The sequence below is a fragment of the Triturus cristatus genome, chromosome 1_2 (assembly GCF_964204655.1).
Source record: "Triturus cristatus chromosome 1_2, aTriCri1.1, whole genome shotgun sequence".
Lineage (NCBI taxonomy): Eukaryota > Metazoa > Chordata > Amphibia > Caudata > Salamandridae > Triturus > Triturus cristatus.
Genome location: NC_140580.1, coordinates 605,248,404 through 605,392,582, shown reverse-complemented (window position 1 = coordinate 605,392,582; position 144,179 = coordinate 605,248,404). Strand labels below are relative to the sequence as shown.

At 46.3% G+C, this 144,179-nt stretch overlaps 1 long non-coding RNA gene across 1 annotated transcript; it reads right to left on the bottom strand.

Moving 5' to 3' along the window:
- Positions 1–58,547: 58,547 nt before the first annotated feature.
- On the bottom strand, positions 58,548–131,957 carry LOC146867719 (uncharacterized). Its single transcript, XR_014966128.1, has 3 exons — positions 131,636–131,957; positions 72,911–73,067; positions 58,548–58,587 (listed from the first exon to the last, which is right to left on the bottom strand). It is a non-coding gene; the product is annotated as an uncharacterized LOC146867719 (long non-coding RNA).
- Between the last annotated feature and the right edge of the window lie 12,222 nt (positions 131,958–144,179).

Sequence of the window (144,179 nt, the reverse complement as noted above, 5' to 3'; positions counted from 1 at the left end):
GGTTGTCACGTGGTTTTTATCTCTGTTTTTATTGGCTGCTGTGAGCTTCCTAGTAAAGATTGAGAAGCATAATCGGAGCCTCCGGTCCTGACATAGAATCCCCTTCCATTAATAAGTAGGGGCCTGCTATTAAATTCAATTCTTCATGGCATATAAACATTGTACAAACTAAGATAATTAGCTAGAGTATTCTGGTGCAGCCAAAAGAGTGACTTATTCAATTCAATTCAAATAAACTTTATTCGATTGCTTTTTACACAATCATAAAAGCACATATAAAAACACAATTTCATACAAAATAAGATAAAACAAAAATTAAAACATACGATTAATTATAAAATTCATTCAATTAGATTCCAAGTGGCACATCATCGTATGTTTGCCTTCTGAACTGGGTTTACCACACATTGCACATCTTATAAAAATGGAGCCCATTCTCCTATGGTATAGAATCTGGTCGTTGCCATAAACAAAGCTTAATCGGGACATCCTAAGGGACAGTTTAAGATTGGAAGGGGCTTCTTCCATCCCATGGCTACGGTTTGTCCATGGTTTCATGCGTGACCTTGGGCATTCAGAATATTATTCTGAGCCTAGCACTATGTCCACTATTTCAAGAAAAGAGTAAAAAAAATAAGGTCTTATGTTATTAGATACACTTCGAATATCAGTAGAGATCATAAAGCCCACGGTGTTGTCGAATCAAATGCTTTTAACAACTTTTAATATTCAAACATATTTAACCATAGTACGAGGTGGATATGATAGATATCTATTGACCAGATTCAGACTTAAGATTTTTCATAAGCTTGTAAGTTTCCCTATGAATGACTGGTCACGAGTAACGCATCTCTGTCCCTGTAACAATCACTCAGTACAGTCCACTACGCATGTTGTTTTATTTTGCAGATTTTATTCTGAATTAAGGAAAATGTGGATTGTCACAATCTTAAAATTACTGGAGATTAGACAATGTCGTCCTGCGTTCATTGCTTTACATCTTTTGGAAAACAAACATATGGTCTCGAGGGTAGCCATGTTTTTAAAGAGTATTTACAAGCACAGGAACAGCATCATAATATAAATGTTTAACAAACCAAGAATTAAGGGATAATGATCTAATTTTATGATTAATCGCATGTTTTAATTTTTTTAAATCTTATTGTGTATCAAATTGTGTTTTTTATATGTGCTTTTATGATTGTGTAAAAAGCAATCGAATACCGTTTATTTGAATTGAATTGAGTGACTTAGTTAGTGGGGCTGAAATATCTTCTGCGTTGTTCCCTTGTAGACATGTAACAAAGGAGAGAATGGCCAAAATGTATAGTGTGTATACTGGATAATATATAGGGTGGTGGACAAGAATTAGTAATCTAGCACTTCCTGCCTACTACCAGATGAAGGATGAATATCAGATGCAGGCTAGGAAAAGTGATAGAAAGCTAGCTTTATTTTGTATGAATGTGATCTAAAATATTCATTAAGTGGATACGATAATAGCACTAGAACCCCTTCCTCCCATGGCTTCTCAAATACTCCTACTTCATTGGAATGGGTGATATATTCATCTTTATATGGGTTAACTTGAGCACAAAGTAGGAATGCACATTCGTCCTATGATATTGGAAACATACATTGCATCTTTCAAAGACTTAGTAATAACCAATGTTGTATAAACCCTATCACCAATGCCCTAATTTACTAATGCCCCCTATCTATGAGCTATTGCCCCTGTACAAGAGAGCTCTGGTTAGTCACAATTTGAAAATCTATACATGGATTCTAAGGAACTAGTGAGTAATGTAACACTAGAGCAATTTGCTGGTTCAAAAAACTCTAATCAGTGGCTGGACAATTCGAGTTGAAAATGTAAGCAGTGGCCTTAAGTGAAGATTCAGTATAGGGGATCTTATCTAGAATTCCAACAGCTACAGTCAAAAAACCTTAACAGATCCTTCTGGACTTAGTGCCAACTTTGATTTTTAGGTCAAGCCTAGCGGCAGTGGGCATGCATTACATGCTCTGCGAGATGGCAGTAGTAGAGTATGGGAGAGAAGCCACACCCACTCTCCTCCCATATTTTTCAATGGCTTGTGTCACTGTATTTCGTAAATACTGCCTTCGGATTCGTTAACAGGCTTGTTAGTCCCTCCTTAGGACGGCATTGTCTTAATTTGTACCCTCCCATGGCGACTGGCCCCTTTACTTCGGTTGTTTCATGGGACCTGTTATTTAGTCTGTAAGCACTATTTACTTTATTGAGTTTCGCTAACTGCAGTCCAGACATGCGCTGCTTCAGCTGAAACCGCTTGTGTTTTTTTAAGCAGCATGGCTGCCCGTAACACATGCGCCGGCTTTCAATCACTTTAACCCGGCATTATCTCATGTCTGTTTCAAACCCCCTCCCCCTAGTAAAATGGATTTAGAAATGATTAGCAAATTAAGTCATGTGAATTCCAGATAGCACAATACCATCAATGCCACCATCACCACCAATATCACCACCTCCACCAATACCACCACCTCCACCAATACAACAACCACCACCAATGCCGCCACCACTACCAATACCACTACCAATAACCACCACCAATACCACCACCACAAATACCACCACCGCCAAAACCACACCACCACCTCCACCACCACCAATACCACCCCAACCAATACCACCACCACCAATACCACTACCACCACCAATACCACCTCCAATACCACCACCACCAATACCACCACAAAAACCACCACCACCAATACCACCACCACCAATACCACCACCACCAGTTCCACCACCACCAATACCACCACCACCAATATCACCACTAATACCAATACCACTGCTAATGCCAATACCACCACCACCAATACCACCATCAATACCACCACCAATACCACCACCAACACCACCACCACCTCCACCAATACCACCACCACCAATACCGCCACCACCAATACCACCACCACCAATACCAGTACCACCAATACCACCACCACAAATACCACCACCACAAATACCACCACCACCAATACCAATCCCACCGCCAATACCAATACCACCACCAATACCACTACTAAAACCAATACCACCAATAACACCCCCACCAATACCAATACCACCATCACCAATACCAATACCAATCCCACTGCCAATAGTAATACCACCACCAATACTACCACCAATACCACCATTAATACCAATACCAATAATACCACCAATACCACCCCACCAATACCACCACCAATACCACTGCCAATGCCAATACCACCACCAATACCACTACCAATACTTCTACCACCAACACCACCACCACCAATACCACCACCATACCACCAACACCAATACCACCACCAATACCACCACCACCAACACCACCGCTACCAATATCACCACCAACACCAATACCACCACCACCAACACCACCAATACCACCACCACTACCACCACCAACACCAATACCACCACCAATACCAATCCCACCGCCAATACCAATACCACCACCAATAACAATACCACCCCCACCAATGCCACCACTAATACTACCAGCACCACAAATACCACCACCAATAACACCACCACCAATACCACCACCACCCTCAATATCACCACCACCACCAATCCCACCACCAATACCACCACCACTACCACCACCACCAATACCACCACTACCACCACCAGTACTGCCATCACCAATCCAGCCACCACCACCACCAATCCCACCACCACCAATCCCACCACCACCAATACCACCACCAATCCCACCACCACCAATACCACCGACCCCCCAATACCACCACCATCAATACCACCACCACCACCAATACCACCAATACCACCAAAACCACCACCACTCTAATACCACCACCACCACCACCCCATTACCACCACCACCAAACCCACCCCCAATACCAATACCACAACCAATACCACCACCAATACCACCCCCACCAAAACCACAACCAATACTACCAGCACCACCAATACTACCACCACCACCAATATCACCACCACCAATACCACTGCCACTAATACCACCACCAAAACCTCCACCAATACCACCACTAATGCCACCACCAACAATACCACTAATACCAATATCACCACCACCAATCTGTCGCGGCTCCTGAAGGGAGTGATGCAGGGCTGTGGGGCGGGGCGGGGAGGGGCTGGGTGGGGTAGTAAACTCCGGCATACAGCCAACCAGAGTTAAGTACATAAATAAATGAATAAAATGAATTACATTGCGTGCGCTGCTCCGTCCAGGAGCCGCAACTGCCACCAATACCACCACTACCACCACCACTACCAATACCACCACCAATACCACCACAACCAGTACCACCACCACCAATACCACCACCACCAATACCACCACCGCCAATACCAATACCACCACCACCAATACAACCACCACCAATAATACCACCACCATCAATAGCACCACCAATACCGGCACAAACAATACCACCACAACCAATACCACCACTACCACCAATACCACAAACACCACCAATACCACAACCAATACCACAACCACCACCAATACCCCCACAACCACCACCAATACCACCACATCCACCACCAATACCAATACCTCAACCACCACCAATATCACCACCAATACCACCACCAATACCACCACCAATACCACCACCATTACCACCTCCACCAATCCAATACCACCACCACTACACATACCACCACTACCAATGCCACCACCACCACTACCACCATCACCAATAATACCACCTCCAATAGCACCACCAATACCACTACCACCACCAATACCACCTTCACCAACACCAACAATACCACCACAACCAATACCACCACCACCAATACCACCACCACCAATACCACCACAACCACCACCAATACTACCACCAATCCAATTCCACCATTAATCCAATATCACCACTACCAACACCACTGCAAATACCAATACCACCACCAATACCACTAATAAAACCACCAAAACCACCACCACCACCACCAATAACACCACCACCAATACCACCATCACCAACCATTACCACCACAACCAATACAACCACCACCAATACCACCGCTACCACAACCAATACCACCACAACCACCAATACTACCACCAATACCACCACCACCAATACCACCACCACCAATAATACCACTACCATCAATAGCACCATCAATACCAATACCACCACCACCAATACCACAACCACCCCAATACCATAACCACCACCAATACCACCACAACCACCAGCAATACCACCACCAATACCACCACGACCACCACTAATACCACCATCAATACCACTGCCCCCACCAATACCACCACCAATACCACCACCACCAATACCACCAATATCACCATCACCACTACCACCACCACCACCATTAATACCTCCACCACCAATGCCTCCACCACCAATACCACCGCCACCAATACCACTACCAATACCACCGCCACCACCAATACCACCACCAATACATCCAGTTCCAATACCACCACCACCACTACTACCACCAATACCATCACCACCAATACCACCGCCACCAATACCACTTTCAATACCACCACCACCATCAATACCACCATCACCAATACCACACCAATACCAGTACCACCAGCAATACCAGTACCACCAGCAATACCAGTACCAAGACCACCAACACCACCACCACCAATACCAATATCACCACCACCAATACCACCACCACCAATCCCAATACCACCACCACCAATCCCAACACCGCCACCACCAATACCACCACCAAAACCATCAATGCCACCACCACCAATGCCACCATCACCAATACCACCACCACCACAAGCACCACCAATACCACCACCACCAATACCACCACCACCAATAATACCACTACCATCAATAGCACCACCAATACCAATACCACCACCACCAATACCACAACCACCCCAATACCACAACCACCACCAATACCACCACAACCACCAGCAATACCACCATCAATACCACCACAACCACCACTAATACCACCACCAATACCACCGCCCCCACCAATACCACCACCACCAACAATACCACCACCACCATTACCAGCACCAATCCAATGCCACCACCACCAATCCAATACCGCCACCACCAATATCACCATCACCACTACCACCACCACCACCACTAATACCTCCACCACCAATGCCTCCACCACCAATACCACCACTGCCAATACCACCACCACCACCAATACCACCACCAATACATCCAGTTCCAATACCACCACCACCACTACCACCAATACCATCACCACCAATGCCACCACCACCAATACCACTTCCAATACCACCACCACCATCAATACCACCATCACTAATACCACACCAATACCAGTACCACCACCAATACCAGTACCACCACCAATACCAGTACCACCACCAACACCACCACCACCAATACCAATATCACCACCACCAATACCACCACCACCACCACCAATCCCAATACCACCACCACCAATCCCAACACCGCCACCACCAATACCACCACCAATACCACCACCAAAACCATCAATGCCACCACCACCAATGCCACCATCACCAATACCACCACCACCACGAGCACCACCAATACCACCAATACCACCACCAACACCACCAATACCGCCACCAATACCAATACCATTACCTCAGTGCCTCTCACTCACTAGTAATAGCAGGGGTACTGTACGTGGCCAGAGCTGTAGCCGAGACCATATCTCTCTCCTTCCATGTCTGCCATAAAGCACAGCCCGCCTGCACCAGGGCCCTACTACAGCTTGAGTGTTTTTTATTAGGCCAAAGATAGCAATGACATTTTGCAATGCCACACTGCACACTCATTTCATGGAGAGGGCAGGAAATACACCCCCCCCCTCCACTCTTCTACCTGAGCCACGACAGTGTAATCACAGAGCGAAAGGTGTTGGAGCGGTTTGCTACTGTTTAAAGTTTGGTTCATATGTAACTCTCACTTCACACTTTGTGTCTGTGTAATTTAAAACACTTACACATCTTCTTCACTGCAGTATTTATCACTAGTTTGAAGACATCGCAAGCGGGTCTCTTCCTCTGATATTTACAATCTAACAAGCGGTCGAGAAGGCCCTTTATTGCAATGCAATAGGTCTCGCATTTGCGAGAGTTTAAGCTACTAGTATTGTAAATGAGAATGCCTTTTATTTATGTTTTAAAACCCAAAACATAAATAAAGGCATTGTCATTTACAATGCCAATAGCTCAAACCCATGTGAATGCAAGACCTATTGCATTACAAATGCTTGTTTTATTAGACATTATCCTGAGTAAGACGCGAAATTAAGAAACTAAACCACAAAATCTAAAGGAAGTGCAATTATTTAGCTGCCAACCAAATAGTACAAAATCTCTGCCGTTTATCCAACAGCCAGCAAAATAGTATATAATCTTAGCTGTTTAGCCGACCATAGACTAAATAGTAGAGATGATGTACAATTTCCCCTCCAGCCAGATAGTCTGAAGGTAATTTTTTAGCCGGCCATAAAGAAATCAAGGGACTCCAGGCAATGGTAGAGTGGTCAACACAAGGAGATGATGGACGGAGCGCTGAAACTTTTCAGGCACTCACCTCCATTCACAGATGTGGGTTGAATCCATCATCATTCTTTAGGTCACTTCCCCACCCCAGCTCAGACAAAGCTGTATGCAAATCAGTCTTGACCACTGTTCCCTGTAAGCTGCGCGCATGCGCGCCCGCGCACCTATTGGAATCAGAGCGCGCAGTGTCTTCTTTGCAGCGCACACACAAAGTCCGGTCTTAGGATAATTGTTTCCGATCCACGGAGGACCTGGCTTGGCAATTCGGGCTGAACTGTTCTCATGAGGCGCAGGGTCAAGACTGATTTGCATATGGCCAGGTCTAAACTGGAGTGGCATGGTGAGCAAAAAAACGATGGATTTAGGCCCAGATCTCTGTACTGGGGTGAATGTATAACATTGTTCTGCATTCTGTCCATCAACTGTTGTTTTTGCATTTGTCACACCACGAGAGGCAAGTATTCATGTTAATCGCAGACAGTCTGCCCCCCCCCTCCAAGCTCTGTTAAGAAAAGTCATGCAGCAAGCCTAAAATCACAACGTGTGCTTTCACAATCATATATTAGTGTTTGTGAAAGCACATATTGTGCTGTTGGGCTTCCTGTGTGTTTTTTCCTAACAGAGCACGGCAGTTTGTGTGCCTTTTTGAAAGTTTGCATGTTAAATGCAGTCCGGAGTGTAAGCATGTGGGGCCCTGCAATTAACATGAAAACTTTCAAAAAGGCATGCAATCTGCTGCGGTCCATTAACACAAGGCAGTCAACAAGCCTAACAGCACAACGTGTGCTTTCATAATCACTAATATGTATTAGTGATTGTGAGAGCACACATCGTACTGTTGGGCTTGCTGTGTTTTTTCTTAACAGAGCGCTCCAGTTTGTGTGCCTTTTTGAAAATGTTTATGTTAAATGCAGCCCCGAGTGTAAGCATGTCTTTCCCTGCAATTAACATGAAAACTTAAAAAAAAATGCAATCTGCTGCGGTCCATTAACAAAAGGCAGGCAACAAGCCTAACACCACAGCGTGTGCTTTCACAATCACTAATATGTATTAGTGATTGTGAAAGCACACGTCGTGATGTTGGGCTTGCTGTGTGCTTTTTCTTAACAGAGCGTGGTAGTTTGTGTGCCTTTTTGAACTTTTTTCATGTTAAACGCAGCCCAGAGTGTAAGCATGTCAGGCCCTGCAATTAGCATGAAAACTTTCAAAAAGGCATGCAATCTGCTGCAGTCCATTAACAAAAGGCAGGCAACAAGCCCAACAGCACAATGTGTGCTTTCACAATCCCCAATATGTATCTGGGATTGTGAAAGCACATGTCATGCTGATAGGCTTGCTGCGTGCCTTTTGATGATAAATAGGTTGACCAGAATTTTAAAGCCAAAAACAGGGAAATTTCACACGAACAGAAAAGGGACTACACATAGCTGCAAAGGTTTCAGATTGCTATGTGTTACATTTTCCAAATTTCAGTGCAATTATGAGTGCATTTCAATGACTATTAGTGACACTTTCTTGAGAGCAAAATCAGCCTTGCTCTACCCGGTACACTAGAACTCCATTCCCAATACGAAACAACCTACCCCACCCAGTGCATTCAAACACCACACAGCCATTAGAACTAACTCCAATCATATCCACCTCATCCAACCTACTCCTCCGCATTCCATCTTAACCACATTCACATCCGCAGTGTTCAGCTCACCTGTGCCAAGCAAGACTCGGGCCAGGTTGAGATGGGGCTAGGGGTCATTGGTGTTGCTTTGCTGATTATTGCAGGAGAGAGGCCGGGCCTGGCCTGGCCTTTCAGGACTGGCCTCAGATTGTACGGTGCTCCGTTATGGGTATTACATGCAGCCTTTGGTCTGTGTTAGCAGAGAGGGGCTGCTGTCTGCGTGTCCTAGGGGTTGCACTGAGTCCGATTCCTAACGTAAACTGCACTGGGTAGCTCTAAGTCTCAGCTCGTTGTCAACCGGGCTGTGATGGTGACCCTGGTGCCAGTACACTGTAACTGTGTCATGCGATTGAAACGGGACATGTGGTGAACGGTTGCTCAATCAACAACTGAACAATATTCAGCAAAATGAACCTGTCTGAGAGGCTGCAGGGGACTGAGGAAATGAGCAGGTAAGATTTTAATTAAATTATTTCATATAGCCATCCTGGGCTGCGCCACACTTTCTCAGTTTCCAACACAGTCTACCAAGGGCCTGCAAGTGACTGGCATGACAGGCTGTACAGGAAAAAACATTCATACGTCAGCTTTGTTTATTTAAATACCACAGTGCTGGGATAGTTTTAACACGGTCCCCGGTGTGCACAGCCTGAGTTACAGCCGACATCCTTATCCTGCTTCAAAACCTTGTCTGGTATGCGTATGGGTGGGAAGGGTTTACTATCAATATACCAGACTCAAGGTTAGTTGCACCCTGGGGTCTCACCTGTGACTTTTGAAGATGCCAGCAACCGCCGCGCCAAATGCCACATTCCAGGACACAATGACTCGTGCAGGCTGTCTGCTAAACATGAAGTAGCACCACTCCCGCGGCGGCCGCAGTCTGGTTCGGGTTGCGGCCGGCCATAGGCATATTAGGGCCATGCGGGTCAGCACAACAATGAGCGGTTCCCACTGCCAAATGTAAACTGACTGTCGTGCCACACACTTGCACAGCAGGCAGCAGGGCGCCTATAGCTAGGTACGTAATCGTTCTCAGTCTATTGGACATTGGGAGCAGGGTAAATCAAGCAGACACTGATTCGCTCGCTTGGGCGATACGGACTTTCGATACGGAAGCGGTAGCTGTTGCTGAACACTTGTCAGAAACAGAGGGCTTTTACTTGAAACAGAGTGTACGCAGTGTGTCTTAGTACGCAGAGCAAATCTCTAGGAATCAGTGGATTAAAGATATGACCCCGAACGGGCATCTTCAACACAGTGTGCCAGCACATTTAAGAAATAATCTTGCTACAGACAGTTCCAGTTGTCTGTCAGGAGACAGCACTTAATGCCATACTCCACAGAGCCCATCATTGGGGATGCCCTCACCTGTTTGCCACTAGTTCCGTGAGGGGAACAGCTTTCCATCTCTCCACCATTCCTCCACCAGCTTGAGTCCAGCCATGAGGGGAACGGCTCTCGGGCAAACCGGTTAACCAGCCGCAGGTCCCGCCGTGAGGGCAACAGTAACAGCCACAAAGACTACAATCCCCAGCAGGCACTGCTTGACGCTTGCTGGGGACGTCATCACGGCGCCTGGAAGCGCGATATCTGCAGAGCAGCCCTCCCGCAGCGCGGGGCACGCTTACCTGTTTACCACTAATGCCGTGAGGGGGACGGCTTTCCATCTCTTCACCATTCCTCCACCAGCTTGAGTCCAGCCGTGAGAGGAACGGCTCTCGGCCACAACCGGCTAACCAGCCGCAGGTCCCGCCGTGAGGGAAAACGGCAACAGCCACAAAGACTACAATCCCCAGCAGGCACTGCTTGACGCTTACTGGGGACATCATCGTGGCGCCTGGAGGCGCGATATCTGCCGAGCAGCCCTCCCGCAACGCAGGACGCGCTGACTTGTTTGCCACTAGTGCCGTGAGGGGAACGGCTTTCCATCTCTCCACCATTCCTCCACCAGCTTCAGTCCAGCCGTGAGGGCACCAGCTCTTGGACACAAACAGCTAACCAGCCGCAGGTCCCGCCGTGAGGGCAAGGGCAACGGCAACAGCCACAAAGACTACAATCCCCAGCAGGCACTGATTGACGCTTATTGGGGACGTCATCGTGGCGCCTGGAGGCGCGATACCTGCCGAGCAGCCATCCTGCAGCGCGGGACACGCTCACCTGTTTGCCACTAGTGCCGTGAGGGGAACGGATTTCCATCTCTCCACCATTCCTCCACCAGCTTGATTCCAGCCGTGAGGGGAGCAGCTCTCGGGCACAACCAGCTAACCAGCCTCAGGTCACGCCGTGAGGGCAACGGCAACAGCCACAAAGACTACAATCCCCAGCAGGCACTGCTTGACGCTTGCTGGGGACGTCATCAGGGTGCCTGGAGGCGCGATATCTGCCGAGCACCCCTTCTGCAGCGCGGGATGCGTGCGGGCTTTCCCGGGCGAAGCCCAGACCAAGGGAGGGCCCGTCTGCTCCCGCCCGAGGCTGGACGAAGCTGGGTTGGGCCACCTCCCTTTCATCTATCCCTGGAATTACGTGGCATAACTAACTACAACTATATAAGGTACTGTGCTAGTGTCCACGATCGCCCTAAGGCTCTCATTTTTGTCAGAAGACATTGGTACACAATAAGTAGAGGCGTTATCTCTGACATAATTTGAACCCTACGTTTATTTTTAACTATTGTTTTGTGGACATTATTTGTGACAAAGATAGTTTGGATGTTGAAAATGGGGAAAAGAAAATTACCCTGCACCACGTCTGACAAACAGTGTAGCAAACCTAAAGATGTGAAAATGACCCTGTTAAACTATCTTACGGGTGCAGTGGGTGTTATAGAAAAGCAGATCTCCTCAGTAGAGGAGTCATTAAGTGTAGAAGCGCAGGGGCTAATAGGGAATAACCAAGAAAAAATTCAAGAAAAAAGTATGGTCAGTAAAGGGACGGTGGAGAAACGCCCACTAGAAAACCAGAGTACAGGGTTGAGCAGAAAAGGTTGCACCCAAGCTGTAAATGATGATATTGATGATGCCTCAGTCAGTGACTAGGACAATGACACTACCGCCCCCAAAAAGGCATTGTAACTCAAAGTTGGCAAAGATTACTGACAATATCCAGGCAGAACTCCATCAGGCTCCCCTTCTTAAAGGCCTCCCCAAAAATATTCTGATTAAAAAACAGGGGAAAAAAGGTAATTGACAGAAACAAAAGGGAAAAGATAACACTCCAAGCCCCAAAAAAAAGTAGTGCACAACCCTCAATTGATAGTAATAAAATGGAAAATTTACTTATAGAGCAAACAAGCTATGTTAAATTACATATAGGCAGCTTGGAAGCAAGATTAGATCGGATCGAAAAAGGCCTAGAGAAGATCATGGAAAACCAGAACCCAACCACACTGAATAAGAGCCCACGTAGACTGGGCATTACCAACAACTCAGCTACTATAACTAGTTGCCAAATCCCAATCTCTACTAACAAACCCTTACAATCGGCTAGAAAACCAGGGGACAGGGAGGGGAACATCAGTGAATCGACAGGGAGGCAGACCAGCATATTAAACGCAAACTAGACCAAGCATAGCCACTCCTAGACCCCATGAATATACACGTCTGGTACATAACCTTGATCTTTCCCCGGCAGCAACCCTTTTTACAGTGATCCTGGCAAATGTTCCAGTCCTCAAGCCAGGAGAATCTGAAACATGGACTACATTGAGAAATAAGGTTATTCACTTCTTGGGGAATAGATTAGGACTGACTGCGGAAATGTTTAGGGCCTTTAAGATGGTAAGGCGTGTACCTTGGGTAGGAAAAAGTAATAAAGCCTTTAGAGTTGATTGTGTTGCCCTCACCCTTGGCTTACCATCCCTGGTTAGGGAAGTGTTGAATAGAGTAGAGGAAATGAACATCACTGAAACAGGCATAAATGTCCTCTCATTAGGTTTCTTTTATCGACTAAGCTGGATTAATATGCAACATGAAACCCATCGTAGACCACAGCCATCTTCCAAAATGAATTATAACCTGGAGGTGTTAAATAGATTTGAAACCCTCCAATCGTTAGATGAGAATGATTGACTGTCGGCTAAGAGAGGACTGATGGCTGATCCTAGGGAGAATGATAATTTAAAGGATTATGAGGATGGTAGGTCCAAGATAAATATAAGTCTGAATTCTGGTAGGACAGAGTATGCAGATTTGAAGGTAGGTGATGTTGGGCCGGGGATTAGTACTAGTAGTTTATTAGAGTCAAGCCAGCTCAGTGTCCCTAGTCGTGATAAGCGCATGGGGCTGGAACTGGGTTGCCAGTCCGAAAATGATACAGAAACAATAAGCATGAATGAATCAAATATCCAGAAGGGTATTAGTGTGCTTTTTTGGAATGTGGCTGGCCTCCGGAGTAAAGAAAATAACACTGCCTGGTATGAATTTATTGATAGATTTGATATCTTGTGTCTTCAGGTGGCCTGGGTGGCAGAGGAAATCCACATTGAAGGATACAAGACATACCATACGCCTGCAACTCAATCAAATCATGGTAGACATAAGGGGGGGCTTTGCATCTACATTTCAAATTTATTGGAGGTGCAAAAAATTTCCCCGATAAAATCTACAAACTATTATCAGATAATACTGATTCATGTGGTGCCAAATTGTATTTTAACTGTGGTAAACTTTTATAATAACATAGAGAAGGGCCATCTAGGGGACACCTTAAGGCAGCTTAGTGACGATATTGGTAAACTGAGAAATCCAAATGACATAGATATGATTACCATTTGGAGGGGGGAGACTTTAATGTCAATCTATGTTCTAAATTAGGGTCAGGCGTCTGTGGTTTAACGACTAAAGAGGACGACCCAATAATACATGTTGACCATTCAGAGTGGGGTGAAAAGTTTAATGAACTTTTGTTTTCTCATGACTACGGCTTTGCAAATAGATTGTGTACCCCTAGTGTAGATTTTGATTTCACTTTTATAGGCAGAGGTTGCCAAGCTATAATAGATTTGATTATTGTTCCAAATTGTTATGCAAATTGGGTAGCAAATTTTAAAACTCACTCAAACGTTGTGAGTGATCATCTGCCCCTAAGTATTGATTTAGTATTGCCAGATGCACCTGCCCAGCGCATAAATAATAAACTGGTCTGGACACAGGGCGTTCACCTTTCTAGTCAACATGAATTTACCTTGCGCTGGGAGAGTTGTGATATGGCCGAATTGAACAAGTGAATTATCCTTAAGGCCTACGATTCAATTCTAGCTTGCTTCCAGAAAGACTCCTCCCATGAAACCATTTTAAATGCTTTTTTACAGATTACTTCGATTGTCCAAAATATGCTTAAAGCTGAAAATAGAAGTAGCCAAGATCGTAAAAACGAGTGGTTCGACATAAAATGTACAAAGTCATACTCCCGATTAAAAGAGGTCCTATATAGGACAGTGAGATGTCAAGATGAGATTAGGGAATGTAGAAAGTCTTATAATGTAGCAAGAAAAAATCGCAAGAAAGAACTAAAAAACCAAGCATGGACGGCACTTCACGACGCATCATTGAGTAAAGATTGTACCCTGTTCTGGTGGGCAGTAAATGCGCCATTTTTTAAAATCAAGGATGTTGCGACAATTGCGGTCACAATAGACGAAAAGGTATGGGTAGATTTTTTCTCAAAGGTTTATAGCATACAGGGGCATGAGGAAATAATTCCTGAGTCCTTAAACCCTCAGGTGGAAAATCCCACTACCTTTATTCCTATTAAATTAGAAATTTCCCTTGATGATGTGACCGAAGCAATAAACTCAAGCAGGGGTGGCAAGGCCCCTGGACCTGACGGCCTTCCCATTGATTTATTTAAATCCATCCCATTACTCTGGTCACCTTTGATAACCAGGGTCTTCCAAGCTAGTTGCGTAAAGGGCTTTATGAAAACATGGGCGGAGTCTGTAATTGTCCCGATTTTTAAAAAGGGGGAACGAGAAAACCCAGGTTGCTACCGCCCGATATCCCTACTCGATTCCTTAATGAATGTTATGGGAAGAGTTGTCCTAAATAAATTACAATCTTGGGCTGATGAAAATAATATAATAAGTGACGTGCAATATGGTTTTAGACAAGGGATGGGGACAAACGAGCAAGTCTTGAATCTAAACATTTCGGGCTGGACTGTTCCCATGAGGCACAGGAGTCCTAACTTTACTACTCCTAAACTGAGAAAAATACTAACTTTAAGACTTTCTGTATTCACAGAAGGCATTTAGGAGTCCTAAAGTTAGGAGTCCTAACTTTACTACTCCTAAACTGAGAAAAATCCTAACTTTAAGACTTTCGGTATTCACAGAAGGCATTTAGGAGTCCCAAAGTTAGGACTCCTAACTTCTGTGAATACCAAAATGAGTAAGTGCCTTCTGTGATTACCAAAATGAGTAAGTGCCTTCTGTGAATACCAAAATGGTAGTAAGTTTAGGATTTTGTCTTAAGTTAGTTCTGCGAATCGGGCCCATATAGAGGAAGCTAATTGGGGAGAGTTCACAAAAAGGAATTATGAAATTCTAAATAATTACATTGATGAATTTGAAGAAACTTGATAAAATGAAAAAACACAAATTCAGGAGAGATCAACTGAATTATCAGTTAGTGCGGTTTTACACCTTTGCTAAAAATTAAGATTCCACAATGAAACCAACAACAGGATCAGAATTTACAATCCATCAACCCGAACAGATTTCTAGCTCTAACATTGAATCACCTGAACCAGGTCCAAGCTCAGGAGCATTGACTTGCGTAGGAATTTTTTTTTATGAGGTTCATCATCACCAGGTAGGTATACGGACGCCCAAAAATCCAAAATACCAAAATTCGCCAAGAAAAAGTGCAATACAACAAACAAAATCCAGCCACTCCAGGAGTGACAACAAGCACGGAAAAAGGAAATGGAGATACCTCAATCAACAACCGAGGGGCCGATTCCGATCCGGGTCGGAAGGGCACCGAACGCGATCCGGCCGGAAAAACTATGAGCCGTACGCGTGTTTTTCGGCCGACTCGTACAGCTGTACGAGCGAGCAACTACGATGCGAGCTACGTGAGATTCACCGACCGAGTTGTTTCCGGGTCCGAACCGCTCCGTACGTCTCGGTCGGAAGCTAACCGTGGCGTGCAATGGATGCGATTTACAACCGAGCCAGTACGATGCACGCGTCGGACAGCCTGTGCAAGCTGGAGTGTCCGGCTCGCAAAAGCTCCCGGAGTCGGACTTCGGGGTGCGCGTTGGATCCCCTGACACCCGCAGCCCTACGACTTGGACACAGGGGGAGACCTATGGGTGGGTCTCCCCAACACAGGCATGTACGGTGCGGATGGCACCGACGCGTACCCACTGTAGGGGGCGCACTTGTTCAAGACATACCCATTCAGTCAATGGGAGCGCATGTACGCGTCGTACAACTGACTCCCATTGACTTCTATGGGAGACCGACTGAACCGAGTCCGACAGCATACGTGCGCATCGTACTCGCTCGGTCGGACTGTAGGGGTCCGGCTCGGTTGGAAAACACTCGGGATCCGACTCGGTCGGAATCGGAATCGGTCCCCTAGTAGTGAACCTTTTAGACACAGCATTATGTGAAAAGAAATAGACACTCTGAACAGAGGACTTCTTTTTTGCCCAACTGCCATGTGGGATGTCAAGAAAATAGAAGACAAAAGAGGTACGGTGTTCCTGGGTGGCAAGTTGGCCACCTGGTGAGTACTCAGAGTGGTGGGGAGTTGGGAAATACCTCCTTTCGGAACTAGGACCCTCACACACCCAGCAAGCTAGGTGTCATGCTTCATCATATGGGTCTGCTCCTCGTCGAGCCGGCGCTGCAATGCTCGACGGGCACCCATAAAGGGACTCTTTATCGGAGATCTTTTGTTCCTTGCTGTATAGGTGCCGTGGGTGTAGGGGCCTGGTAAGATGTAGATGTGGTGTGTGGGTTAAAACAGGTAAGGGAATCCTCTATAATTATTTTTATTCTGGAGAGGTCACAACCGGATTTAAAAGTAAAAAGAAGAAGGAGGGTGACTATTTTGTTTTAATCTGACAAAAATTACGCTCTACCCCTCAGTGGTCAACATGTTTCTCGCCTATAAAATGTCTCTAATAGATCAGTTGGCGATTCCTCAGGACCTAGTGTCCTGAGGAAATACTCCCTGAAATTTTTCAGGTAGTAAAGAGCCTTATCAAACCTCCTCAGCCACCCACACTACCGGATAATATATTAACGCATTGTAACAACTTGGCAGTGTTTTTTCATCAAAAAATCCTTAATATATATTCTTCCTTTTCTGCCACCGACTCCCATCGGGCTTTTCAAACATTGCCCTGCTGGGCGGAACTTCCTACCCAACCCGTGGTTACCCTGGAATGTTTCCCCATGTTTGACCAGGACACCTTCGAATCACTAGCACGGCAGGTGAAATCTGGATCTCCTTGCGACCCTGCCCCTCCCAAGGCCATGGTGTCAGTCATCCAGACGGTCCTTCCCACCATCAAGGACCTCCTCAATGCGTCTCTCACCGCCGGCATAGTCCCAGTACCTTGGAAGCAGGCCATGGTCCGGGCATTGTTGAAAAAACCCAATTTGGACCCGGGCGACTTCAGCAATTATCGTGCCATCTCCCTGCTCCCCTGGACAGGCAAGATCCTGGAGAAGCACATCAATCTCCACCTTATGGCTTTCCTGGAGTCAAACCAGCTGCTAGATATCACCCAAACTGGCTTCCGACCAAAACATGGGACGGAGACTGCCTTATTGGCAGTAACCGAAGAAGCCAGGAGAATGATGGACCAGGGAGGGTCAGTGGCAGTGATCCTCCTTGATCTGAGCGCAGCTTTTGACACAGTTAGTCATGATGTGCTTCTCGGCCGTCTCTTTCAGATAGGAATCTCGGGCAAGGCTCTGTGCTGGTTTAGATCCTTTCTAAGCAACAGATCTTTCCGGGTTTTTGAGGGAGACACTGTCTCTACCAGGAAATCTCTCAGCTGCGGGGTCCCGCAGGGCTCATCGCTGAGCCCTGCACTGTTTAATGTCTACATGCGACCACTGGCTGAGATCGTCCGCCCATTTGGCATCAAAATTGTCTCCTATGCGGACGTTACTCAGCTAGTGGTATCCCTGGCACAGGAGAACAGTAGCCCCAGGCAAAGAGGACTAAGGGACTGCCTGGAGGCTGTGAAAGTGTGGATGACAAGATCCTTCCTCAAACTCAATGGGGATAAAACGGAGTTGATGTTCCTGGGGCCTGCCTCCCCCACATCCTTGGACCCTCTCTGGCCCTCTTGCCTTGGTACTCCGCCAGTACCCAAGGACAATATAAAGAGTCTGGGCATTTGGCTGGACAAGGCCCTGACATTCAACACCCAGGCCACAAAACTGTCTGCAACCTGTTTTGGCCTACTTAGGATGCTTAGGAAAGTGCTCCCATTACTATCTATGGAGGCCAGGCAGGTCGCCGTGCAGGGTTTGATACAATCCCGACTTGACTTCAGTAACTCCCTATACCTGGGTGCCCCTGACTATACCCTCCGCAAGTTACAGACGGTACAAAACTGTGCTGCCCGTACACTACTGCAACTTCCACGGAAATCATCAGTGAAACCCGGACTGAGGAAACTACATTGGCTCCCGGTCTGCCAGAGAATCTCTTTTAAGGCTCTGTGCATTGCCCATCAGGCCTTTTGGGACACAGGTCCGGCAATCTGCCGTAACCTCATGACTCACTACCATCCTCCAAAGCATCTCCGCTCCAGCCATGCCTTCTTAGCGACAGTACCTAGGGTTAGGAGAGCGCGGGCTGGCGGTAGAATGTTTTCATATAGTGTCGCCAAACAGTGGAACCGTTTACCCCCCCAACTCAGGTCCAACGCCAACCTCTCTTCATTCCGTAAACACCTAAAGACTTTTCTCTTCACTCTTCAAAATTAACTCCCCAAAATGTTCCGGTTGCCCCTCATTCCACTCTTCAAGTAGCGCTTGGACGCCTTCGGGCAGCAATCGCGCTTTACAAATCCACTTTACATTACATTACATTGCTGTATAGGTGCCGTGGGTGTAGGGGCCTGGTAAAATGTAGATGTGGTGTGTGGGTTAAAACAGGTAAGGGAATCCTCTATAATTATTTTTATTCTGGAGAGGTTACAACCGGATTTAAAAGTAAAAAGAAGAAGGAGGGTGACTATTTTGTTTTAATCTGACAAAAATTACGCTCTACCCCTCAGTGGTCAACATGTTTCTCGCCTATAAAATGTCTCTAATAGATCAGTTGGCGATTCCTCAGGACCTAGTGTCTAAATGAAAACTATCTACAGTGTGTGGTGAGGTTCTACATACCACTTCTTCTCTCGGTAGGATGTTCCCCCGGAGAAAAGCAGCCAACCTAGAGTAGAAACAAAAAGGATCAAAAAACCAAATGAAGATATTGGTACATGGTCCTATTAATTCCAGTGGGTGTATTTCACCGTACACAACCTCTTTGAATCTATACAAGTGATAAAAACCACGGAATTTCATGCATATCACATTCTAAGTGTGCCTTCATTTGTATTTAGAATATAAAATACCTGTTTTAACCCACACACCACATCTACATCTAACCAGACCCCCCACACCCACGGAACCTATATGGCAAGGAACAAAAGATCTCCGATAAAGAGCCCTTTTATGGGTGCCCGTCGAGCATTGCAGCGCCGGCTCGACGAGGAGCAGACCCATATGCTGAAGCATGACACCTAGCTTGCTGGGTGTGTGAGGGTCCTAGTTCCGAAAGGAGGTATTTCCCACCCCCACCCACCACTCTGAGTACTCACCAGGTGGCCAACGTGCCACCCAGGAACACCGTACCTCTTTTGTCTTCTAGTTCTACCCAGGGCAAGTATGGTGGACCTTTATCAAACCCTCATTGTCCCCCTTGTTGTTTACTATGTCAAGAAAATACAAATCAACGTATTTAAATTTACTTGCAATCTTAAACTCAGGTCTTACTTTCATGATAGACCACCCAGACTCTCACTACACTCAAGTATCCATCTCACAACCATGTCAGTCCAAGACTTGAAAATATAAGCCTATTGATTAGCCTGTCCGAATCTGAAACAAATTCTAGCTCTTCTATGGATCCAGCACTAGAATTAGGTATTTGTACAGATGCTACAAAACCTACATACATGAAAACTAAATCCATATTCTACCTCAACTACCACCTGGGAACAGTATAGATGCGCTCCAGTTGGTGGTGTCATCTGATCGGGTACAAGAATATAAAAAAATACAATAAGAAAGCTAAATTCTTACCACAAAATCTCTCCTCACAAGAACGAAAGCCAGTAAGGTCTTTACAACAACTCAAGGAGGTAATTATTAAGGAAGCGGATAAAGGGGGAAATGTGGTCATACTACATACTGGTGAACATATTGGAGGCCACAAATCAGCTATCAGATACCAGCTGCTACAAAATTGTGGCTCATGACTCAACTTTTGACATACAATCACAGATCAAAAGCCTATTGGAGGCTGGCATACACAGGACGTACTGAATGATGAAGAAAAGAAACTTTGTCACACACCCAAACATGCCCATATTCTACCTGCTTCCGAAGATCCACAAAAAAGGCTATCTGCCACCTGGTAGACTGATAACTGCAGGGATTAACTCAGAATGTTCGAAAATAGGGGAACACATTGATAAACACTTACAACCACTCATGAGGGATCTTCCATCGTGTAGCCAAGATACCAAAGATCTACATAAAAAATTGCAAAATATCAAACGGGAACCAGACTTTATTTTAGTGACTATAGACATTGTCTGTCTATACACATTAATAAAACATGCTGATGGCATAGAAGCAACACAATGGCTCTTTATCCAAAACCAGCCAACTCATTGTAATTTAACCAGATGATTTTGGACATGCTCACCTTCCTGTCTTACGAACAATGTATTCAGTTTTAACCAACAATACTGTTGGCAACTTTGCAGGACCACGATGGGCGCAACATTTGCTCGCATGCCTGCATATTCTTGGGAAGTGTGTAACCATTCTGACTGTGGGATAACTAATTCTCAAACTACACATCACTCAAACTTTTGGGGTGCTATTTAGACTACATTGTTTTAATCTGGCAAGGAAATGTAGAGTTGCTAAAAACCTCTCTCAACCAAGTTGATGATAACGTTTGGAACATTAAAACCACCTTGACGTTTTCCTCCATTGAAACTGAATTTCTGGATCTCACCATCTAAATCCATAATAATGAACCCCAAATGAGCCTACAAAGGAAAGAAACAGCTGTCAATTCTATACTCCATGAGGATAACTGTCATCCCAAACACAATGTGCGGAATGTTCAGAAGGGTGATATACTAAGCTTACAAAAAGGAGCAGAAAGTATAACTAGACTGGAACATAGGGGCTTTCGTTCAGATCACCTAAAAAAAAAACATGCAAGAAATTGTGAAGATCAAAAGCAAGCCAGGACGTACTGCGCTTCATTACAGACTACCACAATGGCCATCAGTGTGTGAGGAAAATCCTGAGATGGCATTGGCACTTACTGGTTCAAAATCCAAGTGTTTCAGATTACATTAAGACCTTTCCTGAAATGGGGTTTAGAAGAGCACATAATCCAAAACACCTGTTGTGAACATCAGAGTTTGTGGATAAAAGAGCAACCAAATCTACCTTTATGGCTGGACCTCCTGGTTTTCACATGTGTCACAACTGCATTATCAGCAAACTAGGACTAAACAAAACACTGAGCTGACCTTACAGACCGGTCAACAGGCAAAAATCATGCACTGGATAATTTACCATCTACGTGATTTTCTGCCCTTGTAATCAACCGTAAATTGGCAATATGGTCAGACTTCTTCAAACCAGAGGTCAAGAACATTATCGGAACATTAACAAATTTGCACTCATTGACGGACTATTTTCATAATATACAACCCCACAATAAAACGTTTTCCTTTGCAGGAATGGAGATCATCAACAAAAACCCAAGGGTGAATTGTGAGCTCAAACTCTGCTGAAGAGAGATACCACACTGAAAAATGGTCTGCACAAGGATACCAAAATGCACCTTTGGTAACAAGAGGATTAATTTGGAAATATTTGCATCATGTAATGCCACTCTATTGTGTATGGATTGCCTGTCCAATCACTCTATAGGTCACAAATAATTCTTTAAGGTAACACCAATGAGGTTATCTTTTCATCCTTGATAAATTGACTTTCTTCAACCTGAACAGCTGATCCCTTGTGACCCTCCTAGTTCAATATCCCTCTGGGGCATTGGCCACACACAGGGACCTAAGGAGATAGAACAGTACCATTCATCACCTTCTTTTTCCTCTTACTCAGAACATGCCAGGAAAATAAATTTCACACTGCCGAAATACAAACTTTCATCACCTCCTGGGTTTCCCTTATTACCGCACAACATCAATTAACTTCTGAGCCACTCCCCCTATTTAAAGAATACCATCTGCGTAGCCTATATGTACTTGGTGCCCTAGCACCAATTCACTCGGTTTATACCTTATATGCCAGAGTTTACTAATCGGTACAAAAGGGGGTGGTAATGGACGGAGCCTCAGAACCAATCAAACACTCACACCCAGTCAACAGATCTGGGTTTGATCCATCACCGTTCTGTAGCCCACTCTGCCACCCCAGTTCAGACATGGCCATATGCAAATCAGTCTGACCCTCTGCCTCATGGGAACAGTCCAGCCCGAACTGCCAAGCCATGCCTTCGCTGGACCGGAAACAAGCTTCCTAGGACCGGTTTCTGGCATTTCAGCCATCTTCAGCCAGGCTTGCTTGAATCCAGTGGCAAAGTGAGCAAGGGACTCACGTCTGAGCATACCCTGCCAACTTATGGCGAACAAAGCGGTACAAAAGGGGGTGGTGATGGACAGAGCATCAGAACCAATCAAACACTCACACCCAGTCAACAGATCTGGGTTTGATCCATCACCGTTCTTTAGCCCACTCTGCCACCCCAGTTCAGACAAGGCCATATGCAAATCAGTCTGACCCTGTGCCTCATGGGAACAGTCCAGCCCGAACTGCCAAGCCATGCCTTCCCTGGACCGGAAACAAGCTTCCTAGGACCGGTTTCTGGCATTTCAGCCGTCTTCAGCCAGGCTTGCTTGAATCCAGTTGCAAAGTGAGCAAGGGACTCACGTCTGAGCATACCCTGCCAACTTATGGCCAACAAAGCGGTACAAAAGGGGGTGGTGATAGACGGAGCATCAGAACCAATCAAACACTCACACCCAGTCAACAGATCTGCGTTTGATCCATCACCGTTCTTTAGCCCACTCTGCCACCCCAGTTCAGACATGGCCATATGCAAATCAGTCTGACCCTGTGCCTCATGGGAACAGTCCAGCCCGAACTGCCAAGCCATGCCTTCCCTGGACCGGAAACAAGCTTCCTAGGACCGGTTTCTGGCATTTCAGCCGTCTTCAGCCAGGCTTGCTTGAATCCAGTGGCAAAGTGAGCAAGGGACTCACGTCTGAGCATACCCTGCCAACTTATGGCGAACAAAGCGGTACAAAAGGGGGTGGTGATGGACGGAGCATCAGAACCAATCAAACACTCACACCCAGTCAACAGATCTGGGTTTGATCCATCACCGTTCTTTAGCCCACTCTGCCACCCCAGTTCAGACATGGCCATATGCAAATCAGTCTGACCCTGTGCCTCATGGGAACAGTCCAGCCCGAACTGCCAAGCCATGCCTTCCCTGGACCGGAAACAAGCTTCCTAGGACCGGTTTCTGGCACTTCAGCCGTCTTCAGGCAGGCTTGCTTGAATCCAGTGGCAAAGTGAGCAAGGGACTCACGTCTGAGCATACCCTGCCAACTTATGGCGAACAAAGCGGTACAAAAGGGGGTGGTAATGGACGGAGCATCAGAACCAATCAAAAACTCACACCCAGTCAACAGATCTGGGTTTGATCCATCACCGTTCTTTAGCCCACTCTGCCACCCCAGTTCAGACATGGCCATATGCAAATCAGTCTGACCCTGTGCCTCATGGGAACAGTCCAGCCCGAACTGCCAAGCCATGCCTTCCCTGGACCGGAAACAAGCTTCCTAGGACCGGTTTCTGGCATTTCAGCCATCTTCAGCCAGGCTTGCTTGAATCCAGTGGCAAAGTGAGCAAGGGACTCACGTCTGAGAATACCCTGCCAACTTATGGCGAACAAAGCGGTACAAAAGGGGGTGGTAATGGACGGAGCATCAGAACCAATCAAACACTCACACCCAGTCAACAGATCTGGGTTTGATCCATCACCGTTCTTTAGCCCACTCTGCCACCCCAGTTCAGACATGGCCATATGCAAATCAGTCTGACCCTGTGCCTCATGGGAACAGTCCAGCCCGAACTGCCAAGCCATGCCTTCCCTGGACCGGAAACAAGCTTCCTAGGACCGGTTTCTGACATTTCAGCCGTCTTCAGCCAGGCTTGCTTGAATCCAGTGGCAAAGTGAGCAAGGGACTCACGTCTGAGCATACCCTGCCAACTTATGGCGAACAAAGCGGTACAAAAGGGGGTGGTGATGGACGGAGCATCAGAACCAATCAAACACTCACACCCAGTCAACAGATCTGGGTTTGATCCATCACCGTTCTTTAACCCACTCTGCCACCCCAGTTCAGACATAGATCTGTTGACTGGGTGTGAGTGTTTGATTGGTTCTGATGCTCCGTCCATCACTACCCCATTTTGTACCGCTGAGTTTACTAATCGGCAGCTCCTTCACTTCAAGATGGTGACACCCGTGCCTTAGACCACAAGCTATCCACAGCTTGTCTTGTATCAAGTCTTAACGCCTATAATTCACCTATACCATGATGGTGACATGAATGCCATAGACCAGAGGCACAAGTAGAGCCAAATTTCGGGGGCGGCTAAGAAAAAATTTCGAGGGGGGCTGAAACTTTAAGCAATAGGCAGAGTGGAGCTGCAGGGGCTCTTAGAAGGGGTGCGCAATAGGCAGAATGGAGCTGCAGGGGCTCGTAGAAGGGGTGAAACAACAGCAAGGCCTCATTAACATGCAAATGGTCTTTTAAAGACCTGTGAAGTGCTCGGGTGCGGCAGTGTGGCTGCCCGGGAAGCTGTCTCATCCCGGGCTGCCACACACGACAGGGGGAGGCTGAAGCCGTTCGAGTCCAATGGGTGTTGCGCACCTGCCATAGACTCATATCTGGACGCTAGATACCCTTAGCGTTTCCAGTATCCACACCTTTAGTCCCCCCCATTCCAAGATGGCGACACGAATGCCATAGAATCACATCTGGCTGTGTAAGGCTGCCCGGGGGGGGGGTTGCGCAGCGGCCCGCCCCCTTGAGGGCGGCCGCCTTAGTGCCACAGGAAGGCACAGGGGTGGGAGGTCGTGTCCCTGGGATGGACCAAGGGAGACCCCAGCAGATAGCTGCTTCCGGCGGGGAGGAGCCAGGGGGGTACATATTCTGTCTCCGCCCCCTCCTCGCCCTCTTGTCCGCTCGTTCGCCTTGGGAGGTTTAATCTGCTTGAGTCAGCACCCGTCGTGGGGGCCTGGGTTCAATGCTTTGTTTCTGATGTCTGGCTTTGGGCTCCCAGGTTTCTTCTGAAGGGATTGGACTTCAAAGGCTGAAAGGATGTCCAGTGTTATTTACTCCATTGTTATACGATTGGTTGTTTCCGGGGGTCATCCGCGGGTGTAGAGCGTTAGGCGCTGGTTGTCTTTTCATCGGGTCGGTTTGATGTGGGATGGTGTTTTCATTGGGCACAGCCACGTGGTGGGTTTTTCTGTGTCGGACTGTGGTTGGCCTTCCGTTCTCTCCCGGTGTGTCTCACACGGTTGTAAGACAGGGGGTCAACTAGCCCTGTGCTGATTGAGTTGCTACTACGCCATTAGTAGTTAACCACATCAGGTACTCGCTTGAACTCAACTATAGGTACTCCAGGATGCATGCCCTCCACCACACACATCTTCAGACGGGACTGCGCCCCCCCCCATCCCGCTCCAATCCTTGGAGCAATAGGGGTCCAAATACATGTGGGGTTGGCAGGCTCGGACAGAGGTTGGTGGCGAGCTCCCACATCATTCGGTAGGAGGATTTCGATGAGTCTTTGGGCAGGTCATTGGCCGCTCCTCCCGCTGTATTTGCTGTCATCTTATTCTCACTGGAAACCCTTACTCCGTTAAGCCTATTGTTAGCTGAGGATGCCTGTTGACGCTGTTAGACCTGCTATTAGTTAGTACACTCACTGTTGTGCCTTGGCCCGGTTTGTCTCGCATCAGGGCCAGTTTGGGAGTACCGGCGAGTTGTTTGCTCCAACGGCTGAAGCGGGCGCTGCTAGAACAGGGCAAGATTGATGAGGCCAGGCAGCATGACAAAGGGCTTTTCGGCACTGGCAGAATGGTGCAGGCTGCGAAGTAGTGCCATTACAGAACATGGATTTGTCAACATTCAGCTAGGAAATGATTAGAAGCAGGAAGGTATTAAACCATGGTGAGCAATTGGTTTTGGGTTCGTGCTCAACAGGAGCAAGGGATTTGCATTCTGTCCCATCAGGGTACGGGGACCGTCTATAGCACCAGGTACTGTAATGCTGCCATCTTCACCCTGGGCTGGGGGGTCAATGCCTTCCAACTTTACAGCCAGACTCTGAGCAGGCAAAGGCATACTTGCGATGGTGCAATGGGCACTCAGCAGTCGAGTTAGATGGGTCATCATACCCCGGTATGACGCAGTGATGAAACCTAGGTTGTGGCTACACACGACCAGGCACTCGAGGGCAGCTGTGGCGGGGGTGTGCCAGTGCCAAGAGGGTGCGGGTTGCCTGAGTAGGGCTGCTGGCTTGGAGGGAGCACTACTCGGATCGCCACAAGGGCACGTCTGTTTCATAGAAGGCTGAATTGTTACTTTTATGGCATGGTGCCAGTTGCTTTAGTTATGCGCATGTTTCTTGGCAGCGTCAGAAACATTCAGAACTCAATGCTGGTGGTTAGCTTGTTGTCAGGCTGTTCAGAGGTATTTTAGCTCAGGCATGGCCAAGCATGGGTTATAGGCCGGTGGTCTGCCCTGGGATTCGTGTTAACAGGCAGGTGAAGCAGCAGAACTTGGAGGGGCTTGGGTTTGACCTCGGGGTACTAGGGCGGAGCCTGGTTGCTCACTTAGTAGCACGCCCTGGAGTTTGACGTAACAGGTACCTTTGATGCGCGCATCAGTACCGGGTAACTTCTCCCGACCTCCAGCACTGGCTGGCAGCTATGCAGGTGGCCTTCCAACAGGGCCATGGTCCATATGATTAAGGGAAGCACCGGGGTAACACTTTGGGCTACAAATCTGCAGGAGAACAATTTGGCTTTCCCAGTATTCAAATAGAGAAGCATTTTACATCGTTGTTCTCCTCTGTGGTCACTCTGTCCTGTCTCTCCCTGGTATAATAGCAGAATTTTGGGAGGGCAAGGCTTCACATTTGGTGGTGACTGATGGAATACGATGGGCGTACTCCAACGGAGTGAAAGAGGAAGGAAGGCAGGCTTGTCAACCCTTACCTCCCCCGCATGGGCACTGCCAGGCAGGAGTGGGCGGAGCCTGGTTGCTCACTTAGTAGCCCGTCCTTGAGTTCGACGAAACAGGTACCATGGATGCGAGTATCGGTACCGGGTAACGTATCCTGCCCTTCAGCACTGGCTGGCAGCTATGCAGGTTGTGGAAGTCGCCTTCCTCGGGGGCGATATGGTCCACATGATTGAGGGAAACCCCGGGGTAATGCTTTTGGGCTACCAATTAGCAGGAGAACAATTGGCTTACCCAGTATCCAAGATAGTGAAGAATTTTACACGTTGGTCCTCCTCTGTGGTCACTCAGTCCTGTCTCTCCCTGGTATACTAGCAAAAGTTTGGGAGGGCAAGGCTTCTCATTTGGTGGTGACTGATGGAATGCGATGGACATACTCCAACTGAGTGAAAGAGGAGGTAAGGCGGGCTTGTCAACTCTTACCCCTCCCGCATTGGCACTGCCGGGCAGGAGTGTCTTGTCAAGGGGATTGTTCTTCAGCCATTCAAAGGCTACACTGGACCAACGCCTAGTTATAGGTTTACGGTCATTTCAGTCAAAATCCACGGGGGAGTTAGAAAGGATGAGGGCACCTGTCCTGAGGGGCATGCCGCCCGCCGGTCCGGTTGGGCGTAGATTGTCTTGGCTGGACCTGGGAGAAGCCCGGTATCAGCTGCTGTAGGTAAAAAAGTCTACCTGGAGCCATGCGCAGTTGCGCAGAGCAAAGAGGTTTGGGCTTCATCAGGCATGGTCTTATACACGCCAAGTCCACAGGGTGCCGGGAGGGAGATGGGGTGCACCTGTCTAGTTTAGGCACGGTTCTTTTCCTACTGGACCTAGGGGAAGCTTTGGCTTCAGCAGGTTGTAAGGAAATAGGTCTACCTTGGTGGGGGGGCCCTGGTAGTGACGGTGGCCACTCCCATGGCTGTGGAGGAGTTACAGGGCGATCCAGGGTCTGCACATACCAAGGGGTATAGCATGCAGCAGCACCGTGTGGTGCTAAGCCAGGATACCCAGGGATGTTTAGCGTGTCCACTGGAAGACCGACGGCGCCCCGCTATCCGACAGGCGGTTGTGGGTCTGAGCAACCGGGGGCTGCCATGTATGCTCCGCCCACCCATCACGGGGGGCGTGTGTAGCAAGTGGACTGGTGGTCCACAGGTGGGAGGGGGGGACCCTCCCAACATTAGGTATACACCAATTGGCGTTGCCATGGTGACTCTAGGCTTATCAGACGGGCAGGCGGCATAGGGGCTGGCCTGCCCTGGGATCGCCCGTAAGATAACCCACCATGTTTGCATATTGCTTATGCTAATAAACCTGCAGCAATATTTCTCCACTTACATTCAGTGTCGTGTGTTTTTATTTATGTACTTATGTGTGTTGTGATAACTGTTGCCGATATTGGCACTATGTAAGGCTGCCCGGGGGGGGGGGTTGCGCAGCGGCCCGCCCCCTTGAGGGCGGCCGCCTTAGTGCCACAGGAAGGCACAGGGGTGGGAGGTCGTGTCCCTGGGATGGACCAAGGGAGACCCCAGCAGATAGCTGCTTCCGGCGGGGAGGAGCCAGGGGGGTACATATTCTGTCTCCGCCCCCTCCTCGCCCTCTTGTCCGCTCGTTCGCCTTACCCGCCCATCCGCTTACCCGGCGTCCGGAGGGACAAAGGGGGGGCCAGGTTTTCTAACAATTCTCACTTTGTGTTGCAGGAGGAGTTACAGGGCGATCCAGGGTCTGCACATACCAAGGGGTATAGCATGCAGCAGCACCGTGTGGTGCTAAGCCAGGATACCCAGGGATGTTTAGCGTGTCCACTGGAAGACCGACGGCGCCCCGCTATCCGACAGGCGGTTGTGGGTCTGAGCAACCGGGGGCTGCCATGTATGCTCCGCCCACCCATCACGGGGGGGCGTGTGTAGCAAGTGGACTGGTGGTCCACAGGTGGGAGGGGGGGACCCTCCCAACATTAGGTATACACCAATTGGCGTTGCCATGGTGACTCTAGGCTTATCAGACGGGCAGGCGGCATAGGGGCTGGCCTGCCCTGGGATCGCCCGTAAGATAACCCACCATGTTTGCATATTGCTTATGCTAATAAACCTGCAGCAATATTTCTCCACTTACATTCAGTGTCGTGTGTTTTTATTTATGTACTTATGTGTGTTGTGATAACTGTTGCCGATATTGGCACTATGGACTCTGCAGGTATCATTCGGCAACTAACAGAGGTATTTAATGAGCTGTTGTGAGCGACGCCCTATTGGTGACTTCAGTGACAATTTTCCTTAAACAACCCTGTGACGGGAAACATCCTGAACAACGACTCCGGAATCACGCAAGCCGAACAACGACTTGCCCGAACAATGACTCAGCCTTAACCATGCATGTGCGTGGTTTAAGGCTGATTCGGTCTTCTGTTTTTGTAGGTCGAGTGTGCTCATTTGTAGGACTAGCATGTCCTCCCTGACTCTGCCGTAGAAGCGAATGCAGGTCTGAAATGCCAGTCTCGTGCATTCTTCAACAATGTCATTCTGCGCTTCTAGCCTAAACCCTGCTGCCAGGCTGATATGCAACAAATAGCATTCGGCTCCAGGGGTCAGCGCGCCAATTATCACCTATTACACAAGCACAGTTTAAAGAAGAATTAGCGCCACGGAAATTTCACTCTAGTTGCACCTCTGAGTGGCAACCATCTATCTGTGCATTCCTCATTCTCACACCACTAATTCCATAACAGAAGTTATATGCCCTGATCTTAAACTACACACAACACTGCCACATTTGTTTCCGGTGTAGTACAACTTCAAGAGCTGCAATAGTGTGAGCTCACTGCACTTCCACTCCATTATTTGTGATTTTCAGTTCACCCCAACTCCAAGTTCTTAATCACGATGGATGCTTCTGCCCTCATGCTGATAATATATAAACGCTCATTCTGTGATTAAGATACATGAAAAAGAAAATGACCACTAGATGGCAGGCTTACAATCTGCATCATCGAACTTTAACATCATAACATGAACTATATACTGTGCGCTCCAAACTGTTGATGCTCTGGATAAGTACTCAGACACCAGGAAGTAGGGGAGGTGATGCTGTGGTAGGTCGACCTAGTGACAGGCGATGTACTAGCACACACCGGCAATGTAGCATCACGTGTCACGATTACAGTACTTGCAAGCATGGCTTGTGTGTGGGTGATCGTGTTTATTTTTAGGGTGGGGGAATTAGTATTTAAGGGGTGGGGGGATCGAGGTACTAGTTAGAAAGCATTTTTTTTAACACACATTCCTTTACCACGAAAAAACGTGGTAAAGGAATGCGTGGAAAACAAAATTGTGGTTTAGACGGTGTCGTGAATATGACCCCGTTGTTAGGGAAGTCGTGGTTGGGGAACTCGTTGTTCAAACATACAACCAACCCCCTGTGACAGCAGTCACCATACTTCGATCGACCTCGAGGTATTGCCTTTATTTGATTTTGGTGCTTCCTTTGCCTTTATTTTACTGAGCCGGTTCTTCTCCTTTCTTTTTCCACTATACCAGACTCCTCCTCCTTGTGGATCACATTAAGCACCACAGCCGAGACGGATCACTGAACAAGCTGCCTTGTTCTCAAGTAAGTAGTCTCCCGGCTGTTACGAGGTGAAACACTTTGGACTGATAAAAAAAAGAAATACATGAAAAAAAACATTTGATGGTTGAGTTCATTCATCCATTTTGGAAACATAATAAGCAAGACTACCTAGTCACCCAGGTCTCACCTACACCAAACTGAAGGCTGTACCCAACTAAAGTCATTGTGGAGGGGGTGCTGGGGAAGGAAGCAGTAGGAAGGGCAAAGAGGAGGACCACTAGGAGTGCTAGGATGACCAGAGCCATGAGGACCTGGTCAGGAAGAAACAGGCCAAGCGAGACTTAATCTAGGAATATCAGTATTACCAATGCCAGAACAGACCAGGAACAATTGGACAATGAGGAACAGGACAGTGAAAACTGCACTAGGGGTACAGGGACCAAGGTGAGAAGGATCAAGAGGGCCAGGAGGATACGGAACTGGAACAGGGAGATCTGGACCCAGTGGACAAGAGCCCAAAGGAACAGAAGTACCAGAGGTAGAAATAACATAAGGCCCTAGACAATAACAAAGAGGGTTATGAGGGCTTGTGTGCACCAGCCAGAACCAGAGGGATGAGGATAACCAGGGCCAGGAGTAACAGACCAAAGAGGATTTGTACCAGGAGACCAAAGGAGTGGAGGACCAGAGACAGGAGGGCCAAGACCACAGACATAAGATCAAGGAGGAACACAAAGCCAAATGCAAAAGGACCAGGAAGATCTCAACCAGAAAAGACCAGTGGCAGTAGGACCTGGAGACCCCCGTTTAGAATTACTATGGGGTTATGAAGGATGAGAAAGTCTAGATCCAGTAGGACGAGGCTCTGGATCAGAAGGCCCTGGAGTGTCAGACTCAGGGGGGATTCTAAACCAGGGTGGCAAGAACTACATGAACCAGAATGGCCCACAACATAGGAACTAGAAGGACTAGTGCCAGAAGGATGAGGAAGGGCAGATCCATTAGGACCATTATTAGGAGGGCCATGATAGAGGGGCCCATGGTCAGATGGACAAGAACAAGGTAGAATAGGCAAATCAAGAAAACTAGTAGAAGTAGGATGGGGCAGGAGGAGCAGGGTCTAGGAGGGCTATAGAAATCAAGGGCATTGGACCTAGCATCATAAGATGGGATACATGAGGTCTATATAAAGGAGTACCAGAACTAAGACCACGACTACATGGACCAAGGTGACCAGTATCAGAAGCATTAGGAACAGGCAAACGAAGGAACTAGATAAACAAGGGGAGATGGGCTAGGACGACTGCTGGGTGCAAATTAAAGTGAGGAGGATGAAAAGGTCCAGGTCCAGGACCTGTGAAACTACTAAAGGCAAGAGTACATGGGAATGACAACAAGTCAAACCAGAACCAGGAAGTTCTTAGACTACATGAACAAGAGGCCAAGGGACATCAGAACTAGGAAAGGCTAGGATGATCTGTGGTAGGGCAAGTTATTGCAGAGCCATGTGGGAAAGGAGCTGGGGGACAAGGGCCAGGAGGATCAGGAACAGGTTAAAGAGAACCAAGAAAATTAGGACCTAAAGGGCAATGGCCAGTATGTCCAGAATACTAGGATACAGCAGGACAGTTATCAGGAAGACTGAAGATGGCAGTATCAAGGGTACCCATAAGCAGGGCAAGAGGACTAGGTAAACTAAAAGGATCATGACCAGGAGGACCGGAAACAGGGCTAAAAGTGTTATGAAGATCAGGACCTAGAGGACCAAGGCTTGGATTGACAAGTGGGGTAGAGCAATCATTACATGTAGCTGGACCGGGGTGAGGAGGATCTGAGGTAGGAAGCCAACCAGTATCTTGAAGACCAAGTGGAACAGACCGTAGTGGCAGGTGTACCAGGACCAAAATGATAAGGCTCAGGAGGACCAGAACAAGGAGAACCTGGATCAAGAGTAACTGGCTCAATGGCTGCAGTGCCAGTAGACGAAATAGACAAGGAAAAAAGTTCCAGGAGAATAAGGACAACCCATACCAGTAGGAGAAAGACTGAGTGCGAGGGCATGAGAAGCAAGAAGGACCAGGGCCTGCAGTACCAGGGCTAGGAGTTTGATGGTGATGAGAACTAAGACAAGGTGACTAGGACCGAGAGGACCACAAAGGAACAGAGCCCTATGGGCCAATATGGAGGAACCAGGAAGGGCCATGATGGCCAAAAGGCAAAGTCTATGATAACAAGCACAATGGGACAAGAAAGACCAGGACAAGATAGCAGTCAGGTCCAGGAGAACTAGGTCCAGGAGTACCCAAACTATAAGAAACAGGATGAAGAGGACCAGGGACAACAGGTACAGAATCACGAGAAGGACAAGGACTGTGAAAAACAAGAATAGCATGACCATGGCCAAGATGGCCAGGTAGCTAAGCAAAGGCAGCCAGATAGGTGAGTGCAGGGACACAGGCAGCCAGAGTCAAAAGGAAATGTTCTAGAGGGCCAGGAAACTAAGGACTAAGGGGACCAGAAAGATCACAGCAATGAGGATCAGGAACTTGAGTACCAGGAGCAGGGGCATCAGTACCTGGATGATCAGAGCCTGGCAGTCCATGCCACAGGGCTAGGAACAGGATGTGCGGGAAGATGAGCAACAGAATGGCCAGGCCGAGGAGGACCGGCTAAAGGAGGACCACAATGAGTATATGCAGCAGCACGAAGGCGAGCAGCAGTTGGACCAGAGCTAAGAGGAAAATGGCTGGATCTACAAATAAAAGTTCATGGTGAATAGGACCGGGGGCCTGAATAAGCAAGGAAGATTAGGTGTCCAGGAACTGCGCTACCTGCAGAACCACAGCCAAGAGGACAAGAGTAGTGGGGATTAGAAGGATAAGTGCCAATAGGGCCAGCAACAGGCCTATTAGTGCCCGGGAGACCATGACCTTAGGAAGGGGGACCACTTACCAGTTGGAGCAGAAAGGCCAGGACCTGGGGGTGAGGAAGATCAAGAGGACCAGTGGCCATATTACACATTATCACTGTTTGCGCTCGGCGCACCTTTCAAAAGGTGCGCCGGGCGCAAACAGTGATAATGCATCACATTATGGTGTATACGCTGCCCCCAGGGCAGCCGCAAACCTGTGCTGCCCTGGTGGCAGGGCATTCATGTGAAACATGGAGCAGCCCCTCCGTGTTCTCACAGTGCAGGTGGCACCTGCCTGCACTTTCAAAGGGCTTTAGAGATCCCCTTGCAGGCGGGTGCAGTAGGTGACTGCACCTGCCTGCAAGGGAATGTCTGGGGGGGTCCATGAGACCCCCTCTAACCCCTGCAGAGGGCTGCTGTCAGGAGGCCCACTAACAGTGTGCCACCTTTTTAAATGGTGCACTGTCAGTGCGCCTCCTGAGGGACTCTTTGACTCAGCGCCTGCGTCTTTAATATGGCGCAGGTGCAGAGTCAAAGGAATTCCCTCAGTTGCATGGGGCTCGCCCCTATGCAAATGAGGGTACACCCTCTGTTGATAGCGCTGGCACTTTAAGTGCGCCAGCGCTATGGGTATTATAGAAGGGGACGCACAAGCATCTGCGTCCCCTTCTATAATACCAAAGTGCCCCGGGAGCGCGCAAGTCAGGCGCAAACGCCCGTTGTGCCCCCGGTGTACCATCTGTCATACGGCCCTAAAACTGCCAGAGCCAGGAAAGACTAAGATGACTTGGCCAGGATACCCATGAGGACCAGAACCAACATTACTAGGCTCAGGAGGACCCAAAGAAAGAATCAGGACCAAGAGGGCCCAGACCATTGGGTGCAGTGCTAGAAGGACCATGAGGATGATGCACAGAGCCAAGAGGACAAGTGTGATCCAAAGCAGGAAGACAAGAGCTAAGAGGGCAAAGCATAAGAGGGCCGGGACACAAGAGACCAGGCAGACCGAGGGAACCAGCAGGATCAGGAACTGATCTACTGGAAAGCAGATGGAAAAAGAACAATTGATGGATAGAATGCTGAATAATGTCAAACATTCACCCCAGTACAGAGATCTGGGCCTAAATCCACTGGCGTAGCTAGGGGGGGGCGGTGGGGGCGGTCCACCCCAGGCGGCACTATTTTGGGGGCGGACAAAGGCATTGAGATAAGGCTCGGCTTGCTTTTGTGGACGTTCGGGGACGGGCAGAGAAGGAATAGGACTCGGGCAAGCCCTCTTCTTTTTTGTGCTGGCCGCTGCCCCCCCCCCTTCTCCTTCTATTATTCCCTCTCTTTCTGTCTTGCTCCTCACTTACTGAAAACCGTAACTTGAAGAAACGGTTCACAAACTCTTTCCTTCTTTCATTTAGTTGCTTCCCTGTGAAATGGATCCAAAAAAGAAAAACACTCTTGCGGGACATGCCCTTTTTCTGACATTTTTCTATTCCAAAGTGCAGCGGGATGGAGAGAAATAGAAGGTTTTAAATATGAAAAATAAATACATAACTAAATAAAGCAAGACAGAGTGGTTGCAAAGTGGCCAGATTGGTTTTATTCACATCCAAACACATCAGCCTCACTTTACAGACTTTGCAGTGAAGCGCTACTTTTGTTTTCTCGACTTTCTTTGAACAGCATTGTTGTCCCCAGGTGGGGCAGTGCACCATTCCTGGAGGTACTGCAATACCTGATTGATGGTGGATTGGAAAACAAAATGTGTACCATGGCTCTGTTTATGGATGTGGTCTTTTTAAACCATACTGCTTACGTTTATTAAGGATATAAGCAATGGACATTGAAACGGTTTCCTTCAGGGCCCTGTAGTCATGTCCTTAACTTTTCAGGTAAAACCACTCACTGATTTCTGAATAGTGAGAGATCGTTAAGGTAACCATGTTGTTTCTGCTTACATTTCACATGCTTTACTTAATCTTGACATCCCTTAGAGTGTTTGCTTTTACTTTTTTTTTTAGGCAGCATATTACTCTTATCAAGTGGATAATTTGAATTGAGCCACATCCAAGTGTTTATAGCAGGCACAATTAGGTTGTAGCTGAAGGCAGTGCGAGTTTCTCTCAGTGGGGCAGTATGGTGTTCAGTGGGGGAGAGGATGTGGCACTATGGCCAGAGCTGTCGAATTTGGAACTGGGGAACTGGGTTCAGCCTTCATGACCAGTCCACCAGACCACTCTACTGAGGGAGAATACTCCCATGCTAGACCTTACAAGGCCCCACTAGACCTTAGAAGGCTTGATGTCTTAGCACAAGCAGGTGTACCCTAGTGGTGTCAATTGTGAGTTAACCTTGAAGGTCTGTCCACCACAATCCATACTGAAGTTCATCTCCAGTCTTGCGGGCAGGCCTACGAAACAGCACACCCTAGAGCAACAGTGATCCAGTCACTGTGACTCTGTCACTGAGGTCACATGAACCATGAGCAGGTTAGGGCGGTGCGAACGATGTGACCGCACTGGGCACCTATTTCGGGTGGGTGCGTAGTGTTTGCAAGTATATTATGGTTTAAAAAAAACTTGCTGCCTCCTTCCTGGTCTCCAGCAATATTCAGAAACAATAAAAATGTCTTGATAACTTCGGTGATTAATGTTTTTCCTAGAGAGAGATCCGAGTTTTGTCTAGTGGAAGGGTTGACTCCTGGAAAGGTAGCACAGAGGGTTAATGTGCCTGCTGCAAAGAACATGTACCATGCAGATCACAAAGTGCACTGATTTAATGGGGGGAACCATGATGAATGGTCATTTAATGTCAGCTGTAGATGATGGATCCCTGAACAGTGTCATGTATGTGCATGTTTGCATTGTGCTGAGGGGATTACCAGGTAATTGTTCACGCAGCTCTCTGATGGATGTCACATGCGGTTTTTCTGAGTCCCCAGATAGATCATGCAGTCTGTGTGTTCTCTTTTGTACTGCCAGTCACTGCCAGTCACCGGTGTATTCAACTGTGTAGCCTTGGACCGTGTCATGTATGTGCATGTAACTTGCATGATCGAGGTAATTATTAGTGGCGATACTACATGTCTCTCGGTCCTCTTTCAAGTGCTTGCTGTCTTTTTTCCCCAGAAACCCCCCCCTAGGGGCGGCAATCTGAGGGTAGCCCCGGGCGCCAGAAGCTCTAGCTACGCCTCTGAATGTCCATTGCTTATATCCTTACAAAACGTGAGCAGTACGGTTTCAAAAGACCACATCCATAAACACAGAGCCATGGTACACATTTTCCGACCTGGGAACAACAATGCTGTTCAAAGAAAGATGAGAAAACAAAAGTAGCGCTTCACAGCAAGTCTGTAAAGTGATGCTGATGTATTTGGATGTAAATTAAACCGATCTGGCCACTTTGCAACCCCTCTGTCTTGCTTTATTTAGTTATTTATGTATTTTTCATATTTAAAACCTTCTATTTCTCTCCATCCCGCTGCACTTTGGAATAGAAAAATGTCAGAAAAGGGGCATTTCTCGCAAGAGTGTTTTTCTTTTTTGGATCCATTTCACAGGGAAGCAACTAAATGAAAGAAGGAAAGAGAGGTTGTGAACCGTTTCTTCAAGTCACAGTTTTCAGTAAGTGAGGAGCAAGACCAAAAGAGAGGGAATAATAGGAAGAGAGGGGGGGACAGCTGCCAGCACAAAAAAGAAGAGGACATTGCCCGAGTCCTATTCCTTCTCTGCCCGTCCCCGAACGTCCACAAAAGCAAGCCGAGCCTTATCTGAATGCCTTTGTCCTCATCCCAAAATAGTGCCGCCTGGGGCGGACTGCCCCCACCGCCCCACCCTAGCTACGCCACTGTGGAAATTGAAACGGTTCCCTTCAGGGCCCTCTAGTCATGTCCTTAACTTTTCGGGTAAAACCACTCGCTGATTTCTGAATAGTGAGTGAGAGATCGTTATGGTAAACATGTTGCTTCTGCTTACATTTCACATGCTTTACTTAATCTTTCATTCCCTTTGAGTGGTTGCTTTTACTTTTTTTTTAGGCAGCATATTACTCTTATCAAGTGCATAATTTGAATTGAGCCACATCCAAGTGTTTATAGCGGGCACAATTAGGTTATAGCTGAAGGCAGTGTGAGTTTCTCTCAGTGGGAAAGTATGGTGTTCAGTGGGGGAGAGGATGTGGCACTATGCTCAGAGCTGTCGAATTTGGAACTTGGGAACCGGGTTCAGCCTTCATGACCAGTCCACCAGCCCACTCTACTGAGGGAGCACATTCCCATGTTAGACCTTAGAAGGCCCCACTAGACCTTAGAAGGCTTGATGTCTTCGCACAAGCAGGTGTACCCTAGTGGTGTCAATTGTGGGTTAACCTTGAAGGCCTGTCCACCACAATCCATACTGAAGTTCATCTCCAGTCTTGCGGGCAGGCCTACGAAGCAGCACACCCTAGAGCACCAGTGATCCAGTCGCTGTGACTCTGTCACTGAGGTCACATGAACCTTGAGCAGGTTAGGGCGATGCGAACGGTGTGACCGCACTGGGTACCTATTTCGGGTGGGTGCGTAGTGTTTGCCAGTATATTATGGTTTAAAAATAACTTGCTGCCTCCTTTCTGGCCTCCAGCAATTTTCAGAAACAATAAAAATGTCATGATAACTTCGGTGATTAATGTTCTTCCTAGAGAGAGATATCGGAGTTTTGTCTAGTGGAAAGGTTGACTCCTGGAAAGGTAGCACAGAGGGTTAATGTGCCTGCTGCAAAGAACATGTACCATGCAGATCACAAAGTGCACTGCTTTAATGGGGGGACCATGATGAATGGTCATTGAATGTCAGCTGTAGATGATGGATCCCTGAACAGTGCATGTTTGCATTGTGCTAAGGGGATTACCAGGTAATTATTCACGGAGCTCTCTGATGGATGTCACATGCGGTTTTTCTGAGTCCCCAGATAGATCATGCAGTCTGTGTGTTCTCTTTTGTACTGTCAGTCACTGCCAGTCACCGGTGTATTCAACTGTGTAGCCTTGGACTGTGTCATGTATGTGCATGTAACTTGCATGATCGAGGTAACTATTAGCGGCGATACTACATGTCTCTCGGACCTCTTTCAAGTGCTCGCCGTCCTTTTTCCCCAGCCACCCCCCCCTCCCCAGGGGCGGCAATCTGAGGGATAGCCCCGGGTGCCACAAGCTCTAGCTACGCCTCTGATTCTATAGTTTCTCCTACTTGGGGCGTAGACATTTTTTCCTGCATTTAGAAACAGTAATGCCTTTTTTAGTTGGAATTGCTAGGGCCGTGGGGTTCAAGAGATGCATGGCTCAGTCTGCAGTCAGAGGAAAATGGCAAGGCGAGACTGGTTTAGTGGTCATCACCTGCCATTACATTCTATATTTCTAGGCTTTGGGGGTGCAATAAAAGAAGACTAACAAACTTACCCTCATTATTAATCTGAAAGAATACACAAAAGTTATTTTAATAAGTAAAATGCTTCTTTGTTTCCAATTCGTAATAAGACTTGTCCATATATACATCTATAAAGCGTCTGAGAAGAGGATTGGTCACACATGCGCAGAAATCGAACATGTCTGCTGAAACAAACTCCTAAAAATCATCCAGTTCACAGAGTGAGCTCTAGAGTCAATATCTCCTATTCCCTCTTTGCTGCTTTCCAAATCCTCTGTTTCCTCTACTCTGATCCCAAGTTACTCTGAACAGCGCTCAAATGCAGTTTCGTAGCACTTAAATAAACAACAACTAATATTATAAAACACCAACACACTTCACACAGACCACCAAAAAGATAAGGAATTCTGAATTACATTAAAACAGTGACTGACAGTTAAAAGGACACAGAACTCTTGTGATTACAATTGGGCCTGTAAATCCCATTAGTAGTGCAAACGCCTTTATTAGGTTTGCCCCCAAACTTGGGTGCCACCTGCATGCAACTGTGGACCAGGCGAATAAATGCACGAGTTGCGTTCTCCAAGCCACGGTGTGCAAACTATAGTTGTGTACAAATCGTGCACCCTCTGATTACTGCTTTGCAGAGAAGTAGTGATGAGAGAGTGTAGAATAGGCACAAGCAATTTGCACAGTACGCTTGATCTGCAGCGGATGCTCTGACTCCCGGTGTATTTCTTCAAATGTCACGCCTGACGACGGATCGAAATCTGCACTGCAAGCTCAGATCGGCGTTCCAAAAACCTCTATGAAGTCCGGTAAGCAGATCAGCCACTTTACCATTTACGCATTAATTAAAGGCAGGAACAGTAGAGTAAGCCACAATTTCCAGAAAAGTAAAATTAGGTGACGTAGCTTTAGCCAAGAAGATTGACACCCTTCAACTTTCAGTTGCAATCTACACACAAACTTCGAGTGTGCGGACAGACAATAGAAGCAGAGTTTACACTAGTCGCCTGCTGTTTCTCCGTAGGTTCGACCTGAATACAAGGTACACAACGGCAACGAAGCAACAATGGTCGGGGTGGACACAAGGCCGCCCGTTAAGTTCTTCAAACCATCACTTTGAAGAACTGGAGGACATGAGCAGAGAATTGCATGAGAAGTGGTGTGCTTTACTGTGTTTACTCACTGTGCTACTGATCAATTTGATTCCAATACAGCAGGATTGTGTGAACATCACAGCGGTGCAACCCCTCATGCTTTAACTCTCCTCTTCACCGGGCCTGCGCGGATTCACATATAAACACTCAACAAACTGTGATACATGAAATTTCAAGTACTGACAACTTCCCAGGCCACTTCACGAAGCTCTCAAGGCTAAAAAAAAGTACAAATATGAATACCGCTTCCCAAACAATGTAACTCTTTGGTCACGATGCTGGGATTAAAGGTCCTCGTACACGTTTCCCTTGTCGCCAATGTAAAACAAGTAACAGGAGTGTGGACAGCGGGGGGGGGGGCATGGGAAGAAAGTAGTCAGTCAAAGTAAAGGGGCCAGTAGCCATGGAAGGACACAAATGACGACATGGCCATCATAAGGAGGGACTAACAAGCTTAAAACCAATCGGAAGGCAGCATTTAAGACACAAGCCAATGAAAAAGATCGGTGGAGAGTGGGTGAGCTTCCACGGAGCTTCAACTCAATACTAAATACTGCATGCCTCGCAAAGCTGACGCTATAGACTCGACCTAAAAACAAACTTCGAAATTCACTGAGAAAATCAAAGGTTACAGGGAAATTATAGTTAGGCTCAGATTTCACTCATACAAAACCAGTGAAATTCAGCAATTATAATTACCTGAGCTAACTGACGGCCCCAAATACACTGCTAATGACCTCACATATGACATCACTCATGTCATGGTCAGTGGCATCACCCACTCATATCATCATACAACCTCCCATTCAATCCCTTACATACCCCAAAAAGCACTCACATACCCATTCACAGACAAATACAACCCCTCCCACACACTCACCCATGCCGCCACTCACTCACACAGCCACTTACAGCCACAGACCCACCCATCCAGCCACTGACACAGCCAACCACTTACATAACCATTCATACATCCATACAAGCACTCACACAACCACTCACTCACCTATACACCTACTCGTACAGATACTGACTGTGCAATACAGCCACTCACACACCCACTTACCCATACACCCCTTCAGTCACTCACACACACATACATCCACTTACATACCTCAGTCACTCACCCATACAGCCACTCACCCACCCATACAGCCACTCACTCACCAATACAGTCCCTCACGCACCCATGTATTCACCCATATAGCCACTCACATAGCCACTAACACATTCATATAGCCACTCACATCCAGATTAATACAGTCACATAGCCACTCACATAATATATGTTAGAAATAATATCACTCATTAGTTGTATACTTAGTATACTCTCTTTTATTTTTCTAGTACCGCTGTATAAACATCAGTGATGTCATTTCAGATGTCATCAGTGATGTCATGAGTGATGTTACTAACCATGTCATAACCATATGTGAGGCCATAAGCAGTGAATTGCAGGGTTGTCAGTTATAGTTAGCTCCGTTAACTGTAACTGCAGAATTTCACTGGTTTTGCACAAGTGAAATCTGAGCCGAACTAAAACATGCTTCTAACCTTCTTTGTTTTTTTCAGCGGTCACCAGTAGGTATTTATAGGTAAGATGTTATTTCAATAGGAAGAGCATTTATGTTTTGTCAATTACTTTGGTGAGTTTAACGAATCCTCACTAAATTTTCAAAATTAGTGTGATGCTCACTTCAGCTGCTGTCTTGAAAGTTTAGAGTGATCCATCAAGTGGGGGCGAGAAAAAAGGGGGGCCCCAAAATTTGTTTTTCCTATGCAAATTCCTATAGGGATTTTAGACACGACTACAGCACGAACTACAGAATGGAATCACACCAAATTTGGCAAAAAGGTAGCTGTTGGTTCAGAAAGCAACCTTTTTGCGCATTGGTGTAAATTTGTTCAGTCATTTTGAGATATTAAAAGAAATCCAAATTTAGATATATAGGGACGCAATTCCTCCGAGGATCTGACAGTCCCCATGCCGAAATCAGATTTTCTGCCAAAACTTCAACCAGGAAGTGTTGGCAGCCGTGTTGGGACTCTACTTCAGCCAAGTTGTTGTATCCAAATTTTCATCTCAAGGGCCACACTTACCAGTGGCCCGCAATGTAAGTCAAATAATGAGCAGTTGGCAACGTAGAAGGTTCAAGCGTTTATTGGCCAGACAGAAAACTCTACATAGAGGAGCCTCATCGATCCTCACCCAAGAGGTGTGCCGAGGAACACTGAAGACTCCTTGACAAACTCATACTTTTATACATTACAGCGCAACATACAAAGCCTTACAAGTAGAAAAGTACCAGCCCGTCCAGACGCCCCTAATGAGCTCATCCTATATCTAGTTTCAGCGATACAAAAAAGGCTACTATCTTTAAGAATAGAAGGTCGGCCGGGTAACTCCCTTCTCGTCCCAGGTTCAGAAGGAATTTTGCTTGGTACTCCCTTTTAGCAGATGTGACCTTGCTTCTCGGTCATAAATACAATTCAGCCTGTCTTCTAAACTGGCGCATGCTAAATAAGGAAAATATGGGCTCAGGGAACCACGTGATCGTAGTTCCTACATGACGAGAGAGTTGAGGGCCAAGATGGCCGCGGTTCTGTTTTCGGCCCTTTCCGTCGTACTAACTTAATTTAGATGAAAAGGGCCTTATTACGGGGCTGAATCAAATAAGCTATTTTAGTTACGCTATGCTAATCATATATTTTAATTTGGATCCTACAGAACGGCCCTTTTAGCATAGTGTAGCTAAAATAAAATAAAAACAAATATGACTATTCCTCAAAAATGCCCTCATCTATCAGCATGATGTCATGAATTTCTTTCTGGGTCATCTGGGCATGAGCTTGGGTAGGTGGGGACTTAGGTATTGCAGAGCGAAATTGGGTGGCACAATAAGAACAACAGGCAGGGCCGCACTGGATACAAATACAGCAGGTAAAAAGGAAACCGACGATACCCAACAGGACCATGAATAGTTTCCACCCCCAAGTGGTCAGAAGGTCCCAGAACCAAGTTGACAGGGACCAGGTACCGGTCTCCGTATGGATTTCTGATGCCAGTCGGTGGAGTTTCTGAATGGCTAAATGAACCGAAGGGGCGGAGTCAGGTATATATACACAACAGGAGATCCCGATCACCCGGCATGCTCCTCCGCGATCGGCCAATATGACATCTAGAACAAGACGATTTTGAAGGGTCACAAGCCGGGTCGCCTGAAGCTCAACAGTGATATTAGTCAATATCCCGGCAGTGGTATTGACTACTCCTTCCACCACCCTGGACAGCCTCCTAATTTCCTTACTAGTTAGGATAAGGCCCCATATAGGTAGGACCCCTTTCATAATGTCTACGAAGTGTTGGGCCGGGGTATCTGTTTGATCAGTGACATCATTATCAGTGGATGTGGATAACAGACTTCTTTTATTCAGTGAATGGGACTTGTGATAATCTGATGGGGCAATATAAACAGGAGTATAGAGGAAGGACAGATAACACCTGCCCGACCATCCCCTGGGAAGCCAGGTGTAAGCATTTTCCCCACATACGAAATATATGTTCGGGGGAGTCAATATTGGCAGACTACTAAAAGTCCGTAATCGATAAGTGTAATTACATCTGCTAAATCCTACGAACAAATGGCCGGAACCCTGGATACAAAAGGAGGATGACGTATTTAATACAGGGACTGGTATAATTTTGTCTTCTGAGACATTGCGTTCCTGAAAATATCTGAAGTATTCGGTAAAATTGAAGGATACAAAATCTAATATCTCATCCCTTAGCCAAGTATCATTCTCATGGTCCATGTACACATTCATGCAGGCTGTTGGATCTAAAGTGCCGTCAGTACCTTATGCATTGGGAGTGAATCCCTGATGCCTCTCTATGTAGGCCAAGATTAAGTCATAATCTTTCTCCGAGAATCTGTGTGCGTCTACAGTATAATGCTCGTATATCATAGACAACAATCTAAACCAAGCTTCACAGCTCCCTAAATGTGACAACGGCATTGAAATAAACAAATCATGTTTATGCATTACTGAAGGGAGGAGGCCACATACCCAGCAATCGGTAACATTCGTGGAACTGTGGGTTTGATGCAACATTTCTATAAAGGCATTATGTACATAAGTCTGGCGATGCCTCTCCTTGTGAGGGGCCAAAGTCTGAAAATGGTGTTCCTGAGGAGTGGGGTAGTTAAACACCAGGGTATGGACTGGGTGGCGGAATTCTAGATAAATGAACAATCCTAAACATACTAGAAATGACACGGCTATTATAGAAATAAACACAATTTTAGCACGCAAACTCCATGTGGAAAACATTGGTAAATATGCGTATCTAGGGCGAGGGATTATGGGACGTTCTTCTTCAAGGGCAAAACGAGCAATGGGATACATTCTCACTAAAAGTCCAGTTCTAAGCTCGGGAAACAAAAAGAGTTTACAAGCAGTCCAATCTGCCGGAGGGTGCTTCTTTCCTGTGTCCGTGTTAGAGCCTCACAGGCAGACTCTTAGCATTCCAAACAGTAAAAAGAAAAAAAGAAAAAAACAAAAATCAAGGGTGCAAAAACTTCTCTCGTGGGAGCTGCACTTGACGCAACTCTGGTCGAAGAGGAAGGTTACTGTGACCCCTTTGCTATCAGTGTCTCTACCTTCTTTCTGAACAGGGCTATCACTTAAAGTTCCACGCCCTCCACGAGTTCAGTCCAGTGTTTATATGATCCCTAGGTCCCTTAGCTTAGAGTTCACGTTTTATTGTAAGCCGGACCGGGGGATCTCATTCCGTTTTGCGGGGCCGCAGGTGGTATCGAGTGTGACCAGGGGTTTCAGGATTCATGAACAAGATGGGCACAGTGGGATCAGATAAGGAACGAGGTGTGTGGCCCTCCTGGTCACGCGTTTGGTCCCCAGGCAGGGCCTTATCTGCCGCAGCTGATCCCGAACTTGTGGCCCTCTCTCCCTGCCCTTCCGTTTCTCCGTGGGCTTCGGGGGAAGGTGACTCTTCGGTGTCGTGCTCACCTCTGTGCTGTTCGTTCTCCTCCTGGTCCTGGCAATCCTCGGGCAAGGGAAGCGGGACACGCTTCTGATGGGAAACATGAATCCAATGCTGTCTGCCTTCGACCTTTACCGCCGTCCTTGTGGCCAGAAGCACTTGATGTGGCCGAGTCCAGCGGGGTTCCAGGCTCGACTTCCGCTGATAGTTCCGAATTAGGACCAACTGACCTGGTTCGATGCTGTGTCCGGGGCCCTCCGGCAGAGGCTGCAGTACTGCTGAAATCTGTTGGTGGATAGAACGGAGATCTTTAGTTAACGCATAGAGGTAGTCGGCTAACATAGGATACTCAATATCCCTAAATGACTTGGGCCGGGGCACCCCCCATACATTGGCAGGTCTCCCAAAAACCACCTCGTAAGGGGAAATCCCACTCCGAGAATGAGGGGTCGTTCTTACAGACAACAGGGCCAATGGTAGAAGATCAGGCCATTTCAGGCCAGTCGTGTCCTGTAGTTTGGCTAATTTTAACTTCAGGATCCCATTATATTTTTCAACTAGGCCTGCCGATTGAGGGTGACGTGCGGCGTGGAACTTCTGTCGTATTGACAAACCCTTACATACATGTTGAACTAAATTGGCATTAAAGTGTGTCCCATTATCACTCCAGATTACTCGTGGTAACCCATATCGGGGAAAGAACTCCTTTATTAAGGCTCTCGCAGTTGCTATAGCTGTGTTTTCTCTAGTGGGGTACGCTTCCACCCATTTACTGAAGGTACAGATTACCACCAGAACGTATTTGAGGTTGTTAACCCGTTCCAGCTGTATATAGTCCATTTGGAGTACCTCGAAAGGCAAGGTGGGTGGGGCAAAACTACCTGTCAAAACAGGAGTACCACCCCCCGGGTTATGCTGAAGGCAGACCATACAATGCTGGACCAAATTCCTGGCCGTTTTTTGGATATTGATGTTGTACCATACAGGGTCCAACATTGCACACATGCCTCAGACCCCGACGTGGGCGGGACCATGTGCCATGTCCACCACCGCATTCACAAATGCATTCGGTAGCAGCCATCTGCATTTTTCTGACAGGTCCGTCCAACACCCATTCTCGTCTAACCGCCCCACCTGCTCCTGCCAATACTGCAGTTCCTCTGGGGTGACCTCCTGTTGCAATTCTTTCACACTATCTACAGTGTTTCGAAAAATGTCTGCTTATACCATCCTTCTCCACTGACTAACCACAAACATGGAGGGGGTATCGGACTGGGCAGTTTCCTTAGCAATCTTATCTGCAAAAGCATTACCCCTCCCAACATCATCAGTTACAGCCTTATGGGCACTACATTTTACAATAGCGAGGGCTTCTGGTAAAGGTAATGCAGCCAGCAGTCGTTCAACCAATTGTCCATTCTTTATCTTTTCACCATGGGATGTAAGAAACCCTCGTTCTGCCCACAACCTCCCAAAACTATGGGCTACACCGAAAGCGTATTGGCTATCGGTGTAGACGTTCAGCCTCAATCCCTTACCCAATTCACACGCTCTTAGTAGTGCAATTAATTCAGCCGCTTGGGCGGAAAGATATGGTACTTTGGCCGCCTCGACCACGGTCTGCAAGTTGGTAATTGCATAAGCCGCAACCGTAGTACCGTTGGGCAATCTAAAACATGAGCCGTCAACATACAATTCCCCTTGGGGTTCCGATAAGGGGGTGTCTGTTAGATCTATCCGGCCCTTTGTTTCTTCTTCAGTCCGAAATATGCAATCATGTACATCCTGGCCACTTTCTCCTGAGGGGAGGGGTAGCAACGTGGCAGGATTCAGAGTGACGCATCTCTTGATTGTTATGTGAGGTGCAAACAGGGTCAATTCGTACCCCGTAAGACGCGCACTGGTTAAGTGCTGCGTCTGTGTCCTGTTTAACAATACGTCCACAGCGTGCGGTACCATCACTGTGAGATCCGTATTTAGGACTAGCCCTTCCGATTGCCTGATCGCCACCGCTACAGCGGCCGTGGCTCTTAGGCAGCTGGGAAGTGCTCTGGCGACGTTGTCCAAAACCGCTGAAAAATATGCACAGGGTCTTTGCTTACCTCCAAAGTCCTGTTTTAACACTGAAAGCGAACAACCGTCCACCTCATGCACGTAGAGCACAAAAGGCTTCCGGTAGTCTGGGGTGCCAAGCACAGGAGCAGAACATAAAGCAGCCTTTAGAGAAAGAAAAGCCATTTGACACTCATCAGTCCAGGGTAGGGGTTCATGCACGTCTTTGGTGATTAAATACAAGAAAGGTTTAGTGATGAGGGAGTAGTTAGGGATCCACTGGCGACAGTAAGAGGTTATGCCAAGCAAAGCACGGACATCACGTTGCGTGCGAGGAACAGACATGTTAGTAATGGATGCAATACGCTCCGAGGTCAATCACCTTCCCTCCTTCGACAGGAGATGACCGAGATAGGTCACCTCCGGGCGACAATATTGGAACTTTGACAGTGATACCTTGTTACCATGTTTTGCCAGATGCTGTAGTAAATCCACTGTTGCCATCCGGCAGCCCTCCTCAGTGTCAGAGGCCACCAGGAGATCATCAACATACTGGAGTAATACATTACCTGGCGGCAAGCTCAAGGTGTCTAGTATCCTTTTCAGTGCCTGACTATAAATACTGGGGCTTTCTGTGAACCCCTGGGGGGCGCGACAGAATCTGAAGCTACGGCCCCCCAATGAGAAGCCGAAAAGATAGCGGCTATCTGGATGTATGGGGATACTAAAGAAGGCATTCTTTAAATCTATGACTGAGAAAAATCGTGCAGTTGGAGGAATCATCATCAAGATGGAATTAATATCAGGTACCACAGGATACTGGGGTACCACGATCTTGTTGATCTCTCGTAGGTCAATCACAAATCGATAGGTATCAGCATAATCAGGAGTCTGTTGTACCGGGGCTCGTTTAAGAATCGGAAGAATAGGGCTATTACACGTGTTAGAGGCCGTTTCTTCCACTACTCCGGTTTTAATTAAATCATGAATGATAGCCATTAGAGCTCGTTCCCCAGCAGGGGCAATTTTATATTGGGGAATCTTCGGCAACTGGGTGTTCTGTTTTAAAGTAATCGATACTGGGGGAATTTGCAAATGGCCCACATCGGTGTCTCCGGTCGCCCAGAGGGTTTTCGGAATGCACGCCAGTTCTGGTGGTAGAGATTCTGTTTTAGATAAGCATTGCGCGGAGAGGGGAGAAGGGTCTTTTATGGTCAGGTAAACCCCCTCCGGAGAACAATAGATGCGAGCATGCAATCTTTTCAATATGTCCATGCCTAGAAGGTTCTCTCCACACTGGAAGGTCAAAAGGAAAGGTGAGTCTATTGATACCGGCCCCAGGGTAAGGGGAAGCGGTTGTGAGATGGGGCTTACCACCGGAGTTCCAGAAAAGCCCACAGACACATTATTCTGGCCAGACAGAGCAGCCCCCGGGACTAGGGCACGTGAAACAGAACTGTTCATGGCCCCTGTGTCAACTAGGAACTTACCTGATGCGTTCAGTAATCGTGCATGGACATAAGGTCCAGCTTGATCAATTGGAATCGACACCTGCCCCTGACTCTGTCTTTGGCTGTCCTATGTTTGAGAATAACCTGATCCCTCGCCTGTCATATAATCATCATTGTAATACTGCTTTCCCTGACCTTGATCAAAACAGTTCTGACCCATCTCACCTGTCGCCGAATGCTCTGGTCTCGTAGATCCCCCCCGCTGTCCAGCAAAACATCCCCTTCCCCGACCTCTCGGAACACTGTTCTGTTCACATAATAACGAACACTGGGCTCGCCAATGCCCCTCCTGCTTACAGAAGGCACATTGATTTATGCCCAAATCTGTCCGTCCCGTCGTCTGCGCCGGACCCGCCCCTCTCAAAGCAAAATTCTGTGACCCTCTCCCTCTTCCCTGTCCTCTCTCTACTTGCTGTAACAATACTCGAGTCTTCAAGTCCTTCGACTTCTTTTCTGTCCTGTCCTTGCTTTCATTCTCACGATGTTCATAATATTGAGCCATACTCAATATTGTCGACGGGGTAGTGGTTGTCCAGGTGCTTTCAGCAGCCTGTAATCGAGCCGATACCTCCGGCAGCAGATTGGTCACGAATTAATTCACGAACAACCGTCCCCCCTTCAGTGGCTAGGTCCTGTCCACTGAAGTCGATGAAAACTCCCTCAAATCTCGTAAAGAAATCAGATACACTCTCATCCTTCTTCTGCTTGCAGGCCGTCAACTTATCCCAATCCACTTTCCGGGGAGGGATCAGTGAATGCATATAATTTATTATCCTATCAGGAAGGGCCAATATTTCCGCCCGGGGCTTATTCCCTGGTTTACGATCTCTATCCCATCCCCGTAGCTGTTCCCAGGTTCCCCCAAATTCGGTTGCATGGTCTTGATCGTGCACCTGGCGCCAAATGTCCACCGGTACTAGTAAAGCGAAGAATAGCTCGATGTCCGCCAATGTCATTACTGCGGAGGAAGCCGCTTCAGTAAGCTCTTTGTAATACGCGGTGGGATTCTTCCTGGGATCTGGTAACTGACTTTTTAGTGACAACACCTCACTTCGTTTCCAGGGAGTATACACCCATTGTTCCTGGAAACGCGCCTCCACTCTGGGACGAGTAACTACCCCGAGGGCGTCTACCACTTCCGGGACTTCCGGATGGTAGATGGGGTGTACTTCCCGCATAGGGTACTGGGATAGCCCCGTAGGATTAGTTGACTGCAGGCGGGTTCTATACGCCACCAGGGTCTGCACATTCCCATACACTTCTTCTGGGGTAAGGTGGGATTTATGGGCTTGTGTGACGATATCGTATAATATGGCCGGGGCCCTTCCCTCCGTGTGTACCTGCTCCCATAATGATATAAGGCGGTTCGCCATATGTTCTAATGCATGCTGCTGCATTACCGGCTCGTAATCTCTCATGGTGCTCCAAATGTCTGATAATGAATAAATGGGTTGCCGCATCCATTGGGATGCCTGTACAGCAATAGCGTCTTTTTCTTCGGTTCCCAAGGCCGAACGAGTAAACAACCTTTTACCCTCAGCTAAAGGAACCGGACGTGTCGGAGTGGTGACAGCTGCTACTGGCGTAGTATTCGCGGAGGAGGAGGGCAGGACAGAAGGGGAAGTCATTGACCCGGATGGCAGCTGTGTTGTCCCAGCTGCTGCGGCAGTTAACAGTGCTGGTAACATAGTAATCACCTCCGACACGGATGTGGACAGTCGGGAGAGTTCTGTCAAAGGAGAGGAACTGGGGGGAGCCGGAGGGGCTGAGGCCCCCGAGGTTCCTAAGGGCGCAATCGTGGCTGGAGCCGAGACTCCAGCCACATCCGGATACAGCCGTTGAGGCACATAAGGAGGCGGTGGCCGTATATCCAATAAGTCTTCTATCTCATCTTCAGCATTGGGTCGAGTCACATAGCTCTTATCTACCTTCAATCGGAATTCACGGCTCATACAGTCTATTCCCTTTTCTGCTCGAGACCTATCATAAGCTATGGCCTTCTGAGTCACATTCTGTCCTGCCTTAGCCCTGGATTGCTTCTCCTCCCTTATCCAACGCTGCTTGGATTCTTTCAGCCACGAACCCAGGGCATCAAACATAGCCTGGCGGCTACGTCTGGAGAACAGTTGTTCCTGTAAGAAAGCAATCTTTTTCTCATCAAACGAGCCAGTCTTTGGCCATTGCAATTCTTCGTTACTTTTAGTATATTTATGCCACAGAGTACAAAACAATAAAGGGGTAATTCCATGCTTCACATACATATAGTGGCTAGGACTGCCTTCCGGCGGGGCAGGCTGACTCTCAGCCAGCCGAGAGTCACCTGTCCGACAGCAACAGCTGAAACAATTCAACTTACTAAGACAAGGCATGGTGATTAGTTCAATACAGACACAAATGACATAAACCACAACCAAAAGGTTACAACCTTTTCCACCTCCTCAGTGAGCCAGTCCCACACTAATCCGTAATACTTCAAACAATAGACATCCCTGACTACACCATGGATCCTCTCACTGCCTTCCTGGTTCACCACTGAGGCCTGTCCCGGGGAGGTCTGTGCCCCACCGAGGATATGTCTCGCGGCTACCCAGCTCGGGTCGTGAGTCTCCCAGGTGCAATAGGGCTATATTCCGCGCGCGGTTTATCGAATCAGAAAAAAGGGCCCATCAAATCATACCAATTGTACATGTACTTTCAAATCAATGCCCAGCCATACCAATCGGGCTTCAAACCAACAGTGGCACCGCTCTCCAGCGCCTGCCTCAAAATCAATGCACCGCCCTAGAGCCTGTGCTTCAAATACAACTACACGCTCCACCTCGCTTGCTTCTAAATCAAACGGGCACTGCTTATAGTCAGTGCTTCAAATCAAAATTCTACTCACCGGGTGCACCCTGGTACGAATGTCCGTTCTTCGCTGCCAACTCCTCTCGACCAACACGGTCCGTTTCTTGGGTTGAACCCGTAGGACCCCGGTGAAGGGTGACTAGCAGCAGAGGGCATCCCGCTCGAGCGCGCGGAGCGGAACCCTCGAGCTCGTTCTCCGCCCACCCGGCTAAGACGCCCTCGAACCTACCACCCGATTACGGGGGAGGTCAGACCCTATCACGGGGTCCCTTCGTGGTCGCCAACTGTTGTATCCAAATTTTCATCTCAAGGGCCACACTTACCAGTGGCCCGCAATGTAAGTCAAATAATGAGCAGTTGGCAACGTAGAAGGTTCAAGCGTTTATTGGCCAGACAGAAAACTCTACATAGAGGAGCCTCATCGATCCTCACCCAAGAGGTGTGCCGAGGAAGACTGAAGACTCCTTGACAAACTCATACTTTTATACATTACAGCGCAACATACAAAGCCTTACAAGTGGAAAAGTACCAGCCCGTCCAGGCGCCCCTAATGAGCTCATCCTATATCTAGTTTCAGCGATACAAAAAAGGCTACTATCTTTAAGAATAGAAGGTCGGCCGGGTAACTCCCTTCTCGTCCCAGGTTCAGAAGGAATTTTGCTTGGTACTCCCTTTTAGCAGATGTGACCTTGCTTCTCGGTCGTAAATACAATTCAGCCTGTCTTCTAAACTGGCGCATGCTAAATAAGGAAAATATGGGCTCAGGGAACCACGTGATCGTAGTTCCTACATGACGAGAGAGTTGAGGGCCAAGATGGCCGCGGTTCTGTTTTCGGCCCTTTCCGTCGTACTAACTTAATTTAGACGAAAAGGGCCTTATTACGGGGCTGAATCAAATAAGCTATTTTAGTTACGCTATGCTAATCATATATTTTAATTTGGATCCTACAAAGTCCCACAAAAAACATTTTTTTTAAAAGAAAAGGGGGCAGGGTAGAAATACCCTGACCCCCAAGCATTGATTTTGAGGTGCCAGAGGGACCCCACCACGGCAAAAAAGGACTTTTAACAAAATATTTAGCAGAGCAAAAGCATCCGAGCTATGAATCTGCAGCATAAAAAGCGATATCCAGCGCTTGTTTTCAATAAAGCACCCAGGTCCCGACAGCATGCCACGTATAGTAACTTTTAAAAAAAGGAGGTGGGCAGACATGGCCCCCTCCAAGGGCTAAATAAACAAAATGAAGGGTAGAACCCCTGGCCTATGGAAATCCCACCTCCCCGGGGTACCTTGCAGAGCAAAGGAGGTGGGTTTTGTGGCCCCACCTCCTGGAGCTGTACAACCCTAAGGGCTGCCACTCCCCAGGGCCGGCTCCTGTTGTTTTCCGACATAGCTGTTTCCCTTAGCATGGCGGGAGCAAGTTAAAGCAAACACTCCGGTTCCAGCGGGTGGGAGCTGTCATAATACTCCTGTTGTGTGCAGATTTAGATTTCGTATATAGGTTTCCCGATTTATGCCCTTATATAGGTACAATTCACATTGCCCTTATTTGGACATAGAAATCCGGCCCTTATTTAGACATTGTCTGTACCAACCAAATACAGGCAGGACCACCTACATCCGTCCACCCACGTCACAACGAATTCTTGGAAAACCAGACCCTTAAGTCTTTAGGAATTTCCCTCAGTTTGAGTATTGATTTCTCCAAGAACTCATTAAGTATACATGAACATCTATTCCTTAGGGGTTCATTCATGATGTTACTCTGCCCGACTTTTACGTCAATACTGGCATTCCTAGACACCTTCAAGGTATAAATATACCAGCACTTGCCCTGGCAAATTGCGGTTCCCGGAGGATTCGATCCAACCCAGACTATGCAGTTCGCCACAGCAAGTTCGGAAGGAGATCGAGTTCCAGCCTGATGCACTGACATCCTCCTCGCAGAGAATCCAGCTCCAGTGCTCTCTGACTTCCCTTGCGGGGGGTTAGACTATCGAGTCCAGAAAAGAGATTCCAACCTCTCTCATTCTAAGGCATGGAGCTGACTAGAACTTAGAGAAACTTTTGGCAACTCTTGGCTAAACTAAAATATAGCTAGCTATACTTTAGGAATGGCACTTACTTCAAACCTCGTACTGCACTTAGGTTAGGTACACTGGGGTAGAACAATTTAGAAGCATCAGATGAGTATCACATTTTAGCTTATGTTATTTATGTATGTATTTTGATTACTATAAGTCATAGCTACAAACCATGCTATTGCAGTATTATTTTATCTTACTGCTAACCTCCTACATATTGTACTTCGCAGTCTGTCTTACGATTGTAGCAATTCATATCTCTTGCATGAGAAATAAGACTGTTCCATAAACCCTTTTTATTGAAACGCCCGTCTCGCTATTTTTGTACAACTCTGTAGAAACTAAGCATGCACGATTGACTCAGTGAAACTGTTATCTATTGTTTCCACGATTCTGAGACTGTTCCGATTCTAAAAGGAAACAAAGTTGTCATGTTTATGCAGTTGTCAGAGACTAATTCCTTCTTGTATATTCGAGAAGTTTCTAGTGACCTCTGAGTTAGCTGCCACACACAAGTAATTAAGTTTAATATACTCGATAGAGACATACTGACCTTAGTCTTATGTCAAATCTATAGTGTATGTTGTTCAAATGCGCAGAGCCTATCAAGGTTATAGGAACTACACTACACTCCCGTCCCCTGGAAGTGGAGTTTTCATTGCTTTCTCTGCCCACAGACATGTGGGCAGGGAAAAAGATGAAACGATTGCTCCAGCAGAGAGGGAGTTGCCTTTCCAGCAGCTCCCTCGAGGCAGCAGCAATGCCGGCTCCCGCAGGAGGCAGGGTGCCTGCTGGGACAGTGGGGGCCATTGAGGCTGCCCCCCACAGTCCTGGGGAAAGAGAAGAAAGAGGTAAAATAAAAGTCAGAAATGTGGAAAAAGAGGCAAACTAAAGGTCAGAAAGAAGGAAAATAGAGATGAAAAAAACAGAAGGGGGTGAAATAGAGATCAGAAAATAGCCTAAAAAGGCAAAATAGAGATCAGTAAAGAGCAGAAAGAGCCAAAATGAAGGTCAGCAATGAGCAGAAAAAGGCAAAATGAAGTTCAGAAGTGAGTACAAGAAGGCAGAAAATGAGCAGAACCCACTGAAGCACTCATGCACCCACTCACAGAACAACTCAGACACACGCACAACTACTCAGGCACTCACTCAGACACTCACGCACCAACTCACAGACCCACTCACGCACCCACTCACACATCCAGTGAGACACTTACGCACTCACACACACATCCACCAACATACTTATGCACTCACACACACTCACTCACTCTCAAAGGTTACAAGTTACAGTTAGGAAATAGAATTTTAAAAAAACTTACAAATTCACTAAAAAAAGCAAAGCTTACAGGGATCTTATAGGTAGAAAACTAAATTTAAAAAACTTAGAATGTTATTGGAAAAAACAAAGGTTACAGAGATGTTATAGTTACGCTCACATTTCACTCATACAAAACGAGGGAAATATAGTTAACTGAGCTAGCTATTACTTACACCTGCAATGCACCGCTTATGACCTAACATATTAGATCACTCATGAGATGGTCAGTGACATCACTGATGAGATCACCGATGGCATCACTGATGACATCCACAAAAGCACTCACATACGCACTCACACCCCTATACAATCTCATACACCCACTCACAGACCCAGACAAGTACTGACACAACCACTCACTCATGCTTAGAGCCACTCAGACACACTCACACAAACAGCTACTCACACCCCCACTTATTTACTTATACTGCCTCTCAACACAGCCACTCACTTACCCATACAAGCACTCACACACTCCCTCACACTCACACAACCACTTACATACCCATTCACACATCCATACAGCCACTCACTCTCACCCATACATCCATTTACACATTTTTACCTTACAATACAAATACTCACATACCAACTCACCTAACCAAACAACCACTCATTCACCCATATAGCCACTTATACAGCCAGCCACTCACTTATACACCATTCAGACACCCACTCACTCACCCATACAGTATCTTACACACCCATTCACCCACCCATGTAGGCACTCACTCACCCCTACAAGCACTGACAAACCCACTCACTCACCAACAGTCACTCACATCTACTCACTCACCCACACAACTACTCACACACCCACATATATACCCATATAGCCATTCACACACCCATACTGGCACTCAGACACCCATTCACACATGGAGACACACAGGCACTTACATAATATATGTTAGATATAGTATCACTCAGAAGTATAGAAAGTTGCTTTTTAAACTTATGTAGTACCTTGGTATATATGTTTAACACTCAAACCTTTAGAAACATGTACACTCACTGGATGATGTCATCAGTGATGTCATTTGAGAGATCATCAGTGATGTCACTGACCATGTCATGAGTGTTGTAATATGTAGCGTCAAATGCAGTGCATTGCGGGGGTGTAAGTTATAGTTAGATCAGGTAGCTATCACTGGTTTTGTATGATTGACATATGAGCGTAACTATAAAGTCTTTATAACCTTTGGTTTTTACAGTGAATATATATACATACATACATACATACATACAAGTACACACACATTTTCCTTGTTTTGGTTTAAAGGTATTATACATGTGTTGTGTTGTACTTAGCTTATACTGTTTTATCTTGTTATTCTACTCTACATGGGGGGTCACAGTCAGTGGCGTAACAAAGCTTGAGGGGATCCCCCTGCAAGGTACATGGAGGGGCCCCCTCTGGACTTAACCAAAAACACTCAAGTCAGGATACTGTGCTGAGGAGCCCCCTGGAGTTTGGGGGATCCCCGCACTGAAATCTACAGGGCCTATGTTACACCACTGGGGACAGTACCTGTACATTCCATTCTAGATTATTGTGCATTGAAGTTTTTCTGATTAAGCAGTTGCTTAGAGGGCTAAGAGGAGCAGCACCTCTGCCAGGGCTGTTAATAAAGAAGTTGGACACATCAATGGCAATGGGTGTCTCTTATACAACTCAATACATTTACTTCTCTTTTAGTGCTAGTGTTCATACCCACTTCATATTAGTGCGATTTTTTAAATCTGCCGTTTTTGCCTTCGATTAATTTTTATGGCCAGGTGGCGTCCAGAACAGGCTCTAGCTTAGTATCCTACAAAGGGTTCAGTTATTCACACTGCATAATCTCTATTTAACACTCATAAACTCACATCAATATTTAGATTTCAGGCACGGACATTATGTACCTTCGTCATAATTCGGGTATATTAAGTCAAAGCTACAGTTTCACAAGTTTGGAACTTTATTGTGCTTTAAAGCAGTGTAAAAGTTCTTTTCTGATATGTTTCTATTCTTGATGTCATATCCCATTGACCACAATGAACTCGCACCATAATTTCAGAAAATGCATTTGTCATAAATTATTTAACGAGCCATCTGCAGCATAAACGTAATAGCTGGCACATCTCCTCATGTTGTTTATACACATTTGCATAATGGCTTTAATTACACAAATACCTTGCAAGAGTTTTGGTGTGGAGTAAAGCCCTATGAATAAGCCCTGTGAATTATCTTGGCATTTCAAAAGCATATGAAAACCCCTCTTCATACCAAAAATAACATTCCAAACTTGCTTCTAGAAAACTAATATGGAAGGCTTGTGGATGTTATTCCGGTGTACTACACAGGTGTATTACAATGGTGGAAATTGGAGAAACCGATATCCACCATTTTGAACTTTATATCAGAACAATTATCTTCAATTAGCCCGTTGGCTTGTCCATGCTTTAATTTACTTGCTTATATTTTGAGCTCAATGTTACAGTAGAGTGGTTTCACGCAACCCCATCATCTAGGGTAGATTGTGCAACCACCTCTCCTCACTTCATTGCATGGAATAATCCGAGGCTTTGACAAAATGGTAGAACTGAAAAAAATTGCTAAAACTGTTAAGGTATATACTACCCAGGCATCCACTCCAGTTTACAGCCTTCAAGACAATTTCCTCACCAGTCAACTCTTGCAAACATTTATGCAAATGCACGTACAATAAAAATATTCCATACTTACTATACACCAAGCCCCACACCAATGATAACGGACAATGCAACCAAAACTGTCGCCCCAAAAGCTATTGCTAGGATGGAATGAGGGTTTTCCGACAAGATGTGTAGAAGGTCCATGCTTTCACACCTGCTACCAATGTAACCTTTGAAACAGCTGGAAAGCAACAGTGAAGGCACAATTAGCATAACTACTGTTCATCATAACTCCTAATCATATACAGTTCGCCAGCAGTTATCACAGTACATACTAAAATTTGCTGTTAGACATACTTGAATTGTGTGCATCTAAAAGAGCAAGTGCATTCAACAAGCATCAGCCAGTCTTCTTGTGTCAACCAACGCATGAGGAAAATCTAGGAAGGGTGAAATAGACCGGCAACACGGGCACAAAGGGGACATGAAAGGAGGAGTAAAACTACAAGAGTAGAGTAATCCGCTTTAACTGTGTGGGTGTTTCAGAAATGCTGTGTATGTTGTGCCTAAGCACTGGAGCATCGGGTCTGGATATTTGAAACTGTACTCCAGCAATAAAGTGAACACAAAACCGTAATGGTGCAACTTTAACACAACATCATCTTCTGATCCAATTAGATCTTTACAAAAAGGGACTGTTTGAAAACCTAAAGGTCCATGACATGAGACGGGCAACTCTGTATATGGACACCCAGGGCAGAAGATCTACAAAGGTACAAGTAGCAGCACTCACTCCGATGCTATCATGGCCCATTCCATGAATAGGCACTGCAAACATTCTGCTTAATAAGAGATCAGAGGTTAAGAGACAGCTTGTCACCCAGTCTATCACAGATAGTTCAAGAAACCTGTCACATGATCACCACCATTATCAGTGGAGTTAATGTTTTGCAGGCAGGATGCAAAGAAGAAATCTGAGTTGACAATGCTATTGTAAGGATTTTCCCTGACTTCTTTCAAGAAGTACAGAGCCAAGACCATCATGCTAAGAAGAAACTGCGCCTGCTAGACCTCAAATACGCAATGCTGTTGCCGGTGTGGCTGAGAGTAGTGACCTCAGAGGGAGCTCAATTCTTCACCTCCCCGCAAGATGTTTGGGACTGTCAATGAGTGGTGAGTTCCGGCCAGAGCCCTTCACAACAGCGAGTTTGCCACACTGGCCTTCGACAAAAGTGAATGCGGCAAGGCTCTGCTGTCCCTTCACAAGCTGAAGTACAGCTCGCAAAGCGAAGTGTGATGGAGGTGGTGACTATGATGAGTGGAAAGGAAACATGACCTCCGACACTGGACCAGAGTGCTTTCACGCAAGATTCGGACACTGATAGTTGCTCCAATATCTCTGATGGTTCGAATCTGGAGATGCCCAGGTGACACCGGGATCATCGGCTGACATCATCTGAACTGTACAATGAACTGTTAACAAGTTGGGGAAGCAGTAATGTAACTTAGTAGTCCCAGGGACGGGATAACCTGGAAAATGCATTGGTTACTGGGTTGGAATTTAAACAGTACTGAAGTAAACTGGGGGAGGGATTCATTGTCAGGGGGAGCTCGTTGGTCACCCCCTTCACTTATACATAGTGTGTAAGGACTTTCACGACTGGTTCTGTTTTATTTCATTGTTTGGATGGGTGGTATTGACCTACTTGTCGTGGGGAGGGGGAGTTGGCAATCTAGTTTTTGTTTCCACAGCTGGAGACTAATAAGTCATACTTTATTGTACAACCTGTCTATGATGTGCATGCTGATGTGGGGGATTGGGAGGCTAACCAAGAGATTGCTAGTTAGATTATTCCCAACACACTGACATAAATGCCTTTCATGAAACATCCGGGGAATGCATACCATGTCGAAGCGATACAAAGTATACTCTTGCTTGAATAGGAGAGGTGTCCATATAGCACTTTTACAGAAGACACATTTGACAGCCAAAGAGGAAGTTGCGTTACAACGCCGCTGAAGGGGCTAGGTTTATTACACCACATTTTTGAGTTATGCCAGGGGAGTCCTGATATGGATTATAGCGGAGGTTCCCTTTCAGTTCGTAGACAAATTAGTAGATCCAGAGGGTAGATTTGTGGTAGTGAGGGGGCAACTTGAGGGCCCAGATATAACCATATTGAAAAAACGAGTTACTTACCTGTACACTATGGTTCTCCAGTATTGATATATTTCATAGATTCACATGCTTGTATCTTCCCCGTCATCATGGTGGGAGTCTCACGGTAAAAGAATAACAATAGCAGTAAAAAGAGAAAACTGCATAGAAAACCCATAGGGAATTATATTGTTTGGTAACCTTACATCATTATTATGTGGTCCAAAACTCAGCCAATCAGCTGTCAGCCCTGACATCACACCCCAGCAGAGCTACCATACCTCAGATTTCAGGCCCAAGTGAGAGCCAAGGATGTATCTAGAGGTAAAATGGTCTACCTGAGAAAGATATCAATACTGGAGAACCATAGTGTACATGTAAGTAATTCGTTTTTTTCTCCAGTATTGAATCTTTCATAGATTCACATGCTTGTATCAGAATAGAGAGCAGTACTTATACCAAATTGTGTTTCCAGGATAGAACCCCCTATTCTCTCAGGGCTCTGCTCCTTATCACTAGGATATCATAAACACCTAGAACCAAGCAAATATTAACGACCATGCATTGAAAAAAATTATCCAATGACAACATCTATATATATGAATATCTATATGTATATATATAAATTCACTGAAAAAACCATAGGTTTCACACATGATATATTTAGCGGAAATTTTACTGATAAAAAACCAATGAAATTCCCCCGTTATAGTTAGTGCAGGCAACTATAACTCACGCGACCGCAATCCTCTGCTGATGCTAATACTGTATTTAGACACTTATTTGCCCATGTCTTCTTCCATACATTTTTAGCTATACATATATTACATATATTTTTTTTTCATAAAGACACATATGTCATCAGCAGAAGATTGCGGTCGCGTGAGTTATAGTTGCCTGCACTAACTATAACGGGGGAATTTCATTGGTTTTTTATCAGTAAAATTTCCGCTAACTATAACATGTGTGAAACCTATGGTTTTTTCAGTGAATTTGCAAGGTTTTTTAAATGCTAATTCCTAACTATAACGTGTGTGAAACCTATGGTTTTTTCAGTGAATTTGTACGGTTTTTTAAATGCTAAGTTACTTTACGCCATTCGTGGCGTGCGCGCCCACTTAACACAGTTCGTTCCGTGCGCGCACAGTGAGCACGCGGTGTGCTTCGCGCACCGCGCGCCCACTTTACGCAGTTAGTGCCGTGCACGCAGCCCACGTTACGCTAGATGGGCCATGTACGCACGATGCGCTTCGCGCACCGTGCGCACATGGAGGACATATGATGCACTTCGTTTTAAAAGGTAATATTTTAATTTTTTGTATATTTTATAAGCCATGCACAAATGGTGCCCTTCGGGCACCATTTGCACACGGGGTGGAGAGAGTGTGGATAATTTTTTTTTTTTTTTTAATTTTTACCGTACGCATACGGTAAGCGTAATCGGCGAAATTGCCGAAAAAATAAAAATTCCGTTTTTGGCCTTGGGGGATCTTTGGGGACTCCCTCAACATGGCTATGTGTGTGGGAGCTGTCTAAACAGCCCCTTTACATGTTTTTGGGCTTTATATTTTAAAAATCACTCTCAGTGCGAGAGAGAAAATGGCGGCCGCCGCTTCCTGGTTTCGGCCGATTCGAATGTTTACTTAGATCTAAGAGCCAATCAGAATCGCGCTCGCGCACGCCACCGTACGCGTACGGTAAGCGTACGGTAAGCGCACCGTAAGCTGGCTCAGATATATATATTGATTTAAAGGCTATTTTCTCAGAATCTACTGAACAGATTTACACCAAACCTACAAAAGGCACTTCCTTGACCTGAGGACTACCTCTCTGCCAAATTTCTAGTAATTCTGTTCAGCCGTTCGGGCTGTAGCCCTGTCTAAAGGTCCTATGGAAAAATGCATGGGAAAAACGCGTTTTGGGACCCCCCTTTTATCTCAGCCTCCGCTTGACGAATCCCCCCGAGACTTTCAGGGTAGGAGCGGAGCGGAGCGCCCCACCTATTTTGAAAAATTCGCGAGGATTCGTCGACAGGCGCCAAAGTTATTCAAAATAGAATGTTGCGGATTTCCTATGGAAACGTGGTCCTAACTATAACTACCTACTGGCGACCGCCAGTAGGTAATATATATATATATATTAAATGAAAAAACCAAAGGTTTCACACATGTTATAGTTAGCTGGACATTTCACTCGTAAAAAACCAATGAAATTCCCCCGTTATAGTTAGTTCAGCTAACTATAACTCGCGCGCCCGCAATGCACTACTGATGACGTCACATATTACATCACTCATGACATGGTCACTGACATCACTCATGACATCACTGATGACATCTCAAATGACATCACTGATGACATCACTGATGACATCATCCAGTGAATGTGTGTTTTTCTGAAAATTAAATATGTTTTATATATGTATATCTCAAGGTCAATGGAAGAATAAATGGGTATATAAGTGTCTAAATGGATGCTTTGTTTTTGAAAAATGTATTGTGTAACTGACTGATTAAGTGTATCATAGTGAATACATGGCTTACTGAGTAATGTTTAAATATGAAAATATCTGTATCAGTCTCTCACTTTGTGTATAAGTGGCTGCATGGGTTGGTGATTAGCTTCATGGGTGTCTATATAGGTTATTAGTTGTTTTTTTGAGTATCAGTCTGAGTGTCTGCATGGTTCGGTGGGGGGTATTACGTAGTGCATAGGTGCATGAATGAGTGATTCACTCTTTGTATGTATTGAAGACAGCATGTGTGCAGGACTGTATGGGTGGATGAGTGTGTGTATGGGTGTGTTAGTGAGTGAATGACTGTCTCAATAGTGTCTTTATGAGTAACTACATATCTATTAAACTAGTATATGTGACTATTGGTGTATATAAGTGAGTATATGTGAGAGTGAGAGATTGAAAGAGTTCCTGTATGAATAAGTATGTGTTTCTATAAGTGACTGTTTATAAGACTAAGTATGTGTAAGTTTCCGTAGAAGTAAGTGTGGTGGTGTGTGTATAACTGTATATGCAAATAAATGTATGTTTGTTTCTTTATTAGCATGAGTGAGTATGTGTGAGTAACTCTATGGATGAGTGGCATTGTGTAACAGGATGTATAGGTGTATGAGTACATATGATGAGTGAGTACATGTATGAGTGACTGTATAGGACTGTTGGTGAATGAGTGGATGTGTATGTGGTTCTTAGAATTACTGAAGAGGTTGTTGTAACTGGTATTGGTATGTCCATTGTTTTGAAAATTTTAGTCTCTATTTTTGAATGTGTGTATCAAAGGTTATATTAGGGGAAGAGGAGGTCTGCCACTCTATCACAAGGATGATGTCATCAGTGATGTCATCAGTAATGTCATTTGAGATGTCATCAGTGATGTCATGAGTGATGTCAGTGACCATGTCATGAGTGATGTAATATGTGACGTCATCAGTAGTGCATTGCGGGCGCGCGAGTTATAGTTAGCTGAACTAACTATAACGGGGGAATTTCATTGTTTTTTTACGAGTGAAATGTCCAGCTAACAATAACATGTGTGAAACCTTTGGTTTTTTCATTTAATTTCTAAGGTTTTTTAAATGCTAATTCCTAACTATAACGTGTGTGAAACCTTTGGTTTTTTCATTGAATTTCTAAGGTTTTTTAAATGCTAATTCCTAACTATAACGTGTGTGAAACCCATGGTTTTTTCAGTGAATTTGCAAGGTTTTTTAAATGCTAATTCTTATACTTACCTTTTTTTTCAATTTTTTTTACATATTTTTATTTTAATTTTCTATCCTTTTTTAAAGACTATGGTTAAATTTTAAAAATTCTACAATATATTTTTTATTTTTACCATTTTTTTAAACTAAACAGGTAAGATGTATTAGTATAACATAGTGGGTTTTTTATTTCCTCTTTTTTTTTTTTTTTAGTATTTTTTTAACGTGCGCGTACGGTAAGCACACGTCTTGCTTTTATAACGTTAGATTTCTACGCTGCTTGCGTTCATTTACGCAATTTGCGTAGACGTACGTCATGCGTGCGCAGCGCGTAACGCGTACGCTGCACGCGCATGTTACGCGGAAGTGAAGGGGCGTGCCTGTTTTGCGCATGCGCGCGTGCGCGTGTCTTTTTTACGCGCATGCGTACTTTTGCCGTAAGCGCTCCGTAAGCGCACCGTAAGCGTAACGTACGCGCACGGTAGGTCATGTGATCAAGAAACAAAACTTTTGATTGGTTTAAAGTACTTTCAGTTCTAGAACACTCCTACACCACACCCATTCCCCTCATTTCTGCTTGTGATCCCTTAGGAGAAGGAGCTGAGTTGTCTTTGTGATACGATGGCAGAACAGCAGACCTCTTCTGAGAGTGAGGCTAGCAGCACTACCTTGAGGCAGAGAAGGAGGAAACAAAAGAGCTCTTTCATATGGGAGTATTTTTCTTTTCCAGAGGGCAAGAAAAAGGTAAATGCACCCTTAGTGACTTGTAAGCTTTGTGACCGTGTACTTTCAAGAGGGAATCCCAACAAGAAGTATTCCATCATGAAGGTGTTGAGACACCTTCATGATGTACACGGTAGGACATATGCTCGACATACTGAAGGTAACCCTTCAGTAAGTCAACCAAGCACATCCACAGCAGCTCAGCCTGGTCCATCATCTGCAGGGCCGAGTCCATCTTCGGCAGGTCAGCTGAGCCCTTCATCTGTGGGGGGAGCATCTCCTTTTTCTGGTCCTCTGGAAACCAACCATCGGTTTGCGAGGGTTTTAATTCGGTGCGCCACTTGTCATGATCTAATTTGTCATAGGGAGACCAGTGTTGCCCTAGTGAACAATTTAATAGATCAGCACATTTGTCGTACCGACTAATATTCCCATTCTTTCTTTCCTCTGTCCCTGCATGAACACAACGGCTCTTTTAAGAGCCAACCTTACCTTTCAACTTTTTTTTATATATTTTTTTAAACTTTTTTTTATTTTTTTTTTACCGTACGCGTACGGTACGCGTAATTTTTTTTTTTTTTTTTTAAAACACTAAAAATCAATTATCACATTACAAGGTCCTTGAGAGACTACAATGAAAAACTGAAAATGTGATTGTGGAGAAGTGGAAAAAAGGGACCATGAAATTTTTGACTTACCATACCCACTCAAAAAATTATTTATTAATTAAAATTTAATTTTAATTGCTTTAAAAATGGTTCAAGTTTTCAAAAATTTTCTATCTCAATCTGAAAAAAAAGAAAAACGTATTAATATTGAATAAAACATTATATAATACAGTACACATATTTACATATTTTCCAAAAACAATTTTTTGCCTTTTTTTTCTGTTTTCAGAATATATTGCATTTCACTATAAATCGTGAAAGCAATTGCATTCATCACTTAACAGCGGGCAAAAAAAAAATAACAATCTCAAAGATTGTTTAAAAAAAGCCCAGAATCTCTTCTCAGTTAAACATAACATTATCAAAATGCAAAATATTATTCATTAAAAATATCATCTAATAACAAAAACTATTTCTAAAAAATACCGTCTGACAATTTTCTTACAGAAGCATAATCTCAAAAATAATATATCTCAAATAAATCCACAATACATCTAGTTTCCTTTCTTTTAGGCCAAATGTTAATTTTTGAAATTAATTTTTGATTAAATTTCCAACGATAATCCAATAAAATTCCAAAATTTAAATTGTACAGATGTTACCGATTCTCTCTAAAATTTTGGTTTCCGAAAGATTAATTAGGATTTAATTAAGTCCACAATACAATTGGATACCTTTCCTTTAGGCCAAATGGTAATTTTAAAAATCTTTTTTGATTAAATTTCCAACGGTAATCCAATAAAATACAAAAATTTAAATTGTACAGAAGTAACCGATTCTCTCTAAAATGTTGTTTTCCGAAACATTAATTAAGAATTATATAAGTCCACAATACAATTGGTTACCTTTCCTTTAGGCCAAATGATAATTTTAAAAATCTTTAAATTTGAAAATTCCAATAGTAATCCAATAAAATGGTAAAATTATTTTGTACAGATCTTGCCAAGTTTCTCTAAAATTTAGGTTTCAGGAAGATTAGATAGGAATTTGCTAAATCAAAAGGCAAACGTTGCTTGAAAATCAATTGTGAATCATTACACATTGTCCAGCCTTTTTCACATTACGATAAACTGTGTAATGTCCAGAAGTAACAGTAGGTCCTTCATGGAAAATTATTGCAACTGTTACAAAAGTTTTTCCTGAAATTGATAATTGCTGTCCTGTAAACTTCTTTATTAAAGTATCCAATTTTGAACCATCAGCTCTACATCGTTGCATCATTAAAATTACATACTGTCCGTATTCCTTTAAAATTAACGTTGAAAACATGTCAGATTTACACTCCCTGCATTCCGTGGTATGATTAGCATCTTTAACTAATTTAGCAAAAGTGACTGTTTTACTCTCTGGCAATGTTAAATAAATAAACCTTTCAGAATCAACATTAGAGCCACATGTATTGAAACAGTTTTCACAACTATGTTCCCATTTATAAGACAGACCAAACATATTTTCAATGGGAACCCCTTCTTCTTCCAGTACCTGAAGAAAATACAACAAGAATTCCTGTGCGTCTTGCTGTACATTTTGAGAAAACTGTGTACATCCTGAACATACATCTAAAAGTTTTCTAATTTCAGTAGCACTTTCTATTTGAGTTTTATCATTACTCAGCTTTTGAAAAAGGAGACTCAACTCAGAACAGAATCTTTTTCTCTGATTTACTATTATCTGCTCTTGCAAACTTTCCAGATAAAATGCAACATTCAGCACTACATTAGCGTAGCAGTTGACACCAGAGCTATTTTCAAAATGACATCCTACAACCTCTTCTTCATTTTCCTTTTTCTTTTTGCTTGCAATTACATCACTCCTCTTTTTTTTCCTCCTCTCTACACCCTCATTACAGATATTCTCATTTCTCCTTTTACGAGAAACTACACGTTTCTCTAACACAGGATACTGACCTAAATGAGGAGCATAGGTTCTTCTTAATCTATTATACTCCTTTACACAGTTTGTATCTGCACTAACTTTTGAATCATCAAAGTCTATCATGAATAGGCCAGATAATGTTTTCACTCGTGACAAAGCTACATAAACCATACCTTCTTTGAACACAGTTGAACCAATGTTTACAAATGCACAATCTACAGTCAATCCTTGAGACTTGTGAATAGTTACAGCATATGCTAGAGAAAACGGAAACTGTTTCCTTTGTACATATAAGTCTTTCACAAGCATAAAACGAACTGTACAACGACAAATGTCTATAACTTCTTCTATCTGATCAAATTTTATTTTTAAACATTCAATTCCATCTTTTTTCTGATAATTAATAAAACCCACAACTCTTCCCATAGCTCCATTAACTAAACCTTTTTCAACATCCAAATTTCTCCTTAAAAATACTCTACAGTTCATGCAAACATATAGATTTTTTTCTAATCCAGCAGTTTTGGAAATGTTCTTCTCTAGTGAATCCAATTTATTTTTCAGTTTGCCTGTTAATGTGATAGTAATTCTTCCATCCTGAATTTTGTCCACTGCTTCCAATTTCCTGATATCTTCCTTTTCCAATTTCAAAAGCTCCTCATTGAATATTGAGCATTCACGTAGAGTTGGCATTAAGCAGATGACACTTTTCTTTTCTGCAATGTTCTTGTATATCTTCTCTGCAACTATTTCTTCCTTTGGAAATAAATTATGTAGCAACCGACTCTGTAATGCTTTTGTGCCAGCTTCAGTGAGTAGTCCAATTCTGATATCTTTCAGAATACTTCCATATTCTTCATCGTTTGCTTGTCTCATATTAGTAGTAAGTTCCTTGTACTCAAAGAAGGACCAAATGTTTGCATTACCGATGCTTCCCAATGACTTCTTTGTGTCTTCATGTGTCACAGTATTAAACACTGGTTGTCCTTTAACTGGAGTAAGCTGTAGAAGATCCCCAAAAACTATGACATGTTTTCCACCAAATAACACGTCATAGTCTGTCCTTAGAGTTTGCTGCATTCTTAAATGCACAAAGGCAAGCATTAAGTTTGATACCATGCTCACCTCATCAATAATGAGAACTTGCATCTTCTTCAATACTCTTGAAACTTCCAAGCATGCTTCTCCAGTTAGCTTGTGGTATTGTATTTTGTTCTCATGCTCCACTGGTAACATTAGCAAACGATGTAAGGTGATTCCTTTTATGTTATATGCTGCTAACCCAGTTGGAGCAGTAACCACACAAGACAAAGTTGAATCCGTTTTTTGCTGTAGGTAGCTTCTGATGACTTTTATTAAGAAACTTTTTCCAGTTCCAGCTTGTCCGCTTACATACATCCTGATTGAATGAAATGATGTGCATGAGCACTCTTTTTTTTCATGTAGTAATCCGTGATCAATTTTGTTTCTGATCTCTTCATAAATTTGTTGCTGCTCTTCATTCAGTTGTCTTTCCAAATTTGGTAAGTCTATAAATTCTTCTTGAGCTTGATTCATAGCCGTTTCCACTTCATTCATGGCTATTGCAGCTTCATTTTCAACGATTGGTTGTCCTAGGGGATCTTGACTGAGTGTTCCTGAACTTTGGCTGTCTTGAGAACTGTCTCTAGCTACTTCAGCTGCAATTGTAGTTTCCTGTTCAATTTCTTCATTTAACATTTGCACATAAGTTGTGAATGTACTGCATTGTATGCTGTCTTTGCAAGCATTAAAGGAATCTTCATAGCTTTGAAATTCTCCCAGTAGTTCATCCTCTGTACGCCATGGTTTAAACAGCTGTAAAAGAGCCAAGTAGTAAAATTCCTTTTTCTCAGTAGTGTCGCAACTGAGCCTCCTGTGATTTATCAAACTTCCTTTTGTTTGCTTCACCAAACATCCTTCCTCACCAATGACTTTATATTTTCCATTGTTGATGTCTTCTGCGGCTTTCCGTGAATAAATGTAGTTCTGCAGCACTTCATAGAGACACATGTTCTCCAGATGATGACTTCTCTTGGGATAATATGTGTCCAACATGTTTGATTTCAAAATATCTGTACTTTCTGGGTCATTCTCGGCCAAATATTCAATTTCTCCAACAGATTTCAGTACCCGATTTCTCATTGCTGCAAGGCCTAAACTTGCCCAAATTATTCTTCTTGATTTCGAGTAGAGACTTGCAGAAGATAACCTATCTGAACATTCGTAGGATCCAATTTCTCTATGCGATAACATCTTTAAACTGAAACTGTACAGCTTCTTACTGACAGTCTTCTCGTGAGAAATCTCTTCCCACATTTCCTTCAATTCAGTTTTTTCTGATTTAGTAATGTAAGACGTTACATATTGAGTAACAGCAATGGAATTGTCAGCTACATACTGCATATCCATGTTAGCATTCCACATGGATAAAATGACTGGGTTGTAGTCATTTATATTTTTTGATTCTTCTTTTCTTTTAAGGTTGTAGGTATTCTTAGGTGATTTTCTTGTAATAGTATGTCTCACAGATGACATAAAACTGTTTACTCTTCCATTTGAAAGAACAGGTCTAGGAAATCCAAATCGACATTTAGTGTAGTATTTATCTTTGCTCTTGTATTTCCGTCGACAGTATTTTCCACACCGATGACTTTGGAAACGTAAAACTTGCTCCTTTAACTTTTTCTCTTCTGTGCTTTTTGGTATAGCACATGTTGCATATTCTTCAATGAAAGATAACACTGCTTCATCAGTATCTGTTCCAAACTTTGGGGCATCCTTGATCCACAACAGCATATGAATATGAGGAGCACCTCTTGCCTGGTACTCTTTTCTCCAAAAGAAATCCTCTACTTCTCCAAGAGGTGGATTTTTTTTATTGCAGATGAAGGACATCATAGCCTCAAATCTATGATTGAAATATCTGCAAACATTAACCGGATCCAATGAGCACAGTTCTCCAGCTGTCTTGTATTCGATGTTTTTAATGTTTGAATTTGCCTCTCGTAGAAAATCCAGTAAATCATCCCAAGCGTACTCAGCACAGCTTAGGGTAAGGAACCATGTTGGTGTTCCTAAATTCCGTAACATGCATTTTAATTCACCATGGCGTCGGTACCAATATTCATTTGTCCCACGCTGACAAGCCATCATATTGATCAGTTGTGTTTCCAAATGATCATCTCGGTGCTGCACTTTCTCCATAAAATCCTTAGCAGACACATTTTGTAAATGTACTCCACTTTTTAAAATGTGATTTACTGCATAAGACAATGCAGACAAGTCGCTTTCAAATAAAAGATGGAACAAATAAGGAATACTTTGTCGAAATCTGGGATCTTCTGCATATAGTCTTGTAGTTCGATACTCAGAAGCTGGAATCTGTTCTGGACGTTCATCGTATCGTCCTCCTTTTCCTGTAGGAAACAGCTGGGGAAAACATCGAGCTTCCAAGCTCTCCTCCCATACACTCACGGGAGTTCCTTTTGCTTTCTTCATCTGAAACAGATCAATAGTGTCTCCCATAACTTCTTTTGAATGAAGAGGATGTATGCTAAAATGTTCATAAATTTCTTCTTCCTTTGACTTGTCCACTTTTTCAATTTGACCAGTTGGTGTTTCTGTGTCTTCTTGTAAATCTTCTTCTTCTTCTTCTTCTATATAAATTGATTCATACCATTTATTATTTTTTTTCAAATACAAATTTGCTCTTTGTACTTTTCGTACATCCACCAGCTCTTGCCAAATCTTCTTATTCTTTGTAGGTACACCATTAACCAGAATAACTAATGGTTCACTTTCCAAAGTATCTGCATCAATAATTTCCATATTTTTTTTCAAATCCAAGGGCAAATACACCACTCTACCTTTTAAACCTCTCAGTAAATCTGAAGGAGGTAATTTACCAGTTTTGGGCTCCATACGTACTATGGTCTGGAACGGATGAACACATTGAATAAGTATAGACTCATATGTATTTAATTCAGAAAGTTCGGCAGGAATAGCATCCAATTCTAAATTATTATGTACAGCTCTGGTCGGCATTCTATTTTCTTCTAATTTGTTGTAACAGTATTTACAAATACGCTGAACTTCACCCAATTCAAAACAATTTTCAAGAAATATATATGTGGCAAAATCCTTCCACTTATAATTATCTTCATTTTCACTTTTTCTGTAGAGATCAACATACCTGGTTTGTTTTCTATAATGAGTTCTGCGGCAACAAATACAAGTAATATTTGGTCTTTCATTAGAGATTATTTCAAATTTTGTTATGTGATCATTAAATGTCTTACTTACAGAGGGTTCTACATTCTCTTCCACTTCTTCCTCATTTACTGTGTCCTTTTCTGCACTGTCTTGTTCAGGACCAAAGTAACAAAACTGAATTTCATCAACAGCCTTCTCTACATCTGATACCGATCCACGGAGCAGAGCCCTATTCAATTCATCTAACTTTATTGCTGGACTTTTAGCAAAATACAACCGTCTCACAAACTTTCTCATTTCAGTATGATGAACAGCCAGCATCCTAAAATGATGAAAAACACTTTTACACACTTTTTTAGATAGACAAGCCAGAGAATGACCCTGCAAACCAGTATTCTCTCTCACTCTGCATGGATCTAGACTTTGAAGCACCTTAATCTTCTGTTTTACACTTTTTTTACTATATTCTCTTAGAAACTCACAAAATTTATCAATAGATTCCTGACGCACAGTGCAAATACTACTACAATTCCAAGTGTACACTGGGGCTTTAGGACGTCTCCCCATAGCCTCATACGCCATCACTTGTACCTCATCTCTTGGAACCATTTTCTCCTTCTCCATTATACAACCATTTTTCACTTTGTAAGCACGACCTCTGGTGTCAACTGCATGCAGCAAACTATTACTTTGAAAATAACTCTCTTCATTAAAAAAAGGTTCACTACTTGAACTATGCATCCATTCTCCTAAAAACACTTTACAAAAGTTTGTTCTTTTCACTACTCTTTTCCTTTTGCTTTGTGATTTCAGTACATTAACCATTTTATCTAATGTACGCATCCTATTCAAAATTAAAATGAATAGTTTCCTTTTTAATTCTAATGCCTTTGCTGCAATAGCTTCAATTTCTGTTTTTTCTCTTGTAATATTTTGCCTTTTTCTTATATTTCTTCACATCCTTTATCAAATTGGACATAACTCTTCTCTGAAAATTTTTCTACGTATCTCTTTAAACGCTGTTTTTCTGTTTAAGTTAATCTTTGTTATTGCAGAAGGTATATTTGCATTAACTAAATTCTCAATTTTTTCCTGTTCTTTTCTATTGAAAACATTCTTTCCAGTACAGACATTTTGTACATTTTTCCTTTTTTTGAAGATGTTCTTTAAAAAATCTTTTGTCTGCTTACCAGACGACTTTCTCTTTTTCCCAACATGAGCATCTCCAACTAACTTAGGTCCTCCAGTTGTCTTCAAATATAGTTTTTTTTTGTGGTTTTTCGTTACTCTGGATTTTGTAGGCATCTTAAATTTTGTTCACTGCTCTTCAGCAATACCTGAAAAAAACTAAAAAAAAATCCTTTTTTATATTTAAATATATTACTACATTTTTTATGATCTTTTCAAATCTTAAAATACTAAGTACCCCTTTCCTAGAAGTGAAAATCACAATAACACATTCACAAATTAAATATCTAAAAACAATTCCTGTGTGCACACAGAGTCATGCTTTGAAATTAGGCAGAAAACGAAATTTCTTTGCCAATTGGAAAGCACACATTCTACTACTTTTTTGGCAAGTAATAAGTACTTTTACAGTCTGACACATTTTGAATCCACTTTTAAGATTCTGATAAAAGCACATGTTCAAACTGCTTTTTGAAACCAGCACCATGTGTAACCTGGGTGACTGACTACACTCCAGCAAGGGCAACCAGCCTTAGTGATGCTGAATGTATTTGCATTACTGACTGCAACCTCAAACCCAACTCGGTTGTGAATACTGTGCATGATTCCACAGGATAAGCAGCTGGGTGTGTGCTAAGAGTCTGCTTCTGCATAAAAAAATAGCTCCCCCTTTCCATCTAATGCAAATGTAAAATCACCAGAGCAATACCAAACAGATTTCTGAGACCAGCAACATGTGTAACCTGGGTGACTGACTACACTCCAGCAAGGGCAACCAGCCTTACTGATGCTCAATGTATTTGCATTACTGACTGCAACCTCAAACCCCACTCGGTTGTGACTACTGTGCATAATTCCACAGGATAAGCAGCTGGGTGTGTGCTAAAAGTCTGCTTCTGCATAAAAAAATAGCTCCCCCTTTCCTACTAATGCAACTGTAAAATTACCAGAGCATAACGCAATAAATCTCTGCCTGTAATTCCTCTTTGCACACAGAGTCATGTTTTCATATTAGTCTGAAAACGTAATATCTTTGCCAATTTGAAACCACACTTACTACTCTTTTTTTGGCAAGTGATAAATACTTTTACAGTCTGACACATTTTAAATCCACTTTTCAGATTCTTAAAAAAGCACATGTCCAAACTGCTTTTTCAGACCAGCAACATGTGTAACCTGGGTGACTGACTACACTCCAGCAAGGGCAACCAGCCTTAGTGATGCTGAATGTGTTTGCATTACTGACTGCAATCTCAAACCCCACTCGGTTGTGAATACTGTGCATGATTCCACAGGATAAGCAGCTGGCTGTGTGCTAAGAGTCTGCTTCTGCACAAAAAAATAGCTCCCCCTTTACATCTAATGCAAATGTAAAATCACCAGAGCAATACGCAATAAATCTCTGCCTGTAATTCCTCTTTGCACACAGAGTCATGTTTTCATATTAGTCAAAAAACAAAATTTCTTTGCCAATTTGAAAGCACACTTACTACTCTTTTTTTTGGCAAATGAGTACTTTTACAGTCTGACACATTATGAATCCACTTTTTAGATTTTTAAAAAAGCACATGTCCAAACAACATTTTCAGACCAGCAACATGTGTAACCTGGGTGACTGAGTACACTCCAGCAAGGGGAACCAGCCTTAGTGATGCTGAATGTATTTGCATTACTGACTGAAACCTCAAACCCCACTCGGTTGTGATTACTATGCATGATTCCACAGGATATGCAGCTGGCTGTGTGCTAAGAGTCTGCTTCCCCCAACTTGACTTCTGCCTAGTACCCTTCCCCCAACTTGACTTCTGCCTGCTACCATAGCAACAGCTCATGGAACACTGCTGTGTGGTGTCAGGTCAGAAGTTCAGCAGACAATGTTTCATTTTCAAAGTGCAAGAGTGCTTGACTTTTCAAACCTAACAGCAAATCCATAGTACTGTTCTTTGGTAACACATTTTTTTGTACCAATACAAAACATGCTTCTATAAATTTACACATACAGCCTAGTTTTTATTGTAGAATGGTATGAAACAGCCAATCAGTTTAAAAAAAAATATATATATATGTATGCCTTCATTTCCAAACTGTCTTTCATTTCTTTTTACCATTCTACTGAATTACACCTCCTGAGTGCATCCAGTTCTCCTTTGAAGATGTTCACAGTGTGGATTGTAGGGCACAGCTATGTCTTCTGGAGTGAAAAGTATGCAGAGAAAACAGGTATGGTGAGAGACCTTGCTTTGCCAAATGTAGACATTAAATGGATTGGTCAGAGAGGGTTAAAGTGGCACCAATTGATGCCATTGGTGAAATCCTTCATGCAAATCCAACACCCTGACCTCATAATAGTGCACTGTGGTGGCAATGACCTAGGCACTTTGACTGGGGTAGGTCTGGAAATGCTTATAAAGGAGACCTTTGCACAACTATTTTCACTTTTCCCTAAAACTGCCTTTGTGTTTTCTAACATATGCCAAAGGCAAAAATGGAACTGGTCCAATCATTTCTGTCCACAGATTGACAAAGCAAGAAAGCACGTCAACAAATCTGTTTCTGCTTTCCTCCGAGACTATGGTATGGGTTCCATTTACCACAACAACTTGCGTTACGACATGCAAGACATTTATAGAGGAGATGGTGTGCACTTCAATGATGAAGGGAACAGAGTCTTCCTCTTGAACCTTAGACTCTGCATCGGTACTTACTTGTAGGTACCACTAAAAAATCACTTCATAAACACAACGGCTCTTTTTAGAGCCCCCTAATATCTAAACACTTAAATCTGCATTTCATTTCATTTTTTATTTTATTTTTCTACCGTACGCGTACCCCGCGATTTTTTTAAAAATTAATAAATGTTTTTTTTGTACTTTTCTGTCCTTCTTTGACCCCCTTTCAAGTGTTAGGGGGTCTGTAACTCTCTTCCTTGCCCCCTTTTCAAGTTATCTCCCTTTTTTTTTCTGACTGAAACACACGAAATGGCGGCCGCCGCTTCCTGGTTTCGACCGATTCGAATGTTTACTAAGATCTATCAGCCAATCAGAATCGCGCTCGCGCACGTCACCGTACACGTACGGTAAGCGCACCGTAAGCGCACCGTAAGCTGGCTCAGATATATATATTGATTTAAAGGCTATTTTCTCAGAATCTACTGAACAGATTAACACCAAACCTACAAAAGGCACTTCCTTGACCTGAGGACTACCTCTCTGCCAAATTTCATTTAACTCTGTTCAGCCGTTCGGGCTGTAGCTGTGTCTAAAGGTCCTATGGAAAAATGCATGGGAAAAACGCGTTTTGGGACCCCCCTTTTATCTCAGCCCCCGCTTGACGAATCCCCCCGAGACTTTCAGGGTAGGAGCGGAGCGCAGCGCCCCACCTATTTTGAAAATTTGGCGAGGATTCGTCGACCGGCGCCAAAGTTATTCAAAATAGAATGTTGCGGATTTCCTATGGTAAGAGGGTCCTAACTATAACTACCTACTGGCGACCGCCAGTAGGTAATATATATATACATATATATATATATATATATATATATATATATATATATATATTCTGAGAAATACCTTATTGAAACAGATGATGTAGAACTGCTTGTCCCACTGCTGTATCCTCTTTCCACGCTGTGTCTAGACAGTAGTGTCTAGTAAAGGTGTGCACATTCGTCCATGTTGCCGCTCTGCAGATGTCCAGGAGCGATACTCCCGCGAACAAAGCCGCTGAAGTTGCCATCTTTCTCGTGGAATGAGCGTGAACTCTGGATCGCAGGGGTTTTCCAGCTTTCTCATGGCATAAGGAAATGGCAGAAGTTATCCATCTAGAAATACTAGATCTGGACAGAGCTAAGCCTTTTCTAGGCCCAGAAAAGGCCACAAATAGTTGGTTTGTCTTTCGAAATGATTTTGTTTTTGTCAATATAGAATTTTAGACATCTTTTGATGTCTAGAGTATGCAGGGCTCTTTCCGCTGCAGAAGAAGGACCTTTAAAGAACGTAGGCAACACCACAGGTTCATTGAGATGAAAAACAGAAGGGACTTTAGGAATGAATTTAGGATTTGTCCTGAAAATAACTTTATCTTGCCTGAATTGAAGAAATCGTTCTGCAATAGAGAAAGTCTGAATCTCACTGACCCTCCTAGCTGAAGTGAGGGCTAATAGCAAGGCCGTCTTCCAAGAAATGAACTGTAATTCCGCTTTAAGTACTGGTTCAAACGGAGGCTTCATGAGCTGCGTCAGGACCGTATTGAGCTGCCAAGGGACTAGCGGATGTTGAACTGTAGGAAACACTCTGAAGAGCCCTTTGAGAAATTCCTTTATCACCCTTTGCGACCAAAGAGATGGATGATTTGGTACTCTGCGATATCTTTAAATAGCTGCAAGATGCACTTTGAGTGACGCATGAGAGAGACCTGCTTTGGCCAAATGTAAAAGGTACGGGAGAATTTGCTCTGGAGAGACATTAAAAGGATGCAGAGCTTGAGATGCACACCACTGGTAAAATCTCTTCCATTTTGCTGTGTGAGTTTTATTTGTTGAAATTGCCAGAAATTGAGAGAGGATATCCCGGCACTCTTGAGAAATATTTAAGGAGTGGAATTCGTGCTCATGAGGTTCCAGGCTGACAAGTTCAGCGATGTTAATTGTGGATGGAGAACTTGCCCGTTGTTCATAGAGATTAGGTCTTGAATTAGTGGAAACTGTACTCTGGGGGCCACTGACAACTGGAGGAGCTCCAAGAACCAGAACTGTCTCGGCCATGCCGGGGCTATCAGAATTAAATGGCACGGTTCCGATCTCATTTTCTGTAAAACTCTCGGTATCAGAGGGAATGGAGGAAATGCGTATTCGAACATTCCTGTCCAGCGTAGATGTGGAGGATTGCCCCAAGATCCCGCTTGAGGGAACCTGCTTGCAAAGTGCTTGCATTTCTTGTTGTAGTGGTTTGCAAACAGATCCAGAGATGGGGTGCCCCACAGACGAAACACTCTCAGAAGCTGACTTTGAGCTAATTCCCACTCGTGGGAAACGCTAGCTGATCTGCTCAGGATGTCTGCCCGTGTGTTGTGAACTCCTGCAACGTGCTGGACCTGGAGAGAGATGTTGTGCAGCAGTAGCCATTTCCAAATCTCTTGAGCTTGTTTCGATAAGAGCTTTGACTTGGTACCCCCTTGTTTTAATAGGTAAAACATCGTCGTCGTACTGTCTGTCCTGACTAGTACCGTCGAATCGTGGATTCTGGGGAGGAACGCCTGTAAACCCAAGAACACTGCTTTTAGCTCCAACAAGTTGATATGAAGCTGAGCTTTGTGAGTGGACCAATGTCCTTGAATTTCGAGGTCTTGAAGGTGTGCCCCCCAACTTTGAAGTGATGCATCTGTCGTCATAACATAACTGGGAAGTTGAGGTTCGAGGAGCAGACCTTTTGTTAAATGTTTTCTGATCCTCCACCATGACAGAGCTGACTGAATCTGAGGCGTGATGGTGATCCGATCCTCGAAGGACCCTTGGGATTGCACCCATTGCTTGTCGAGAAGCTCTTGGAGAGGCCTCATGTGCAACCGGCAGTTGGGAAGCAAGGGGATGCAGGAAGACATCATCCCCAATAAGGACTTGAAGATTCTCACTGAAGTGAACCTTCTTGTTTGCAATTGTGATGCCAGTTTTAAGATTTTTTGAGTACGCTCCTCTGAAAGATAAGCTTTTGCTTCCTTTGTGTGAAGCATGGCTCCTAGAAATCGAAGGGATTGCAACGGAATGAGAGACGATTTTTCCAAGTTAATCCATAGTCCTAGACAATGGAAGAGATCCATGCAGCATTGTAGAGAGTGCAGGGAGTCCTGGTATGATGCGCCCTTTATGAGCCAGTCGTCCAGATACGGATAAATCTGGTGGCCTTGTTGTCTCAGGTGCGCTGCTACTGGCGCCATGCACTTTGTGAAAACCCGTGGCGCCGATTTTAGACCGAAGGGTAAGACCTTGAATTGGTAGTGGCGCCCTGCCACCATGAAACGTAGATACTGCCTGTGTTTGATGTGAATAGGAAAATGAAAATAGGCATCTAAGAGATCTAGGGATGCCATGTAGTCTCCTTTGCGTAGCATCAGGAGGATTTCTTGAAGTGACAACATACGAAACAATATTTTTCTGATGAACTGGTTTAGACCTCTCAGGTCCATTACCTGCCTCCATTTGGAAGTCTGCTTTTTCTTTATCAGGAAGAAATGCCAGTAAAATTCTTTCCCTCGCTGTTGAGGCAGAACTTCCTCTAACGCCCCTTTCACAATAAGAGACAAGATTTCTGCCTTGAGGGCTGAAAGATGCTATTGCTTCCTGTGAACAGGTTGTTGATTCGGGGGCTTCTGTATGGATTCTAAGGTATGGCCTTGATGTATCACGTCCAGTAGCCATTTGTCCGTTGTTATCGACAGCCACTGCTGATAAAAAAGAGAGAGGTAATGGTCATTTTTGAGGTTTGACAAGGTGGTGGGCGCCCTGGTAAAGTCAATGTCTCCGATTGGATTGCTGTGATTTTCCTCTTGCAGCAGACTTTCCTCTGGACTGCTGCTGGTAGGAAGTGTTTGAAGAACGAAACTGCTGGTTGTTTGAAAACTGGCAGTACCCCTGCTGATTGTAAGGTTGGTACCTATTGGACTGGAAAGAAGATCTCTGATTGTACTGGCCTCTAGAACTTCTCCTCAGAAAGGACTGGAATCTACCTTGTTGCAGAGAGCCCAGCACTTGCGCTGTGTCTTTGTCGGATTTTATTCCTTGGAGAGCATCGTCTACATGCTTGCCGAAGAGATTCTCCCCGTCAAAAGGCATATCCACAATTGTTGCCAGGACTTCCGGCCTGAATGCAGTGGCCTTTAGCCAGCCTTGTCTCTGGAGTGCCACTGCTTCGGCCATTTGTCTAAACGCCACAGATGAAATATCCATAGCAATATCGATGGATTCAGAGGCTGCCCTAGCTCCATCTTGTAAAATAGTGTTTGCTTCTTCCTTTTTGTCATCTGGGAGATGAGCTAATAATGGTGCAATGTCCGACCACATTTGTCTATTGTAACGAATGATCAGAGCTAGAGCGTTTGAGGCTCGAATCGAAGCCGCTGCCATCATTGCAAAACGCTTCCTCGAGCCATCCATCCATCTTCCTTCCTTGTCGGGTGGAGCTGAAGAAGCCGAGACTGGGTTTTTGGACTGTCTCTGTGCCGCCTGATTCTGGGTGTGGATGCCCAATTCGGCATGCTGGAGAAGACTCTGGGGCCCGATATTTCTTCTCTATTCTGGGCACCGAGGCTGCAAACGAGGCTAGATTTTTCATTATCTTCAAGCCCTCGTCCCAGATATGACTAATGATAGGAATTGATCTGATAGACTTTCTAGATGATTCTTTGAAGTCATAGAGGAAACAATCCGTTTCCTGCACTGGTAGTGGAAGATCAAACCTCTTGGAGGCCCTTTCCATGATGTTGTGGAATCCTCCAATGTCCTCCGGTGGAGAATTTGCTGGTGACGGAGACGGTGTCGTAGACAAGATAGATTGATCCCATTAGTCACCTGCTGGCTCCTTCTGAAGAAGTTCCCCTTCTTCTGGCTGGTCTTCTCCATCACTCTCGCGAAATCATCTCTAATTGTAATTATTGGAGGAGAGCGTATTTTTTGCACCGTAGGCGGAGGCTGAACCACCGAAGCTTGAGCTGCAGGTTGAGAACCGCCTGAGGTATTCGAGGCAGGAGCGTTAGCCTCAGGAAAACTACGATAATAGTCATTGATCATGTGACTTAAATCAGTCACTAGAGAAACAGGCATCGAAATTGAGTCCTCCCTCACATTAGGATGTGCCTCCTCTTCCTCTTCATACTCGTATGACTGTTGGAAAGACTCATATCTTTTGGAGCTGGATACTGGACGATCTTTAAAAGAAAAATCCCCTTGTCCTTCCTGGCATTCTTCTTCGTCTGTGTCCTGGCTCTTAATTTGTAGCTGTGAGGGACTATAGGCTACTCCAAATGACCCTTCCTCCTCCGATTCTTGTAAATCCAGCAGATTTGAGGGAGGAAGTGGAGAAATTGTTGTCCAAGTAGTAAATTCCGTGGATTTCTTGTCCGACGACGAGCCCGTCGACGGTGGAAAAGTCCTGATAGAGATCAATGATCTTGCCATTGGTGACTTAAAGGTCATCGTCGACGGAGCTCCCGTCGTCGGTGCTCCCGTCTACGAGGTCGACGACGAAGATATTCGAATAGTCGCCGATGAGGTCGTCGTTGACGAGGTCGACGGTGTCGTCGACGCTCTTCCCATCGACGGTGCCGTCGACGAACCTTTCTTCGATGGCGTTGTCTTTGTAGCTGCCGTCGACATCGCTGACGTCGATTATGTAGTCGTCGTTGACGTTTTCACAGAAACAAGCTCCGGAGTCGCCCCAGTCTTCGTCGACAGGGCTGCAGACACCATTCTTGTCTCTGAAGACTTCTTTAGAGGTGTATGAGGTAGAGAAGATGAAGACGCCTCCTTGTCTTTAATTTTTTGCTTTTTAGCATCCACTTTCTCTTCAGAAGTATTTGACTCCCGCTTTTTAGAAGATTGTGCTTTTGAATCATCTTCTGAGTCAGTCTCTGAGGTGGCCTTCTTTTTCTGAAGACACAACAGCAAACGTGCTACTCTGTCCTTTAAAGTCTTGGCAGAGAAAGTTCTGCAGTGCTTGCAGTCCTTAGGCACATGCTTTGGATGCAGACAGTACAAACAATCTTTGTGGGGGTCCTCAGACTATAATCTGGCCTTCCCACAAGATCTGCAGGACCCGAAAAGCCTCTTTTTAGAGCCTACAGACATTTTTAGACACAAGATGAAAAACAGTACCTTTAATCCAGATGAAAAGACTGTTAGATAGAACGGTCAAAAGTTCACCCAGGAACAAACTGAGCAAGGCTCAGGGAGACTCCTTCTCACACGACGGCAGTTGGAAATCTGAGGTATGGTGGCTCTGCTGGGGAGTGTGATGTCAGGGCTGGCAGCTGATTGGCTGAGTTTTGGACCACATAATAATGATGTTAGGTTACCAAACAATATAATTCCCTATGGGTTTTCTATGCAGTTTTCTCTTTTTACTGCTATTGTTATTCTTTTACCGTGAGACTCCCACCATGATGACGGGGAAGATACAAGCATGTGAATCTATGAAAGATTCAATACTGGAGAATGTGTATGCCCCAAAAATAGATGAGGACACATTCCTAGAGAGCCTGTCAAGACACTTAGCACATCATTTGACTACCTCATCCATTATAGTGGAGGATTTTTACTGCGTGTGATACCCAGTCTGCACCCTCCACTGAGTGACTCTCAGACCATTCGCAAAGCCTGTGCATTTAAAGACTGACAACAACATTGGGGGCTCATTGATTCATGGAGATGCTTATATCCAATGGGGCGGGATTATTCTTTCTTTTCTGGGCTTCTCAAAGTTCATGTCTGCCGAGATTTATTTCTCTGTACCCTGAAAATTCACAGTTCAGTACACACTGTGGAGTATCTGGCCTGCACCATATCGGACCCCAACCCTGTCCTATTACACTTACAGTAGGATCAAACTCGACCCTCTCTTCCTGCATGAAGACTTAAACCAGAATCGCTGGAAGGCCAGGTCGTCTATGAAACGATCAGGAACAAGATACTTCAGTATATTGCCGATACCACTGATACGGCCTTCTCCCCCCCAGATAGAATGTGACTCCTTCGAGGCGGTTCTCCGGGGTCATTGCTTGGCTAAGTCGAAAGGGATCAGACACACTTTATTAGGAGAGGTCCTGGCTGCTGAGCAAGCGCTGAGTGACTGAGTTACAATCTGAGCTTTTGGAAGCTAAAGAGGTTGTGGTAGTACAGATAGAACAGCTTTTGTGCTTTGACTACCAGCAACATAATGATGGGACACACACTGAATGAGACAAGTCTGGTTCCCTATTTGCCTGGCTGGTTAACCCAGACAAGCGTGGCTGGACCATAGTGGAACTGGAAGACGGAGGGGAAAACAGATTATACTCGCAGGAGGATATTACTAACATATTTGCCCACTATTACTCTACCCTCTACACAAGTTCCACTTTGCAGGTCACTGCGGTGACGCAGGCATACTTGGAGACTTTGCATCTGCCACAACTTGATTTGGAGGAAGCGAGAGTACTTAGGGGGCATTACTCCACAGGAAATAATGTATGCCATCAAGCTTATGGCGCATAAGACCCCAGGAACTGTTGGTTTCCCGGTGGAATTCTATGCCACCTACCCTGCAGAACGGGTTGGTAAATTTATACATGGTGGCCAAGGCTTCAGGAACCTTACCGGACACTACTAGGGAAGCGGTTATAGGCCCATCCTAAAACCAGGTAAACCAGCCCATGATCGTTCAGCATATAGACCACTATCGATGCTAAACATCGATTACATAATCCTGAGTAAAATTTTGGCAACTATGCTCTTGTCCCCTATTGCCTAAATTGATCCACCAAGATCAATCGGGATTTATCCTATGCCGCAAGACGGCAATCAACATCCCAAAACTATTGCCCATTCTACAAGCTAGGGATTATGAACGAGGCGCATAGACTTTGATGTCAATATTGAAAAAGCATTTGACAGCCTAGAAAGGCACTACCTGTGGGGTTAGGTGACAGCTTTCTAACGGGGACACGATTACTATATACCTGACAGACTGCTTGAGTCCACACCGGGAGGGTTCTCTCTGCAGGTTATTTGGGGGAACAGGGGACACACCAGGGTTGCCCCATCTCCCCTGGTGTTTGCTATCACCATGGAGCCGTTGGCTGCTTCTTCCTGGTATGGACGTATGTATAGGAGGTTACATAATGGAAGACATCACCATCGCATAGCGCTCTATGAGGATGACTTACTCATTTTCTTGCGCAACACGTGGGAGGACTTGATAGGAGTCCAGTCCATGCTGTAGAAGTTCGGTCTCTTATCTGGTTTAAGAGTCAATTGGCAGAAGTCCAGGCTCTTTCCTGCAGAACAGAGCGACGGTCCCCAAGAGGGACTGACTCAATTACAATGGAAACCCCAATGCTTGGCTTACTTTGGGGCTAAGGTTTATCATGATCGGTCTGACCTATTGGATGGGAATGTAGGAGAAGCTATCAGATACCCGAGATCTTCTTTAGATTTCTGGAAGACATTAGCGCTTTCGGTAGCAGGCAGAATAGCGCTATTAAAAATGGTGGCTTTCCCCAGCCTTCTCTATTTTTTTAATACGCTTCCAATGTGGGTCCCGAAAGTAATAGTTCTTGAGCTTGGCTCATTGATCACTGCTTTCATAAGGGAGACAGGGCACTGACAATTGGTACTAGAAACGATGTAGTGCAACAGCTGGATGGCTACCGGTCCCGGACTTTGAGACAATACATACCAATCCAACTGCAATGTCTGATTCAGGGACTGGCGTACAGAGGGGATCCGAGTCGGGCCCGAGCCCTTTTGTGCCACCACTCTCTGACCTCCTTAAAGTATTCCTACAAGTGCAAAGGTCATCTGCGAATGATACCCAGGAGTTTTGGGCAATGGCCAAATGGTGGCATAGAGGTTTACAGAAAATATGTACCAAAAGTCCATACTCCCCTGAACTACCTCTGGTGCTACTGAGGGAACGTCCCCATGGTGGAAGCTGGTGGGCCTTGATATTTGGGTTGAGGGGGGGCGATAAAAATTGGAGACCTTTTTAAGGACCCAGAACTGCTCCCATTTGAGGATTTCAAAGCAGAATTTGATCTACCACAGGGACATTTTCGCCTGTACTGAGTGCACACAGTAGCAATAAGAAAACACTAGTGCACAGCATCTACTGAGCCCCGTACACTGAAGAGTGGTCAATACATAGCTTTACCGTCAAGACGGTCTCATGCTTATGCAGAGCAGTGCGTGAGGATCTAGGTTGTAGGAATATTTGGGTATCCATAGTGCTGATAAGGACTGGGACATTATCCTGGAAAGAACGCTCAAGGTGTCTAGGAAGTCATGCTTCGAACTCAATAATTATTATGTTCTTCATAGGTCATCCTTAATTCCAGAGTGCATAGGCAGATACTTTCGGATAACGGATGCGTCATGCCCTAGATGCGGGGAAGGAGAAGGCATACATCCTACACATGTTCTAGTCATGCGCCTCGCTGAGCACGTTATGGGAAGAGGTCTTGCATATGGTTGAGGCAGTCATTGAGAGAGCGAGAGCGATACCTCGCCCCCAGGACAAGTTAATTCCAAGATTTAGCGATTATTATAGCCAAGCGCGCGATTACAAAAAATTGGCAGGCACAAGGGGTCCCCAATTACACATGTGGAGAAGGTAAATGAAAAAATGGGTGGGCTGCGAAGGGAGGATACTTCTAAGGAAAGCCTGATGCAGAATAGGAAAGCTTGATATAGCCCGTGCCTGGGGAACCATGGTGGGTAGTTGTTAGAACCAGACACTCCTGCGGTATCGCCTCCAGGGTCACCATGATCATTTCTACATTATGATACACCACTCGCTCTGGCCTGCATTGGGCACCTTCCGCTACTTATTGGGAATTAGCGCCAGGCTGTAAGATACTTGGTGTCTCACTATCCACCATACTGGAGCACTTTACTAAATGTGTTATAAAATGTCATCCATGTGGCATTGTACTGACTCATTGGATGGGGAGGGTGGGAATAGAATATTTATCGCTGTACACTATTTACCTGATGTTATTGAAATTTCCTTGTGCGGCATATGATTAATGTAGTGACTACGTTATTTGATGCATGAAAATCTGTTACAGTTTTAAAATAAAATACAAACCTGTGGAGTTTATGCCTGTAGTGCTTTCTAAATAAATGGCATCATTGGATGAAAAAAAGGTGCCTAGCAGATCCCCCTTGCAATAAGCCCCTAGCCTTTATCGCATGAGGGACAAAGAATTAGTTACTTGCCTGTAATTCTAATGTTGGTATCTTACATGGATTCACATGCTTTATTTCAATCCAGTTACCAGCTTGGGAATACATGGCTAAAATAACCATACATCCAACTACAGTGTTTGTTTAGTTGCACATCCACCTCGTTTAAAAACCACCAAATCTTCAGCCAATGGAAGTGCTGAGCTGACTTCTTCCAGTAAAGGCCACCATAGCTTTGGTTTTGCACACAAGTTTGAAGGACAGAAATAATATTCAGAGAGTCTTTTACCAGGAAGGAGGGGTGATCATATAGAACTATGAAAGATAGCAACAGTGGAGGGATGGAGTTTTAACTGATTTCTTCTCCAGCATTGACTCTTTCAACAAATCATATTGTTGATTCAGAATAGCATAGTATATTCAATCTCACAACAAAAGGAAAGCAGACTCACCTAAATGAAAATGTTTGCGTAGGACTGCTTGGCCCACTGAAGAATCTTTAGCTGCATTTAAGACCAGGGAGCAGCGTTTGGTGCATTTGTGCTTCATCTCTGTGCTGGAGTTCCTTTTCCGTCTATAGGCCAGAGTGCTTCTGACTCTGGTGGAATGCAATTCCACTCTTTTACGTAGGGCCCACTTTGCTTTTTAGTGGCAAAACATAAGGTAGACTGAGAGCCAGAGGGCAATGCCCCGCTTGACTGCAGCAAAGTATACAAAACAGTGATTGCTGGAATGCTTGAATTGATTTCTGCCACTAGCAATTACTCGGGCCGACACCCAGTCCATCGTTATTTCGCATACCATGTCACCTCAATTTAGAGCCAGCTTTATTCAATCAGTCTTGTCCCTGCTTCACTGGGACACTTCAGCCTGAACTCCCAAGCCAGGTCCTCCAAGCACCAAGCAATCCAGGACGTTTCACCCTAATTAGGGCTCATCAGTCAGGTATAGCTTGGTTTCAGTGACAATGTGCATTGGTCAGTGCTTTGCGAGAGGGCAGCTTTTGCCTGAGTAACTAAAGGAACCTAAAAACGGATCTGATGAGCGGATATACAGGATGTTGTTCATGTAAAACTTGATGCACCTGTGTATGTCTAGTGGATGTTAAATCATTGCAGCTGACATCACAGGGTTTTGGGATGAAAGAATGACAGCCTCATTCAAGCAAACGTGCAGGGGGAACCTTGGACACAAACTTTGGGTTAGTGCACAAAGTAACTTTCCTTTTGTGAAATTAATGTAAGATTCTTCTGTAGCTCCCCCCCCTCTCCTTGCTGATTTCATAAGTGCTGTCTTTCAAAAGAGTTATATGAGATCTGCCCTATGGATGGACTCAAAGGACCGCAGCATCAGTTGACTGAGCACTATGTTCAGATCCCATGGCACTAAAAGGCATTAAATATGGGGGATGCTCTGAAAAGGCCTTTTAGTAATTGGTTTCCCATTTTAAAAAAAAAACTAGAGTGGAGCATTATTATATCTCCTGAATCTTGGTATAGCTGCTATACGACTAGAGGAGTTTTTGAGACCTTCCTTAGCGAAGTGAGTATTGTACAGCTCTATCTGTTGTGGTTGTACTGAAACATGATTTTGCCCTCCAGCCTTAGACCACAGGCAGAAAAGCTCCCACTTGGCACTGTACGTTTTGATTGTAGAAGGCAAACATGTTTACACTAGTTTTGCTCTGCAGCCTGACGAGATGTCCAAATAGTCAAATTCAATCTTTTGCCAGAAGGAATATAGAATATATATGTACAATCGGATACAAACGCTGGGAGGACGTGTACTTGGCGCCCGTACGACAGATTATAGGAGCATACAATACATCCGCATGGAGCAACTAATTACATTGGAAATAATATTGGTGGACATTATAGGAAGGATATGGGGACTTACAAAGTCGGATTAATAGAGAATAATGCGTGAATGAGGTATACAAGCAGCAAGACCGGGACGGAAGTATTACTGCCGTAAAGGTGTATTACGTGACTTTTAGGAGGAAGAAAGTCATGGGGAACACCCTACATGACAAAACACGTGTTGGCTGGGCCTTAAAGAAAGAAGCTAAATTGTCTGGAGAGAGCTATATACCCCTCTTATCTTCCGGAGTCAAAAAAGGAAGATTATTAATATAAGAGGGCCCTCAGCACTGTCTAAACAGTGATTAAAGGGCATTGTCAACTGGTTTCCCAGAGTCTCACCTTCAAATGTCATGTCAAGGATCAAGGCTTGCGCTTCATGTCTTAAAGGGAAATTCAATCAACCCATTCTTCAAAGTACCAAAGCTCCTGCAAACTGTCAAACTGCATTTCATCACATACACAGCTGAATTTATTATTGATACTGCATTGTTCTCGCACCAGTTATTACAGCCCTATGCAACCAGTCCCTGACTCAAGCCTCTATTCCTTGACTCTGGAAGGCAGCTCAGGTTACACCAATTCTGAAACAAATAAATGCAGACTTGAGGGATCCAGCTAATTATCACCCCATATCCCTTCTCCCTCTATTGGGCAAAGTTCTGGAGGCCCATGTAAACAAACAACTCTCCTCGTGTTTGGAGACTAACTGCTTGTTGGATGCTCCTCAATCAGGCTTCAGACCTTCCCACAGCATGTAGATAGCCCTTCTTGCAGTAGTAGATACTTTCAGGCTATCCTTTGATGCCAGAAATGCAGCCATGTTGGTTTTGCTCAATCTGTCGGCGGCATTTGATACCATCTCTGATTCTACTCTAACACAACGGTTTCAACAGATTGGCATCCAGGGCTCCACCCTCAACTGGCTAAAGGACTTTCTTACAGACAAGGTCCAGACTGTCTCTATTGACTCTTTTCACTCTAAAACCATCTGCTTGGACAAGGGGGTGCCTCAGGGCTCCTCCTTGAGCCTCAAACCTTTTAACATCTATGTGGCCCCCCCAGCCAAATTGGTAAAGTCCTATGGGTTTGAAATATTCTCCTATGCTGACCATGCTCCAGAATGCAGAGCTTCAATAGCAAACTGGTTGAGACCAGTGTGCAGATATCTATATTTGGGATCATGTTAATGGATACAGCCCAATTCACCGAATGGGGAGTATCAGTAAGGAATCGGCAGATAGAGTCGCTATCAGTAAAATTGTTACAGAAGGTAAGTAACTTCTTGATATGATTGAAACTTGTAATGGCAGACAACTCATCTTTTGAATAGATACAAAAGCAGTACTTATTTGGAGGTGGGTCTGTGAATGGACTCAGACCAAGAAGTCCTGTAGAACCGTGGGAAGGAGAAATGCCCCTCTCAGCAAACCTGGCTGTCCAGACAGTAGTGCTTCGTGGATGCATGGTGTGACATAGCTGCCTGCCCAAGGTCCAAGACAGGTACTCTGGATGCTAATGCAGTGGTAGCATGTGACCTATGTGTGGCAGAGGAATACCTTGCATAAACCCCCAGTAATCAAGCGAGCCATGCTTTAGAAATGAAGAGGCTGACACAAACTACTTGACTTGGTCCAATAGCACACCTCCCAATGCAATACAAACTGCACAAAGTGGGGGACAAGGCAGGGAAACCTCACTGGCTCACCAACATGGATCAGGCACTCCATCTCATCCCTAGTCTGAACACCAACACTGGTCAAACTATCACCCCACACCCAATGGCGGCATTGCGGGAAAGGTGGGAGCACGAAAGGTGGCCCTTAGAGGAGGAAGACTGGGTGGAAGCCAAAATGGACATTAGCAATCTCTCCGAATCTACATCTCATCCAACTAAAGTGCTTGCACCAAATCTACTACAGTCCAACAAGGCTAAATGAGATGCAGAGAGGCCTAGACCTACGGCGCCTACAATGGCAACATTCTCTATGTACCTTCTTCTACACGATATGGGAATATCCTGTTATACAGCGATGTTGGCAGAATGTATGCACTATCCTCTCACATATAGTTGGTAGGGTATCTGAACCAAAACTGATTTTATTGGGGCTGATGGATGAAAGGTGAGGGAGTCGCTACACAAGGACACTCATCACATTGGGCTTCCTTATTGCTAAAAAGAAAAAGCGACGTTCCACACAGGCACCACCACTGTCTGAATGGAAACGGGGAAAGATTACATTGCTACTACAGAAAACCTTGTATATAAATCCCGTGGCTGCCCAGAGAAACATTGCAAGATCTAGGGGAGTGGACGGCCTATTGAGGTGACTCAATTCTGGGGGGTTGGCTTGCATAAGTGTTAGACCCGGCCCTCGTAACATAGTCAGACCTGACCCCTGCACCTCACACCAGCCCCGAGCCCACGGCCTAGCCGATCCTTCCCACCAGAACACACACACCCGACCTGGACTTCCCCCATCCGTGGCCTTCCTCCTTCGGCCACCCCGGGCCCGCGTGCCCACTTCATGCACCAAGATGGCCGCCCGGCCCCAGCGCGACCCTGGCCTAGAGGCGCCACTCCGGCTGGAGGACATCGCGCTCCCCTTGGGATGAGAAAGGGAGGAGCAGTTTCCATCACACCTCTGTGCTTCCCTGGGAAGGTGGGTTTCGATCGACCCGCCGGCCTCCCCGAGGGCTGGCTCCACGCCTGCTGGGTGTCTGGGGCTCCTCCCGACCCGGCCCTGAAAGGATCAAAGGACAATGGCAGGAAACCCCCAACAAGCGACCCCCAGGTGACAAGACCCCTGCCTGCACAGACTCCGGACATCAAAGAGGAGTCGCCCTATAACAAGGGGTGCTCTGGGACCGTCCGGCAGATTCGCCTTGGAACACCTGAGCCCTGCTGAGTGACTCGCGGCTCCCCTGAAGATCGTAAGACCTCCGAACTTGTGCTTGAGCCCTGCTGAGTGACTCGCGGCTCCCCTGAAGATCGTAAGACCTCCGAACTTGTGCTTGAGCCCTACTGAGTGACTCGCGGCTCCCTGAAGATCGTAAGACCTCCGAACTTGTGCTTGAGCCCTGCTGAGTGACTCGCGGCTCCCTGAAGATCGTAAGACCTCCGAACTTGTGCTTGAGCCCTGCTGAGCGACTCGCGGCTCCCCGAAGATCGTAAGACCTCCGAACTTATACTCAAGCCTGCTGAGTGACTCACAGCTCCCACAGACTCTCTTGGTCCCTCCGGACCCCACGACGACAAGCGTATCCCCCAGCTCGAGGATTGTGAGCTGTGCGCCGGGTACGCTCCTGCATTTGATTCTTATCCCCAAAGACTGTCCCGCTACCTCCTAACCCCCCTCCAAGACTTTGTGAGCCCGCGCTCTACTTGTATATATTTTGCCTTGCTGATCATAAAGATCCTACAACTCCGATCTGATAAAGATTTGCTCTTAAGAACTTCTCGTGTACTGTCTCTCTGTCGTGTGGTGCCGAGTGTACGATCCTAGATACGAGGTTCCTCCCCTGAGGAGTCTCCCGCCAGTGCCCGGCTACAATACCTCGAGGGTGGGTCTCAGGGCAGTCAGGGCCCCTTCCGGGCCCCTCTGAGGTCGCCTTCTAACATTGATGGCAGCGGTGGGATTCGGGCCCATAATCTAGAGATCGTACCGTGAACGGCTGACGCACTACCGACAAAGATGGCAGAAGGAAACACCGTGGTTCTCGTAGAAGACGACGCCAGTACCGTGTTCCAGGTGGAACAACTGGAAGAGTACACTCACAAAGAACTAAAGCAATTTTGTAAGGAACTCAGAATCGCTACCACTGGTCTCAACACCAAAGAAGATATGCAAAAGGCACTGTAAGCTTGGGTGGATTCTGGAGCCTCCCGCCCAGAAGGAGCGGGGGAGCCCCACAACGAAGCTGGACCCTCCCAAGGAGAATGCAGCAGCAACCAGGTGCGAGGCTTCGTACCAGACGGGGGCCTATCCCCGGAGGAACTCGCAGACAGAGAAAAAAGTCGCCATCACGAGCTCGAATTAGCCAAACTCAAAATCGAGGGCGAGTTGAAATTAGCCGAGAAAAAGCTAGCAGTAGAACAGTTGCGAGTACAGGGAGAACTAGAAGAGAAGAAACTCCAACGAGAACACGAGGGAAGGAGACTTCAACTGGAACATGAACGCAGCTTGAAGGAAATAGAACTGAAAGCAAGACGCGAAGAAGCGCGGCCCCCGGGGAACCGGGAGGCGGCCGCCCCGACGGAGCAGAAGGTCCACATCCCCAAGGATGTGGTCAAAGAATATTACAAAAATGATGACATTCAGCAGTGGTTCCGGGCCTACGAGGTCGCCATGACCTCCCATCGGGTCCCACAGAAGGATTGGGGGGCTGGGTTATGGGGACGATTCCTGAGCGAAGGGAGAGACAACCTGCTCGACCTACCCACCTCCATGCAGACCTCCTATGAACACATGAAAGCGGCCCTCCTCACAAGGTACGGCCTCACCCCGGAGATGTACCGCCAGCGGTTCCGGGACTGCAGGAAGATCCCGGGTACCACCTGGGTGGAATATGTGAATTTCTTCAGCCGCGCCTTCGATGGGTGGATCAAGGGCAGCAAGGTAACCACCCTGGAAGAACTAACCGACCTTATGTTGTGGGAGCACCTGGCTGCCAACTGCTTTGTGGAACTACGCCAGCATCTGCTTGACAGCAAGCTCACGGACCCGAGGAAGCTGGCTGTCGAGGCGGATCGCTGGACCAACACCTGGGTCTCCCGGGGCCCTGTAGGAGAGTACCCCCGAGCCAGTCAGGGACCACCCCGCCAGAGAGGGGGGGGAACCAGGGAGGGCAGAGAGAGTCCCAGGCTAGTCCCCCGAAGTGCCAATCTCCACCTTTCCCGGCACCCCCACCAGCTGTATCCGGCCCCCCCCCTGAGACGGGGGCACAGGGTAACCATCACTTGTTTTCGTTGCCAGAAGCCCGGGCATTACGCCAACGACCCTGAATGCCCCATGGCCCCACGCACCACCCAGGCAGCACCCCCCGCTAGACAGATAGCCAATGTAGCCCTGGGGGAGGAGGTTGAGGAGGCCGAGGAGTGGGAACCCGCCGCTATGGCCCTAGTATCCTTAGGAGATAGAGAGATGGTCCCTGGGAGCCTCTTGCCCTCTAACACAAAGAAATATGGGCAGCTCGTAACGATCAATGGCCACCAAGTAGAAGCCCTCCGTGACACAGGGGCCAGCATCACCGGGGTCCTCAGCCACTTAGTCCACGAAGACCAGGTCCTCCCCAACGTATTTTGCCCTGTCATTTCAGCCGACAACACAGAAAGCCTATGTAAGGTAGCCCTGGTGCCCTTTGAGTGGGGAGGGGTGGTCGGCAAACTGAAGGTTGCAGTGAGAACCTCCCAGCCCGTCGACTGTCTCCTGGGGAACGACCTGGAAAGTTCCCCCTGGGGACAAGTTGAGCGCAAGACCCACCTAGGGATGATGGGTCTCCCTGAGTGGGTGTGCGCCACCACTCGATCCATGGCGGCTCGACTGACCCCCCTGAGGGACGTCGACGACGCCCCGGCCCCTGGAGATGGGATGGTCCCGGCCGGGGGTCCCCACATCCCCCACCAGAAGAGTCGATCGCCAGTGACGAACCCCCGCCTTCCGACTCCACCCCAGACACCGAGTTAGGCGATCTGCCCGAATTAGCCCAGTGGTGCCACGAGGGGGGCCCCTCCCGAGAGGAGTTCTGCCGAGAGCAGGCTACCTGTCCCTCCCTGGTCGGGCCCCGGCAGCAGGCAGAGGCCCAGGCCGCTGGCGACCAGACGGGGACGCACCGGGTATACTGGGAGAATGACCTTTTGTACAGCGAACAGAAGTCGGTGGAGCTAGGGTCCGGTCGGGTGCTGGTGGTCCCCCTACGCTTCCGAACCCTCCTCCTGGGCTTGGCCCACGACGTTCCCCTCGCAGGCCACTTGGGTCAGGACAAAACATACAGTCGCCTCGTGACTCACTTCTACTGGCCCAGAATGAAAGCGGATGTGGAAGCCCACTGCAAGTCCTGTCCCACGTGCCAGGCCAGCGGGAAGAGTGGAGGAAAGCGCAAGGCTCCCCTCCAACCCTTCCCTGTCGTCAGTACCCCTTTTGAGCGGGTCGGGATCGACATTGTAGGACCTCTGGACCCCCCAACTTCCCAGGGGCACCGGTTCATCCTCGTCCTGGTGGACCATGCCACCCGTTACCCTGAGGCCATCCCCCTGCGTACCGTCACGGCCCCCGTGGGCGTTGATGGGAATCTTCTCCCGCATGGGTTTTCCCCGCGAGGTCGTGAGCGATCGCGGTACCAACTTTATCTCCCGATACATGAGGTCCTTATGGCAACAGTGCGGGGTGTCCTACAAGTTCACCACCCCGTACCACCCCCAAGGAAACGGCCTGGTAGAGCGGTTTAACCGGACTCTGAAGGGGATGATCGCGGGCCTGGAAGAGCCCCTCCGGCGTAGGTGGGACCTCCTGCTCCCCTGCCTCCTATTCGCATACCGAGAGGTTCCCCAGAAATCCTTGGGTTTCAGCCCATTTGAGTTACTCTACGGGCACCCCGTCAGGGGGCCCCTCAGCCTGGTCAAGGAAGAGTGGGAGGCGGCGCCCCGAGGCCCCCCCGAGACGTGTTCCGTTACATCCGAAATCAGACTAGGAGGTTCCGGGAGATGGCAGAGGCCAACCTGGAGGCGAGTCAGGAGGAGATGAAGCGCTGGTACGACCAGAACGCCGCGCTAGTCGAGTTTCAGCCGGGCCAGCTGGTGTGGGTCATGGCCCCCGTGAAACCCTGCGCTCTCCAGGATAAATGGACCAGGCCCTTCAAAGTAGTTGAGCGGAAGAGCCCGGTCACGTACTTGGTAGACGTCCAGTCACCCCGGGACCCCCTCCGGGTCCTCCACGTGAACCGCCTCAAGCCCCACTTTGTGCGGACGGAGCTGAGCCTCCTACTGGCCACTGACGACGGGTCCGAAGAAGAGTCAGATCCTCTCCCTGATCTTCTGTGCACCAAAGAGAAGGACGGCTCCGTAGAGGGAGTGAACCTCTCCCCGTCTCTCACTCCCCAGCAACGTGAGGATTGCCGCCAGCTCCTAGGGCAGTTTCCGGACCTTTTCTCCTTGGTCCCCAAGGTCACCGACTGGTGTGTCCATGATGTGGATACCGGGGACAGCCCGCCAGTAAGACACAGAGCCTACCGAGTCCCGGATCGGGTCCGGTCCTGTATCCAAGCCGAAATCTCAAAAATGTTGACCCTAGGCGTGATCAAACCCTCAGACAGCCCCTGGGCCAGCCCCGTGGTCCTGGTCCCAAAAGCAGCTGCCCCCGGGGTCGCCCCAGAACTCCGCTTCTGCGTGGACTACCGGGGACTCAATGAAGTCACCCGAGCCGATGCCCACCCCATTCCCCGAGCCGACGAGCTCATTGACCGGCTCGGGGCTGCTCGGTTCCTCAGCACCTTCGATCTCACCTGCGGCTACTGGCAAATTGCGCTCACAGAAGGAGCAAAGGAGCGGTCCGCCTTCTCCACCCCGGATGGGCACTATCGCTTTCGCGTGATGCCCTTCGGGATGAAAAATGCCCCGGCCACCTTCCAGCGACTGGTAAATAGAGTCCTGGCCGGGCTGGAAAAATTCAGCGCTGCATATCTCGACGATATTGCAGTTTTTAGTTCCGAATGGAGTGAGCACCTCCAGCACCTCCGGAGGGTGCTAGCCGCCGTACGCCAGGCGGGCCTCACCGTGAAAGCCAGCAAATGCCAGATTGGGCAAGGTTCGGTAACCTACCTGGGGCACCAGGTCGGAAGCGGGCAGGTCGCCCCTCTACAGCCCAAAATCGACGCCATCCTAGCCTGGGAACCCCCCACTACCCAAACAGAGGTCCGAGCCTTTCTGGGCCTCACGGGCTACTACCGGAGATTCATCCGGAATTACGGCAGCCTGGTCGGTCCCCTCACGGGACTTACGTCCAAGAAACAGCCCAAGAAGGTACAGTGGTCCCCTGCCTGCCAAGAGGCGTTCAATGCCCTGAAAACGGCCATGTGTACGGCCCCCGTCCTCCAGGCCCCCGACTACTCCAAAGAGTTTGTGGTACAGACTGATGCCTCCGAGCATGGCATCGGGGCAGTCCTCTCCCAGGTAAATGACCAGGGCCTAGACCAGCCCGTGGCCTTCCTCAGCCGAAGGCTGTTGCCCCGGGAACAGAGATGGAGTACCATCGAGCGCGAGGCGTTCGCCGAAGTCTGGGCCCTCAAGAAACTACGCCCTAACCTGTTCGGCACCCATTTCAGGGTCCAAACCGATCATCGCCCCTTGCTATGGCTCATGCAGAAGCGAGGAGAAAACCCCAAGCTTCTGCGGTGGTCAATCTCCCTCCAGGGGATGGATTTCACCGTGGAACATCGCCCTGGTACGGACCACGCCAACGCCGATGGCCTCTCCCGATTCTTCCGCCTCAGCGAAGAGAACCCCCAAGAAGATGGGTAGTTCTCTCTGGCTTTCAGCTGGGGGGGACGCGTGTTAGACCCGGCCCTCGTAACATAGTCAGACCTGACCCCTGCACCTCACACCAGCCCCGAGCCCACGGCCTAGCCGATCCTTCCCACCAGAACACACACACCCGACCCGGACTTCCCCCATCCGTGGCCTTCCTCCTTCGGCCACCCCGGGCCCGCGTGCCCACTTCATGCACCAAGATGGCCGCCCAGCCCCAGCGCGACCCTGGCCTAGAGGCGCCACTCCGGCTGGAGGACATCGCGCTCCCCTTGGGATGAGAAAGGGAGGAGCAGTTTCCATCACACCTCTGCGCTTCCCTGGGAAGGTGGGTTTCGATCGACCCGCCGGCCTCCCCGAGGGCTGGCTCCACGCCTGCTGGGTGTCTGGGGCTCCTCCCGACCCGGCCCTGAAAGGATCAAAGGACAATGGCAGGAAACCCCCAACAAGCGACCCCCAGGTGACAAGACCCCTGCCTGCACAGACTCCGGACATCAAAGAGGAGTCGCCCTATAACAAGGGGTGCTCTGGGACCGTCCGGCAGATTCGCCTTGGAACACCTGAGCCCTGCTGAGTGACTCGCGGCTCCCCTGAAGATCGTAAGACCTCCGAACTTGTGCTTGAGCCCTGCTGAGTGACTCGCGGCTCCCCTGAAGATCGTAAGACCTCCGAACTTGTGATTGAGCCCTGCTGAGTGACTCGCGGCTCCCTGAAGATCGTAAGACCTCCGAACTTGTGCTTGAGCCCTGCTGAGTGACTCGCAGCTCCCTGAAGATCGTAAGACCTCCGAACTTGTGCTTGAGCCCTGCTGAGCGACTCGCGGCTCCCCGAAGATCGTAAGACCTCCGAACTTATACTCGAGCCTGCTGAGTGACTCACAGCTCCCACAGACTCTCTTGGTCCCGCCGGACCCCACGACGACAAGCGTATCCCCCAGCTCGAGGATTGTGAGCTGTGCGCCGGGTACGCTCCTGCATTTGATTCTTATCCCCAAAGACTGTCCCGCTACCTCCTAACCCCCCTCCAAGACTTTGTGAGCCCGCGCTCTACTTGTATATATTTTGCCTTGCTGATCATAAAGATCCTACAACTCCGATCTGATAAAGATTTGCTCTTAAGAACTTCTCGTGTACTGTCTCTCTGTCGTGTGGTGCCGAGTGTACGATCCTAGATACGAGGTTCCTCCCCTGAGGAGTCTCCCGCCAGTGCCCGGCTACGATACCTCGAGGGTGGGTCTCAGGGCAGTCAGGGCCCCTTCCAGGCCCCTCTGAGGTCGCCTTCTAACAATAAGATAAAACCATGTTTAGCTTACTTGATGAAGAGGGAGTGTTGGACAACTATGCAGCATTGTTCTTCTGTATTCTATTTTCATTCTTTCTTGAGATTGTTATGTAGGTTTCAAAACCCAATAAAAAGTGTTATAAAAAAAATTACAAACATTGCACTTGTAAAGAATTATTCATTGTGAAATCTGCTTTCATCTTGAATGGAGAGTGCTCCACACCTTTTTTTAGGTCGCTGCATAGGCAAAAAGACCTTCAGCTATCGCTTCGGCTTTTCAGCCAAAGACGTGCACACGTTCCATTGCCTTCAATGGCAACGCGTGCACGTCTGGAGATTCACTTGCATGAGCGAGCGCCGCCATATGGTAGCAATTATCGCTCTTGCAAGGGAATCGCACAGCCCCCCTCCTCCCCCCTGTTGCCGCGCGAGGCATGCGCCTCCCCCTGCTGCCGCGCTTGTGCTTGTTTAAATGGTTCACGCGCCACTGTAACACGCTCAGCCCCATTCCTGGCCGTCCCATCTCCCTCTACATCACCCCCCCCTCTTCCACTGCCATACATCAGCAATGACTGCCCCCCCCCCAGCAAACAAGGTGGCATCAGCATAATGGAGCTAATCTGTGGGTGATTCAGGTGAGTTGGGGGTGAAGGTGTTTGTGTTCAGATGCCAGTCACTGCTGCTCTTAACACTCAAAAGTCCCCCCGCCTCTTTCTATTCAGCAGCTGGGGTGCCACATATGTGTCTGCCTAGGGCGCTATCTGAGCAAGGGGCGGCACAGCCTCCTCGTGATATGAGCCGAGCCCCCCAAAGCCCTCTCTTCATAACTTCTCCTTTTGAGGCAAACCCTTTGCAGACATTTCAAGAAAATGATTAGAGCCCGAGGCGCGGGCCCAAGAGACAGGCGTGCTCATCACAGCCATGTCTGCTCGTAAGATGCTGTTATTAGCAGGAGCTTCCACCGGGCGCGAGGCTGCGCGCGCTCCCAGGTAAACGGAGCAATTACTACACGAGGGCCAATTTTACTTCTGGTCCATGGGCACTTCGCATTAAAATTCAACAATTACTCTAAACCCGCCCGCAGGTTCCTATCTGGGTCCAATCAGAGCGCAGAGGGCTCTTCCAGGAGATATTTTAAGTAATGTTTGCTTTGGAACAAAATCAATTTGAATTATTAAGCTTAAACTGTATTTACAAATATTGCAGCTCGCTGCTGCTCATGACGTTGTGGTAAGCGTCTTCCAGAAGTAAAGATCATAAAGGACTCCAGGAACACAGGAAGACGTTAAAATGTTAAGAGGTTTAATCCAAGTACAGCAGACCCACGACGTGCTCTATTCGCAACCAAGTCTTCATCTGGATGTCACACACCGACATTCCAGAATCATACTAAGTCACACAGAACACTCACATGAATTCCACATCTTAAAGCAACAACAACCATTATAAATGAATTACATTAAATACACACTTACTACACATCCTCCCCTTTAACAAAATAGAAACAGATATCAACTAAAAGAACATAACCATAAAAGATAATCCATACAGAGAACAAAAATAACAAAATAAATAAGCTAAGTCATAACATAATCACGGAAACGAAGAGGAGCTGACCTAACCCTTGAACTAACAGAAAAGCCAGGAACTGACCTTACACCACTACCATCACCTTCTCCTTTTTGAGGTGAAGAAGAAGGAGAGATTTGATGAGATAAAGTGAAATTAGAATCACCTCTATCCGATGGACCTGAATCTCCAGATGAAAGAGCCCGTGAACGAGTACCAATATCGTCACAAACACCAAACCAATCAGAATTCAAATTTTCAGTCACCTGAGTGTTAAGCTTATTACTACGAATAATGTCAGCTTGTTTACAGGTTATTTTAATCAGAGCATTTCTATTCCACCAGCCCCGATCTTGCAAAAGAACACACATACGAGAAACTTTTAGAACCTGCACAGGAGATGAAAATTTAGAATTGCCTTTAGAAACTCTAATTGGTTTCCGAATCAAAACCCAATCACCAGGATATAAAGGTTGATCAGTAACATGCATACGTTTATCATAATCATGCTTATAGTTCTCTTGTTTCTTAATTACATTCTCTCTGATTTTGTTTACATCAAGTGGAACATTAGAAGTTTTCTCCAATAACCATGACGGATTAAGTTTAGAGGTAGGTATGCGACCTCTCAACAACATGAATGGTGAAACACCAGTGGTAGTGTGTGGTGTGGTATTATAGTTCCATACTCTCTGAAACAAGAAAGAAGGAATGTTTAAACCATTACTAGCAGCTGTTTGTACAGCATCTTTCAAGACCCTGTTAGCACGCTCAACCAGACCATTAGTAGCTGGGCTGTACAAAGGAGCTAATGTATGCTTAACATCAAAGTTTTTTAAGAACAAGTTAAAATCATTAGCAGTAAAATGAGAACCATTATCCGTAACCACATCATCAGGTGTTCCTTCAGTGTAAAACAATCGTTGCAAAAATAAAATGGCCGTACCAGAATCCGCATTTTTAACAAAAGAAAAATAAATCCACTTCGAAAAATAATCAACAGCGACAATAAGATACTTTTTATCTGAATTGAAAATAGAAAATGGACCAGAATAATCTAACCCAATTTTCTTCCACGCTGCAGAAGGCCATTGAACAGGACACAGGGGAGAATTTGCAGACTTCCAATGTTTGTCAGAACAAAGACATTGAGGACATTGATTAATATGAGTTTTTACTTGATTGTCAATACCAGGCCACCAGTACATTTGCTTAATTTTGTTAACTGTAGCAGTGATACCAGGATGTCCCTCATGTGCAAGCAGAATAATCTTGTCCCGAATACCCCTAGGAGGAACAAATTTATCCTGTCGTAACAAAATATCACTAGAAAAAGACAATTCAGAAGCAATTTGTGAAAAATGTCTTTCCTCCACAGAAAGACTCCTGTCCGAAGGCCAACCCTTAACTAAAAACTTTTTAACATTCTGCAAGCAATCATCACACTCAAAACTTTTTATCCAATCCTCCTGTGTGATTTTGTAACTTTGAATAACATCTTCAACTAAAAAGACACATTCAAGCTCATCCTCAGAATCAATGTTTGTTTGACAGTGAGGAAGAGGAATGCGTGAGAGACAATCGGCCCTAACATTTTTGCCCCCAGGAATATATTTGATCTCAAAGTTAAACTCCTGAAGTTTAGCTAACAACCTCACCAACCGTGAAGATGCTTTGTTGGAAGAACTGTCACCAAGCATGTACATTAACGGTTTATGATCAGTAAAAAGCTGAAACCTAGTTCCCCAAATATACATGCGAAACTTTTCCACTGACCAAGTACAAGCCAATGCCTCACGCTCAATGGTGCTATAGTTGAGTTCAGCAGAGGTCAACGTACGCGAAGCAAAAGCTATCGTGGACTCTTGACCATTCACAATCTGACTCAAAACAGCTCCAAGACCTTTTGCACTAGCATCAACAGTTATGATACTTTGAACTCCATATGTGAATGGTTTAATAGCAGGTGCATTGAGAATTAATCTTTTAACTGATGTGAAGGCTTCATCAACATCTGAAGACCAGTCAAACTTTGCATGTTTTTTTAACAAACTCCTAAGGGGTTGCACAACGAGAGCATACCCTTGTACAAAACGAGCATAATACTCACTTAACCCAAGAAATGCTCGTAAGGAATCCTTATCAGCAGGAGCTGGTGCATTTTTTATAGCATCTAATAATGAATTTTTAGGCTTGATACCCTCACTAGATAGATTGTGACCCAAGTAATCCACATTTTGAGCAAGAAAATTACACTTCTTCATGTTGACAGTCATGCCATGTGTTTGTAACCCCTTAAACACCTTTTCAATTAAAATGTAATGTTGCTCTAAAGACTCAGAATGCACTAATATATCATCCTGGAACGCCTGAATACCAGGACAGTTACCAAAAATTGTATCCATCAACCTCTGGAATATACTAGCAGCTGAAGCTAACCCAAATGGAAGTCTCTTATACATATAAACCCCAAAAGGAGTAACAAAAGTAGTTAAAGGCTGAGATTTAACTGACAACGGAATCTGGTGATACGCGGAGCGCAAATCAATAGTAGAAAAAAATTTACTGCGACCCAACTTTGCAAGCATGTCATGAATTTTAGGTAAAGGATGAGCATCAACCACAATGTTGCGATTGAGAACCCTCAAATCCGCACACAGACGAATATCGCCAGAGGGCTTACGTGCCACAACCGCAGCCGAAACCCACTCAGACGACTCCACAGGACAAATAATATCTTGGGAACACAGCTCATCAAGATGTTTCTTGAGATCATCTCTAACCGAGAGTGGGACAGGACGTACCTTTTGAATGACGGGACAGACCTGCTCCTTCAATTTTATGGTGTGTTCAAAGTTTTTAACTAAGCCAATTTCTGAACTAAACACAGACCTGTATTTTTCAATCAATCCACTCAGAATAGAATCCTGTGTTGTATTATCATCAACAAATAGAACAGGAAAATCACCCAGAACAACAGGTTCAGGATGACCAGGTTTCAAAAATATACCTAACCCTGCTTGGTCACGCCAACCCAAGATGTCCCTTCCATCCAAAGCTACATAAATTTTTGTGTCAATAACCCGTCCTTTAAAATTAATGGTGTCATTAAAGTACCCGCGCATGATGATATCGTATTCACCAAACGCTTTGGGATTCACATCAGTAAAAATCAAATCAGTATTTGGCCACAACCTGTAAAATGTCTTCTCATCTAGAATGGTGATTGGCGAACCCGAATCAGCCATTACATCAATATCAATTTGACCTATCAAAACCTTGCAATTGGGACCTTTAACTTTTTTATCATCTAGTGAATTAATATGTACCAATAAAGAAGAAACATTTAAGGCTTCGCAAATTTCATCCTCTGTGTACACATAATTCACTGTGTTTTTGTCTTTAGGTGCCCTACACATAGTAAAAAAATGACCAATTTTTTTTACAATTATTGCATCTTTTGCCTTGAGCTGGGCAATTAGGAAAATTACCCACATGAAATTTTGAACCACACCAGTAACAAAAAATGTTAGGTCTACGCTCATACACTTTTTTATCTTTAAAACGATTTTTTACAGCATTAATCACCATTTGGTTACTATTGTCAGACGATAAACTCATAACATTGGTGTTATTTGGTGCACAAGCAGTCTCCGATAAAATTCTTTGTGATGTAACAGAGCACTCAATACTTTTTGCAATAACCACAACTTCATCCAAGGTTGGGTTTTTACAAGTCAAAATGCGCTCCTGTATTTTTTTGTTGAAACAGTTAAATACTAATTGATCCCTGAGTGCAGTATCTAAATAGGAGCCAAAATCACATTTTGTAGCCAAAACCCTTAACGTTGCCAAATAATCCTTTATAGATTCTTCTGATGACTGCTTTCGTTTAAAAAAAACATGTCTCTCAACCATTATGGAGGGCTCATCTTTGAATTGATTACCCATGCGAGCTAAAGCTTCCGAATATACATTCCAAGAGTCATCAGAGGTCGGATGTTGAACAGAAGGTAGGCTATCAAATAATTGTTGGCCGGCATCACCAAGATGATTAAATAAAATAGCTCTTTTCCTTGAAGAAGAGTACTCAAGCAATTGCTTCCAAATAATTAGTGAACACTCTTAACCACTTGTGCCAAGGTGTAGGTGGCTTACCTGCAACCTTCAAAAAAGCTGGTGGAGCCACAATGCTCTCATTGGAATTAGGCATTGTGAAAATTAAAGGTTTCTTTTTTTTTTTTTTTAAACTGTTCTTTCACAGACTGTGTCCGGAAATATGCAGAGAAAGAAAAAAAAACGAGAAGAAAAAAAAAACGATCGAAAAGTATGACGTGGCTCCAATGCTTTCCAATACAAACTATCCCAATCCAACAAAATGGCCGCCCAAACGTGATGATGTAATCACGCGTTGCCGTGTCACTGACGTTCGACGTGAAGCAGGAAAGCAGGCTTTCGAACAATCAGCTGGAATTAGAATACCAGCGCAGACCACGCAGCAGCATGCGCACAGAATCCAGGGAGCAATTCAAATCATGCCCAATCAACCAACCGGCACGAAGTAAGCCGTTGAATTGAAAAGACGGGTGAGTGAAATAATCGTACTCACAAGTGCCAAGTTGCATTAAATGCCAAAACACACAGGATGCATCGGTCGGTGGGTCTTTTTTCCTCTTCTTTGTCAATTTGGGTGTGAAAATCGGTTAAACGCTTCCTTAAATCGACAGCGTTCTTGCCAAATGAATCCCAATCCTAGCGTCGCCAAAATATGTGGTAAGCGTCTTCCAGAAGTAAAGATCATAAAGGACTCCAGGAACACAGGAAGACGTTAAAATGTTAAGAGGTTTAATCCAAGTACAGCAGACCCACGACGTGCTCTATTCGCAACCAAGTCTTCATCTGGATGTCACACACCGACATTCCAGAATCATACTAAGTCACACAGAACACTCACATGAATTCCACATCTTAAAGCAACAACAACCATTATAAATGAATTACATTAAATACACACTTACTACAGACGTAAAAGTATTGCTGGAGTTTTCCAAACATCTGGTTAAGTAATATGGCAATGTTGGATTCAGATGTAGGGAGTCGCAGTGTACAGATCTCTCACTCAGTAAATTACTCAGGAGACTCGAGGCGCTACCCAATCTGTCTGCTGCCAAATAAATTATAAATATATGGCACCGCATTTGAGGTTCTTGTCCAGCCTTGTTGTGACTGTGTGATTGGTCAGTCTGAGATGTTCTTATCCTGCCCCTCGTCTGTGATTGGTCAGCATTCGAGATGTCTCTCCTGTGTACTGTCACTGACTCTTCGAGGGGCTTTCTGTTTTGTATCCAATTTTAGTGACATCACCATACATGGGTGCTGCAGACCCTAAGAGTTAACACTGCATCCTGTACCCAGAGCCACCCCCTGACTGATTTCTCATGTTGCTACATTAAATGCCGCTGACCGCGGCCCCCGCAGGGGGCCACTCGGCGGTCGGCGCCTTAGTGGCCCCGGGACCCCTCCCCACTCCCTCCTTCGGGGGGGGGGGCAGGGACACAGACTGGTGCCCCCCTCCGTGTCAGGGCCGGAAGTGACGCGCAATGCGCGTCACTTCCGGGCCCAGGTGTGAGGGGGAGGCTATTTAGCCTTCCCCCACCCTCACTGGCGACCTCTTTTGGTGCCCACCTCGCCTTTGATCGGTCGCTGTCTCGTGATCGTTGCCGTCGTCATCGCCTCGCGGGCCCCATCGCCATCATGCGTTTGCACTACGGTGAGTCTTGCTTTACCCTTCCCGCCCCGGCCCCGTCTCTGGGCAGTACCAGGTTGACGGGGCCCTGTGGCCCGGATGGCCACGGGCGGGGAGGGCGCAAGTTGGGCCAAGAGGGCGCAGGGCCTCGTTAGGGATGCGGTGTGAGTGGCAAGTCCGGTTGCGTGCGCGTAACTCCCTCCCCGCCCCCCCCCCCCGCACGATGCGCTGTGGACGGGATGGCTGCACTGCCCATCGTGGGATCTGGGAGGCTGTCGGCTAACGCGCGGTTTCGCGCGGACACCCTGCCTCACCTGGTGCTCACGGCTGGTCGGGGGGGGGTGTGGGGGATCTGCACCCGTACTTGGATACGGGTTGGCGTTCTGGGGGTACCCTGCCTCATAAAACAAGCTCCCCCCTCCCTCCACGGCCATAATTCGGCTGCTCGCCTGAGGTCCACGGGGGCTGAGCGTGCTGGGCGTGATTGTGGTGCACGACAGAACCGGGAGGCAGGCAGCGCTTACCGGGTATGCGTGCAGAGGTATGCGAGAGGGAGCCAGCCTAGTTCGGCCTGTTTGTCCAGGTCCTTTGATACCGGGCGGCCGCAGTGACAGGGGGCTTTACCTTGTGCTCTCCTGACGTTCATATTGCATATTGTAGGCATTATCCGTAATTAAGGATTACCCTAATCTCTAAACGGTGTCTTTTTCACCAATATCAGCGTGAGAAAAGAGGTTGTGGCGTAACGGCCAGAGCTGCCGACATTGGCAATAGGAACCAGGTTCGAGCCTCGGCGTCGGCAAAACATCCCGTGATTCGGGGCAATTCACTTAATCTCCCCGTGCCCAACAAGAAACAGGCAACCTTGGAGCGGGGGACCAGGGTGTGAGAGTCGGTATTGTCTTTTATATTGAATGCGGAGACGATTCATAAAATATGCATAAAAGCGTAATCTAGACATGAACCACGCCTCATGGCTTCAAGGTCCGAATCTGGTTTGTGTTTTCGCGGCTCGGGGCCGCTTTCGCATCGCGAGATAGGCCAGCCACTGATTCTACTAGGGCCTGTGTAATGTGACGCGCCTGGTTTGATCCCTGGTTCGGCAGACACCTTCATCCCCAGCGAACGGATATGGCCCAAGGGAGAGTGGGGAGCGGTGCCGTTTTCTGAGGCCGGGCGTATGGACGGGAGCGGTGGGAGCATCCCTGTCCCATGGTGTGTCCTCCTGTGCGGGACCTTGTCCGCCTGTCGTGGCATCTCCTCACCCCCGCCGCACTGACTCAGGGGGTGCGAGGTCTTAGAGCTTCGGAGCCGCGTCCGCATCGCGAGTCGATAGGCCACCCTGATTACACTCGTAGGGAGCAAATGCGTCTGTCGGCTTTTACATCGGTGCTCGGGTACAGCGCTTTCAGACCTTCGCGATGTACAACTATAGTTGGGTTGTGATTTGAATAGCGAATGGCCCTGACAACGATACAGGGTACTTAACCAGGGGCGAGCCGCGAGGTCGCGTCCACATTCTGTGATTCGGGGCAAATCACTTAATCACTCCGTGCCTCAATGTGTATGTAAATACGGTGCTACGGTATATATGCATAAAGAGCGAAACGTATACTAGGACCGAGGCTCAGGTCCTTAATCTCAATCTGGTTGGTGTTTCGAGTCTCGGGGCCGCATTCTGTGATTCGGGGCACATCACTTAATCTTAATCCCCCCGTGCCTAAATATGTATGTAAATGCAGTGCTACACGCTCCAATACCTTCGGGTCGAGTCGCGCTAGATAAAGAAGATATGCAGAGATTTCCAACTTAGGTGCAGGGAACCAAGGTTCGAGCCTCGGGGTCGACGCCACATCCTGTGATTCTGGGCGAATCACTTAATCTCCCCGTGCCTGAATGTAAGCGGTGCTCATGTAAAGCGCTCTAATACCTTCGCGCTATATAAATCTACATTAAATAAATAACACTTGAATGGTGCTTGGCCCTGACAATGATACAAGTGACCCCAAGATGCGGGGGCAAAAGTACAAACTCTTCTCTCAAGTAGCCATTGTCGTACAAGGCGTATTAGGTCCCCGGGACATTACGTCACCTGCCTTCCGCCTCAGGACCCTGACGGCGCTACAATACGTGGGCAGGCTTGGGGGGGTACTGAGAGTACGTCTGCACGGCCATCGGGACATGCTTGACAGAACCAGGTCGAGCGCCTCCTATACCTTGTTTCAATTGCGCTCACCTCTCCATTCTCTCTCCTAGATCGTGCTTGGTGTCCGGTTGACCGACGGAACCCGCTCGTGACAGGACAAGGGTGTCAGTGGCGCAGGGGGCAAATTACCGATACCTTTGCGCTGTTGAAACATGCACAATTGGAACACTAGGTGGGCTCTCCACACGTTGCCTGTGATATGTGTTTATCCCCGGTTTTGAATGAGGGAATGGGACTCTTGCTAGCCGGGGCCATCCCTTAAGTCCCATAGATTCTTGAAAGCTCCATTAAGGTCCTGGGGTGGATTGCTTGCTGGCGGTGGACCTTGTGCACGGTGGGAGTGGGCATGAGCGTGCGTGGGTCCTCTGCCTTGGGATGCTTGCTCGCAAAGTCACAGGTTTCAAGTTACATTGATTCTGTATCGGTTGGCGTACCTTTCGTTTGGTCCGGTAGAGCACACAGGTTAGTGATCGCCCGCGGGGCATACTTCACAATGGCGGTCGCCCTCGCGAGCGAAGTAAATTAACGGGGGTGCGGCCGGCTTGAAGCCGCATACCCTGTGCCGTGGGAGCCGGTAGGAGACTAGCGTGGGTTCACAGCCCCAATGCACCAGCACTGCAAGGCTGGGAGCTGCCTGGGTCCCCGCTGATCGCGGAAAGTGCAACCCCAGTGGCGCTCCCTGGTTAAGGTTATCGCCCCCCCTCCCGTCGGCTACGCTGCCGTTGAGAGTGGGGGGGGCATGCAGTGGGCTGCGTGCGGCAGGCGCAATGGACCTGGCACGGGGATCGTTTAGTACGACACGAATCTTGTAAGCTCCCCGTGCTTGAATGTGTAATGTAAATAAGGTGCTCAGGTAAAGCGCTCCAACACCTTCAGGTCGAGTTCGCGCTATATAATTCTGCAACATGTATTGCTGACTTCCTATAGGGCAGTTAAATGACACAAGTGCGTGCATTGTTCACATACGCGATTATGGGCATTAATAAACCCCCCGCACCTCAATGAAAAATCTGGTGCGGTGCTCGCGTGATCCGGTTGGGGAGCGGGTAATATGGTACGAATTTCTTAAGCACCCCTGGCGTGAAGATGTACTGTAAATACGGTGCTCATGTAAAGTGCTCCAAATGCCTTCCGGTCGAGTTCGCACTATATAAATATGCACCATGTAATTGCAGGCTTCCGATAAGGCAGACACATGATACCAGTACATGCACTGTTCACATCATGCGATTATGGGTATTACTAATCCCCCCACGCACCGCAAGGGTTAATCGGGTGCGGTGCTCGCGTGACCTGGAATGGGGTTCGTGTTCTGTGGTACGAATTTCCCACGCTCCCCGTGCCTGTACGTGTAACGTAAATACAGTGCTCATGTGAAGCGGTGCAATACCTTTGGCGGCGAGTTCGCGCTATACAATATGCAACAGGTATGTGCTGGCTTGCTATAAGGCAGATACTTGATACAAGTGCAGGCATCGTTCACAAGTCTTTGCTCTGATACCTTCGGGTCGAGTTCACGCTAGATAAATATGCAGCAAGTATTGCTGGTTTCTTATAATGCAGACACATGATACAAGTGCACGTATTATTCACAAGAATTGCTTGTGCCCACATTCGCGCGCATTAGATGATTACGGGCATTACGACACCCCCTGCACCCGAATGGGTTATTCGGTCGGTGCCTGTGTCCGGCGCTAGAATAACTTTGCGCACATTACGGTTTGAGCTAATCACTAATTGACCGTGCCCGAATAGGTATGTAAATACCTATGGCTCATGTACCGCACTCCCAACACCTTCGGGCGGGTCACGCTGGGACTCTGGGCAGATAATTTAATATCCACGTGCCCGATGATGCATGTATATACAGTGCTCAGGAACGGCGCGCCATTACCTTTGGATCGAGTTCACGCTGGGTTGCGACGCTGGGTAAATCAATGAATATCGCTGTGCCCGAATATGTATGCGAGATGCTGGACCTGGTATGCCTGGGTTCCCGAGGGTCGCGGACCTGGCGGCTCATGATCTCACTCCCGTGCCCGAATATGCGTGCAAATATGTGGATCATGCACAGCGCTGCCATACCATTCGGGTTGCGTTCGCGCAATATGAGAGTGTTAATTATTGCGAGGTTCGCGCAGTCCGATCCTGACCCACGTGACCACGGGTAGCTCGTCTCCAATCTTTTGCTGAAAGGGGGCTTGGGTCGTTTGTCATTGTTGTTGTTGTCTCGACACCCACCCCCATTGCCTACGGCCTCGCGCTCCCAAGTGCATCAGTCCTTGGGTAGGTTGGACCAGAGTCGGGATAGTCCTAACGTAGAACGGTCATTGCCATATTAGTAACAGTTAAACACGGGTCGCTGCCGACAGTCTATACGAGGTATGCTTATGTCCGCAACTCTGCCCCGCCAACATGCTTATGTGGGCCGCCTTCAACTGTCACTCATAGTGGCACTGACATGGGGGAAACCACACATAACTAACTGTAACCTAGACACCCAGGTGGGAGCCTAGTCGGGCAGGGCAACGCAACCGAGATGGATTGGTAGTTATTATCTAATACTAGAGGAAGTCTGGTTTGAGCCTCTAGATGGGTGTAGATATGGGTGTAGCTCAGTGCCCCATTCGCATTGAATTGGGGGACGCACTGACTCAGAACCACATAGGTTACCGGCGTGATTGACCAAGTGGTTGCGGGTAGGCCGCTCGCGAGCAGATTTTAACCCGTGGTTATTTCGGTGTCGTGGAGTGTACCTCTGTTTCAAATCCACCGATAGTTCATTGTTAAGCCGATTAGCCTGCAGCACACTGAGCTGGGCACCATAACCAGGAGTTAGGCCTGCAGGAGAAGTAGCGGAAAGAACCATATAGGAATAGGTCCAGGTGTACTTTGGGGGGCATTCCACTGCAACCAAAGACAGGGAGCACCATGCCCTGGGAGCACGCGCGTTGCCCTAATTCTGAGGCCTGCCCATAAAGGGGCCGAGTAGCAAAACAATTAAATAGGCTCCATAGGCGGGCCTCGGGCCTTACAGCTGGGTGAAACCACCATCAATTGGGGATAGGCCCAGGTAAAATAGGGCTTTTCTTAATGTCTAGAGGACCATTGCGGTTGGGGGTATCCCCCACCGGATTCCCTGGTCGCGTACCACAGCTGCGGGAGACTGGGATCCGGGTTTACGGACACGTCACCGCGCCAGGGGCGCTGCCAGCAAGCATACGGTGCTGCTGTCCCAGTAATTGGGCTGTCGGCGGGGCAATCGCAAGGGGACAGTATGTCAATAGTACATTTGACACGCCCAGGGTGCACTAAAATCTCCACTTCAACGGAGCAGGAATTTGGCACCGCTGGGGATGCTCTGGGTTTGCGGTGGGGGGCCCCCCCGCCACCCTCCTTCTGAGGAGCATGATGGGAGGGGCGTAGTAGGACTTAGTCAATCCTCAATGCTTGAACTTTACTACGGCGCGCAATGTTAAGCCAGACAGATTCCCTAAGCTGGTATACCTAGGGGGTTACATCACTGAGGGATCTGTAGGGGCATAATTCCCATAAGGAATAGGGGATGGTGGGCAGGGGCAGGAGTCACCCCTTGCCCACGGTCACGCGCTGGCAGCTAGGAGCACTCCTGTGCTCCAGGTTTAGCAATCAGAGGGGGCTGGCCAAAGGTTAAGTGAACCCCCTCTCGCCTTCATAGCCTAAGAGGGCAGGCCCAGAATTGTGAAGAGGGTAACCTGCCCGCATGGGGGGCGAATAGTTCTTGGCACATCTCCCCAGGCCCAACGGGTCCTTTATTTCAGCAGACCCTATTCCGATTAGGATAGTGTCTCGGGCCTTGGGGGCTTAGATGGGGCCATCTACAACACCAGGAGCTATAGCTCAATGGTAGTCTTGGGTTCGAGTCCCGCAAACGCTGTCAAAGTGTCATAAGTTGGCAAAATTTCAAACTCTTCTTTAACCAGGAGCCATAGCTCAATAAGTCTTGTGCCTACGGTTGTAATGGTCTCACAGGACAAGGGTTCGAGTCCCGCGAGCACTGTCAAACTGTCATGAGGTGGCAGAATGTCAAACTCTTCTGTCTGCAGGGATGGTTCCCTTCCAGCTAGTTGCAGGAAGCCCTAGATAAGAGAGGTGCAGGTAAGACTATAGCGGGTTGGTGGGGGGCCCTGGCTGCGACGGTTAGCCGCCTCCAGGGCTGTGGCGGAGTTACAGGGCGATCTGGAAGCAGGCTGGTACAAAGGGTACCTCTGCGCGGCACCACGTGGTGCCTGAGCCAAAACGAGGAGCCTCCAGAGAGGTCCCGGAAGCCGGTCGGCGCCCCGCTAGGCCTGCGGGCGGTTGTGGGCCTGAACAACCGGGGGCTTGCTATGCGACGCTCCGCCCCGAGAGGGGGGGTGTGAGTAGAATTTCAACGGCACGTGATCGTAAAAAAGAATCACTTGGGGGGCAGCACTTGCGGGTCGTTCCCGTGCTGCCCGGCTCATCAGGCGGGCAGGTGAAGTAGATGGCCACCTGCCCTTGGATCGCCCGTAAGATAACCCACCTATTACATATACTGGAATTATGTAATAAACCTGCAGCATTTGTTACCCACTTACAACTGTTTCTTGTGTTTTCATTGGGTAACCTAATTTGGGGGAGGGGGGAAAGCGGGGTGCCCCTGGGGGTACTATGTGGGACAACACTGATTCACATCCCACAGAGGAAGAAAAAATCTAGAAACTACAATTCCCAAGAACTTTTTAGTTCTTTCACAGACCTCCTGATCATGTGATGGTCACATGACGATACATAGGGCAAAACCGGAGACAGCCGGTTCTGCCCCTTGATACAGGGTGCGGGGAACCGAATAGGTAAAGAGGCGGGCGGTGTCCTTTGACAAAGTAAGTAATATAAGAGCAGGAGAGACCCTGATGCACCTTCTGTTTGAAAACCCTTTTTCAGAGTGCCTAATATCCATGATATGCTTGAGTTTCTTTCCCCATTTGTTTCAACAGAGTGTGACTATAAGGAGCGCCCTCACCCCCAGATTAACCATATGAAGCCTTATTGACTAAATGGACAAGTAGGTGTAGATGATGTACACTTTTGAAATCATATGCATGGTGTGCAATATCACTTGATTTTATTATAAATGCCTGAGATTTATTTAAACCTGTAATATAGACTATAAGAGGTATTTAAAACAAGTGTGCATGACAAGACACAACTGCATGGGAGAAAATATGTACAATGCATAATAAATAGATATCCAATTACTGCATAGTACTATTGATTCTCTCACTCCCAGCTCAGACCTATGCAAAAAGGAAAAAGTTCAAAATACTGGTCTGTATGATTCGCGTGCATGCCTTTCTTAATTCTTTTTTAAAAAGACGGATGTACAGGGAGATAAAGGGTGGTTACACTTATAGAGATTAGTTCAAAAATAAGCTCCTGAAGAAAGCCAACCGACCCACAGGGGCAATTCTTAAGGCTGAAACACGTCGACCTATGATGTATAGGGTCACTACTCCCCTATGACATTGCAATGTTTTAAACCTTGCCAATGGGCCAACCATTAAAAAAATAGTAGGATCCAGCATGCAATTTTAATTTCTTCTTGCAATCCCTAAAACTACATAGCCAAAGAACTCCACTTACAAACGTGTTGAGCCCGTCCCCCCACACTAGGTGAGCAGGACAAGGGTCCAATGATGAAGCAAGCCATAGGTGGTACCTGTGGGTGAGGACCCTAAAATATATCCCACAAGGACACAGTGATGTTCACTGATTTACCTGAGTGAACAATCCTACACCCGAGTAAGACAGTGGCAATGCAACATTCTGTCTTGTGGATAGTAATAGGATCCAACAAAATAAGGTAACTGTCCTCAAGTATTGTTTCTATATTAAATGTACATACAATCCTGGGGGACTTGGTGAACTAGCCAAAAATGGCGGACGCGTGAGCTACGAGCTCCGCACAGGCCCAACATATATCCGATGAATACTGGACACTGCCCAGCCTGGTTTGCCTGAGGAGGTGGGCTAACCGCCGAGAGCTGGTGCGGTGGTGCCTGGTACGGAGCTGAGCCTCGTGGCTTATGCTGGAGCCGAGCGAGAGGTGCCGGAGGTGGGACCCGCCTGGGCCTCGGACTCTGGGGCCAGGCGGGCCGAAATCATGAAGATGGCCGCTTAACAAAGCTGTGGTGTTGCGGCTGCTCTGAGGGGGGCTCACAACTGTGCCCAGATTTCAGACTCTGGGAAGCACCCGGGGTGGAGTTGGCGGCCGCGGTCGGGCCCGCCACGGAGTGAGAGGCCCAGAAAACTGGTCGTGCCTGGGCCCTGGGCTTGGGTGCAGGACGAGGCCAATAAAGCCTGGAGTGGCCTCCCAGTGACACAGTGGTGCCACGGAGGAGCTGGATAAACGGGCAGCAGTTACTGTGCAGTGAGCTCTGCGATCCAGAGCTACCTTGGGCCTGGAGGAGGATGGAAGGGGCGGCCTGGAGCCCCGAGTGGATCAACGGGGGCCCCCCTAGTGACCCGGAGCCGCGATCGCAACATGGCGTTGTACACCAGAGTGTCCCAGGTGGCAGACAGTCTGCATGTTGGATATGAGGCAGTGAGTGTGACTGCATGGGTCTTGGGGGAATCCCCACCTGAGGAGTGGTGCACCAGTTGAACTGCAGTCCTCTGGGAACTTGAGGGGAAGAGGCAAGGCCTGCAACAAATAAATAGTTGAATGGACTACAGGAATGTATGACTTTACAACGCATTCCGTTGTAACGCATGCCTTTACCACGCATGCGTTACAACGCGAATGCCATCACCACGCATATCCTTTACCACAAAAATGCCTTAAACACGCGAATTTTTTCAACGATTTTCGTAGTTAATTTATGCATGTTAATGACTTTTTCTTGTTAAAGGAGACCCCCCCAACCCCCCATTGTTTTTCTTTTAACTTTAGCACACATGCCTTTACTACATAGTTCGTAGTAAAGGTAAGCGTGGTAAAGGCTTTTCATTGTAAACCACGCATGCCAATGGTATCATATGAGAAGGGAAAGGGCCCCCAGTCGGTGAGCAGAGCACGAGTTTCGGGACAGTGGGCGCCTGGGGCCCTGGAGGAAAGAGTGAAACCCTAGCCCCCAAATGGATGGCATTCCCGGAATAGTAAAAAGTGGGGCCATACTGCCGGACTCCAACGTGCGCTTTGGGATTGGCCCCATTGTGCCCCGAGTGCTGGGATTTGGAGAGACGATATTTAGGGGAACAGAGACACTTTTTAACTAATAAACTCCTATTACACTTGGGGCAGAAACAACGCCTTGTGGCTCTTGCGGGTTGGACGGGCCTCCTCCTCCCCCTCGACCCCTAGAGTGTGACCTCTCTATTGAATGTCAGCTTGTGCTTGTGAACGGTGCCGACTGGAGACCAAGGACAAACAGTGCATGGCTGTTGCTGCGAGGTTGGGTAAATCCCAGGGGAAACATGGTAGCGCAACCCCAGAACAAGAAGATGACCACCGGGAACAGGCATGGGGTAGCCCTGAGCCCCAGCCCAACTCGGACCCTATCCAGCAACTGCTGTCTAAGATACTGGACGCCATTTCTGATACGAAAGACACATTCCACCAAAACATTAGCACAGTGTCGGTGGGCCTTGGGCTCCTCCGCGTGGAATACCAAAAACTCAATGGGAGGGTGAAAGTGGTGGAATCGGGCCTTGAGGACCTATCGCCTGTGCATAAAGCTCTTACGCAGCAGGTGGAGCAATTAACTAACAGGGTCCAGACCCTGGAGCGCCGAGCGGAGGATGGAGAAGGACGCAGCCGCCAAAATAATGTACGGATCCTTGACCTGACAGAAGGAATTGAGGACGGAAATATGGTGGTGTATCTGGAACCATGGTTCAAGGAAGTGGTGGCCCCGGGAGCACTGACACAGTTCTTCACTCTGGAAAGAGTGCATTGAGTACCGGCCCGCCCATTGGCACCGGGCCGCCCTCCGCGTCCAGTGGTAGCCAGGCTGCGGCATTATAGAGATAGAGACATTTTCCTAGAGAGGGCCCGCACAGATGGTCCCTTTGTAGTAAATAATGGCAAGGTCTCGATGTTCCCTGACTATACCCTGGAGGTCCAACGGAAGCATGCCTCATACTTGGAGGTCAAGAAGGCTCTTAGAGAGGAGGCTATCCAGTACTCTTATATTCCCCGCCAGACTCCGCATTTTTGTAGATGGCAAGACTCACTTCTGCGAAGATCCAAAATGGCTTGGGACTGGATAGAAGCCTGCCGAACAGACACAGCCCAGGCGGGAAGTAAGGAGCCGGGGCCCCAGGAAGCTCTCCCAGTGATGATCTGAATGAATCAAGGCAAAGAAACCGCATTTCTCAAAGACAGAATGAGAGAGGGCAGTGGTGCTAAGAGCGGTTGCTGTAATTACCCAGAAGAGTGGCTCCCCATCTGAAGTGGGGTCTGGATCCATGAAAGGGACTGAAGGCTCGGAATCGGATACATCATGCAGGTACAGTTTGGAACTTCCAGTGGTGACGCCGAAAACGGCAGATTACATCATATAATGGGAGCTGATCAACCCAGGCCGGTCGCAATCCTGGGCCGGTGCGGGTGACACCGCCACGCATTGCAAAGTGTTTTACATATTTGCTGAACTCAAGAAGCACGCAGCCTTGTGAGTCCATGACCCCCTGAAGGTTCACATCGAGACTGGTTGGGGCCTTCGATGCTTTGCATTACAGTACACTTTGAGTTTGGGCAGATGGCCGTTGCCAGGATGCCCTGATGCCGGGGAGTTGAAAGATGGGACTTGCTATGTAAGTTTAGTTATGTTCCTCATGCAGACGAGAATGCTCAGTTTCAATCCGCCAAGGGGTTAGCAAGGGTGGGAGACCCCAGTAGGTGGGGAACCTGGACCTACTTGAGATGGCTGTTACGAACCAGGACCTAAAATTTCTCCCATGGAATATTAGGGGGATGGGATCCATGTCAAAGTGCCACAACATACACAGCTACCTGAAACGTCGGGGAGTATAGATACCACTGTTGCAGTAGACGCATCTCACACAGGGGGAGGTGGGGAGCCTAAGAAGGAGATGGAGGAGGCAGGTTTTTGCATATGCCCGGGGGGGGTGCTGAGATGGGTCCGTCCAGGGGTCCCCGCACGTTAATTGACAAGGAGGGAAGATATGTGCTGCTAGTGGGGTGCCCACTAGGTCAGGAGATTACATTGGGCTGTTGCTATGCCCCTAACCAGGATCAGATGTCTTATTTGTCCTCTCTCTCCGCTCACCTAGCTGACATAAGAGTGGGGCAGGTGGTGCTGGGGGGAGATTTTAACTGTGTCTCTGACGTACAAATGGATCAATCCCCCCCCCACCCCCCCTCCTGGGATCTCGGTCACAGAGGACCGCAGCTGGGCTACCAGAGTGCTTGGCACATTGGGAATTGCAAGACACATGGCAGCTCCAGCACAGCAAAGATAGGGAATATTCCTTTTACTCCTCCATACACCACCTCCACACAAGATTGGATGCATTCTGGTTTTCCCCTGCAATAGGCACCTCCATTAGAAACACAGAATATCTTGGTCGGACATTCTCAGACCATAGCCCCTGTTAATGTCATACCAACCCAAAGGGCAGAGACCCTCAATACCTACATGGAGGCTTAACTCAGGGCACTTGAAGATACACCGTTTGCAGAATCCTTGCGCACCACAATAGACACATACTTCACTGAGAACACAGGCACAGCCACTACAGTGCTGGTAGAGTGGGAGGCATTCAAGGTGATGGTGACGGGGCACTGTATGTGACAGTCAGTTGGAATACAGAGGGAGCTGCATACAAGACTTCTGGATGTGGAGGGAGAGATGCATACACTGGATAATATGCAGGGGCCGGGGACACAGGCACACACCCTGTTACGGACCACTTGGGAAAAATATGACGAGGCTCTGGAACGGCTTAGATCTCATGACTACAGGGCTTATATGGACAGAATACAGAATGAGGAAGAGAAGGCCGAATGCTAATTGGCATAGCTCATTAGGCCTGAATCCCAGGGCTCCCCAATAACTCAAATTAAGACTGATATAGGCACGATAGAATATTACCCTGATAAGATTAATACAATCTTTCAGGAATACTATAAAGGATTATACAGTGCACCGCGAGGTGCCTCCCGTTTGGAGCTTGTTTACACAAAAAACAATGGTACACAATGAGGCCACAAGGGTCCTGGGTTAGCCTAGGCTATTACTATTTAACATTTAAAAATTACATCGCAGGATTGGCAGTACGCAGTTTCTTCTCCCAAAGAGGTCGCTATCCCCGCGCGCCTGCGGCTGGTGCAGCTTAAAATACTCCATAGGGTCTACGTGACGGGGCCCAGGTTGGTTCACATGGGTTTTTCTGAGGAGGGCCTATGTAAGAGAGGCTGTGGTATGGTGGGTACCTTCCTCCATATTATTTGGGAATGCGGTGCGATTATGGAGTTCTGGAGGCAAGTCCACGAGGTGATGGGGGAGGTGACAGGAATTGTTATGCAGCCTGAGGCGTGATGTTGTCTCCTGAATGTCTGGAGTCCTACTGACCACAACGCGGCACAGACTCAGTGGGTGACCCTGGGGAACATGGTAGCCAAGCGCGATATCGCTCGGCTGTGGGGCTCCAATAGGCCGCCCACATTGACAGCGTGGATGGAAAACATGGACTGGAGCATGTTTAGGGAGAAGACAGTGTATTGTGCTCGGGGGCGCCCTCGGAAATGGCATGCTGTGTGGGGGCCATGGAACCAGTACAGAGGGGACATATGCCTGCCCCCCGACCCGGATCCGCCTGAGGAGCAACTTTTCCCTTAGTCCTTTTCCGGCTTTGACTTTCCCGCTGATATGTGATTGTTTCTAGAGTCTCTGCCTTTCCCTCCTTTCCCTTACTATAGATCAGTGCCTGTTGGACGTGATGGGGCTCGTCCCCCCTGATGGGAACCTCTCTTGGTGTTTACAGTGCCTTTCGCCTTGCTTGTGTTTAGGGTTGTATTTATGTTTATGCAAAATAGAACCTTTGGCTCTCCTGTCAGTGATATGTGGACGCAAGCATGTGTTGAACCTCTAAAGCTGCCGTACCTCCGGGATGTCGGCTGAATAGCTGTATCACTGATATAAAATAAAGGTTTTTCAAAAAAAAAAAAAATTACATCGCATTGACAACAGTAGGCAAAACTCCGAAAATAATTTATACAATGAAGGAGCTTGTTGTTAAACGTCGACGGTGTTTTGATCTCATTAATTCGAGATCATCATCAGGACGGAATATGTGAGCAAGACGAATCTATGAAGAGGAGAAAACATATCAACCAGTGGTTCTGAGTGGAAGAAAATAATGTATGTACATACAATTCCTATACTGAGAAAGGAAGCCAGAATGGATCGGCACTATTGGAAAAGTGTCTAAAGGTACAATTAATGCCAAAGACAGCGAAGGTCATGCGGGGAGCAGTCAGAGAGGGCTGCGTCTTAGAAAATTACCGCTGCGTAAAGAAAATGGACAGACAAGGAGGTGCTAGCAACTCATAAGTAGCAGGCAATGGAAAGGAGTCCAAGGTACAATTAATGTCAAAGACCACAAAGGTCATGCGGGGAGCAGCCAGAGAGAACCGCGTCCCAGAAAAATGCAGCTGTGCCAACAGAATTAATGGACAGTAAAGGGAGGCCAGTATATGCACTAATTGGTGACGGTCACGCAGCCAAGGACAAACGCAGTAAGAGCTAGACCTTCGCGTGGTTGATGATGAAATTGCTGAAGAGTTGGGTGGCCCGGTAACTTTGCAGGAGGTTAGGGGTGCCATGCCACTGATGGCAAGTGGGAAAACACCGGGTCCTGATGGCCTCCCTGCTGAGTTTTATGCGAAATCCGGGGATAGTTGGGCCCCCCCACCTGGTGACTATGTATAATGAGGCTCTCAGACTGGGATGCCTGCAGTCTGCGCTAGTGATCCCGCTCCCCACGACCACGGACCAGGATGCTCGGGTAAGAGACTTCAGACCCCTGTCCATACTTAATACTGATTTTAAGTTAATAAGTAAGATACTAGCAATTCGGCTGCTCCCACATATGAGACACCTGGTTCACTCCGACCAGAATGGGTTCATTCCCTCCCGCAACACATGGTACAACTTTTGCAGATTATAATCGGTGCTCTACCACTCTGATGCCCAAGTGTTGACACAAACTACCTTCCTCTCAGTTGACCTCGAAAAGGCGTTTGATACGGTGAATTGGGACTACCAGCTCGAATTCATGCGGAAGATGGGTTGGGGGAGGGTTAGTTGACGTGGGTCCAATTGTTATGCACTCTCCCCACAGCAAGAGTCAAGATGAGCAAGACTATTTTACCACAATATAAGTTATCACGTGGTACACGTCAGGGGTACCCGCTCCTGTTTGCACTGGCGGTGGAACCACTTGCTGAGCTCTTTTGCCGAGGGGGGGTGTGTAGAACTGACACTGAGTGGCAGATACATGATCTCCTTATACGCAGACAATCTGTTCATATATTTGGGGGATGCTGTGAGGGGGCAGGGACTGCCTTCGGACTGTTGGAAAACTTTGGGTCTCTGTCAGGCCTCCGGGTCAACCAACATAAAACACACTTGTTCCTGGTGGCTGAGCCCTCCCTTAGACCGGGGGAGCTCCCTGCGGAATATAACTGAACCCCAAGCACGTTTAAATACTTGGGAATTCAGATTTTTCACTCACTGGAAGACATGAGGGTGAGTAATCTGGGCATGGCCCTCCGTTCGCTCCGCTCTAGCATGGCCTTTTGGAATTCAATGCGACTACCATTGATGGCCAGAGTGTCACTGACCAAAATGGTCATGCTGCTCTGCCTACTGTACTTCTTCACTAATCTACCGATGCTGATGCCAGATGGATGGTTTAGGTCGCTGGATGCACTGGTATGAGAACTCATCGGGGCAGACAGAAGACACAGAGTATATCAGCGGACCCTGCAACGCCCAATGAGACGGGGGATTGGGTGTGCCGGATTTTGAAATGTACCAACTAGCTGCACAGCTGCAATGGGTGGCTCAGTGGCTGGAGGGGGTGAACCAAGAGGCGATCTACCTGGCGGAGCCAGGGCAACACCCATGGCAGCTACTGGCAAAGCTGCTAAAACAGGCTAGGAGGGTCCCATATATCTCGACGCTGCAGTCCGCGGCACTACAGTACTGGAAAAGATGCATGGCAAGACTGCCGGCCACTCCGCGATACTCCCCAATACTGCCACTGGTGGGGCTGCCCTATGGCGAACCACAGGTGATTCTGGGGGCGGAACAGCTGGTACCCTGGGCGGAGGCTGGGATAGAGACAACGGGATATTGTTATCTAGGCAAATGTTTGATTCCTTTTGCTGAACTAGTGGAGGGGTGCGGACTTCCCCCAGGCCAGTTCCTTCTATATGAGGGGATGGTGCAGGCGTTCGGGAGACTATGGGGAACAAGATAAGATGAACGTGACACTCACTTGGTTCTCCACTCACTAATTACATTGGGCACAGCAGGGCACCAAATAAAGTGGTTCTATGCATCGCTTCTCGAGGCATCTCTGTCCCCGATGCAGAAATTGAAGGGCAGGTGGGAAAGATCCCTGAACAGGATGATTACTGACTCAGAATGGCGTGGAGTATTGGAGTCTCCCAAAAAGATCTCCCGTAGTGCCATTCTCAAATACCTTCAATTCAACTATGTACATATGACATATGACATATGACATCGCCTCCAGGCCGCCTTTGGAGGAGAGCCAAGAGGCTGCCCGAGGTTTGGCCAATTGAATGCAGACCTTCTCTATATGACCTGGAGCTGTGTGCTGCTGCAGGGATTCTGGGTAACAGTATCAGCTAAGATCAATGTCACATTAAATCGCGCACTTGAGCACTCGTCAGAGACATGTCTACTTGGCCTATACCCTAGACCGCACAACGGTAAGGTGGGGAGTACATTTATTGATCTGTCCCGCGCACTGGCCAAGAGGTTAATAGCGATACCATGGAAGTCACCCATTGGACCACAGCGTAGCACAAGGATACAAGAGGTGTCTAGGTGGGCTGCTGCGGAAGGTAGGGCGCTGGATAGGGAGGAACTGAGGGGACTGCGCCAGCGCCAATTGCTGAAGCATGGAGGGACACATTGTTTAACTGGGACCATCCAAGCCTCCCTAATAGCAAAAACGATGGAAGTGAGCCTCTTCTCAGTCAGGGCTATCTCCTTTGAAATGACATTAGCTGCCCTAATTAACAAGCATTTGCAATGCAATCGGCCTTGCATTTGCTAAAATTAGAGGTGTTGGCGTTTAAAATGGCAATGTTTTTTTACTTTTGTTTTTTAATTTGCAGTGATCTATGCTTGACCTAAAGAGCAAAGGACTCCTGTAAAGGGAAGGACAAAATCAAAGTTGTTTCAATCCCAAAGCTGTTACCAGATGTCACAGACTGAGCAGAGAGTGTAATTACTAAAGATTGAGTTCTATTTAAATAAATGCAAAGGACTACGCTTTGAAATGTTACCCAACAGAAGGATTGGAAGATCATAAGAAAGCAGATGACCTTGGAGGAGGGAGCGAGTCGGATTTGTAGGACTGCTGGCATCCACCAAAATACACCTGGTTGTCGACCTATGAGGCAGTCCAGATGAGTCACTGGTCAAAGACGACATGTCCTACTGACAGATGAGGGCACAGGTTTAAGGTGTGCAATGGTTCACAGTCCGTTCTTCATTAGGTCTGGCTGAACCCAGCGCATGCACTGGCTCGGAAAGACATTTTGTAAGTGACCTTTCAAAGTGCTACCGCTCGCATAGAGCTACAGTGCACTAGGCGTGCACGCGCACAAAGCAGCCATATGGCTTTACGTGGCTCTCCCTCATAGCTTCCTCTCCGCCCCCTTCCCTGCTGCTATTTCACACCAGTTTTCTTATGCACAGAACTCCCGCTTCTCCCCCCTCCCCCCACACAGATCGCGTCTCACGGCCGCTTGCGCGGCCAATGCTTGTTTAAATAGACATTAATTACACAGGTGCAAAGTCAACAATAGTGCCTGCGGCCCGCAGCCCCCTCACACCTCCGGGCGCTGCCCGCTTTTACATTAACAGCTTTCTCCTATTGCAAGCAGGACATACTTTGCTGCAACTGTGTCGCTTTTCAACTTTCTAATGACTTTTACATTATAAGTGGCGGTTTCGCCCGGCATGACGCGGGTGCCGCCTTTCATTTGTTTTACACGGCGCTTCACATTAAGAGCATTTTGCCGTCCCTGCATGCTTCTTGAAGTTATTTCTCCTGATGCTGCTTCGCATTTAGAGCCTCCCCGCCGGCGCCACGCGACATGCGTGCTTTCCCTTTAGCGATAACACAGTACAACAAAGGAAGGAAGTCTCAGAAACCATCCCTTGGGCACAGCCATCGCAGGTAAACTGCCTCGGATGCAGGAGCAGTGTACGTTTCCCAAAGCCTTAATTAAAAAAAAAAAACGTATCTGTACAATCGGAGCCCTGGACGTTCAAAGAGAGCGCATCGATGTGATGGTGGCTTACACAGCATCATGTCGAGCTGCCCATTGTATGCTTCTTTATTGCACTTGCAGAAGTCTGCCACTCACTTTGTAACTGGTGAGAAATTTTTTTTTTCTTCTAAACATAAGTGCCCACCACCAGGTACACAGACTGGCATTCGCAGCCAAATCATTTACCGTTTATTTCTATAAACATTGATTTGTGCCCCGGCGTCTCCTCTGAGTTTCGTCTCTCTGCATTGCTGATGCTTTCAGCCCACCAGCTCCTCTTCCTTTTTTCCACAAATGGGTCAGATTTCTCTGAGTATTGAGTAGAGTCAAGATAACGGGGTTACAGTCTCGGCTCCAATGCTTGGCTGAACTATGTGATCCTGGGCAAAAAAATCTTCTCCGGGTCCTTTATTTGGCGAAACCAGGAGAGATGAGAAAATAACTAAACAGACCTAAAAGTGCAATAATGTGGGTGTCTTTTATTCTGCGGGGTGACTCACAGAATATATGACACATAGAGTATTTTACGTGAGATGAACACGTCACACTCTTCACGGGCACCTTTAAACTGGGAAATAGTAGCATTTGTTGTTTACTGCGCTTAGACACACCACAAATATGGCAATAAGCGCTATGTGTTTTAGTATTGCTTTGCTGTTATAATTATTATGATCACTACAAATGTCACCCTGGCCTCACCACACAGAGCAGTTGCCTGTATGATGCCACGTGCAAATTAAATGATGCTCAATGCTGGTCTGGTTGTATTTTCTGTATGTGTAAAACATCGTTTTGCTTGGCTTGTTTTAATCAATTTTATTCCACAGTTAATTCAACTCTAGCTTTACAATTACTCGGCAGAATGAAATACATTATTATCAGCAATTTAAAATGACACCTCGAAGCAATTCAAACTCTAGTATATAAATTAATTGCACAAAAGGTACCTCCCACGGATTTCATTGGATGAATATGAGAAAAAAAGAAACTCCTTCCTGTGAGGTAGGAGCTTAAAAATTCACAAAATATAGGCTACCTCCTGTTCTAGAGACCTCTGAGTCCCTGCACTAGTGTTGTTTTGAAGTTTAGGCCTTCAGTTTCCCCTAGCTGCAAGGATATTTTTGAGGCTGTTTGTTACATTCTGATGCTGTCTTTTGGTAACTGTGGTGGCGCCAATCTTTCTTTCTTTCTTTCGTTCTTTCTTTCTTTCGTTCTTTCTTTCTTTCTTTCTTTCTTTCTTTCTTTCTTTCTTTCTTTCTTTCTTTCTTTCTTTCTTTCTTTCTTTCTCTCTCTCTTTCTCTCTCTTTCTTTCTTCCTTTCTTTCTTCCTTTCTTTCTTTCTTTCTTTCTTTCTTTCTTTCTTTCTTTCTTTCTTTCTTTCTTTCTTTCTTTCTTTCTTTCTTTCTTCAGACATTGCCCAGAGGTGTTAGAGTGCTTTACAAAAGATATAGAACATTACACAACAATCAATATTTACACTGAACATAATATAGAGCACAGGATGCAAACAGCCCGGAGGAGAGGCAAAGTATGGTACTGAATTGAGGTGGTGGGCTCAGTGCAAAGACTGGGACCGGCTTGTGGGGAGATGAGAAATCCACTGAATGCCCATATTTTGGTATACTTGATCTTGAACAAATACATTTCTTTCTTGCAAGAAAATGTACATACGTTTTAGGTCGAGCCTGGGCAGCATATGCGCTGCTTTGCGAAGCATGCTGTGTTTGGGTAGGGACTTGAGCCCCACCCACTCTCTGCCCATATTTTTCATTGGCTTGTGTCATTGTCCACTGTAGACTATGGCTGTTAATTGGTCAATAGGCTTAGTAGTCCCTCCTTAGTACCGCCTTGTCTCATTTTGTAACGTCCAATGGCGACACCCCCTGTTACGAGTTTTGTTACTTGGTAGGCTTTAATTTCAGCCTCTGAGCACTATTTCTCAAACAGCAGCAGGCAGGACACGCTCTCTCCTACCGCTTAAAAAAAAAATGATAGCATGAATGCATACGCAACGCAATAGGTCTCGCATTTGCTACAGTTTAAGCTATTGGCATTGTAAATGACAATGCCTTTTATTTATCTGTTTTAAAAACAACACATAAATAAAAGGCATTGTCATTTACAATGCCAATCGGTCAAACTCTCATAAATCCAAGACCTATTGCATTGAAAATGCTTGTTTTTCTATTACTTTTATGTTGTCTATTTAACACTACCTTATATAGAGGTTGCTGCTAAATAACTATACAGCGACTGAATAACGCTCAGATATTCTGTCTCACTCTGTGAGTAATGTGGACACTGTACTCTTACTATGTGACGAACAATATTTAAAAACATTTACAAAGTACTACTATCAGATAGTCCACTCCATCAACACCATGAGACACGTGAAAGCTGCTTATTTTTAAAGAAGCAAATTAAAAAAGGACTCACAGACCAGAAATTTAGCTGAAGGACAGGCTATAAAGTAAAGTTCGACAGACTCTCCGTGAATAAAATGCCCAAGAAAAAATTCAATGAACGGGCTAATTTCTTTTACATTTTGGTAATATTTGATTTGATTAGCACTCAATTTCCTCTACAAGCATTCAGATATATGGGCATGATTTCAGGCCTAACGTTTGTGACTTTCAAGCAGCTTTTAAGAGAATGATCAGTGGAAATCTTAGCAGTGTTAAGTGTCGATTAAGAGAGTTTGCTTAAAGTCTCGTATGAGATACCAGCAGGCCCCTAGATTGCCGTCCTCCCCTCATCCTTCTTGTTAACTAATGTTTCCAAGTAATGTGGCTGGCAAACAATATTTTGGCTATGTGCCACAGAATCTGGTAACGTTTTCAACGACTAATGTCTTTGGGACCGAATGCAAACCCTCTAAACTGAAAACGGTTGTGCCATAGCCCTGCATCATACCCTACATTAAGTAGTAGGTGAGTGTGTGTGATTTTTTTTTGCCATTTATCTGGGAAATCGTGCATCCCGGTTGAAAACACTGGCACAGTCGTTGTCCCAACCTAATTAGAGAAATGCAACTCTTTGAGCACCAACAGATGTGGTGTAGTTTTCGTGCATTTTCAGAAATGTATGGCGATACTGGAAATATTGGCACTGGGATGTTACACCAAAAAAGTGGCTCGCTTTAAGGTACTCTGGTAAAATGAGAGGGTCACTTGACTGTAATGCTTTGTGTTGGACTTGGCCCTTTTTGCAGGGTCATCCCTGAACTTTTTGCCTTCCTCCTGTATTTATTCTGACCTGTTGTTGGCTGTTTTATGACTCTGGGCACATTACCACTGCTGATCAGTGCTAAAGTGCATATGCTCTCCCTATGTTAAATTGATGAATTGATTAGTGACTCCATGATTGGGTTATTTGATTTACTTGTCAGACCCTAGTACAGTGCACCATCTGTGCCCAGGGCTTGTAAATCAAATGCTGCTGGTGGGTTAGCAGCACTGGTTGTGCCACCCACAGAAGCTGCTTGTAAAGTGTGTCTCAGGCGTGCCATTGCAGAGTCTGTGTGCAATCTCTGACTGCCATGTCGACTTGGCAAGTGCACCCACTTGCCAGTCCCTAAACCTTCCCTTATCTTCATATCAGACACCCCTAAGGTAGGCCCCAGGGCAGGGTGCATTGTAAGTATAAGGTAGGACATGCTCTGGTGTGCGTGGCATGTCCTTATAGTGAATTACAGCCATTTTCGTTTTTCACAATTTGCAAGGCTACCTGTTTCCCATACGCCAGAATGGGCAGTTTGATTATTACATCTTATAATCCTAACTGACTCAGTGAACTAGGTAGAAATTCGAGTTTAGTATGCCTGAACTCAGAATGATAAAATACATCTTTTAGTGAAGTTGGTTTTAACATTCTGTGTTTGAAAATACTACTTTTAGAAAGTAGGTGTTTTCTTGCTAACTGTCCAAGCCTGCCTCTGCTAGGTTGTGTATTGTGTGTCTGGTTCTGTGAGTGACAGGGGCTGGGGGATTCCAGGAGACAGGGTCAGTCAGCACAGGGCTGAATAGAGAGATGTGCATGTAGATGGGTGGGAGGAGCTGCACCTGGGATCTGAATGGAGCTGTGCCTTCCCTCCACAATGCGGGCTCCACCTCCTGTGGTGCGTCTGATGTTTCTGCCCTGCACTGTGAAAGGAAAGGAGGAGTCATGTAAACAAAGTGCTCCAGGACTGACCAAAACTGGTTTGGACTAGGCAAAGGCCTCTCTGCCTTCAGAGAACAAAGAGAAAAGTAGTATAAATATGGGGACCCAGACCCCAAGACTTTAGATCACTTCTGGAACAACAAGAAGAAACCTCTGCCAAGGAGAAGAACCAAAGGAAGCTGTAGGAGTGGACTGCCCCCTGCCAGTGTGCTGTGTTGCTGGGTTGGCCTACAGAGGTGTCTTCAGTGCCAAGGAGAGGAAAAGGAACTTTTGTGTGTACTTCATCATCTTGCAGAATATTTCTCCAAGGGCTTGAACTTGTGCTTGCCTCCTGCTGAAGTCTCAGGGACAACTGACTTCCCCACCAGCTCCCCCCTGAATTTCCTTGCTGGGAATTCTATCTGCAGAAGCCTGCGTGTCTCTGGGAGCTGGAAGCGAGACGCAACAAGAAGAAGCGTGTCGCCGCCGCATCTCCCAGAAGCGTGCCTTTGTCGCAGCTGTCTGCTGTCGCATCACTGGAGAAGCGCGTCGCAACCTCGTGGGTCGCCGTCGCATCACCGAAGAAGCGTGTCGCAGGGCCTGTCGTGGCTCCAAAGTACAGAGTCGCTGCAAGGCTGCCAGGGCGTGCACGCATCGTCTCAACATTGTCGCATCAAGGGCGCCATCTTATCGCATCGCACCGATTGTCGCATCGCATCGAGGTGCCATCTTGCCGCATCGCAACCGGGCCGCAGCACGAGAATCTACGCATCACCTCCTCTCCGGTAAGGATCAAGACGCATCCCCTGCTCTGCACAAGCATTGAGGCACGACGCATCGTCTCCCCCGAAGCAATGAACCGACGCATCTCCAACGCTGTGCGCCTTTTGTTTATTTTGCGTTATGCATCCAGGTACTTTTGTGAGAACTATGTTGCATTTACCATCAACTTGAACTTAAGTTACTTCAACCATCTTTAAGTCAATTTTGAGTACAGTTTTGTGGATTTTTGTCGTTTGTGGTCTTGTGTTAAGTCTATATAAAGAATACTTATTTTTATAAAACCTGTGTGGTGTCCATCTGTAGTGTTTTCACTGTATTACTGTATGTGTTCACAAATGCTGAACAGACTGCCTCTGAGATAAGCCTGTCTGCTCGTGCCAAGGTACCAAGGGGGTGAGCAGGGGTTATCCAGTAGTGTAATCCCCTTTCCCTGACTTAGAAGCAAGAGTCCCTATTTGGTCAAAGGTACCTACCTCTGTCAACTAGAGACCCCCAGTTCTAACATTGGTGGTCAGCGGTGAGGATTTGAACCTGCATTTGTGACTCATATACAGTGATTGGTGTACACTACTAGTGAGTACAGACCAAACGCAACCACATACTTTTTTGGTAGAATTGTTTTTTTTACCTTGGACTGTTATTCTTTATGAGAACTGCCAATTCTTACTGTCATGAGTAGGCCAGCATATGTTGCATCTATGGATCTAGATTTTGAGGAAGATAGATTGGAAACCTACACTTTGAAACAGCTGAACGCCTTCTGCAGAAAATTGAAAGTTGCTACCCAAGGTACTTCAAAGAAGGATGAATACCAAAATGCGCTGAGGGCCTGGGTGGAAGCAAGAAATGCCTCTGCGCTGGTGGTGGAGCCAGCTGAGGATGCGGATAGGCAGCTGGATAGGCCGGTGTTTCCAGCTAGGAAAGGGGTACCGTCCCCACCTGGCAGTAGTGTCTCTTCCAAGGACCTGTCTCCCAGAGAGCTGGACGACAGGGAGAGAAATAGGATGCACAAGCTGGAGATGGCTAAGCTTAAGAGGGAGCGTCAGAGGGAAACAAAGAATAACAGGTTGTCCTTGGAGAGAAGGAGAATGGAGCATGAGTTGAGAATGAGAGAGCTTAAGTTGGAGCTCGAGAGGCTTGAGGCCATGAGTGCCTCAGTCCAGCAACAAGAAATGTGCGTAGCTCAGAAAGTGAGCTTTGCTGAGTTGGAGGTGGAATCCAGCTCAGATGGGGGCAGCAAAATTGAATGTTCTAGTGCTGAGAGAGTAGTGCACACACCCACAGATGTGGCACCTGACTTGGGGGGGTGGGGTTTAACATACACCAGGAGGTTCAAGGATCTGAGATAGCTTTGTTGGTGCGCAATGTCCAGGAAGTAGAGTGGGGCACTGGTGCAGGGGGTCATGGTCCTAGTGTTGGGAGGGACACTCCACTGACTCTAGATGAGAGGAGCAGGGAGAAGGGTTCCCCCCTGGTTGAAGTACTGGTGTGTGAATGTGGAGACCGCCCAGAAGAGTGTGGGTTGAATGACAGAGACAGTCAGATACTGTCTTGCCAATCTCAGGAGAGTGGTGTGGAGTACGTGTGCAAGGCACTGGATGGTGAGTGAAGGATAGTTTGGTTAACCCTTGTAGGGGGCTGTGTAATCCAATTGTGGGAGAGCATATTATAAATCCCTGTTTTCCAGAGCTTTGCCAACACCTGTTGGAGAGTGAGTTCTCTGACCCCAGGGAGCTCACATTGGAGGCAGACCTTTTGGTGGAGTCCAGAGGGTCTGAAGAGGCATTGGGGAGTGATCCTAAGAGGAGTGGCTCAGGTATCTTCCAACCCAGCGTGGTGGAAGTGGCTCAGAGTAGTCCAGCTAGGTCCTGTAGTAGTGAGAGGGGTGTAGGGCCTCATGTCCTGTCTTTAAGGGGAAGGAGCGAGAATAGGTTATGTCCCGGTAGTGCCCAACCTCAGTCTCAGAGCCTGGATGGTTCTTTAAGGGAACACCAGGTGGGGAGCCTAGTCTGTCCTGATGGGCCGCCCATTGAGGGGGATCCCCTAGTGTCCGTTCTGGTGTATGGCAGTACCACTCCTAAGTGGAGGGTGCAGAAGTCCAGATTGAGGGGTGAGAGGGGAAAAGAGTCCCCAGTGGAAGAACCAGTGGGTCAGGGGCAGCCAGAAGGGCTGAGTCACCAAAGAGTGATCACGGTGACACCACTTCTGTCCTGGGGCATCTTCACGCACTGTCAGATGGACAGGAGGGTGTGAGCTGTGCACCAGGCAGACTGTCACACGACCCATTAGTTATGTGTCACCCTCGGGGGGAGGGTATATGTACTCCCCAGGAAGTCCTGGTGCGCCGGGCAAGTGTTCCATCAACTTGAACTTAAGTTACTTCTACCATCTTTAAGTCAATTTTGAGTACAGTATTGTGGATTTTTGTCGTTTGTGGTCTTGTGTTAATTCTATATAAAGAATACTTATTTTTATAAAACCTGTGTGGCGTCCATCTGTAGTGTTTTCACTGTATTACTGTATGTGTTCACAAATGCTTAACACACTGCCTCTGAGATAAGCCTGTCTGCTCGTGCCAAGCTACCAAGGCAGTGAGCAGGGGTTATCCAGTAGTGTAATCCCCTTTCCCTGACTTAGAAGCAAGAGTCCCTATTTGTTCAAAGGTACCTACCCCTGCCAACAACAGACCCCCAGTTCTTACACTTTGGATTCAGTATTACGAATTACCGCCATTTTAGTCAGCATGATCTTATAATGTTTGCGGCACACTGTCAGCATTAGGACAAGCCTGGTTGCGCCTTCAATAAGAAGGCTGCTGTGTTCTACGGTTCTGATTGAGCACGTAATTCTCAGGTTCGGTAATGCTTCGTGACAGCACTACCCAGCCTTCTGAAAAAAACACGGATATCCTTTCCGTTTATTTTACAAGTTATTTGCTGGCCCTAAGCCTTTAACTGTTTCTTGTTTGTACGTTACTTTTACAGCTTTCAATTCTGGCTTCTTAGGGCCAAGATGCCTTTTTAGGTGTCCGTTGCACTTGCAAATATTTGTTACAATTAATCATTAAATGCTTATGACGGGTAATTTATTGTTGTTTCGCTAAATAATGAAAAATGCGGAGGCTTCGCCTTTTCAGCCTAATAGAGGGTTTTCAGCTCCCCGGACATAGTAATTTTACACAGATGTGCTAAAGAGCCTCACAGCCACATGCACATGCAGAAGCCGGATGAACAAGTGAAGAGTGATGAATGTTGTGGGCTTCACCCAACCCCATAGATCTCCGCAGCTGCAGCCCCTACAATAACATGAGTGATAGCGTCCACAAGAATGTATGTCCGTCCTTGCTGCCGGCGGCTTTAGCTGATGATGACGTAGATGCCCGTCCCGCGGTGCCAGTTTACACTCTGCAAAGCGCTCTTTTACATTTAAACATGGAAACTTTAGTGTTTGAAACATATTAAAGTGTAGCAGTAGAAAGCAAACTGAGCAGCTCCGATTTCTTATGCTTGGCGCTATGCCGCTCGGCCGTCACACTTGAACATAAACCTTGACATGACACGCTGCAAAAATTAGCAAAAAAAGATTCTCCGAAAGAAGAATAAACAATGGAAGCAGAAGAAAATTGAATTTAGTCGGTGCTCCTCGTCGAAAACCGGAAGTGTCATCTTGCTGGAGGAACGAGTTAGGAAGCTGCAATTAAGACCAACACTGCACCAAACCAATAGGAGGGCAGCAGGCGGAAGCAAAGTCATTTATCAAATACTTCAGGTCTTCCAGACAGCGCATGCACGCTGCCTAGGCTCGACCTAAAAAGGAGTCTATAGTGGTTATAGTATCGCCCCCTGTTGCCCCAACAGTCATTTTCCTCTTTACCATGATCACGGGCCTTTGTACGCTTGCAATAAGATTGATGAGTCACAAAAATGTGGGGAATATATGCTACCACACAAAATGTCTTTTCAGCTTAAATGAACGGATATTTTGTCCCTGCAACAGGTTGTGCAAGGTTTTTAAAACAAACGAGAGGGAAGACAAGTGCTCACTCGGTTTTCAAGGGGCCAACAACAGGGTGCGCCCAAAACAATAAAAAGCAGAAATAATTAAAAGGGAATGAAGAAGAAAGACAGTACCTTAGTCCTTGTCAGCAAACCAAAAGACCTGGCCCAGCTCTGCCTCTTCCGGCCACAGACAGGCGAAGACGCGCCCGGTCTCCCCCCGGGCGAGTCCCGTGAAGCAGGAGCCCCAGGCAATTAAGTAAGCACCTCCGGGCACGGGCTGAGCGAATTTGGGGGTGTGTGCCGCAGTTAGTCCTGCGGGCTGTAGTTCTGCCCCTCGCAAGCCCGACACATGAATAAACAACACAGGCTTTCTGCGAGCCAGGCGATCAAGTAAGCACCTGCGGGAGTGAGCTGAGCGGCGTTGTCTTTCGCAGTTAGTCCTGGGGGCTGTAGCCCTGCCCCCTGCAAGCCTGGCACAAGAATAAACAACACTGGCTTTCCCCAAAGCGGGAGCCCCAGGCGATTAAGCACCTCCGGGAGCAGTCTGCCGCAGTTGGTCCCGGGGGCTGTAGTCCTGCCCCCTGCAAGCCCGAACAATAAACGTAGTAGTATACGGATATAATGGTCCAACCGACAGGTATAAAGGCTAAGTTTGTCCTACCAGTAAGAGTGGACTATAACATAACCACCCTTGCTGGAAACCCTGCTAGAAAATTAATTGGATTGAGAAATAAACCATGAGCTGAGCGTACCCGAACTATTTGCAGTGTGTCTTAAACCTGCTCCTTGGATTCCTACTGAAGCAGGTAGTAATCTAGTCATGGATGAATCAAAAACTCTTCCCTGTGTAGAAAAAGCTATTTGGGTCTGTGGGAGGCTTACCTTGGTGAATATCCATGTAGATTTTGTAAGATAAAAGGGGCCTATATTTGTTAATGTGTGCACTTCAAACAGAACCTCACATTGCTGGTTCACAATCTCACTGGTATATAAAGGTAGGCATTTGTGTGTTTCATCAAGCAAGACTCCGCTAGATAGCAGGGAAAGATTGTGTGCCCATCCTGATAGTTGATCTCCCACCTTCATAATTAAGATCATGACATTATAGCTGAACTTCACTGAATATTTGAACCACAAATTGTACCTCTTCCTGTCTTGCTCGGATGGCAACAATACAGCAGGAAGAGCTTTGTCTTAGAAAAAACAAGTTGCTTACCTGTACACTGTGGTTCTCCAGTATTGATATCTTTCATAGATTTAGATGCTTGAATCTTCTCTGTTGTCATGGTGGGAGTCCCACGGTGATTAAAACAAGTTATACCATGTAAGTACATTAACAGCCATACAGAAAGCAATTGGCTATTTTAATAGAACGAATCTTCAGCCAGAGACAAGACGCTGAAGAGCTACCATATCTCGAGCAAGAGTGTATATGGGAATAAGATATATAAATGAGGAATGTTAGACTTGGCATCTTTGGCGGGGTTTCTCCTGACTTTTTGCCTCTACCTCCTGTATTTTTTATGCTGTACTGGATTTCGTTTTTGTTGGCTTAGATGCTTTATGCACTTTACAACTGCTGATCAGTGTCAAAGTGCAAGTGCACCCTGTTTAAATTGTTACTGTAGTTGGTTCTCTCAGATTGGCATCTTTTATTCCCTTGTAAGTCCCTAGTAAAGTTCACAGAGTGTGCCAGGGCCTGTAAATCAAATGCTACTAGTGGGCCTGCAGCACTGATTCTGTCACCCACATAAGTAGCCCTGCAAATGTAACTCAAACCTGCCACTGCAGCGTCTGCGTGGAGTTGTGAGTTGCCATGTCGACCTGACAAGTGCACCCACTTGCCAGCCACTAACCTTCCCTTTTCTTACATGTAAGACACCCCTGAGGTAGGCCAAGGTAGCCACATGGGCAGGGTGCAGTGTATGTTAAAGGTAGGACATTTACCGTTGTGGGTTACATGACCTGATAGTGAAATACTGCCAATTTCTTTTTTCACTATTGAAAGACAATCTTTCCTATAGGATAACATTGGAGATACTTTGTAACATCTTACAAGTATAATTTCCCATTGGGACAAGATAGAGAAATAAAGTTTAGAATCTCTGAACTCAGAATTTACTAACATCTTTTAGTAAATATGTTTTTTAAACTGTGTGTTTGAAAATGCCACTTTCAGAAAGTAGGCATTCTCTTGTTTAACAATTCTATGATTGTGGATTGGCTATCTGGTTTTGGAGCAACAGGGGCTGGGGATGTGCATTAACTGTAGACAGCCACTGGGTGGGGGGACTTGAGGTGTTCCTGGCTCTGCCCGGATGACTCCAAGCTGAGCTGAATAGACCTTGGCTGCTTTTAGAGTAGTGGGATGAGTTTTCCTTTGACCTGAATAGGGCCTGTCTCCCCTGCAAAATGCTGTCTCCACCCCCTGTGGTCATACTGCACCAGTGAGGACAGAACTGGTTTGGGCTGGGCTCAGACGCCCTTGCACAATGAAGAACAAAGACAACATGGGGTATAAATAGTGGATCTTAAACCCCAGAACTGTAGATCACTTCTGGACTCAAGAGGAACCTTTCCCAAGGAGAACACCTGGAGAGCTATGAGTAGGAGTATTGCCCATTTGCTGTGTGCTATGTGGGGTTGGCCTGCAATTGCTGCTTCTGCCAGGAAAGAACAAAGATTGGACCTTTGCTGAGAAACCTGCTTGAAGAAGAATCTCCAAGGGCTTGTGTGTACTGGCCTCTTGTTCTGAAGTCTCAGGGACACTGCACTGTACTGCTGAGAGTTCAGACCTGCCAGGAGGTACCTGTTCCAGTGTTGGCTTCTGGAGGTTGTTCCTGCTGTTGGGAGCTGGAAGAAACGTAAAAGAAGCAAGAAAAGCAATCTCTGCTGCAGTCGGCGCTGCCACCGTGACCTGCATCGAGGCCAGGGATACAGCTGGTGAAGTGCACGACGCACTCCCCAGCCTGCACTGCAGCACCGCCACCCTTCGACACCTGCAATTATTGGCCTTCCCGACACCAGCAATTGCACCGACATCGTCACTGCCAGCGCTGGCATCTAATTGTCGCAGCGCATATAACCGCCGAGGGTGACTTCACCAACTCACCGACTTCGCATTGCCTCACCGGAATCGATGCCTCACTGCCGATGCAACAGACTTCCCAGGTCCTGGATTCGACACGTCAGATTTTCGCAGACACAACGGCTCGCCTCCCCCGTGGCAGTCAGGGATCCAGCCTCGACCTCGCACTGATGCCTCACCTCCACGACCTCATAGACTTTGTTTTCCAAGGTACTGTTTGTTTGGCGGTCAGTATAACTCCGCACACCTCGCGGTTGGCGCCGTACTTTGGATTCATTGCTGTCACAATGTCATAATAGCCCCAGGTGGAGCCATGTGTTTTCTACAAGCTTTATTTTGGAAGTAACAGTTTTTAAGTGCTATTTTACTACATGTGTGTTTCATTTTTGTCGTTTTGGTAAAGATACCTTATTTTTCTAAACTGTTGTGTTGTCCATGTGTGGTAGTTTCACTGTATTACTGTGTGTTTTGAGTACAAACACTTTACACATTGCCTTTGGGATAAGCCTGTCTGCTCATGCCAAGCTACCAAGGGGGTGAGCAGGGTATATCTAAAGTGTGTCTCCCCCTTATCCTAACTAGAAGCAAGGGTCGTAACTTGGACAAAGGTGCATACCTCTGTCAACTACAGATCCCCAGTTCTAACAATGTATAAGAGGGGTGAGCCGAAAGGGGAGGTGGAAGGGTCGCATGTGAATCTATGAAAGATATCAATACTGGAGAACCACAGTGTTTTTTCTCCAGTATTGAATCTTTCATAGATTCACATGCTTGAATCGGAGTAGTCAGCAGTATTAAAGGAAAAAATGGCGACAGGTTAGGCAACACCACTCTCAAAGGTAGAAAGTGATAAACGAACAAGTTACTTATCTTCGATAATGCTTTGTCTGGTGGATACAGTATCTACCTGTGGATTCCTCACCTTTTGAATTACCCCAGCACCAGTATTCCACTGAAACATTTTTCATAGCTCTCCCACGTCAACAAGGATGTCACACTAGCATGGCTTCGCTCACGACTCCGTATGACGTCACCGGCGCAATAAGAAGACCTTGTCAGCGTGCTGACGTCAGTTCCACCCATTTTGTTCGTGCCTTCGAGGCGAACGGGTAGAACAACCACATATTGCAAGTATACACAGTATACAACATATATCCAAATATACACAGTATATGAAAGAATAAAAAGGAAAACAGGAAAAGCCAAAGTCAAGACATTTCTGAACAACAAGCATCATAACAAAGCAAATGACATTGAAGTACAAAATGTCATGCACAAAAACCTTTTTGGTATAAGTAGGTTGACAACGGGGAAGAGGGTGCGTCAGTGAGGAATCCACAGGCAGATAATGTATCCACCAGAAAAGCGTTACCAAAGGTAAGGAGCATGTTCTTCTGATGGATTCCTCACCTTTTAAATTGAATCCCCAAACAGTCCCTCTCCCGGCAGAGGGTGTCCACCTACTCATACCAAAAAATCCTGCAGCACAGAACGTGCATAATGGCCATCCCTCCTCACTTCTGAATCCAAACAATAATGCTTTGCGAAAGTGTGGAGGGAGGCCCAAGTTGCCGCCTTACAGATGTCAACCACAGGAACCCCTCCACCCAAAGCTGAAGACGACTTAGCTCTAGTAGAATATACTCTAATACCTTCAGGCTGCTCCTTCTTGGCCAAGACATAGCATATCTTGATGCACAAGATGATCAATCAGGAAAGCGTTCTCTTGTGTACAGCTTTGCCCTTCATATGTCCCACGTAACCAACGAAGAGCTGGGGGAGGATAGAAAGTGGGTAAATCATCTTTTCTCCATAGATGGTTGTAAAAGGGGGCTTAAAACTAAGAGTCTGAAGCTCACTTACCTTCCTGGCAGAGGTAAAAGCAATTAGAAAAACAGTCTTGAATGTGAGAAACCTCAACGGGCACCTATGAAGAGGCTCAAAAGGAGAACCCATCAAGAACGTCGGAACCAAATACAAGTCTCACTGAGTCATAATGAAGGGAGTGGGAGGAAACGAATGAGTGAGGCCCGTAATAAACCTCATAACTATGGGAGACTTGAACAACAAAGACTTGTCAGGCAAACAAAGGAAGGCATATAAAGCCCTTAACAGTAGCCACAGCAAAACCTTCCTGGGCCAAGGAAAGCGAAAAGCTAAGAACATCAAATAAATGTACCTTCAAGAGATCAATCGACCTCTCTCCACACCATCTCACAAATCTGGCAAACAGATTCGGTGGAGTCTCTTCTGGCCGATAAAATAATGTCCACCACATCCGGTGGGAGAGAGAAAGAACTCAGGTTGCCCCATTCAATCTCCAGGCATGAAGGTGCAGGATCTGGAGGTGGGGGTGTAAAACCTGCCCCTGCAACTGCGAGAGGAGATATGCCCTGAGAGAAAGATGGAGCAGAGGGTGAGATGAGAGATGAAGAAGGTCTGTGTACCACACCCTTCTTGGCCAATCCGGAGCAATCAATATGACTTGGGCCCACTCTTGGCGAATCTTCCTCAGAACTCGAGGAATCAAGGGTATGGGAGAAAATGTGTAGAGGAGTTGCAAGCCCCAATCCAACTGAAATATGTCCCCTAATGCTCCCCGCATCGGATACTGGAGACTGCAGAACGATGGGCAGTGTGCATTCTTGTGAGTGGCAAACAGGTCCAACCGAGGACACCCCCACATCCTGAAGACGTGATGGACCACCTCCGGATGAAGCCACCACTCGTGATCGGCCGAGAATTGCCGACTGAGACTGTCCACACGTACATTCAGCACTGAGGCCAGATGATTTGCAATCACACAAATCTGATGGTCCTGAGCCCAGGACCAGAGTCGCAGAGCCTCTCGGCAGAGGCGATACGACCCTGCTCCTCCCTGCTTGTTGATGTACCACATCGCTGTAGTGCTGTCCATCAGGACCAGAACTGACTGACCATGAAGGGAGGAAAGAAAGGCCTTGCTAGCCAAACGTATCGCCCACAATTCTAGAAGATTGATGTGAAACAATCTTTTCTCTGGAGACCAAAGGCCTTTGATCTCCAGATCCCCCAGATGAGCTCCCCACCCCAAAGTGGAGGCATCCATTATCACTGTGGCCACCGGTGGAGGAGGCTGAAACCGCTTTGCTTGTGACAGGTTGCCTGGAACACTCCACCATAACAGATCTGCCGCAGTGTCTCTAGAGATTCTGACCACCTCTCTGAGATCTCTGTTGAGCTGAAACCACTGCCTGCAGAGGCACCACTAAAGTGCCCTTATATACCAGTGTGCATAGTTGACCAACAGAATGCAGGAAGCGAACAGACCGAGCAGGCGCAAGACTTTCAGGACTGAAACTTCCGCCCCCTCTTGAAACAATGGAATCATAGCCTGGATGTCAGGGATCCTCTGAGGAGGCGGAAAGGCACGATTCACAGTAGTGTCCAGTAATGCCCCTTTGAACAGGTTGCGCTGAGAGGGCACCAGGTGAGATTTGGGTACATTTAATGAAAGCCCCAAGTCTAACAACAGCTGAGCTGTTGTGTGCAGATGATGCAGCACCAACTCGGGAGACTTTGCCTGAGCAGCCAGTTATCCATATAGGGGACTACTGAAATCCCTGACCTTCTGAGATGAGCTGCAACCACCGCCATAACCTTTGTGAAGACTTGTGGTGCAGAAGTAAGTCCAAATGGAAGGACCGCAATTGGTAGTGTTGGGATCCCACCATAAAATGGAGATGCTTCCAATGTGACCTCAGGATGGGGATGTGGATATACGCATCCTGCAAATCAATCTACACCATGCTGTCCTCCTGCTGCAGCGCCAGAAGAACCTGAGCTAGAGTCAACATCTTGAAATTCTCCTGCTTGAGGTAAAAATTCAAGACCCTGAGGTCCAGGATCGGTCTCAACCACCCATCCTTTTTCAGGATTAGGAAACATTGGGAGTAACACCTATGACCCCTTTCCTGCTCCAGGGCCACCTCTCTCACACCTTTTGCTGAAGAAGCAGCAGATGGTCCTCTGAACACCAGCCCTGGTGAGGTGGATCTAGAGCTGCTTCCCTGTGGAACCGGTGGGGGGGGGCACAGGAGAGAAGGAGGAGGAGAAGGACTGTTGCCGAGCGGCTCCCCGCAAGCGGTCTCTTCACATCCCTCTTTACAATTTGTACAGAGGGTTCTGCTGCTGCTGTTGTTGCCGACGGCCTCAAAAGGACGCCGCCTTTCCAAAACCACAAAACCTCCTGTAACCATAGACCCTAGGCTGAAACTGCAGATCCAATGACCTAGCAGTAGCCCTGCTGTCCTTGAAGCGCTGCAGCGCAGAATCCGACTTTGTCCCAAAGAGCCTGGATCCATCGAAAGGAATATCAAGCAGAGCAGCCTGCACATCCTGAGAAAACTCCGAACCTCTCAGCCAGCCGTGCCTCCTGGTAGCCACCGAGGTGCCCATCACCCTGGCGACCGAGTCCATTGTATCCAGACCTGACTGAATCACTTGATGAGCTGCAGCCTGCGTATCACTGAATACCTCCAAAAAGTGCCCTTGTGCATCATCAGGCAGTTTAGGAGCCACTTCTTTGGCTGAGTCCATCAGAGCGTGGATATATCTTCCCAACAAGCATGTGGCGTTAGTAGATTTTAAAGCCAGACTTGCCGAGGAGAACACCTTTTTGGCTGACTGCTCCAGGTTTTTGGAGACCCTATCCCCCCGGATGGTGATGAAGGATCTTGAGGACTGTTTAGATGAATTTGACGCTTGAACCACCAAGCTCTCCAGAGAAGGGTGGGATGTTAGAAAACCCGGATACCCCGGAGCAGGCTTATAGCGTCTTGCCACCACTCTTGAATCTGCCAGGGCAGACAAAGGCTTCTGCCACACTTCAATAATTGGCTCCGTTAAAGCCTCATTAAATGGAAGTAAAGGCTCAACAACTGAAGACGGAGAGTGCAAAACTTCAGTTAGAATATTCGATCTAACTTCAGTTGTGGGCTATTGCAGATCCAACAGGTCAGAGGCTTTCCTGATGACAGCAGGATAAGGAGCCACATCCTGAGAAGGCATTGCTTTTAGAGAAGAAAGCTCCCACTCTGAGGAAGTGTCCAATCCACTGTCCTCCAGAAGACCTTCGAAGTCATCCATGGGCTCAAGGATTTCCCCCTCTTCAGCTTTTTCCTGCTGTCTCTTGAACTCCTCTTCTTCAAGCAGCCTCTGAGCCTCCCTTCTGGAGCGCAGCTTCGGGACTGGCGTCTCCGGCACCAGGTGCGGCACCACTAACATCCTTTCTCATCAAATGTGCTGTAACCTTCTGTCAGGAACAAGGTGGTAGGAGTTAGTGTTTTCCCATCAAAACCTAAGAGGGGCTTCAGACTTGTGAGCTCACAAATATCCTTATTGTAAGAACACAAAGCCATCAGCAAAGATGTTATTGAGGACCACTATCCACTTACTATCTGTCCCAGCTGGTCTTGATTTTCAAGATGGTAGGCGCCTGGATTGCAAAAGAAATCAGCGGTCTGGTTCTGAGCTCACGCAGTATTCAGCGTTCACTACTCGCGTGCTCAGAAATGAAACGTCGTACTTCAACTGAACCTTATAAGGCACAGGTAGTGTCTCTTCTTCGCGCATCCTTCATGGGAAGAATTTGACAGACTCCAAGGAAGTAGTGTTTATTTTCGGCACCAGTGTAGCACATGCAGAGTAGTGTCTCCGCTCAGCATCTGAGCACAAGTCTTGTGAAACTACGTTGCAGCAAACCCTGACAGGGTATCCTACAAAAACATTCCATTCTCTTGGAAATTTGTATTATATGTTGGAACTCAGAACATTAAGTGAAATTGTTCAACATTTTAAAAGACTTTCATATGTGTAAATTCTGTAGAAAGTGTCAACATCAACCATTTTCTCTACAAGAACAGCGACGAATATTACGAATAAGAGTGGCTCAAGCCCTGCAATTTTTGGGAAAATTAGGCAAATGTACATTAAGATATAGAGAAATATATAGGAAATGTTCATGTGAATTATTTTGTCTTCAAAACTGCAGGTGGAGAACAACACATAACCCATAAATAAGAGGAGAAGATTGAAATCCAAGAATATTTGTGATATTGTTCTCTACAAGACATTCTCTCATTTCTCTATCCACTTCCCCCTGCTATTATTTCATGCTGACAGATATTTCATTTATCGGCATGAATACTGGTGGAGGGATATTGTGTTCAGGTTCTGTGGAATTCGGGAACAGGTACGCCTGACGCCTTCGCCGACAGAAGCCTTCCCTTCCTGCTTAGTTGTGACAAAAAGCAATTGCTGCAGACACCCAATGGGTTATACTGCTCCTTGATATTGCGTAACCCTTCCTGGACAGAGCAAGAGATATGAGGAGCTAATCTGATTTCCTGAAAGTCTTTATTCTCTCAATATAAAATTTCAAGCAATGTTTGACATCTAGAGAATGCAGAGCGCTTTCCGCTGTAGATTAATGATTTTTAAAATATGTCCACAGCACAATTGGTTCATCAAGTGAAATGAAGTTGGGACCTTCAGAATGAACAAGGGATTTGCTCTTAATATCACTCTGTCATCTTTGAACTGCAAGCAGGGTTCCATAACTGTAAAAGCTTTATTTTCACCTACCTGTCTTGCTGGAATGTCTGACAGAATATCGACAGACACAAAATCAACCTACAAAAATATTGACACAAAAATATTTATGTCAAAAATATTGAAGTCCTATCTACATAATGGTAAGTACAAAAATATTGAGAAAACAAATATCGTTTTCAAAAATATCGATGTTAAAAATAATGTTTCTTTAATGTTTTAATAATAATGTAAAACTAAGTAAATAATACATATAATTAAAAGAAACATAGTTAAAAATATTTAAACATGTTTAAAAATAATAACATACATATATTGTTAAAATAAATTACATATATACATATAAATTAACATATATACTTACTCCACATAGTGCAACAGTAGGGAAAGCGTTGGATAGCGTAGGGGTAATATTTACTATTCCCACTCCAGAGAATGCAACAGTAGGGAAAGCGTTGAATAGCGTAGGGGTAAAAATTACTATACCCACTCCAGAGAGTGCAACAGTAAGGAAAGCGTTGGGTAGCGTAGGGGTAAAAATTACTATTCCCACTCCAGTGAGTGCAACAGTAGGGAAAGTGTTGGATAGCGTAGTGGTACCAATTACTATTTCCACTCCAGTGAGTGTAACAGTAGGGAAAGCGTTGGATAGTGTAGGGGTAAAAATGACTATTACCACTCCAGTGAGTGCAACAGTAGGGAAAGTGTTGGATAGCGTAGGGGAAACATTTCTATTCTCACTCAAGTGAGTGCAACATTAGGGAAAGCGTTGGATAGCGTAGGGGTAAAATTGACTATTCCCACTCCAGTGAGTGCAACAGTAGGGAAAGTGTTGGATATTGTAGGGGTAAAAATTTCTATTCACACTCCAGTGAGTGCAACAGTAGGAAAAGCGTTGGATAGCGTAGGGGTAAAATGTACTATTCCCACTCCAGAGAATGCAACAGTAGGGAAAGCATTGGCTAGCGTAGGGGTAAAAATTGTTATTCCCACTCCGGAGAGTGCAACAATAGGGAAAGCGTTGTATATTGTAGGGGTAAAAATAACTATTCCCACTCCAGTGAGTGCAACAGTAGGGAAAGAGTTGGATAGTGTAGTGGTAACAATTACTATTTCCACTCCAGTGAGTGCAACAGTAGGGAAAGCGTTGGATAGCGTAGGGGTAAAATTGGCTATTCCCACTCCAGTGAGTGCAACAGTAGGGAAAGTGTTGGATAGCGTAGGGGTAAAAATTAGTATTCTCACTCCAGTGAGTGCAACAGTAGGGAAACCGTTGGATAGCGTAGGGGTAAAAATAACTATTCCCACTCCAGAGAGTGCAACAGTAGGGAAAGCGTTGGATAGCGTAGGGGTAAAAATTACTATTACCACTCCAGAGAGTGCAACAGTAGGGAAAGCGCTGGATAGCGTAGGGGTAAAATTTACTTTTCCCACTCCAGTGGGTGCAACAGGAGGGAAAGTGTTGGATAGCCTAGGGGTAAACATTACTATTCCCACTCCAGAGAGTGCAACAGTAGGGAAAGCGTTGGATAGCGTAGGGGTAAAAATTACTATTCCCACTCCAGTGAGTGCAACAGTAGGGAAAGCGTTGGATAGCGTAGGGGTAAAAATGACTATTCCCACTCCAGAGAGTGCAACGGTAGGGAAAGCGTTGGATAGCATAGGTGTTAAAAATAACATACTTATAAATCAAATAAATATCGTAATTAAATAATGATTTATTAATAAATTAACAATAAATAAAAAAAACTACAAATAAATCAAAATTAATAATTACTTTATTAATATTAAATACTCCCCACCCTATTTCCCAATAAACACAAAACACACTCCACATAAAACTTTCCACAATTAATTTAATTTTCAATTAATAAAAATTAATTTGCAATAATAATTAATTAACAATAAATGAATTATCAATACCAATAAATATTATTTAATAAAAATCAACAACCAAGTAATAATTAATTAACAAAAAAATTAATTATCAATAAGCATTCTTTTTAAAATAATTACTTAATTTAAATTAAATTACTTCCCACCCAATTCCCCTATAAACCCACAACCCGCTACAGAACTAAAAAACTAAATATAATTTAAAAAACTTAATATTTTCTAAAAAGTATTATTTAATTTACTATAATAAATTACTTCCCACCCTATAAACCCACAACCCACTATGGTACTAAAACGCATAATTTACTTTTAAATAAATGACTAATTTCTAAAAAATGTATACCTATATTTAAAAAACAGTAAAATACTTAACAAAAAATATAGAACACATACATATAAATACTAAAATACATAACACTAATATAAATATTGATATTATTAACATCAATAATTTTACTATCGATATTACTAAAGTCGATATTTGCAACATCGATATTTCTTACCTTCAGTTCGATATTCTGGTAGCCAATATTCTTGATATCGATATTCTGGCCCTATGATATTTAAAACTCGATATTAATGTACTTCGATATTAAAAAATCGATATTTTGACTTTTTACCGTCTTGCTGACGTGAGAGCCAAGAGATGGGCTATTTTCCATGAAACATTTTATATCCGCCTTATGCATAGGTTCAAATGGGCTGGTCATGACCTTTGATAGAACCGTGTTCAACTGCCAGAATACTATAGAAGGTGTTAATGGTGGGAAAACTCTGAAAAATCATTTCACGAATTCTTTATCTAGTCTAGTAGACCACAAAGATATTTCACCCTTCTTCCTTCGGAATCTCGAAATTGCTGCTAAATGCACCCCTATTGAAGAATGTGACAGGCCTGACTTTACTAGGTAAAGAAGGTAAGGCCACAATTGTTTAAGAGAAGAATGAAATGGGTGCCGATAGTGTTTGATACAGCAATGGCAACATGTTTTCAATTTTTCAATGAAAGATTTATTTGTGGTAATAGCACTACAGAATAGATCTACATTCGAGTGGAATACTCAACGATCCAAACTCCTTGTCGTGGGGTGTCATGCTGAT